The 129,884-nt window shown below is 42.9% G+C and overlaps 2 protein-coding genes and 1 pseudogene across 4 annotated transcripts; 2 read left to right on the top strand and 1 right to left on the bottom strand.

The window, feature by feature from the left end:
- Positions 1-30,387: 30,387 nt before the first annotated feature.
- LOC311133833 (polyhomeotic-like protein 2) lies at positions 30,388-73,911 on the top strand. 2 transcript variants are annotated; one of them, XM_084167428.1, is made up of 15 exons: positions 30,388-30,509; positions 48,164-48,374; positions 49,350-49,511; positions 49,739-49,825; positions 49,924-50,091; positions 52,563-52,715; positions 53,387-53,678; positions 61,678-62,030; positions 62,204-62,387; positions 70,381-70,586; positions 71,066-71,198; positions 71,337-71,457; positions 71,701-71,818; positions 71,923-72,229; positions 72,442-73,911. In XM_084167428.1, exons 2-15 carry the CDS (start codon positions 48,222-48,224, stop codon positions 72,594-72,596), a joined length of 2,592 nt encoding a protein of 863 aa, XP_084023554.1. In that variant the 5' UTR covers positions 30,388-30,509; positions 48,164-48,221; the 3' UTR covers positions 72,597-73,911. The 2 variants fall into 2 exon arrangements, with proteins under 2 accessions (XP_084023554.1, XP_084023555.1); XM_084167429.1 differs by having other exon boundaries at positions 30,395-30,509; positions 49,739-49,816.
- A 1,368-nt stretch (positions 73,912-75,279) lies between these two features.
- On the top strand, positions 75,280-80,300 carry LOC311133972 (T-complex protein 11-like protein 2; annotated as a pseudogene). Its single transcript has 9 exons — positions 75,280-75,361; positions 77,360-77,469; positions 77,563-77,683; positions 77,801-78,005; positions 78,428-78,564; positions 78,705-78,889; positions 79,133-79,314; positions 79,581-79,753; positions 79,999-80,300. The product of its transcript is annotated as a T-complex protein 11-like protein 2 (transcript).
- Positions 80,301-86,641: 6,341 nt separating this feature from the next.
- Positions 86,642-129,355, bottom strand: LOC311133971 (ankyrin repeat and SAM domain-containing protein 1A-like; the record flags this gene model as incomplete). Its single annotated transcript, XM_084167598.1, has 13 exons — positions 86,642-89,093; positions 93,385-93,567; positions 98,615-98,752; positions 98,920-99,006; positions 99,105-99,176; positions 99,431-99,568; positions 100,358-100,531; positions 103,971-104,087; positions 104,386-104,532; positions 104,812-104,910; positions 108,610-108,725; positions 117,349-117,421; positions 129,065-129,355. The coding sequence occupies 13 exons, from the start codon at positions 129,353-129,355 to the stop codon at positions 88,974-88,976; spliced, it is 1,755 nt and encodes a 584-aa protein (XP_084023724.1). The 3' UTR covers positions 86,642-88,973.
- Positions 129,356-129,884: the final 529 nt, after the last annotated feature.

Genomic DNA, 129,884 nt, shown 5'->3' with positions numbered 1-129,884 from the left:
GAGCCAAAGCCAATTACTCAATTTATTACTAGGCCATTCGATACGTGGGCTCATGCATATACTCCTGAGCCTCATGCACCAGCCTCTTTGTCTCACTAATGCATTGCTCAGTAGTTGCTCTTGTCAGAGATGTTCTCATTGAGTGTTCTTTGAATGGCCCTCTCGTCATTTCCCAATGCTCCGATTAAGCTGAAGCCTATTCCATCACTATTGTCTTAAAAACTATGAGGCTTAGAATGTGGTTAAACTTCACATAAGAAAAAACTCCTACCACATTTTGGATCTAATCCAAGGAAAGTCCTGGAAGGTGAGTCATGGTCATCCATCCCCAAGCTCTAATTTTAAACTAGGCCATGTGCACATGAGCAGTGGATAAGAATGAACCTATCAGTTATCTGAAGCAGCAGTCACACAATGTGTGGCTGTCAAAAATGAAGGCCACACATTCTCCAATGTCCAGAACCTTCAAGTATCTGCCTTTTCTTTCCATGTTTATTCCATGTCTTTTTGAAAGACCTATCTACAATTATTGTAACATCTCACCTTTATTAGTTGACTGCAATGGAATCTTTTTATGTTTTCAATTGAAGTGGAGCACATTCAGATGGGCGTATCTTGCTGCTATACTCATTGTTTTCCTAAGGGAGTAGGAAGAGGGCTACTGAGCTGGTTTTGATTCATACCGGGATGACGAATTTCAAGGATTTGTATCAGCGGAAATGCGACAATAGAAAGCATCTTACAAGATTGATCCATGACAAACAAAGAACAAGAAGCGTGCCTTGCATCTTTGCTGGGGCTTTTCCTCCAACTGAGCAGGCAGCTTGGGCTTGGGCCTATCTGAGGAACACAAACACTTCAAATGCCTTCTTTCATTATGTAGCCGCAATGCTCTACGTCAGCGATGCCTTTATTTCCTTCCACTGCCTGGGTGTCTGTCTGCCACAAGACCTGCACTCGTTAACCCTGTTTCTGTGGGGAACTTTAAGTCATTATTCCTCTGTGGCTGCTTATTCTGATTTTAACCCAAAGCCATGCCTGTCATTGATCGTCCTCCTCATTGCATGTTTCTGTCTGCCCTTACAAAAATGTGCAGATTCACATGTGAAATATATGTTTTTACGTGTTGATCTTAAATTTCACACATTAAACCATATTTTCACATGTATTAAATGTAGAGTTCCCATGTTAACACCACCTTTTCACATGTGAAGAGAATAACATGTTTTCACCTCACATGTGAATTGCAGTTTCACATGTGAAATACATTCACATGTGAAAATCACATTTGCTGTTTCATATGTGAAAAATATATGACTTAGTCTCGGGGCTAACCACTTCCATGCCAATATACTGTATCCTCCAAATACTGGCTTCTCGGGCATTATCACTTAATTACACAACGGGTGGGTCTAATCCTGAATGCTGATTGGTTAAAACCGCATTCCAGCCGATGTCAATTCCACAAGTTACCACCGGCTAAATCTATGACGTTAAAATGCTTACAGTTGAAGTCGGAAGTTTACATACACCTTAGCCAAATACATTTAAACTCAGTTTTTCACAATTCCTGACATTTAATCCTAGTAAAAATTCCCTGTTTTAGATCAGTTATGATCACCACTTAATTTTAAGAATGTGAAATGTCAGAATAATAGTAGAGAGAATGATTTATTTAAGCTTTTATTTCTTTCATCACATTCCCAGTGGGTCAGAAGTTTACATACACTCAGTTAGTATTTGGTAGCATTGCCTTTAAATTGTTTAACTTGGGTAAAACGTTTCGGGTAGCCTTCCACAAGCTTCCCACAATAAGTTTGGTGAATTTTGGCCCATTCCTCCTGACAGAGCTGGTGTAACAGCGTCAGGTTTGTAGGCCTCCTTGCTCACACACGCTTTTTCAGTTATGCCCATACATTTTCTATAGGATTGAGGTCAGGGCTTTCTGATGGCAACTCCAATACCTTGACTTTGTTGTCCTTAAGCCATTTTGGCACAACTTTGGAAGTCTGCTTGGGGTCATTGTCCATTTGGAAGACCCATTTGCGACCAAGCTTTAACTTCCTGACTGATGTCTTGAGATGTTGCTTCAATATATCCACATACTTTTCCTTCCTCATGATGCCATCTATTTTGTGAAGTGCACCAGTCCCTCCTGCAGCAAAGCACCCCCACAGCATGATGCTGCCACCCCTGTGCTTCACGGTTGAGATGGTGTTCTTCAGCTTACAAGCATTTTTACATTTACATTTTAGTCATTTAGCAGACGCTCTTATCCAGAGCGACTTACAGTTACTGAATACATATTTTTTTTTATTTTTTATACTGCCCCCCCGTGGGAATCGAACCCACAACCCTGGTGTTGCAAACGCCATGCTCTATCAACTGAGCTACATCCCTGCCGGCCATTCCCTCCCCTACCCTGGACAACGCTGGGCCAATTGTGCGCTGCCCATGAGTCTCCCGGTCGCGGCCGGCTGCGACAGAGCCTGGATTCGAACCAGGATCTCTAGTGGCACAGTTTGCACTGCGATGCAGTGCCTTAGACCACTGCGCCACTCAGGAGCAGCCTACCCCTTTTTCCTCCAAACATAACGATGGTCATTATGGCCAAACAGTTCTATATTTGTTTCATCAGACCAGAGGACATTTCTCCAAAAAGTACGATCTTTGTCCCCATGTGCAGTTGCAAACCATAGTCTGGCTTTTTAATGGTGGTTTTGGAGCAGTGGCTTCTTCCTTGCTCAGCGGCCTTTCAGGTTATGTCGATATAGGACTCGTTTTACTGTGGATATAGATACTTTTGTACCTGTTTCCTCCAGCATCTTCACAAGGTCCTTTGCTGTTGTTCTGGGATTGATTTGCACTTTTCGCACCAAAGTACGTTCATCTCTAGGAGACAGAATGCGTCTCCTTCCTGAGCGGTATGATGGCTGTGTGGTCCCATGGTGTTTATACTTGCGTACTATTGTTTGTACAGATGAACGTGGTACCTTCAGGCATTTGGAAATTGCTCCCAAGAATGAACCAGACTTGTGGAGGTCTACAATTTTCTTTCTGAGGTCTTGGCTGATTTCTTTTGATTTTCCCATGATGTCAAGCAAAGAGGCACTGAGTTTGAAGGTAGGCCTTGAAATACATTGAAATACATCCACAGGTACACCTCTAATTGACTCAAATGATGTCAATAAGCCTATCAGAAGCTTCTAAAGCCATGACATCATTTTCTGGAATTTTCCAAGCTGTTTAAAGGCACAGTCAACTTAGTGTATGTAAACTTCTGACCCACTGGAATTGTGATACAGTGAATTATAAGTGAAATAATCTGTCTGTAAACAATTGTTGGAAAAATTATTTGTGTCATGCACAAAGTAGATGTCCAAACCGACTTGCCAAATCTATAGTTTGTTAACAAGACATTTGTGGAGTGGTTGAAAACCAAGCTTTAATGACTCCAACCTAAGTGTATGTAAACTTCAGACTTCAACTGTATTTACTCTGTTCCATCTGTATGCGCAATCCACTGTCTCATCAGCCCAGCCAAGCAATGAATAAACTTGATCTCCACTATAAAACGCATCTAGACATTATCTCACATTTCTTTTAGATTAACATTTAGTTTTAAACAGAGGAGATTTGTATAAACCTTGCTGTCTGTCTCTCCGACATTGTTTCAATATTCAAATTCGATCTCCAGCTGTCCCATAGGAATGATCGTGTCGGGAGTTGGGATGAGACAGACAGGCAGGCAGCGTTACTCAGCCAGTCGAAATCATGAATCACCTGGCATCATTTTTATGGATATAAAGAAATGTGAATTGAAAAACGAAGTGCAGCTAGTTTGTAGTCTTTCCAGCTTCAGTTTGAAGTGATTGTGCTAGCTGTGTTGTTGTCTAGCTCCTCTGAACAACAGTGTCCTGATGAGTGAGTAAATTTTCTATGCCAGGCAAAATCGCGCCTCGTTAGCTCATTGTTATGGATGTATCCAAATAAATGTCACTAGAAAACAGCTTAAACAAATGCAGATGCAGTTACTTTGCTGTTATATAAAAAAATAAAAATAAAATAAATAATAATAATAATAATAATAATGTAATAATAATAATAACTCACTAACTGTAAGTCGCTCTGGATAAGAGCGTCTGCTGAATGACTAAAATGTAAATGTAAATGTAAATGTAAATTCTGGCTGCACTTTTTGACGTGACTGTAAATTAGCCGTATTTGGCTAGCTAGCAAGCAAGGGATAAGAATGTTGCCAGCCAGTATGGCAATGGAACATTTAAATTGAACGACTGGGTTGCGTCCATAGATACAGAACAAAAAGACTGAACGACTGGGTCGCTTCTCTAGCAACCGAACCGATAGAACAAACGACCAGCCAGCTTGGGTAGCAACCCTAGATTTGTGTCAGGACTATATCTTGTGGAAGGATGAAATAGTATGAATAAATTAATCAAAATAACGTTTTTAATGAAAATATGTCAATCATTATTTGAATATGTTGGTAACCCATTGTATAAAAGTGATAATGCCCTTGAAGCCGGTGTTTGGAGGATATATAGGCACGGACATCGTCTCGGGCCTAACATCATCCGAGTCAATATATGCTCCGAACACCGGCTTCTCTGGCATTATCACTTAAGTAAGAAATGCCGCTTCTGAAGCGGGACTAATATCCATCAGTAGGCAACCAGAACTGTCAATCAAATAATCTTGAGCTGCTGCGTGCAGCCTGCTTGCCTGCTGCCTGCTCGCAGACAACTCGTATCCCCCTCAGCAGATGGCCACCAGAACCTCCTATGCAGGAACTCCAACGTCCTGGCGCCCCCTGGATGGCTGGTGAAGTCGGATGCGTGCGCCCACTGAAGCAGTCGCGAGCGCGCAGCCCTGGGTACGTACATCCTCCCCGATGGGCCTCTGCCCGGATCGGGCTCCCGCCGTAGCGCTGCTCTGACCAGCCTATCAATTCCCCATGAAACTGGGGCAGCCATCAGGACAATTGAGTCGTCCCTCATGGCCATCGTCTCTGGCCAGGACAAGGAAAGCAATCGCCCTCGTGTGGGCATGGCGCCCGTCAGGAGATCGATAGCGCATTCATAAGGCCTGTCAGGAGGTAGGCCTTTGGCACACCTCCTACTAAACACCTCCTCCAGATCCCAATACTCCCGGGGAACGCCTGCCAGGTCTGGGCCAGTGATGGAGTGCGGGACCTGGGGAAGAGGTGAGGACTGGTAGGTGGTCTGGGACGGTGGTTTGGGCTGATGAGTGGTCGGTGGCGACCGGAACAGGACGGGGGCGGAGCCTCCCTTCAGGATGAGCAACCCATGGACCAGTCTATCCGGGAGAGTCCACAATGAAAAACTGGATATACTCCCATAGCCCCCCCGCCACCCGGACACGCACAGGGACAGTGCGCCAGGTGATGCAGCCCGACCCCAAACGGCCGGTCGTGCTGAACATATCCCAGTCCGCGTGATCAAACCAATCTTGAAGCGTGGATTCCGATTGGTCAGACCAGCATTGAGTAGTCCTTAGCACGGGTACTTCCTGTTTGAGTTTCTGCCTATAGGAAGGGAGGAGCAAAAAGGATGGCGGGGGAGGGCCTTATAACCATCCCGGAAGTTCGAATAGCAATGGTCGAGGATTTTAGCAGCCCGAATACAACAGTCGATATTTTGATAGAACTTCGGCAGCCTTGTCCTCAAATTTGCTTTGTTAAATTCCCCGGCTACAATAAATGCAGCCTCAGGATATGTGGTTTCCAGTTTGCATAAAGTCCAGTGAAGTTCTTTGAGGGCCGTCGTGGTATCGGCTTGAGGGGGGATATACACGGCCATGACTATAACCGAGTCACTAACTTTTCTCAGTAAGGAACGTGTAACAGGTATTTCTGGACCGCTCCTGTTTGGAAGCCCATCCTACAATCTGGGCATTGCAACAGTATTCAAGACCATCCCAGACAAGGATAAAACAGAAGTTGTCCTTAATCGGAGAGAGCTTTACAAAATCAGTGTAAGGCCTGTTGTTGTAGAAGAGAGTATCTAAGATGGCTCAAACAGGTTAGTACAGTATTCGTCAATGTAATCAATGATTATTCACCCTTTGCCCAGTGACCCCTGCCTCAGCTGACAATGTTTTTATGTTTTCACAGCTTCTAGCATACAAATTAAAACACACCTCTCAAATGGCTTTGCTGGCCTTAAGTCCATGCTCTTCCCAGCAGCACCATACAATTGGACCTCTGTTATTAAGGCTAAAGCCATGGCATGTTAATCTGGACCCATGGAGATTGTTGGCCTTCTGAACTGCTTAAAACTGTGGCCAATGTCCAATAATCCTTTCCCAGCCATCTTGCAGCTAATGCTAAATAGCATTGAAACTTCATCTTCCCAATTAGCTCAATGGTTGTATGTTTGAGTTATCTTAGAATGATGAAGGATTATTCAATTGTTATCCCTCTATAGGATGAAACTGGGCTCTGAAGACATCCCTTTGTTAAGATGGTATTACAAAGCCAGCTTTAAGTGGAACTGTACTGATGGAATCGCCACTCCTCATTGGCAGGTAATGGACATCACATGGTTTTCGTGACTACTTACATCTAAGTCCTACAGTATGTTAGGCCTGTGTTGGCAACTTTCCAAGATAGTGAATCTGACCTACAAAGAAGTATGACTGTATTTTTGTAATAATGTAGCACAGTCCATGAGAAGAGATCAAGGAGAGCTTGTGCGCCATAAAGCACCATGAAAAAGCATTTAGTGCCAAAGAAATGGATTATAAAGTAAGAGACCTGATCCTGTTCCTTGTCACCACTCTCTCATTTGAGACAGGAAATGCCATGTCTTCCTCATGGTACTCTGTCAGGATCAGAGGTGTGCACTTGATTGGTTGCTGAACAACATGATATTACGTGATATTTCTACGTGAGCTTGCTTCACACCTGAGCCCATGACTCATATGCTCCTCACCACTGTACAGTATATACAATAAAACTGAACTCCCAGTGAACTCCCAGATAACAAATGCACACCCTCCTTCTTTTATGGCAGGTGTCTACATGATTTCCTTCCTCCATTCTGAAACAAGCATTTCGCTACACCCGCAATAACATCTGCTAAACACATGTATGTGACAAATAAAATTTGATTTGATTTGATATTAACCATTAATGAACAACATTGTGAAACACTAAGCAGGTATGTATCAATGTTAATGTAATAACTTTTCTAAATGTAATAACTTCTACATTTATAATGTAATAAAAGCAGTTAATGAAAGAACTTGCCGGATAACGTAATAAACATGTTGAACAAGGTAGATATATATTATGCAAACCTCTACTACTTTGTGTGTCAACAATGGCCTTCTTTGTCAAGACATAGGAGCTCAGCAGACTTTGTAACAAACAAATATCCAAACAATGCATGTGTGTTTCCGTGTAAGTACAGTACCAGTCAAAAGTTTGGACACATTCCAGGGTTTTTCTTTATTTTTTACTATTTTCTACATTGTAGAATAATAGTGAAGACATCAAAACTATGAAATAACACATATGGAATCATGTAGTAACCAAAAAAGTGTTAAACAAATCAAAATATATTTGAGATTTGAGATTCTTCAAATAGCCACCCTTTGCCTTGATGACAGCTTTGCACACTCTTGGCATTCTCTCAACCAGCTTCATGAGGTAGTCACCTGGAATGCATTTCAATTAACAGGTGTGCCTTGATAAAAGCTATTTTGTAGAATTTATTTCCTTCTTAATGCGTTTGAGCCAATCAGTTGTGTTGTGACAAGGTAGGGTTGGTATACAGAAGATAGCACTGTTTGGTAAAACACCAAGTCCATATTATGGCAAGAACAGCTCAAATAAGCAAAGAGAAACGACAGTCCATCATTACTTTAAGACATGAAGGTCAGTTAATCCGGAAAATGTCAAAAACTTTGAAAGTTTCTTAAAGTGCAGTCACAAAAACCATCAAGCGCTATGATGAAACTGGCTCTCATGAGGACCGCCACAGGAAAGGAAGACCAGGGTTACCTCTGCTGCAGAGGATAAGTTCATTAGAGTTTCCAGCCTCAGAAATTGCAGCCCAAATAAAAGTAACAGACACATCTCAACATCAACTATTCAGAGGAGGCAGTGTGAGTCAGGCCTTCATGGTCGAATTGCTGCAAAGAAACCACTATTAAAGGACACAAATAAGAAGAAGAGACTTGCTTGGGCCAAGAAACAGGAGCAATGGACATTAGACTGGTGGAAATCTGTCCTTTGGTCAAATTTGAGATTTTTGGTTCCAACCGCCGTGTCTTTGTGAGATGCAAAGTAGGTGAACGGATGATCTCCGCATGTGTGGTTCCCACCGTGAAGCATGGAGGAGGAGGTGTGATGGTGTGGGGGTGCTTTGCTGGTGACACTGTCTGTGATTTATTTAGAATTCAAGGCACACTTAACCAGCATGGCTACCACAGCATTCTGCAGCAATACACCATCCCATCTGGTTTGCCGTAGTGGGACTATAATTAGTTTTTCAACAGGACAATGGCCCAACACACCTCCAGGTTGTTTAAGGGCTATTTGACCAAGAAGGAGAGTGATGGAGTGCTGCATCAGATGACCTGGCCTCCACAATCACTCGACCTCATCCGAATTGAGATGGTTTGGGATGAGTTGGACCGCAGAGTGAAGGAAATGCAGCCAACAAGTGCTCAGCATATGTGGGAACTCCTTCAATACTGTTGGAAAAGCATTCCAGGTGAAGCTGGTTGAGAGAATGCCAAGAGTGCGCAAAGCTATCATCAAGGTAAAGGGTGGCTACTTTGAAGAATCTAAAATATAAAATATATTTTGATTTGTTTAATACTTTTTTGGTTACTACATGATTCCATATGTGTTATTTCATAGTTTTGATGTCTTCACTATTATGAGTAGGTGTGTCCAAACTTTTGACTGGTGCTGTATGTCCCTCAATGCTCCCTATACATTTTGTCAGCTTGGCTATGCCAACTGCTATCAGAAACATAAATTGACCACTCAACTGACACCCTGAGATGCCTTGAGAAATGACCCCAAGTCCCAACTTTGCTTTACAGCATTGCAGATTCATAAAGTTTTGTAATGCTTGAGGGCGGATGGGTGTGGATTTGACATACTGCCATGGGCCCAACATAATGTCTGTTTGCATTAATTCATCATGTCAGATCGGACTGTTTTTATGACCTTATAAAGCAATGAAAGAGGATCCAAGAATGCAGGACTACCATACTAAAATATTTACTGAACTATGACAATTTACAGCTGAACTTCCATTCACACTAATCGAATGACGTAGTTATTACAGAACAACTACTATAAAAGCTGTACACATATTTGTTATGTTGTAGCACCCAATACAACACACTACAGTAGTACTAACTAAAATACTGAAGGCTAGTAAGAGCATTATACACACCACTCCACTCCACTCTTCCAATACACTGTTAATTTGCTCCTAGTCTAACATTCAAAACCTTTCACACCTTCTGATCTAACCATAATCCTTACTAAAGACAATATTTCTGTGAAGCAGGTTTAGACTGACACATATACTCTTAGAAAAAAGGTGCTATTTAGAACCAAAAAGGGTTCTTCGGCTGTCCTCATTGGATAACCCTTTATAGAACCACTTTTGGTTCCAGGTAGAACCCTTTTGGGTTCCATGTAGAACCCTTTCCACAGAGGGTTCTACATGGAACCCAAAAGAGTTCTATCTGGAACCAAAAAGGTTTCTCCCTAGAACCATAAAGGGTTCTCCTATGGGGACAACCGCAGAACCCTTTTGGAACCCTTTTTTCTACGAGTGTAGAGGTGTGGCAGAATATGAATTATGCATGCATCAACTGTGAAGGTGTAGGCTGTGTCTACATGGGACACACTATTTTCACACCACTTCGATACAAAGTGATTTTCGTAGTAGCTTAGGAGAGCATTTTCACTAACCCTAACCCTTTTCCTAACCTTAACCTCCTGACCTGCTACGTTAATTCTCCTAACCTGCTGCATAAGTTCTCCTAACCTGCTACAATTATTCCTGAGGCGTGATGATTGACAGTGAACTTCTTTTGAATGTTTTGGCATGGTGTTGTCTCTGATTAGGTTGATACTTTATGTAATACCTTAAAAAGCTCTCCAATTGGTCCTATAAAATGGGACAGTTTTTTCCTCTGGGGTCCAAGTATCATTGGAAATTGATCTACCTGAAAAGATTTGGGCATTTATTAGGGAACATGTTTGTGCTAATTTTAAATGCCAAAGTCTTGGCTGTATCCAAGGGTTTGAATCTTGCTACCCAACTACACAATGGATTCTACTCAATGGGGTAAGACATAGAAAGGTTTTTCTCAGATAGATGTGTCTATTAATGTCATGTGTGTGTTGTGAAGAACTTGACTAGAGCGGTCGGGTCGTTCCACCAATTCGGTGCTTTTTGAGATGTGTAACTTGGTGAAACAAACTTTTAATTTCACCTAATTTAAACATTCTGCCAAATAAAGTAACAGGGTTGACCATAACAGGGTTGAAGATTTCATCTTAAATCAGCCATAAATCCCCTTGTGACCGGGGAAATGGAAGCTTGTTGTGTGCAAAAAACAATGAAATTGTTAAAACATTTCTAGCCTGTCTATCTATGGATAACAGGGTTGACGTGTTATGCTCGACCCACTCAGTTTTCCACCACAAAATGGCCACAAATACTAGAACCAGCTCACCTCCTTTTACACTATGATTTGACTATTAGATGTTTCTTTAGAATGTTTTATTTATTTATTTATTGTAGTTTCACCATGTTAAAATGGGAGTTCAGTTCACGTAACAGGGTTGACCTTAAAATGAGTGACAGTTTTGTTTTTTTACATTAAAAGAAATCACTAATCACATGAAATAAATAATTAATAGTCAGAAATGACTATGTCAAAGCAACAGAATAACTAGGGCTTTACAATGATGGTGAAAACATAGTGAGATTTTGGGGTTAAATGGGTTAACATTTTCCTGGAAGTCACAGAGGGTGCACGGAGGGACATGTCAAAATGCTGAATTTTGGCACTTTAGCAAGTATTCATGTAAAAATTGGATTTATTTAATTCTCCATGTGGTCTATATTAAAGGCACTTCATTGAATATAACAGGCTTTTAAAATACAATATTGGTGCACAAATGTCTACTTAAAATATTGAAGGATTGCAAAAGGCACTCATTTCGTGGAACGACCCAGTCGTAGCTGGGTCGGTGTAGTTTTGCAACAGTAATCTGAACTCATGCCAGCTTCCTCACCGCAGTAATAGGAGGGGAAACCATTGCCAGCCTTCAGTGACAATACAAATGGCCATTCTCTCTGAGGGTTTGATAAGCAGCTTAGCAACCTTAGGACTTGTGTAGAGGGACCAATGTTATTCTCCTGTGACTGATGTGTAGGTTATAAAGAGTGTTGCACATTTTCACTTTACAGAAACTTACAATGTTTTTCTGCTTCTCTCTTATAGACATGAAGAACTTACTAAACTTGATGCCAGTCAGGCTGTATGAATAAGCCCAAAGAGTTTGTTGGACCACTCTTGTTCCTAGCACTTGGTGGCCACTTGGTCCCTTTCTTCCAACAGCGGTTATTGAGTTTGAGCTGGTGTGGACCAGAGAGGACCAGTAGAGTTTGATAACAAACTGACTGGTGTGAGCATGGTATGAGGACCAATCCCCTCAGGATTTACCCACAGTCACCCTCTCACTCCACTCTCTTCCACCTTCTCCCTTCCCTATCACTCTCTCAGCTGCTCTCTGCCCATTAAGCTGGCACAAATAAAGGTGAAATAAAATAAATTTAAAAAAAGCTGGCACTGCCACTATGTCCAGTTGCCCTGCCATGGGGAGGTATGTGGCCGGCAGGCTGGAGGCCAGAGAGGGCCATTAGCTCTCCCTCCTAAAGTGCTGACACACTCCATTCTCTGCAGGGCCTCTGGTCTCTGTGCTCTTAGTGCCACAGGGCCCCTAAGCCCACTGTGATTAAGGTGCCCAACCCATGTGGAGGGGGAAGGGATTTGGGGAGCGCTAAATGTGTTTAATCCCACAGTAATTAAACAGTAAGAAACATTAGGGTCATTCAGAAATATGGGGGTTTATTGTAAATGATCACTGGTATAATGTTCCCATGCCCTTTTCCATTGTTAGAAATAGCCTCCTACTAAACTTAATATTGTAGGGTGTGGTCGATTACATTCTTTCCCTCCATTCTGTATGTGTTGGTAACTGTTTCTTGGTATCGATGCAGTTAGTATAGAATACTTTATAAGTGTCTGGAAACAATGGCACTTTGCAGGGTCCCTTTAATGGCATATTTATATCAAAAGCAATGATGACAGTTTAATGTATGGGGTCAGCACTTATGTATGCAGGTTTCCATGGAGTTCCATGGGACTTGCTATATACAAACCCATTTTAAAAAAGGAATACCCTGGATACTGAAAGAAGCTAGTCTTCCACTGCGGGCAATCCTCTCAAAAAGTATACAAACATCTGTAGTAGAGGATTTATACCATGAACCAATAACTCTTAATTTATATATTGAATGTTATTTCTGATTAGGCATGTAGAGGAATGGGCAAATATTTATACATACCGGCCCACAATTATGCATGTTAAGAATAGTTTAGAATAAATACCAGTCAGAATGGCCTGGGACTGGTCTATGAAAATGTTTTACATTCACACAAGTGTCCACATTCTTATATATGGATTTGGTTGGACACATTCTTTGCTTATCCAAACAAATACCTGTCATTCTGAATTGAAGTGGAGTCCGAGAGCCCTAGAATTTAGAATAATTCAAAACTGTGAACTCTTTATGAACACAGTAATAGTGTGCTATGAGAGGGTTAACATGTGAAGAAGAAAGAAGAAGAAAGGTCAGCTCATTATAAGCTCAGACACACATCACAGCTATTCAGACGCATGCCTCCGAAATCCCTCTCCCTCATTTATTATGTCCAATTAGGAAAACGTCACTCGGCAGTTCCTCCTGGAACAGTGCAAAATAGAAAAACAGACTGTCAACCATGATTAGAGGCGAGCCCCCTGTTTTCAAAAGTCACTGGAGCATCATTGAGCCTTGGAAGCCAAGCCAACACAGGTTAGGGTCTGGCTGCTGTAACCAGAGTTAGGATAGGCTCCTCTTCACAGGGCCCAGTCAGCTACAGTACTGTTACTGTACTCTACTGTACTGCCTGTTGGCTGACCCTCTACCAGGAAAATTGTAAAGTAAAATCTAGTTAGGTAGCTTTTTTTTTAAACTAATTTTTTGTTAATACCAAATGTACCAAGATTTGACACAAGTCTATTTAATATTAAGAAATCTTTCTCCCCATTATGTGATACATGTTACATATATATGGCTCTATGTGGTTATCTGATGAAGAAGGTGGTGACAACCCTGTAGGCTAGCTACCAGTTAACACTGACACAGTGGCTGTAAAGGGAAAGCGAGTCAGGCTATCACACACAGAGTCCCTTTGTCTACATGGAGGATGATTATGCATTATTAAAGCATTACTAGTGTGAGGCAGCGTGCGCCTGCCATTACACTCAGGATCTGGCTGGTTTGGGCTCACAGATATGTGAGGTTGAGCTGTTAGAGGCTGGGTCTCCGTGCTGTTGCACTCGTTTCTCTCCTCTCTCTCTCAGATGTGCACATTGCCTCATACGTCCTCTCTCATTCTTTCTCTGAGTCATGTAGAAGTGGAGACCTGGGCAGCCTCTGTCTCATTCTCTCTAAACCTGTCAACCCACAACGGTCTAAACCTAACACTTTCGCTGACATATGGGTAATTCTATAGAAGTGGTGCAAATTGGGGGTTGGAAAGGAATGCTAATTTGTATCCTATTTTTCCCAAACTTTCAGCACACGTCTTCCAACATATGTCAGGTAGACAGAGTGGGGTCTGAAATTATTGACACCTTTGTTAAAGATAAGCAAAAATGTCTGTATAAAATACATTATTCAAATACTGAGCTATATTGTATGCAACATTTATTTGAGAAATTATATGATATATTAATACAATTGTTCAGAAAAATAGATTTTGTTTAACAAGTCATATTTTTTTGTTATTGCCCTGGATTGAATTAGAACATATCATGATATAAATAAATGTCCCAAGTTTGGAGACTTAACTGTTTTTAAAAATGTTTTCTTTGGGGGTGGGACTGCAATTTGCATCACTTCTGTAGAATCACCCATATACAGTACTTAGTGGGAATAGAGGCAGACATTAAAATGACACTATAAGCCTAGATCAGATTGGTGCGGCATCATGTAAGAAATGCCATGTTAACTTATTCCTTTGGGAAGTGCCTCAGGTTTCTTGTAAACTCTAGAGCAGGGGTCGGCAACAGGTGGCACCCGGGCCAAAACCAGCCTGCGGGTGATTTTTTTGTTGTAAAAAAAATAATATATATTTTAGTTTTGGGTAACAAAAAGACTGTAAAATCACTAGGAATTCAACAAAAACAATCATTTTTGGGAAATATGTTCCCAAGTATTCCCACAAAAAAAAAAAAAAGTGATATGTGATCAAGATCCACAGATCTCTATTGCACTCCATACTGCCCTTATCCATCTGGACAAAACGAATACCTACAGAATGTAAGAATGCTGTTCATTGACTACAGCTCAGCATTCAGAACCATAGTCCCCTCCAAGCTCCTCACCAAGCACAGGACCCTGGCACTGAACACCTCCATCTGCAACTGGATCCTGGACCTCCTGGCGGGCCACCCGCAGGCAGTGAGGTTATAGGCAACAACACATCCGCCACACTGATGATCAACATGGGGGCCCCTCAGTGGTGTGTGCTTAGTCCCCTCCTGTACTCCCTGTTCACCCACGACTGCGTGGCCGCGTACGACTCCAACACCATCATCAAGTTTGCTGATGACACAACGGTGGTAGGACGGATCACCGACGACGATGAGGCAGCCTTTAGGGAGGAGGTCAGACCTGGTAGTGTGGTGCCAGGACAACAACCTCTCCCTCAACGTCAGCAAGACAAAGGAGCAGATTGTGGACTACAGAATATGGAGGGGCAAGCACATCGATAGGCTGTAGTGGAGCGGGCCGAGAGCTTCAAGTTCCTCGGTGTCCATAAATGTCTAGCAACCCAAAGGTTGCGTGTTCGAATCTCATCATGGACAACTTTAGCATTTTGGCTAATTAGCAATTTTGCAACTACTTACAACTTTTTTGCTACTTTGCAACTACTTAGCATGTTAGCTAACCCTAACCGTAACCCTTTAACCTAACTCCTAACCCTAACCCTTTTACCAAGATGGCGTAACAGTGCGGTCGTGTACTCTGTAGTGTATCCGTGTAAATTGCCTGTTTTTAGTTTTTTGTCTCTTTCGTATATATTTCTCAATCACACTTTTCATCCATCAACTAAATATACTTTCCTGCAACCCGCCTCACCCAATGTGGAATGGATTATATTATTTAATTTACTTTTTTATCCAGAACCTCCAGTTGAAACTAGCCAGCTAGCCTGCTAACTAGCTAACTAGCTACTTGCTATTAGCCACCGTTAGTGGTTTTCACCATTGTCCATGGCCTGCACTACCTACCAGCCAGCTCTAGCCTGGACTATTATCGGCCAGTCTGCACTGTCTGCACAGCGCGCTATCGACCAAGAACATATCGGATTTTCTGCCGGAATCACTGAATCACTGGACCTTAACACCGGATCATCGCAACTAGCTAGCTGCAACCGAATGGATGTTGTTGGCTAATCACCACCGCCCCCGAATCAAAAACCATTTAGCCTTGAGCTAGCCTCGAGCCAGGCCCATCTCCCGGCTATCTACCTCTCTGTCAACTGGACGGGACCTCCTAGTGTCGACGCGGAGCCCCGCCGATCCATCACAACTGGTCTGCCGACGTAATCGTCTGATGTGGTTTCAACAGGCTTCCCATTGTGACGACCACGAAGATCCATCTGCTAGCCCCGGCCCGCTAGCACATGCAATCAACAGCCGTACTTCCTGCTCGCCTGTGCTGTAGCAGCCATTCGAACTGCTCCCGGTCTCACCTATTGCTGTTCACTGGACCTTATGATCACTCAGCTGCACAGCTGATGCCTGCTGGACTGTTCCTTTACACGGTACCCCCATTCTGTTTATCTGTCCTGTTTATCTGTTTAGCCTCAGCCCAAACTTTCGTCGCCATTACCAGTTGTTGTCTTAGCTCTCTCGAATAACACCTGTGATTGCTTTATGCCTCTCTCCCATGTCAATATGCCTTGCCAGTTAGTTCTTATTATACAATTTCACTGTAGAGCCCCCAGTCCCGCTCAACCAGCCTCAGAGAGTTCCTTTGTCCCACCCCCCATACACGCGGAGACCGGCTCAATCAGTGCCTCCAGTGATGCTACCTCTTTCATTGTTACCCAACGCTTAGGTTTACCTCCACTGTACTCATATCCTTCCATATCCTTGTCTGCACATAATGCCCTGAATCTATTCTACAACGTCCGGAATTCTGCCCCTTTTTTTCTCTGTACCCAACGCACTAGAAGACCAGTTCTTAAAGCCTTTAGCCGTATCCTTATTCTACTCCTCCTCTGTTCCTCTGGTGATGTAGAGGTTAACCCAGGCCCTGGAGCCCCCAGTATCACTCCTACTCCCCAGGCGCTATCATTTGTTGACTTCTGTAACCATAAAAGCCTTGTTTTTTTGCATGTTAACATCAGAAGCCTCCTCCCTAAGTTTGAGTTACTCACTGCGTTAGCACACTCCGCCAACCCTGATGTTCTAGCAGTGTCTGAATCCTGGCTTAGGAAGACCACCAAAAACTCTGAAATTTCCATCCCCAACTACAACATTTTCCGTCTAGCTAGAACTGCCAAAGGGGGCGGAGTTGCAATCTATCCAGGTCTGTGCCCAAACAGTTTGAGCTTCTACTTCTAAAAATCCACCTCTCCAGAAATAAGTCTATCACTGTTGCCGCTTGCTACAGACACCCCTCAGCCCCCAGCTGTGCCCTGGACACCATATGTGAATTGCTTGCCCCCCATCTATCCTCAGAGTTCGTACTGCTTGGTGACCTAAACTGGGATATGCTTAACACCCCGGCCATCCTACAATCCTAAACTAGATGCCCTCAATCTCACACAAATTATCAAAGAACCTAACAGGTACAACCCTAAATCCGTAAACATGGGCACCCTCATAGATATCATCCTAACTAATTTTCCCTCTAAATACACCTCCGCTGTCTTCAACCAGGATCTCAGCGATCACTGCGTCATTAAATGCATCCGTAATGGGTCCGCGGTCAAAAGACCACCCCTCATCACTGTCAAACGCTCCCTAAAACACTTCAGCGAGCAGGCCTTTCTAATTGACCTGGCCCGGGTATCCTGGATGGATATTGACCTCATTCCGTCAGTAGAGGATGCCTGGTTGTTCTTTAAAAGTGCTTTCCTCCCCATCTTAAATAAGCATGCCCCATTCAAAAAATTCCGAACTAAGAACAGATATAGCCCCTGGTTCACCCCAGACTTGACTGCCCTTGACCAGCACAAAAACATCCTGTGGCGTACTGCATTAGCATCGAACAGTCCCCGCGATATGCAACTTTTCAGGGAAGTCAGGAACAAATATACACAATCAGTTAGGAAAGCAAAGGCAAGCTTTTTCAAACAGAAATTTGCATCCTGTAGCACTAACTCCAAAATGTTTTGGGACACTGTAAAGTTCATCAAGAATAAGAGTACCTCCTCCCAGCTGCCCACTGCACTGAGGCTAGGAAACACTGTCACCACCGATAAATCTACGATAATCGAGAATTTCAATAAGCATTTTGCTACGGCTGGCCATGCTTTCCAGCTGGCTACCCCTACCCTGGCCACCAGCTCTTAAACGCTAGTAAAACTAAATGCATGCTCTTCAATCGAACGCTGCTTGCACCCGCCTGCCTGACTAGAATCACTACTCTCGGCGGGTCTGACTTAGAATATGTGTACAACTACAAATACCTAGGTGTCTGGTTGGACCGTAAACTCTCCTTCCAGACTCACATTAAGCATCTCCAATCCAAAGTTAAATCTAGAATCGGCTTCCTATTTCGCAACAAAGCCTCCTTCACTCATGCTGCCAAACATGCCCTCGTAAAACTGACTATCCTACCGATCCTTGACTTCGGCGATGTCATTTACAAAATAGCCTCCAACACTCTACTCAGCAAATTGGATGTAGTCTATCACAGTGCCATCCGTTTTGTCACCAAAGCCCCATATACTACCCACAATTGTGACCTGTATGCTCTCGTTGGCTGGCCCTCACTATATATTCGTCGCCAAACTCACTGGCTCCAGGTCATCTGTAAATCACTGCTAGGCAAATCCACGCCTTATCTTAGCTCATTGGTCACCATAGCAAAAGCCACCCGTAGTATGCTCTCCAGCAGGTATATCTTACTGTTCATCCCCAAAGCCAACACCTCCTTTGGCCGCCATTCCTTCCAGTTCTCTGCTGCTAATGACTGGAACGAACTGCAAAAATCTCTGAAGCTGAAGACTCTTATCTCCTTCACTAACTTTAAGCATCAGTTGTCAGAGCATCTTACCGATCACTGCACCTGTACACAGCCCATCTGTAATTAGCCCACCCAACTACCTCATCCCCATATTGTTATTTATTTTGCTTATTTGCACCCCAGTATCTCTATTTGCACATCTTCTTCTGCACATCTATCACTCCAGTGTTAATACTAAATTGTAATTATTTTGCACTATGGCCTATTTATTGCCTTACCTCCATAACTTACTACATTTGCACACACTGTATATAGATTTTCTATTGTGTTATTGACTGTATGGTTTGTTTTTATCGCACTGCTTTGCTTTATCTTGGCCAGGTCGCAGTTGTAAATGAGAACTTGTTCTCAACTGGCTTACCTGATTAAATAAAGGTTAAAAAAAACAAAAACAAAAAAAACTTTAACCCTAACCTTAACCCCTAGCCTAGCTAATGTTAGCCACCTAGCTAACGTTAGCCACAACAAATTGGAATTCCTGACATATCATGCGTTTAGCAAATTCTTAATATACAGTGAGGGAAAAAAGTATTTGATCCCCTGCTGATTTTGTTTGTTTGCCCACTGACAAAGAAATGATCAGTCTATAATTTTTATGGTAGGTTTATGTGAACAGTGAGAGACAGAATAACAACAACAAAATCCAGAAAAATGCATGTCAAAAATGTTATAAATTGATTTGCATTTTAAAGAGGGAAATAAGTATTTGACCCCCTCTCAATCAGAAAGATTTCTGGCTCCCAGGTGTCTTTTATACAGGTAACGAGCTGAGATTAGGAGCACACTCTTAAAGGGAGTGCTCCTAATCTCAGCTTGTTACCTGTATAAAATACACCTGTCCACAGAAGCAATCAATCAATCAGATTCCAAACTCTCCACCATGGCCAAGACCAAAGAGCTCTCCAAGGATGTCAGGGACAAGATTGTAGACCTACACAAGGCTGGAATTAAAATTATAGACTGCTCATGTCTTTGTCAGTGGGCAAACGTACAAAATCAGCAGCGGATCAAATACTTTTTTCCTCACTGTATTGTACAAATTGCAATTCGTAACATACACTATATATACAAAAGTATGTGGACACCCCTTCAAATTAGTGGATTCAGCTATTTCAGCCACACCCGTTGCTGACAGGTGTATAAAATCGAGCACACAGCCATGCAATCTCCATAGACAAACATTGGCAGTAGAATGGCCTTACTGAAGAGCTCAGTGATTTTCAACATGGCACCATCATAGAATGCCACCTCTCCAAGAAGTCAGTTGGTGAAATTTCTGCCCTGCAAGAGCTGTCCCGGTCAACTGTTAGTGCTGTTATTGTGAAGTGGAAACGTCTAGGAGCAACAATGGCTCAGCAGCGAAGTGGTAGACCACATAAGCGTACAGAATGGGACCGGCGAGGGCTGAAGCGCGTAAAAGTCGTCTGTCCTCGGTTGCAACACTCACTACTGATTTCCAAACTGCCACTGGAAGCAACATCAGCACAATAACTGTTAGTCGGGAGCTTTATGAAATGGGTTTCCATGGCTGAGCAGCCGCACACAAGCCTAAGATCACCATGCGCAATGCCAAGCGTTGGCTGGAATGGTGTAAAGCTCGCCGCCATTGGACTCTGGAGCAGTGGAAACAGGTTCTCTGGAGTGATGAATCACGCGTCCCCATCTGGCAGTCCGACGGACAAATCTGGGTTTGGTGGATACCAGGAAAACGCTATCTGCCCCAATGCATAGTGCAAACTGCTAGGTTTGGTGGATGAGGAATAATTGTCTGGGGCTGTTTTTCATGGTTCAGGCCCCTTAGTTCCAGTCTTAACGCTACAGCATAAAATGACATTCTAGACAATTATTTTCTTTCAACTTTGTGGCAACAGTTTGGGGAAGGCCCTTTCCTGTTTCAGCATGACAATCCCCCTGTGCATAAAGCGAGGGCTATACAGAAATAGTTTGTCGAGATCGGTGTGGAAGAACTTGACTGGCCTGCACAGAGCCCTTACTTCAACCCCATCGAACACCTTTAGGATGAATTGGAACGGCAACTACAAGCCAGGCCTAATCGCCCAACATCAGTGCCCAACCTCACTAATGCTCTTGTGGCTGAATGGAAGCAAGTCCCTGCAGCAATGTTCCAACATTTAGTGGAAAGCCTTCCCAGAAGAGTGGAGGCTGTTGTAGCAGCAAAGGGGGGACCAACTCCATATTAATGCCCATGATTTTGGAATGAGATGTTTGATGAGCAGGTGTCCACATACTTTTGGTCATGTAGTGTATCATACGAATTGTAATTCGTAACATTTCATACGAAGTGGATGATGCACATCCACAAATTAATACATAGCATACGAAACGTGACATATACTAATTGGAGTGTCCCAGATTTACATTTACTATGTTACGTCTACCCCTCAGTCTAGGTTGCAGCAGTCACTTTACCCCTACCTCAATTAGCCTACTTCGACTCGGTACTTGTACTCCCTGTATAGCCATCTTATTTTTACTTGTTATTGTTATTCCTTATTCACTGTGTATGTCAAATCAAATCAAATACACGTGTTTAGCAGATATTATAGCGGGTGTAGCAAAATGCTTGTGCTTCTAGCTCCGACAGTGCAGTAATATCTAACAAGTAATATCTTACAATTTCACAACATATACACACAAAACTAGTAAGGAATGGAATTTAAGAAAATATACATATATGGACAAGCAATGACAGAGCGGCATGGACTAAGATACAGTAGAATATTATAGAATAGAATGCAGTATATACATATGAGATGAGTAGTGCAAGATATGTAAACATTATTAAAGTGACTGTAAACATTATTAAAGTGACTAGTGTTCCACTTCTTAAAGTGGCCAGTGATTTCAATAGGCAGCAGCAGCCTCTAATGTGCTAGTGATGGCTATTTAACAGTCTGATGGCCTTGAGATAGAAGCTGCTTTTCATTCTCTCGATCCCTGCTTTGATGCACCTGTACTGACCTCGCCTTCTGGATGATAGCGGGGTGAACAGGCAGTGGCTCGGGTGGTTGATGTCCTTAATGATCTTTTTGGCCTTCCTGTGACATCGGGTGCTGTATGTGTCTTGGAGGGCGGAAAGTTTGCCCCCGATAATGCGTTCGGCAGACCGCACCACCCTCTGGGGAGCCCTTTGGTTGCGGGCGGTGCAGTTGCCGTACCAGGTGGTGATACAGCCCAACAGGATTCTCTCAATTGTGCATCTGTAAAGGTTTGTGAGGGTTTTAGATGGAAAGCCAATTTTCTTCAGCCTCCTGAGGTTGAAGAGGCTCTGTTGTGCCTTCTTCACCACACTGTCTGCGTGGGTGGACCATTTCAGTTTGTTGGTGATGTGTACGCCAAGGAACTTGAAGCTTTCCACCTTCACCACCTGGGGGCGGCCCGTCAGGAAGTCCAGGACCCAGTTGCACAGGGCGGGGTTCAGACCCAGGGCTTCGAGCTTAATGGTGAGCTTGGAGGGTACTATGGTGTTTAATGCTGAGCTATAGTCAATAAACAGCATTCTTACATAGGTATTCCTCTTGTCCAGATGGGATAGGGCAATGTGCAGTATGATGGCGATTGCATCGTCTGTGGATCTATTGGGGCGGTAAGCAAATTGAAGTGGGTCTAGGGTGACAGGTAAGGTAGAGGTGTATGATCCTTGACTAGTCTCTCACCGACTATTTATTCCTCATGTCACTATTTCTATTTTTTATTTTATTTTGTATCTTTATCTTTAACTCTGCATTGTTAGAAAATGTCAAGGAAAGTAGCCTAAGCATTTCACTGTTAGTCTACACCTGTTATTTATGAATGTGACAAATAGACAAAAATGTGATTTGTGTCTCAATGTAATGAAGTTATTTTCAAATACAATTTCTGTTTTGGGTTTAGTTGTGGTCAGTTTGCAGTGTATAAATTATTATGTTCTGGCCACCAACTATCTGCTCCGAAAAAAATCGGCCCTCGGCTGAATATAGTTGCCTACCACAACGCTTGTGTAGGCAACAAGGGCGGTCTTGTCAGCCTGTTAACATGCTGACCACACCGCTCGTGTCGCGTTATACATGTTATTCAATCATTGCACCCATACTGCTCGTGCACGTCAACGAGCGTCTGCGTAGCCAGGCGCTAAAATAGAACTTTGTTCTGCAAGTGCTGCGTCTCCCATCTCCTCATTGGTTTTTAGGAGCATATACCCACGTGGGTGATTGAAAAATGAACTGAGGTCCACACTCCAGTCCAGTTGATGGTGATAATGCACCTTAAAGTTGCTTGCCCACCGCCATTTAAAGTCCAAAGAAAAAGAAGCCTGAAGGAGGAGAGATTACTAGAAACGAACTCAGGTTACCGTTTTATCTGTGGATTAATTGTTGGAGTAGAGGCCCTTGTGCATTTCAGGTAAAATAACAACCCAATGTTTATATCCCATGATATCCCATGACAGCAGCAAGCTAGCAGGAAGCTAGCTAGCTAAATGTCAATGAATGTTTCATGTGTTTTGACCTGTCCCCAAATTAATATAGTTAGTTCAGAGTTCGTTTTGATATTTCAACCTGCGTGTCTTGGTTCTTGTCTGGTGAGAATGTACAAAATCAATATGCGCACGCGCGTGCCCGGTCTAGACAGCATGTACCCCTGCTCTAGAGTCTGCACGGAATGGGCCAAACCACCACATCATAGCTGACAGTAGCAGCACTGCCACTGGCATAGCATTCAGCCTGGGCGGTTCCTGTTCACTCACCTCAGGTGAACTCCTCGTTTGCATTCACAACACTCACATTCCACTGAACCAGACGGAGCAGTGCTGCACATTTACATTTGTATTTCAGGATGAACATTGAGTATTTGTCCCTAATGGTAAGATATATGGTTTCTCAAAATCATTTTTTATTACATGCTAAATATCTGTCTCGATTGACAGCCAGACTTTCCTTCTTCAGAGTGCTTACAATTGAACTGAATCAGCTAAAGGAATTTGTCAATGACATATCTCCATCTAACACGAGGTAGTCTCTGAAGCCCAGGCTTCTCACATTCTGTTCGAAATGTTCTCTTACAATATTTGAGTCAACAAAAGGAGATTTGGAAGGATGGCCTTGTGAGACTAAGCTGGTGGCAGCTGAGCTCAGGCAAGGGTTGCTAGAAAACAGAGCTCCTGCCAACCAGCAATATGCTTTTCTCAGAAAAACAAGAAAGAGGAACAATTCTATTTGTGTTGTCGTAATCCACATAATTTGAATCAGCGTTTTATTTGAAATGCATTCAACACTAGAGTACTGTAAATTTGACAGCGCAAATCATTTTTATTTGTATTGGATATAAAGTAATTGTGGTAATGAATGTGCGCACTGTGTAAGGCCATTCAAGCACACCTCAAATGAGGAAGAGACACCCCACCTAAGCTGCTCTTTGCAAACCTAGTGGGGCTTACAGCTCATGTGCAGGCAAGGGCTGAGGCTCAGACAAGGCCCAGAGTAGGACCCTGCTGATCTATGCCTGGAGAGTGAAAGGTTCTCACTGCTTGTGTGGCTGTCGAAAGGCCTGACAGGCAACTACAACTAGAGGATAGACAGGATGAACATTTTGGGAACAATTACTTATTTGACTGTTGTTTATTGATGTTCTATAGCATGAAATGTACAGGATAGCCCTACATCTGACAACAAAGTGCTCTGTTACACATCAAAACATTTTTTTTTCAAAACATTCCCATGAGAACACAGTGAAAACTTTTGAAGCTTTGTACTAAATATGCAAATATCCTTTCTCACAACACAGCCAAACTCCCTAAAAATACAAACATTCAGGAGGACACATTGAAGAAGTATGCAACAATGAAGAACAAACTGAGGATTTCTAGCACAAACAAGGAAACTTCGGTCCTAGTGGCAGCTCCAAAGCCATTCCCAAGCCCTTTCATTCAGGAACATTCAAAAAGGCATAATGAGGCGGGTTTAATTACTTTGAAGCATACATAAATAATTTGAGGATAAACCACAAAGACTGTCTTATTCAGGAAACAACCACATATACTGTAGAGCTTGTTGCTTCAGGAATTCTCATTGTTCAAGGTAACAATTAGCCATGTCCTCCCTACCCTCTATTTTTAAACCCCTTTGAGGAAATCCAGACTGAATAACACTAAGATGACTGCCTCACCCAGCAGAGAGGAAAGTCTTTAGTCCTGATTTTGGTCAATATAGTATTTAGTCACAGTTGAATTTATAGTGTTTATGTTTTTCAGCTGGCCAAGCAAGCATGCAAAGCTGTTCAATTGTTATTATTGTGATTCAAACAATTAATTAAGTGTGTGCATCTTTGCTCACACAAAGCCACAAAGCCACACACACATGACATGGTCTTTGTACTTAGTTGCTTTCCTTCCTTTTTTTGCTTTCTAAAAGGTAAAGTGTCTTTTGATCTTTTGAGTGTCTTATTGCAAAACAGCAACACTGTATTTGTTAGTTTCATAAAGTAGTACCATAGTAAAAACGAGTCAAGTTTGTACTTGCTTTATGTGGGCTCCAGTGAGAGTTTCATGATAACACTATATGGATGTTGACCTTACAGTATGTGGGGATTTTTTTCAGTAACGCATTCTTGCGGTGAATCTATCAGTCAATGAAAGATTCATTTTGAGAATTATAACTCGCTGGGCCCAGCAAGCCATGCCCTCTATGTCAGTATGACCAAGGTCAGGACAATACTGATGAAATCTGTGGTCAGAAGCTGTTTGTAACATATTGGCTCCCCCTTGTGGACCAAAACACAAGTCCAAGGTCCTTAACCACAGTATGAACAGCAACAGACAGACATTTTCTTACCTGATCAAACCAAAGGCATGTTGCTCAAATTAACATCAACAGTTTTTCTTCCTATTACAAGTAACCCATTTCCATGTAACTTTTGCCATACAGGAATAATAGTCACATCTGGACACATTATTTAATAGACGGTAACTTCTGAGTTCTACTGGACTAGGGACGACAGTAGTACAGTAAAGTAGTATAGCTTAGTGTAATAATCTAGTGAAGTAGTATCTGTTTATCCTTTGGTAACCTGTCAGACTGTCCCCCCACTGTCCATGCACTAACACTGGCATTTCAAACACTTTGCCAGGCATCTCACAGACAGTCCTGCCAGAAGACCTCACACCTAGCTGACTAAACTCAACTCCATGGCGAAGGAAGTTTCTGATGAACTCCACCAACAAAGTTGAGCAGAGACCAGGCTTTGTGGAATTCAGCTCGAACTACATTGATTCGACCAAGGTCAATACTTTAAAAAAATGTAAATTATGAAACGCTTACCTTGTACCTATGTTTGTCCTCTGTAGTTGCATGCCTTTCTTTGTTTGCTGAAATCCATCCTTTTTCAATAAATGTTAGTCAAATACAATCACCGACTGTTTGCTCGTTTCTGTTTCTCGAAGATGGCAACTCAGCGAGAATGTGCATGTGCCTAGGTCACCAAATGCTCATTGTCCAATCAAATCACACAATCTAGGCCTACGTCATCTGAGATTCAATTGGCACATGCACATTCGTGCAGAGTTGCCATTTTCGAGAGTCTTTGAAGTATTGACCATGAGCTGAATTCCACAAAGCCTGGTCTTTGCTCAACTCCGTTGGTGTAGTTCATCAGAAACTTCCTTCACCATGGAGTTGAGTTCAGTCAGCTACCTCACACTCAGCTTTCACAAAGCTCCCAGCCAGCACAGTGCCACCTCTAGCTAAGCTGTCTTTACACCCAAAGCCAAAAGGGCCATCTTTTACAGGCGCAATGATTGATCGTTTGTCATGTACTGTGTAGTGGTAGTCCTCAGCTGCCATGCAACTTCAAACCTTAGTGTTGTGAAAGAATATAATGTTGTGATGTTATTCAGACATAGTTGTTCATTCTCTTGATAGAATGCAGAGCCCTGTCATGTCCATAATCATCATTACTTATTATCATCATCAAAATGACATTCATCATCATCCAGTTTGGTAGCTAACAACATTGCATTAACATGTTACATATAATTTAGTAATTGCGTTGTAAAAGCATAGTGATAGAGTTCAGCAGTTTTGATACATTAATGGAATAAGATATTAAGTTTATAGGTCTATTTCTATGAGGACCAACTTGTAAATGCTGTATATTCACAGGCTCTGTGACCTAGCCATGTAGCTGGCCATTCAGTAGCAGCCTTTACCCTCCATGCCAGACAAGATTACTGTTCGCAACACATCAGCAGGAGAGAGCAGGAGCTTACTCTGGGGCAACCAGCAGTGCCAAAATAGATATGCTATGAGGACAGCACTGCCCTCTGTGATATGTGTCCCACTTTAGTTTGATGGGTGATGCACAGTGACCAACAGACAGGTCAAACTGACTGGCATGGTCAGATTGGAATTCTGACTGTCAGAGCTCATAGTGAGTTCAGGCCAAATGTTTTTACACGCTCATATCAACTTCTGTTTCAGTTGTAACCTTTACTAACCAGTCAAATATGTCCGATATGTACTATACATACAGTACATTATTTCTGCTTTTATACCAAACAATTATCTTATTATACAGGAATGCAAGCCTTGTCCCTAATCATTGACTCTCTCCTATCAACACAATGTAGGGCTGTACCTTGTTTCCGGATCCCTACGGTACCACAGAAATATTGTGTAATGAATTTCTCCAGCTTTTCTTTTGTCACGCTGAACTATTTGACACTCATTCAATAAAGCATGCATCACTCAAGCGTCACCCTTTAGCTACTTCACTATAATACAAGGGATTGCAAGATCGAAGTTGAAAGATATTTTACATTTTAGCAGACGCTCTTATCCAGAGCAACTTACAGGAGCAATTAGGGTTTAGTGCCTTGCTTAAGGGCACATCGACAGATTTTTCACCTAGTCGGCTCGGGGATTAGAACCAGCGACCTTTCAGTTACTGGCACAACGCGCTTACCCACTAAGCTACATATTCACTGTAAAGTAACAAGTTCCAATAAACTAACAAGTTCCTCAAAGTCTATCTACCCTATATTGTAATATGAGTAGCCTACATTGACAAAAGTATAAGTATAAATGGCCTACCGTTGCACAATGAAATAAAGAGGTGCTTACCTCAGTAACATATGGCCCCTTCACCAAGGCTGTTTTCTCTGTGGAGATGATCTGTGTCTGTTTAACCCCATTGATAACAGTCATCCTCAAGTCTCTGTTATCACAACAATAAAGACAACAGAAAGACCATACGTTATAGGAGTGTACAGAAACAGTTTTCTGAATCTATGATCCTGGTGAGAAAAGAGAGATGAAGAGGAAAAATAAAGTTAGTGGATGTCAGTCAGTCAGTCCCAGCCTTCCACAGATTACTCACTTATCTACAACAGTCCCTCTCTCTCTCCTCTCCTCTCATCACCTGATGCACTAATGCTTTGAAGCCATTAGCTTCTCAGGGAAACCGTCAGCCCATCATGGGGTTTCAGCCATTTTTCTCACTATATACAAGGCCATTCAGTGAACCTGTGGCAGTAAGTATCTCAGGTTTCTTATTTGAATTCACAACTAGGCCACCTCTCAAATCTGTGAGAGCAGACTGAAGATAGTGTGCCTCAGAGATGGCATCTGCCAACTTCATAGCTCTGAGCAAATTGTGGCTTGAGGCCATCTCTGAGGCATACTATCTTCAGCAATTTTTATCATATTTTTTGTTGTTGGATAATGTCTTTGTTTTTTGTGTGCTTTTGTTTGGTTATGTGTTCTATGTAGATTTAATGTAATCATTGTTGTGATAGGGTACAACATCCTGATTAATGCAACTTATTTTTCCACCAGCAGGTGGCTGTGTTATTTTGATTCCAGAGACAGTATGATGCTTGCTGCAGTTCATTTCAGGATGTTGATAAACTACGCGCTGTTTCAATATTGTCCACTTGCTGACTATGAATGTGCTCTCTGCTTAACTAACTGGCTGATTCATATATGCAATGAGCCCATTCTCTAATAACTCCTCACATCTGGTCAACAACAGCGCCACAACACAGAATCTATTTTTATACAGTATATATAAATACATCCATGTCGGTTTAGTTTCAGATCTAGGACTACGTATATATTCCTATATACGGGGAGCAGTTGTTGTTGGAGGTTAACTGCCTTGCTCAAGGGCATAACAGCAGATATTTTTACCTTGCCAGCTCAGGATTTCAAACCAGAGACCTTTCGGTTACTGGCCCAACGCGCTTAACCGCTAGGCTACCTGTCACTGAGGGAGCCATCATTAATATTTTATTATGAAACTCATGAATAATACACACTCCATTATTGTTCATGATATGGTGTAAACATTAGTTTTGACACTCACCCTAGCCAGGCAGAATGGTGTATTGAACACGCCTCATCATGGTTCATTTGAGGTACTGTATTCCATTGCATTATTCTGCTGCCTGGCTTTTCAGCTCATAATAACAGGTCTATGAAGGTTCTGGGAGCTAGGTATCAAGGGGGCTATGAAAGAGTAGATAATTAACTCATGGTCCAACCAAATAAGTCATATTCTGATAAATTATTCAGCATTTGCAAGCCAATGAATACACTTCCTCCTCATGTTACAGGAAACGCAATAGGGGCTTGCTGAAACATTAGCAATTCATCTAGTCTATGTCCATATTATTATAATAGGTCAAAATTTAGCCTCAGGCTCATGATTCAAAGTTGATGCATAAGGCTTTGATGAATTATTAAGAAAGGTCGAAAATGACATCTTTAGAACATTTTAGATTTTTTGAGAAATAGCCTGTCTGTCCCTTGGAGATGTCACACACAAACACAATGATCATGTACAATACTTGTCGTTCTGAAGCTAACTATAATACATGTTACTTTTAGTAGTAGCTTGCATGAGGTGGGGGTGATGAATAGAAAATGAGATTCAGAAATGTTGTTTGGGTTAATGACAGAAGAAATATGGAAAATCTGGCAACTGATCAGGCACACTGAGGCTTCAAATAGGTGTCTGATGGTGCACAGCCCCCTGAGGTCAAGGATAAGGTTCTGTGCCACACATGCCCCATAATGAGGTTTCCAAAAATAAATGAAATGTTATGGCCACATATGCCCTATTACATCTTTGACCAATCAACATTGCCCCAGAGCCACAGAGCCTAGTGCATTTTCATGCACTGAATTTATGATAGCACTTTCACCCTGACATTTGAATACATTTACATGCATTGTAGCCCCTACCCTCTGACATACAACATGGGGTTGCACCCCTTCCCCCACCCCTGAATTCTACTTTGGACAAGTATTGCCATAATTTAGTGGAAGACGATAGCAGTTGGCATATAATTGTGGTTTAATATGATCATTTTGAAAATGCCAATTTTGACTTTTATTTTTTCAGAATTGATGCTGACCTCATTAGATTAGATATTTAACAATAAAACATTCATTTTTATCTATTTTGCTTTCCCTTTCTTTTTATACGGTATTTTCAAACACTGCGCTTTCTACATAGCTACCAATTTAAGGGCATGAGCCAATAAAAACCTGACAAAGGTTAAATCCCTCTGTGTTGCTATGGAGACCATGACAGGTTCTGTAGTACGGATTTGACAGGCGTATGGAAAGGGACCGGGGGGGATTGGGTCTGAAAGGGAAGGGGGAGTGCCAAAGAGGTACACGTTCTGGCCATTGGGTGAATACATGTCACATGTTCTATTTTGGAAAGCTAATGCATAGGTTTTTTTCCCTCCCACCCCTGCTCCTCCACTCGCGCTGGTTTATTCCAAGTGTATCGTATAAAGCAATATCCAGAAATGGTGTAGCTAGAATAACAGGAAAGGAGCGCGAGAGTATTTCCAAGCAGGGAAGTACAAGGCCTTCGTGGAAGGTATGGCAACAACATTTTATTTCGTTATGAAAGGCCGTTCTCGGCCTCGGTCCTCTAGTTGTACTTCTGCGGTCAATGACCGTGTTTGTCTGAGCATGTGCATGCTAGCCCGGAGGGACCTTTATTGAGCTGACAACAACCGTCCGTGTCTGACTGACAGAGCTGACTGGCTAACGTTAGTAGCTAGCTAGCTAGACTAGAGGAACTTCAGTGCATTTGTGCATTAAACAGGAACACACCAATTAGAAGGCATACATGGAACTATTTTGTGGATTAGATTAAACAGAAATGCAGGGATCAGCTAGCTGGTGCTCAACATGCTCCTTTGCATGGGCTGTAAATTCACGAACACATAGCGCTTCCCTCCCTGGACACTTTTGGAGGGGGTAGGTTGGTGCCTTTTGAGACCGTGTCCCTTGAGTCACGACCCCAAGGCCGTGAGGGGGAGGGGTTGGATATTTTGACAAGTGCAGCATGTCTGAACTGGAGGCCTTCACGGTTCCAAAACGTTGGACTCGTTCCGAAATGGACCTTGGGCTTTCCCATCCGGACCCGATATGCATACATTTATTATTTTTTAATATAGAGACCCGTTCCGAACGGACCGAAGGACAACCAGATCCAGTGGTCAGATCCAGACCCGTTCCGATCCGAGTGAGAGAAGCAGCAAAAATGTTCATTTTTAAGCTACTTTATTAACTGGAGTTGATAAAGCGCGAAGTAGCGCAAGGTGGCTGTGCTGTGTGTAGGCGACTGTGAGTGTGAGCGAGTGACACCGAGAAGAGGGAGGAAGAGAAGGCAACCAACCAAGCCAACTCGCGCTATAGTAGACTAATAGCTGCTATAGTATGTATAATCCATTATGATTAACATTACTACCTGTCTTGCCTGCATCAAACCGGGAGAAGCTAGTTAAGCTAGCTAGCTAGGCTAATTGAGGCTGCATGCGCTTTCTTGTTACAAACCACAACTCCATTCAAAATATAAAGTAGCAGCCTACCTGTTGGCTCTTGGTCATTGTAGCCTGTCCTTCTTTAACTGATTTAGATATCTCCTAACTTTTGCCCCACATGGAGGCTCTATGACTGTAGCCTATTGCCGCTTTGATAATTTACGATTGACCAACAACAAGCAGCAGCATAAATTATTTTATTTATTTATTTCTTGCTTGCTTGCAGATGTTGTGTTCGGATCTGTATTGGTCCTTCCAGACAAGTCCGTTAAAATTACTCATACCCGAGACACGTGACAATCAGATCCGTGACATTATTTTGAATTCTGGATCCAGACCCCCTTGGGTCCAGGATCGGGTCTTGAATGTTCGGGTACAGGTGGATCCGTGTAGACCTCTAGTCAGAACGTTCATTGTAGTAACAGGCTAGTTGTAGTTCCCTTGGCTCTTTCAGTGACCAAAATGAGACCAACAAGATAGGCTACATGACTACCCCACAACTCTGTTCAATGTGTATGTCTGTGTATGTGCATATTACATACAATGCCTTCAGAAAGCATTCATACTCCTTGACTTATTCCACGTTCTGTTACAGCCTGAAATCAAAATGGACTAAATATATTTTCCTCACCCATTAACATACAATGCCCCATAATGAAAAAGTGAAAACATGTTTTAAGACATTTTTGCATATGTATTTCAATTAAATACAGAAATATCTAATTTAGATAAGTATTCACACCCCTGAGTCAATACATGTAAGAATCACCATTGGCAGCGATTGCAGCTGTGAGTCTTTCTGGGTAAGACTTGAAGAGCTTTGCACACCTGGATTGTAAAATATTTGCACATTATTATTTTAAAAATTCTTCCAGCTCTGTCAAGTTGGTTGTTGGTTGTTGATCATTGCTAGACAGCCATTTTCAAGTCTTGCCATAGATTTTCAAGCAGATTTTAAGTCAAAACTGTAATTCAATGTCTTGGTAAACAACTCCAGTTTATATTTGGCCTTGTGTTTTAGGTAATTGTCCTGCTGAATGGTGAATTTGTCTCCCAGTGTCTGTTGGAAAGCAGACTGAAACAGGTTTTCCTCTAGGATTTTGCCTGTGCTTATCTCTATTCCGTTTCTTTGTATCCTAAACAACTCCCTAGTCCTTGCCTGAAGACAAGCATACCCATAACATGATGTAGCCACTGTCATGCTTGAAAATATGAAGTGGTACTCAGTGATGTGTTGGATTTTCCAAACATAACGCTTTGTATTCAGGACATAACATTAATTTCTTTGGCACATTTTTTGCAGTTTTACTTTAGTGCCTTATTGCAAACAGGATGATATGTTTTGGAATATTTTTTTTCTGTACAGACTTTCTTTTCACTTTGTCATTTAGGTTAGTATCGTGGAGTAACTACAATGTTGTTGATCCATCCTCAGTTTTCTCTTATCACAGCCATTAAACTCTGTAACTGTTTTAAAGTCACCATTGGCCTCATGGTGAAATCCCTGAGCGGTTTCCTTCCTCTCTGGCAACTGAGCTAGGAAGGATGCCTGTATCTTTGTAGTGACTGAGTGTAGGCCTATTGATACACCATCCAAAGTGTAATTAATAACTTCACCACACTTAAAGGGATATTCAATGTCTGCTTCTTTTTTTTTATCAATAGGTACTCCTCTTTGCAATGCTTTGGAAAACCTCCCTGGTCTTTGTGGTTGAATCTGTGTTCACTACTCAACTGAGGGACCTTTACAGATAATTGTATGTGTGGGGTACAGAGATGAAGTAGTCATAAAAAAAATCATGTTAAACACTACTATTGCACACAGTCCATGCAACTTATTACGTGACTTGTTAAGCACATTTTTACTCCTGAACTTCCTTAGGCTTGCCATAACAAAGGGGTTGAATACTTATTGACTCAAGACATTTCAGCTTTTCATTTTTAATTAATTTGTAAACATTTTGAAAAACATAATTCCACTTTGACATTATGTGGTATTGGGTGTAGGCCAGTGACACAATCTATATTTAATTAATTTAAAATTCAGGCTGTAACACAACAAAATTTGGAAAAAAGTGTAAATACTTTCGGAAGGCACTATACCAATAAGTCACTATGTTAGCTGTCAAACTGGAGAAAAGCATGCTCTATTACAGTGAAGCTCCTAGAATTTCCTCGAGGCTTTAGAGCAGGGGTGTCAAACTCATTTTAGCTCAGGGGCCACATGGAGGAAAATCTATTCCCAAGTGGGCCGGACCGGAAAAATAATGGTATATATAACTTAAAAACAACAACTTCAGATTGTTTTCTTTGTTTTAATACGATCAACATACAACATAAAGCTGGAGCCTGAGGACAGTGTGTCCAAAATAGTACAAGCACAACATCACTATTAATCATAAAACACGTCAAGTTTATTTGAAAATTCTAAAGAAAAAGAACACACAAACACACAATGCCTCAGTGATTAACATAACTGTTTCACAGATCACAGAACTATATCAGGGTGTCATTTCTCAGGCAGAAATGTAGATAAAAATAATGAAATCCTGTTCCCCAAACAAGTGCAAGAACCACAGAGTCAAGAATAGGTTAAATATACAAATAAAATAAAATCAATTAAAAACAATAGCACATCAACATAAAAACATATATAAACATAAAGCTGGAGCCTGAGGACAGTGTCCAAAAGCACAACATCACTATTAATCATAAAACACCTCAAGTTATTTGAAAGTTCTGAGGACAAAGAACACACAATGCCTCAGTGATTCACAGAAGTATATCACAGATCACAGAACTATATCAGGGTGTCATTTCTCAGGCAGAAATGTAGATACAAATAATGAAATCCTGTTCCCCAAACAAGTGCAAGAACCACAGAGTCAAGAATAGGTTAAATATACAAATAAAATCAATTAAAAACATAAACATAAATCTGAAAGCGTTGCTCAAACTCCCGTAACAGTCCTGTTATTTTATCTTTGAACCGCTTCATGTCTGCCACATGTTGGGTCGCGCACACATTTTTCAGACAGGGGAAGTGAGCTGCATCACCACCGGCAAGTTGCGTCTCCCACAATGACAGCTTCAACTTGAAAGAACGTATGCTGTCATAATACTGCGTGACAACTTTGTTGCGCCCTTGCAGCTGTTTGTTCAAGTTATTCAGGTGCTCTGTAACATCCACCATAAATGCAAGGTCCTGCATCCATTCTGCGGAATGAAATTCTAACACTGGTTTGCCCTTTTCTTCCATGAACTGTTCAATTTCTTCTCGTAAATCAAAGAAACGCCTCAGCACAGCACCTCGGCTTAACCATCTTACCTCAGTGTGGTATGGCAGGCCATAGATGTGGTCTTTCTCTCTGAGAAGGCTGTCAAACTGACGGTGATTCAGGCTTCTGGATCGGATGAAATGAACAGTTTGGATGACCACCTTCATGACGTTATCCATCTTTAATGACTTGCAACACAAATCCTCCTGGTGCAAAATACAGTGAAAAGTCAAAAAATCACGTCCTCCATTTGCAGATTGTACTTTCTCTCTGAACTTTGTCACAACGCCTGCTTTTTTCCCGATCATTGAGGGCGCACCATCTGTAGCCAGGCTGACAGCGCGGGACCAGTCCACTCCGACCCTGTCCAGCGCGCCGACGAGTGCGGTAAAAATATCAGCTGCTGTCGTTGTATCTGTCATCGGCACCAACTCCACAAACTCCTCTGTGACGGTCAATGTGTCATCAACTCCGCGGATGAAAATGGCCAGTTGTGCAACATCTGTAATGTCCGTGCTTTCATCAATTGCAACCGAAAACGCAATAAATGACTTTACTTTTTGCTTCAACTGGCTGTCCAAATCCACTGAAAGATCGGAAATCCTGTCTGCAACTGTGTTTCTTGTCAGGCTGATATTTGCAAAAGCCTGCCGCTTTTCAGGGCACACAATCTCCGCTGCCTTCATCATGCATGTTTTTACAAATTCACCCTCACTAAATGGTTTTGAAGCCACTGCGATTTCATTAGCAATGAGGTAGCTAGCTTTCACTGCAGCGTCACTGATGTCTCGGCTGTGAGTAAACACAGACTGCTGTTTCTTCAGACCCGCCAACAGTTCATTCACCTTCTCTCATCTCCGCTGTCCTTGAAAGTTGTCATATTTGTCGGCATGAAGACTCACATAGTGGCGACGAAGGTTATATTCTTTCAGCACTGCAACATGCTCTGAACACACCAAACATACAGCTTTCCCATTCAATTCCGTGAATAAATAGGATGACCATTTTTCTTGGAACACTCTGCACTCTGCGTCCACTTTTCTCTTTTTTGACAGAGACATATTGGGGCAATGAGGGTGCCAAAGCACATCATGTTAAAAGTAGAAGCCGTAATAAATATCGCGGGCAAAACAAAGTAGCTCATTGGCTGCACGTGCTTGACCTACTTGCTCTGCCCCGGTATAGACAATTTGCTTGCTTAACACAATTGCTATTGCGCCATCCAGTGGACGCAATTGGAACAGCAGTTTATTTTATTGAAAAATTGCAGCGCATTTTTATACTTTACAAAAAAAAAAAAAAAAAAACTTTTTTTTTATTTTTTCTAAATAATCTCGCGGGCCGGATTAAACCCGTTTGCGGGCCTGATCCGGCCCGCGGGCCGTATGTTTGACACCCCTGCTTTAGAGGTTAATTGTACTGGGACTCATTTAGTGCTCAGTATGACCGTAAATTATTATGGATAGAGCATCTCCCCTTGGACCCCAGGTCACAGTGCTCTGGGAGAATCATTCGGAGTAGTGTGTACTATTTGAACATTCTCAATTTACAGTCATGCCCTTCATAGTGTGTGTGTTAGTGGCAGGTTGGCATTTATTGAGATGACTCGTACTGGAAGCAGCTCTGCAGAGTGGTCACTAGCTGACAGAGCCACAAAGTCAAAATCAGATTTTAAACCTAACCTTATCCCTTCCCTTAACCACATGCCTAACCCTAACCTTAAACATTTGCTTTTTGGTCTTAATTTGTTTTCATTAAGTTTTACGATATAACCAATTTTTCTTTTGCATATGGCCACAACATGCTGTTGGCCAAGGCACTCATTCAATTGCATTAAATGCTTTTGAAAGACTCTTGAAAGATGTAAATCTATGCTATTGGGATAAAGTGGCATTCTTTTTATGGTTTAGAGCCTGCTCTGTAAATAAGCAAGAGGGGCACTGCCCTTACCCCTGGGCTTGCCCCTGTCCCACCCATAATGCATAATCAAATAGATTTTATTCATTTACCTCCTCATGGAGAGCTAATCATTTACCTCTACAGAGATCATCCCCAACAGGGAAGAGACCTGGTCACAGGGGAGATTGGTTTCTGCAGACTTGAGCTGCATGAACCCACCAGCCCAGGCCTCTTGTCTTTTACCAGGGAATACCAGTTAAGCCTGGCCCTCCACTACATCCCAGGGAAAGAGGGCTAATTAAAGACAGTGTCGCCGTCCTGGCAGTCTGGGCGCCTCTGAGGATGAGTGGATGGACGCTTGGCTTTAGTTTGAAGCAGGAGTGTCAGTGAGTGTCTGCTGGCTTGTAACTGCAAAGTCATCTTTTCTCATCCACCACTAAACAAGATTAGTTGCTGATTTCACTTTATTGACAAACTAGAGGTAGTTCAAAGTAAGCAGTGAGACAGTTCATGTCCAAGGGCAGGCTATCCTATATTTACCATTATGACACTGAGGTGTCACATAGCACATTGTGTCCCAGCGCAGCAGGCCAGTCACCCAGCTGCATCGAAGATAGTTGACTGGTAAGGAGCCAAATCAGTCAGCATCTGGTTTTGCCAGCCTTGTCATGCTCTGTCAGGTCCTCCCAGGGGCAGGCTGGCCGGCCCACAGCTGGAAGAGACATGCTAAATGTCTTCTGATGAGGCCAAGGCTTTCAATACTCTGTGCTCACTACCAGTGATCATGCCTGACCTATTTCTCCCTTTGTAGGGGAATGGTTCCTTTGAGATTGAGTCATAGAATAGTGTATGGGTTGACGCATATTGCTAATCTGCGGCTTTGGGAGTGCTGTTTGATACAGGTATTTATAGACTGGATTAAGAGAGGAATGTTCAGTATGGGATGAGATACTGTGGTTTTGTTATTTAGGTTTACGGGGAAGTCAGCGGGGTGTTAACATAACAGTTAGGCTAAAGGCATCAGCATGTTTCAGTCAGCTAACCTAACGAGTGTGCTAACATACTCCCTTAAAAGACCTTAGCTTGAAAAATGAGAAAAAAGCGGCAATAGTACGGTTTGTCCATTTTGAGAAGCCTTAGCCAGTATACACTTCCTCAAAATAGTCTGAGTTAATCTAAGATAATTCAAGAAATGTCATTCATTTTGACGTTTTTGCAGAGTTGATCTTAGTCGTGCAATTTTACATCTAACTAAGATGTTTGGTGCAGTATTTCTCAATGAAAAATGTGCATGAAAACGAGTTGTCTCTCGTTGAATGACGACAAACACTTTATTGAAAAGTCCTTACTGTTGACTAATCACTGACGAAAGGGCATAGACTTCGACTCCGGACTTTGGCTTGCCTCCAGAAAAAAATGTGTGCCCGAAAAAACCCTCCAGTCCAAAACGGAACAAAAACGGAACAAAATGTTGTCAAAATATATCCACAAACTCTTCCGAATTGTTTGGCTGGGAAGCATGCGGACGCCTTAAGTGGCATTCTAAATTAAGATGTACAGAAGAACAGAGAGAGCAGGCAGGTCCATTGGGGTACATCTGGTGTGGATGTTTGTTTTGTAGCATGCCCCCACACTTTCTTAGGGAATGGGCCACGTGTGGCGGAGTGATCAAGGGAGACTTTCTCGCGCTCGTTACACACTTTAACAAATGTAGTACACTGTCATTTTGGACAGTACTCATTGACCATTCTACAACCTCAAGGGATGGCCTACATTTGATTTCCATGGAGTGAACAAAATCGGCAGCATGAACTTATTGTAAGTTATTAGCGTTCTCACAAATCAATTTCGTACTATTATCTACACCTCTATTTTCTTTCATCAAGAAAATAGAAATTAGACATGAGCTTATCTGACCTCCACGCTTACTACTGCCAACTTCAAATTTCAGAATCTCTTAAAAGAGCCACAAGACGGCATTTCAATGTTTAATTACTACAAAATTCTACATTCTGTGATCAATTTGAAATTGAACTAAATTAAATCATAATGATCAATACAATTTCAGTCTGACCCCTGGATTCTATGGGATGCCACCAAAGGTTTTATAAAAAATAATGTAACTGTATTTGCGTCTGGGTTGAATAAATCACAATGAAAGAAGATATCAGAATTGGAAATGTTGTTAACTGTTCTCAACAAACAGAGCGTTCTCAACAAACACACTTTTCAGACCAGGTAGCTGTTACTCTTTCCAAAGTCAAGACATAACTTTAATTTATTGATAAGACCAAGCAGAATTTGCCATCCATCGAGTTAGATTCAACCATTACTTCCATGGTAATCGTCTGTTATTTACTGGCCAACAAGCTATGCAGTAGTGACCGATTAGCTGATATAGCAACTGTTGAATCTGAAACAGGTGAATTACTAGCAGAACCCAAATTCATCAATCAAAGATTCTCCCACTTCTTTAAATAACAGTAAACCTCTGATTGTAATAATTAAGAACTCCTCTTATCTCAGAGGAAGCCACCTCGCCGGGAGCCCGAATTTCTCACAATGAACTCGAAAGGGCATTGGATAGCATGAATAAAGGCAAATCAGCTGGCTGGGATGGTATTATTATGGTCTATTTAACATTTTGGAATGAATTATGGCCACTATTGCTCGAAATGATTAATACAGCCATTCAGAAAGGTTCATTTGGGAGAGATGTGAATACAGCACTAATTTCGCTTTTATAAAAAAAAGGTAAGGATGCCACCCAGTGTTATCACCATCGCCGCCTATCTTTGAACACAGATTTTAAACTGTTTTCCAAAATGTTGTCCCGTCTCAAGACTTTCTTACCCAAATTGATCCACAAGGACCAAAGTGGGTTTGTTAAAGTGTTTATCCTCAGATAACCTCCGTCCACTATTACATATCTTAGATGCTTCATCAGAAACAACGGCTCCTTGGGCTGTATTATCTCTCGACGCAGAAAAAGCTTTTGATAGACTAGAATGGTCATATCACTGGTCTGTCTTGGAAGACATGGGAATTTGCTCCAATTTCTTTAAAACCTACTGATCACTTCATCTCATTATACACAGACAATATTTTACTATGTCTAGACAATGTATCTCAATTGCTCCCAAAAACATTGAATATCATAAATAAATTCAGCTTCACCTCAAGTTATAAAATTAATCTAACCAAATCAGCCCTACTGCCTCAAGACCCCGATGGAGGACTTTCCCATTTTAAATATTTGGGAGTAGATATATTTCCTTATTTAGATGAAACCAGTGCCAGAAACTTTAACAGAAGCTCAAATCAGTTCAATCTGGCCTCCAGTAGATGGAATAATATCCCAGTTGCTTTAACCGGCAGAATATCTATCATCAAAATGAATATATTGCCACGGCTACATTTCTGTAGTTCAATGCTTCCCATGGCTCCCCCTTCTGGCTATTGGGATAAAATTCATAGTGCGGTTTCAAAATATTCAGTCTCATAAGAACCAACTATCTGGACAATTGGCAGACTAAGTTCAAATATAATTGTATTTAACATTCGTGACAGACGGGATGTATTTTTTTGTCAATGGAAAAATGTGTGAAGATGCTTTCAAAGCAGGGGATAGCCTCAGCACGTCGGGGCTAGCTAATAGGTAGAGAGCATGTTGTAGCTCATACTATACTGAACAAAATATAAACGCAACAATTTCAAAGATTTTGCTGAGTTACAGTTCATAAGGAAATCAGTCAATTGAAATCAATTCATTAGGCTCTAATCTATGGATTTTACATGACTGGAAATGCAGATATGCATCTGTTGGTCACATACCTTTTTAAAAACAAGGTGTGGGCGTGGATCAGAAAACCAGTCAGTATCTGGTGTGACCAACATTTGCCTCATGCAGCGCGACACATCTCCTTCGCATAGAGTTGATCAGGCTGCTGATTGTGGCCTGTGGAATGTTGTCCGACTCCTCTTCAATGCCTGTGCGAAGTTGCTGGATATTGCCGGGAACTGGAACACGCTGTTGTACACAACGATCCAGAGCATCCCAAACAGGCTCGATATGTGACATGTCTGGTGAGAATGCAGGCCATGGAAGAACTGGAATATTTTCTGCTTCCAGGAATTGTGTACAGATCCTTGAGGCATGGGGCATTATCATGCTGAAACATGAGGGGATAGCGGCGGATGAATGGCACGACAATAGGCCTCAGTATCTCTGTGCATTCAAATTGCCATCGATAAAATGCAATTGTTTCGTTGTCCGTAGCTTATGCCTGCCCATACCATAACCCCACCGCCACCATGGGGAACTCTATTCACAACGTTGACATCCGCAAACCGCTCGCCCACACGACGCCATACACTTGGTCTGGCGTTGTGAGAGTGGTTGGACGTACTGCCAAATTCTCTAAAATGACGTTGGAGGCGGCTTATGGTAGAGAAATGAACATTCAATTCTCCGACAACAGCTCTGGTGGACATTCTTGCAGTCAGCATGCCAATTGCACGCTCCCACAACTTGAGACATCTGTGGCATTGTGTTGTGACAACTGCACATTTTAGTGGCCTTTTACTGTCCCCAGCACAAGGTAATGATCATGCTGTTTAATCAGCTTGTTGATATGTCACACCTGTCAGGTAGATGGATTATCTTGGCAAAGGAGAAATGCTTGCAAACAGGGATGTTTTGAGAGAAGCTTTTTGTGCGTATGGAATATGTCTGGGATCTATTATTTCAGCTCATGAAACATGGGACCAGCATTTTACATGTTGCGTTTTTATATTTTTGTTTAGTGTAGTTTGCTGTCTTTCTAGCTTCAGTTTGAAGTGATTGTGTTAGCTGTGTAGTTGGCTAGCTCCTCTGAACAGTGTCCTGACGAGAGTACAGTCAAAATCAAAATTGTGCATCATTAGCTCATTGGATGTATCATGTATCTAAATAAATGTCACTAGAAAACAAGTTAAGCAAATGTAACTACTTTGCTGTTATTCTGGCTGCACTGTTTGACGTGACTGTGTTAGCCGTAGTTGGCTAGCAAGGGAAAAGGGACTTTGCCTGCCAGCATGGCAATGGAACATTTAGAATGACCGACTGGGTCGCGTCCATAGATACAGAACAAAAAGACTGAATGACTGTGTCGCGTCTCTGGCAACCTAACCGATATAATGAACGACCAGCCGGCTTGTGTAGTAACCCTAGATTTGTGTCAGGACTATATCTCATGGAAGGATGAAATAGTATGAATAAATTCATTAAAATAACAAACCTTGTGCCTATATATCCTCCAAACACCGGCTTCTCTGGCATTATCACTTAAATATGAGATGCATTTCAAACTGTGATATGTTTTTGATGTGCAAGGAATAAGCCTGGATGTGCAACAAAAACATATCACAATTTGAAATCTGCATCCAGGCTTATTCCTTCTAAACTAGGCCCACGAGATCATTGTTAGATATTTTGGAGGATGAATATTCTGCAGTACCCTAGATACAGGAACTGTAAAGGGAATTGATTTATGCCAAAGCTGTCCCACAGAAGAAGAAATAAAAAACTTATATGCTTCTAAATATAGATTAGTGTTTTTTCCTTTTAGAGCCCCAGAAGAGCCTCTTGGAAGAAGAAATGGGCATATGGACCACACACCTTTAACTCAATATGGACTCAATATGGCCATTTCTTATTCTAAGGGGCTCTTATGGGGCTTAGGATGGCCATGAGACAGGGGGTCCAGACAAACAGTGATAGGGGGGTTTGTGGGGTAGGCTAGACGCCAGCATTTCTCAGAGTAAATGCTTGTTTTCCAATACAAACAAGCCACACCGTGGCCATCCCAAGCCCTGGGCTGTCAGTCAGACAGTGCATCAAAACAGATCTGACTCATGATAGCCATGCCTTCCCATTCCTCCCTCATCTCCAACCCTTCCCGACCCATCCCAGTCCCCAAGCTCATTTTCCTTGCTCTGGAACTCAAGGTTCATGCTTTCTCCTCTACCGGCAGGCAGCTAGGCTAATCTATATGCTAATGAGAAGATTATAATCAATGAAGGCTATGCCTGCTAGGCCCCAATCAATACATTACGCCAGAAAACAACTGAAATGTTTGCATTTCATAAAGCCAGACATGTTATAAGGTGTGATGGTCTTTGGTGTTTTAATGTGGTTGGGAAGAGTGCCATCATCAAGCAGCTGATTACATCTGTCTGTCTATTATTCTATAGGCTTATGAATGCATTGCATAGGCCATAGTATTTTTTTATATTATGACGTTTGAATTCCACTGAAAACAAAACCAATTTCATTTTGCTCTTATCTATAGTCCTATTCAATTATCCTTTCAATTTATGTGCGCTATAATGAAATGGCTCTTTATAATTGTGTGGCTCTTTTTCATGTGTCTGTCAGATATAATTGAGATAATTAATTTGAGAAATATACTCAATCTTTCATACAGACTGCCACAATACCCAATAATATTGCATATTTTTTCCAGTTCCTATTAGCTTATTTGTGAGAGGATTCCCATGACTAGCATATATGATCCTATCCTGAATGTTCATGATGTGTGTAGACTATAATAATGAGTGATTATAGACTGTTATAACCCATGTCCTAATACAATAATAACAGATGGAATCAAATGTTCTGTAATTAAAAACAAAAATATATATATATAAATAGATAGGACTATACATTTACAGATTTGGTTTTGTACCTACCCAATATGGTTTTGATTATGGTTTGGCTATTATGTGGCTGAGGCTTCATGCTACCAAATTCAGTATTCTGGCAGGGGGAGGGTAGAGGGTGAAATCATTACCGTCATGTTTATTAGAGGGGGTCCTGCCGACCAATCGGCATGCTGCACTGCACAGGGATTCCATAGGCACCCCGTTGGCAGTCGCTAGGATACCACATAATCAGGAGGAAGGCAGGGGATAGGTTGGCGGGCTGTGTCTGTTGAAGCTGAGATGGGGAGCAGAGCAGAGTGTTAGTAGGGGATAGAGAGAGAGGCTGAGGTTTGGATCCACCACACAGACACAGTCAGACAAAGAGGAGCAGCATCCTACAGGGCCAGGGTCCCGGGGGATGGGGCATCACACTCCCGCAGCGCGCTGGGGGGGCCAGAGGAGGTAGGAGCATCATGGGCTTTGTCTCTGCAGCACACCTCTTTCTATTATAGCCATAAGCCTAGCTGAAAAGCCATTAATGTACATAACCTATGCTCTTTTCCTATATTGATCATGGTTTTGACTAATGCGTTTTGCGGTGTATATTTATTGTGTGTCATCACAAATCGGCAAGAGCTCATTAAGTGATGGGGGCTCTTGTCCTTACTGTACTCTTAGCTCTGTATAGACAGCCTGTCTGTCTCTGTGTGTCTTTAAAGCCCTCGTCCTCTGAACTATATGCAAATCTTCAGACATCAGACCAATGGTTATTTTAGTCTTGGAGTGACAAGAGCAAGCCCATGAATCCAATAGTATTTTCTTCTGTTAATACTGGATGCAGGGGTTTGTGGGCCATCTATTTGTAACATCTTGGTGTCTAGGGGCTTGGTTTACGAGACAGCCCACTCCTAGTGTAGCCCTGTGCTCTAATCAACCCAATACAGAATTCCCTGAGCAGAATTCCTGCTGCCTGCCAGTCGAGGTGGTGGAGTGGGGGTTCCATGACTGATGAATGAGTGATTCCTCTTGGAGAGACGGGCAGCAGCGTTGCCAGAGGGGAATCCCTCCGTGCCTAAACGGGCAATAAGACCCAGGCTGTTCCTGTGGGAAGGCTACACCATGATGAGGAGGACAAGGCTTTGTTCAACCTAAAGTCACTGTGAAACCAGACTAGATGTCAGGCATAAATCTCTCACTGGGGCAGGCAAGTTAATTATAGGGGGGACATCCAGATGTGAAATAATGCTCTCAATGATTGGAATTATTGGCAGGAAAAGGCTTTTGTATTGTAGCCTATAGCCATGAATAACCAGTAAACATATGGCACCTATTAGCTAGTCCAGTTCTCTGTGTGGTAGTGCACACTACCTGACTTTACAGGGGAACAAGGTGAGGTTTGTCATCACTGGATGTTTCTTAACCTACAGTGCAATGTAGGCCTAGGCTATATCATATGACACCTTGCCTTAACCCACTGAAAATAGAATTAAGAGGAGGGGAGAGGAAATAGCTTAGGAATTGCTGCATAGCTACTACAGACCTTTTTAATTACTTCCATCACAACCCTACCCCAACCACTCACAGTCAAAATCCACAATCCATTCCAAACACTCAACCTGAGCCCTATGCCCTCTCTTCCTCCAATCTCCCTTAACCCCTCAGCTGTTCAGCTCCCTCAGCCACTCCATCTCATCTGCCCAGTGTACTCTGAAACCTCACTTCTTCTGCTAATGGAACAGCATGGCACTAGCGGGACATTCAGTCACTGGGATGCTTCCGCTGCTCTAGAGTCCACTACTAGACTGTTAATTCTCACATGTTGGAGACAGAAAGGGTTCAGTAGCCAAAAGCCTAATACAAGTCTGACAGTAGATTCAGTATCAGTGTACTTAAACTTTATTGAAGTCATTGTTATCACACCAGCTGTGATTAGATACACTTTTATTGAACTTCAATGTGTCACTGGAATTCATTATCTTTCAGAATGCACTCTTCTCCCCTTATTTGACATCATGCTCCCCATTAGACATGTTGAAGAAAGTGGGTTATTGCTGTGGTAATCTGAGAATGGTGGGGGATAGTTTATTTAGAAAGGACCCTGAAACTCAATTCCTCTTCTCTGTTATGTATTTCAGTACGAAATCAAACAAAACTGAATGGCTTCATTCACGAGAGCTCATGCATAGTGTAATGAGGCCTGTGATGATGTGGACTGCATCTAGGCCTCGCTACAGTGAGCTCCAAAAGTATTGGGTGACATTATATTTGTTTAGGTTCTGTACCCCAGCACTTTGGATTTTAAATGCTACAATGACTGAGGTTAAAGTGCAGACTATCAACTTTAATTTGAGGGTATTTTCATCCATATCGGGTTAACCGTTTAGAAATTACAGCACTTTGTGTACATAGTCCCCCCCCCCCCATTTTAGGGTACCAAAAGTATTGGCACAAATTCACATATCTATGTGTGTATTAATGGTGGTGGAAATGTGTTTTATTAAGGCAGTATGCTAGGGCTGTCCCCAACTAAAAAATTAACTAGTCGAAAAAATGTTGTGTATTTTTCCATATGTAGACACACCCTATGTGTTTTAATAAAATCAACTATATGTAGGCTACTGAGCTTGTCTGATACTTTAAGCACACTGTGATTTAAATAATTTAGACACAAATGACTCGAGGGAGCCAGAGATCAAGATAGCCTAACCAGAAGAAGAAGAAATAAACTGTTCCCGAACCACCGCCTCCCACTGCTGCTGGCCTTCGCAGATTCTGCCATTATGCTCCTGAAGTTGCCGGTAGTAGGCTACACCATGGGTCGGCAACCTTTTCCATTTGGAGTGCCAATTTATCTTAACATTTGTACCGATCCGCGTGCCAGTTATGATTTTCACAGGCACATTTTCTTGGAACAGTTCAATTTATTTTATAATAAAGTCGTCGTATCTCAATCATTGTCATGTGATTAATAAAAATTATATCTGTATCTAAATGAAAATTATACAAATCGAAAAGTAACTTCTATTATGTACAAATAGCCTACGTAAAGCATTGCAGCCTGCAGGTAGAAAATATCCTGATTTAAAAATAAATCACATTGGCTACGCCTGGCCTGTCTGCAAGGAACCTTGAAACATTGTATCAACTTGGTCCAGCCCTAAGCTTGCACTAACAAACTTGCAACATTGTATAAATATTCTGGATCCTCAGTTTCAGGAGCCAGTGAGCTCCAGACAAACACAGCTGTAGGCTATTTGTGCAAGGGATAAGAAGTAATCGGGTAGGCCTATTTTATGACGTTTCCACCAGATCAGCGCATTACGTTTTTCCCTTTCACGCAGTGGTTATCAAAAGGGAGAGTGCTGGAAAGATTTTTCAAATAGGCTACATTGAGGAACTATTGTCATTCTCAATGGATGTAAAAACAGACTTCGTTTACTTGCTGTTTTTGAGGTGAAGAGAAAATTACTTTGAGAAGCTCCACAGCTCATTAGTGGTGGTGAGTTAAGACAATCAGAAATACTATCAGATCCCCAAATGGGCACATTTTATAAGCCTACACTTGACAGGAGCGCTCCAAACAAAACACAATGAATAAATTCGTAAATGGACTGAAATAAACCAAAACGTGTTCATCGCTCTGGATAAGAGCGTCTGCTAAATGATGTAAATGTAAATCACAAGTGTAGCCTAGGTTGTGCTCTGCAAACAGCGTGTCCACTCCAATAATAATATATTGAATGCATTAACAGAAATTATGGTAACCAAACAAACATTGTAGATTAGAAATTATGGGATTTAACGGTAAATGTACTAGTGCGCCATCCCCACGGCCTCCGCAATGGATTAGTCCACTGAGACAGCAAGACGTGCCATAATTATTATTGTATTTTTTTTCAACTGCTCAACTAAAAAAATTATGTCGGTTGACCGACAGCCTATCAACCAAACAATCGACCAGTCAACTAAATGGGGTCAGCCCTACAGTATTTTCCCAGTTTCTTTCCACCAACAAGTGATTTTAAATCGAGTTAAGGAGGAAACCAACACCCTTCTCGAAACTGACGTCTTTCTTGGCGCAAATCATAATCCATGGAATTTTTCAGTTTTAGCGTTTATCAGCATTTATAGTTTACACATTTCTGGCTCACTACAATTCAGTAGAAAACACATGGCTGTTACCAAGCTACATTCATTGGAAAATATGTTCACATCTAAGTATTATTAGCATTTCGCCGTTGTTAAACTCTTCCTAACAAATATTTCATACTCGGAGACTGTCACACTCATGGTTGTTACTTCCCGTTTCTACTGATCTGTTTTCCAACGCTCTGCCAAACGCCGTTCTTGCAGAGGTGCGCAATATTATTGATTGGCGTGTCATCATTGGGGAAGACCATTTGGCCTAATATAAAAGTATTATTGTATGTGTATTGGAAAATATGAATAGGCCAACATATTTACTGGAAACACATTTGAGAATTCCTGTTCACCCTACGCATCGTGCAAATAGGGTTAACCCACTTGGTGGACATTGCAATGTGGCTCATATAGCGAGGATCGCTACAATCTGTATGATACATGTCTATGCTTGTGTAGCCCTCAATTATGTGTCCCATGTTAGCACAGGTGCTGAAATGAGACAAGTACAGTATGTATACATGCAACATTTTGCATCACCTTAGGAAAGTCATGTCATTCTTATACAGGCTTATAGGCTTTAGGGTTGCTTTATAAAGTTACACTGAACAGGCCAACACATTGACTGCACATGACATGGTTGGACATGGCCCAATAAGTCTGTGACCTTCATTGTAACACCCCTGTTTCCTGTCTTGTAGGTTCAGGAGAGCTTGTCCAAAGGGCAGCAGGGGAAGGGCCAAACGAGGAGAGGGCACCATGGACAGTGAACAGGGGCCTCCAGCCTCCAGTGCCAGCAGCACTGGGACCACTGCCTCCAGCACAAGTACCACCAGCAGCAGCAGTGCAGGGAGGCAGGCTGTGCCTCAGATCTCTGTGTACAGCGGGATTCCTGACAGGCAGACGGTTCAGGTAAACTTCAGGGTAAAAAAAAACATGCCAGTCCAGTGTGACACACACATTCAAATGTTTTGCATGAACTGTTTTGCCCATTGCATTCCCTGCAATAATACAATTATTGTCATTACCCTACTGCCATCTGCTGGTAAAACATGCATGTACCGTAAACCGCCCACAATTGCACTTAGCTCACTACGGAATTTACTGCAACGCTTATAATAAATGAGACTATTATTACATTTAGACAAAAGTGCAATTTTATAGTTTTATCATTGTTTATTTGATGTAGTACACTGGCATCATGCAATCTGTCAATACTAATGACAGCTGATGAGGGTTGCTATGGTTCCAAGTTCCAGGCTCTGTCCTCTGCTATTTGACCCTTGACCGATGTGAAACCCAGCCTGAATTTGACTCTGAGTTTTGAAGGGTGACAGACAGGTCCTAGGCCTCTTCTATCCTTTACCCTTTCTCTCATCTGCCCTTAGCAAGAGAACTAGCAACATTGTCACTACTTGCCTACTCAACATAGTGGACTCCTGGCCCTTTGTGCTCAATAAGAGAGAAGTGAATGGATGTTTCCATCACAATCACCGCCCTCTTTGCCCCCTGGAGGCTTAGGTCAGATGACCTCTATTAGGCCATGTGCCCCGTGTCAATCCCTCTCTCCTGTTGCCTTAGCAACTGTGCTGAGGTTTTCAGTCAATTTGAGTCATGAAGATTGAATAAAGGATGTGCACAGGGACCGAAGGACTTGGTATAGGATAAGATCATGTCCATTACAATGTGCCTACTCTCCCTAACAAGAGGAGCACATTCCCACCCAAGGAATCTCCCTACCTGCTTTTTAATGGTTCGGTAAAAACAATGCAAATAAGAACTTATTTTTTCCAAGTATTACTCCAACCATGTAAGTCCTTTTTAAAGCCTGTTGTTGAGAATATTACCCCAACCGCTAACCTGTCTTTTTCTCCCTGTGTACTGTAGGTGATCCAGCAGGCGTTGCACCGGCAGCCCAACACGGCTGCGCAGTACCTGCAGCAGATGTACGCAGCGCAGCAGCAGCACCTCATGCTGCAGACAGCAGCCCTCCAGCAGCAGCAGCACCTGAGCAATGCACAGCTCCAGAGCCTGGCTGCCGTACAGCAGGTGAGCACGGGAGACGCAAGGAACTGTTAAACTGGGAAATGAAACGGGCCTCCAACAAGGCTGGGGGCTAGTGTTAGGGTTTTGACAAAGATGAGCGATAAGGCCAGTGTTGTGGTTAGGGTTCTGAAAGTTTGGTTGGTGAATCGAACAGTTATCTTCAGATGAAGAGGAATTTAAGTGTTGACCCCTACATACTCCCCTAATGGTTCGCACCTGTCATGTCACAGGCCAGTATTGCGGCAGGAAGGCAGAGCTCCACCCAAAATGGCACTTCGTCCCAGCACACAGGATCATCCCAGACCACAGTGAGTGCAGTGAGTCATGTCTAGTAACTAAGGGGTTGGGTTCTAAGATGTGTAGTGTTTTTGTTGTTGTTTTGTAATCCTCCCTGTCTTCTCTGTCCTATCCCCAGATTAACCTGACCACGTCCCCGGCTGCAGCCCAGCTGATCAGCCGAGCCCAGAGTGTCAGCTCCGCACCTGCCGGCAGCATCTCCCAGCAGGCCGTAATCCTGGGAAGCCCATCCAGCCCCACCACTCTCACTGCCAGTCAGGCTCATATGTACCTACGTGCCCAGATGGTAAGCCCCCAGAAGCATGCCCACTGGCACACATACTAGCTAGCTCAGCCACACTTCTGGAGGCTTAGTGTGATGAAGTGCAGTGTTTGGGAGTAGTGAACTACATTTTGCAGGAGCTTGGTGGTAGTTGAACTAAATTCAAATCTTGGTAGTGTTTTCAGTAGTTAATACATTTTTTTTTGCGGTGTAGCTAACTACTGAAACTACACACTGCTACACAAAATACGGGTGAAGTAGGCAAGGATTTCCATTGTTTCAACATCAGACCTGCCTAATTCTCACTTGAAACAGTTTTTGAGTTTAATAGGTTGGCGGCACCTTAATTTGTAAGGACGGGCTCGTGGTAATGTCTGGAGTGGAATCAGTGGAATGGTATAAAAACATCAAACACATGGTTTGATGCCATTCCATTAGCTCTATTCCAGCCATTATTATGAGCTGCCCCCCCCCCCCCCCCCCCCCAGCAGCCTCCACTGCTCCAGAGTGATCTGTTCTTGCAATTTGTTGTCTGACATTTCATATTTAGATAATATATCATGAAGTAGTTTGGATGTAGTGAACTACTTTTTCAAAGTAACTTTAGTTAAGTACACTTATTTATCTTAAGGGTAGCTTTAGTGTCGCTTACCTTCTTCCAATGTGAAGTAATTGGTTACTTAATAAACTATATTTTCAGAGTAGCTTCCCCAACACTGAAGTGTTTGTGTGCTGTTTGTGTCTCCACTGTGTGTCAGCCTGCTGGAAGGAGTGTGAAAGATGTGTTGTCCTGCATCTCAAACTGAATCAGTTCAGTCTGATTAGATGACATTTTTTTCCCTTGAAGATTTTTTGACACACTATGCATGGTAAGAGTGAGCGTGAGAGATTGAAAGAAAGCGACAGAGAAAGATCAGGTGTTTACAGTATAATTTGTCTCTACCCAAAACCATGGAGGAATTATTTACATATACAGTATCAGTCAAAAGTTTGGACACCTACTCATTCAAGGGTGTTTCTTTATTTTTACTATTTTCTACATTGTAGAATAATAGTGAAGACATCAAAACTATGAAATAACACATATGGAATCATGTAGTAACCAAAAAAGTGTTAAACAAATCAAAATATATTTTATATTTGAGATTCTTCAAATAGCCACCTTGATGACAGCTTTGCACACTCTTGGCATTCTCTCAACCAGCTTCACCTGGAATGCTTTTCCAACAATCTTGAAGGAGTTCCCACATATGCTGAGCACTTGTTGGCTGCTTTTCCTTCACTCTGCCATTCGACTCATCCCAAACCATCTCAATTGGGTTGAGGTCGGGGGATTGTGGAGGCCAGGTCATCTGATGCCTCACTCCAATCACTCTCCTTCTTGGTCAAATAGCCCTTACACAGCCTGGAGGTGTGTTGGGTCATTGCCCTGTTGAAAAACAAATGATAGTCCCACTAAGCCCAAACCAGATGGGATGGCGTATCGCTGCAGAATGCTGTGGTAGCCATGCTGGTTAAGTGTGCCTTGAATTCTAAATAAATCACAGACCGTGTCACCAGCAAAGCACCCCCACACCATAACACCTCCTCCATGCTTTATGGTGGGAACTTCACATACGGAGATCATCCGTTCACCCACGCCGCGTTTCACAAAGACACGGTGGTTGAAACCAAAAATCTCCTATTTGGACTCCAGACCAAACTACACTTTTCCACCGGTCTAATGTCCATTGCTCATGTTTCTTGGCCCAAGCAGGTCTCTTCTTCTTATTGGTGTCCTTTAGTAGTGGTTTCTTTGCAGCAATTTGACCATGAAGGCCTGATTCACACAGTCCCCTCTGAACAGTTGATGTTGAGATGTGTCTGTTACTTGAGCTCTGTGAAGCGTCTAATGAACTTATCCTCTGCAGTGGCGGTCCTCGTGAGAGCCAGTTTCATCATAGCGCTTGATGGTTTTTGCGACTGCACTTGAAGAAACTTTCAAAGTTCTTGAAATGTTCCGCATTGACTGACCTTCATGTCTTAAAGTAATGATGGACTGTCGTTTCTCTTTGCTTATTTGAGCTGTTTTTGCCATAATATGGACTTGGTCTTTTACCAAATAGGGCTATCTTCTGTATACCCCCCCTACCTTGTCACAACACAACTGATTGGCTCAAACACATTAAGAAGGAAATAAATTCCACAAATTAACTTTTAAGAAGGCACACCTGTTAATTGAAATGCGTTCCAGGTGACTACCTCATGAAGCTGGTTGAGAGAATGCCAAGAGTGTGCAAAGCTGTCATCAAGGCAAAGGGTGGCTATTTGAAGAATCTCAAGTATAACATATATTTTGATTTGTTTAACACTTTTTTTGGTTACTACATGATTCCATATGTTATTTCATAGTTTTGATGTTTTCACTATTATTCTACAATGTAAAAATAAAGAAAAACCCTTAAATGAGTGTCCAAACCTTTGACTGGTAGTGTATGTTGGTGTGTGATTTTCAGGCACAGCAAAGTAACCTTGTGGAAGTAGCTAGGAGCTTAGGCCGTGCTGTTCCGTTGTCCTCCCAGCTCATCTTCACGCCTACGGCCACAGTGGCTGCAGTCCAGTCTGAGACCTCCACGCAGTCCTCTGGACAACAGCACGCCTCCTCACAGGTACACTATTATTATCTCAACTATAAAGGCTAACGCCATACACACAGAGCTGCTGTAGTAACCTGGAACTGCACTAGAGGGCATAGAAGATCAACACAAGTAACCATAATTCAGACATTGGGGGTATAGCCAAGGGTTAGTTATCCATCACTGCGACAGACTTCCATCATATGGATGATGCATGAGTTTTTTGTTTTGGGAGGGGGGGGGGTTATTATTTTGGGTACAAAAAAAAAACACTCCAGGCCACACTCTAAAACTAGATAGAAAGTATGTAGAAACAATAATGGAACTCAATATTTCCGAATCACATTTTTCTGGCACGCAAATCTTTTTTGACAAACAAATCGGTCATAATAAAATCTGTGTGGCCCTCCGTTGAATTTTGAAATCTAGATGTGGCCCTCGAGCCAAATAGTTTGCCCGTTGATCTGACATCGACTTAAGTTTCAGTCATGGATTTTTTGTTGTTGCTTTAAACCCTAGCTGTAGCTAATAATAATAATAATAATAATAATATGCCATTGCTGTGATACCTAATTTAATCTAAAATGTATTTCACTAATTCTGGTGATGGCCTGTGGGTGGACCCTTGACTGTGGTGCTCCCCACCTCTCCTGCCCCAGGCCATGTCTCATTGCCTCCGGGACCTGACCTCTGTGTCTTTTCAGGTCCAGAACCTGGCTATCCGTAGCCAGCAGGGGGCAACCACGTCCTCCTTTCAGACACACAGCCTGCAGGCCCTCAGCCTAAAGCAGAGCCCTGTCTCCATCCAGCCCTCTCCTCTGATCAAGAACCCCAGCCAGGGGAGCCAGGGGAGCCAGGGCGCTGGGGGGAAGGGCAGTTGGCCCGACGGTCTCTTGGACGGGAGCAAGAAGGGGGAGAGCATAGTGACGGAGGTGCGCGCTATAAACATGAGTCGCAGCGTCACAGCTGTGAGTGGACAGCCTCTCATCACTCCAGGTATGTATCCAACCCTAACGTTAGCTAGCTTCTACACACAGGCTAGACTCCTATATTAGGATTTCATGAAGTTGACACCATTGCACCCTTGGACAATGTAGGCATGTATGCTCAAATGATGGAGAGTATTCGATTCAGTACTGGCTATTGTGAGAAGGCATGGGTTTTGCTGCACTCTAGATGACACTGAATATTCTGCCCCTGTGACTTTTTTGAGTAATTTAGTCTGGAACATAAATCATGCCTCCAGTAGCCTGACAAACAGGGCATTCCTCATGCCTCTTCTGGAACACAACTACATTTCAACCACCCTCAGCGGGTTGGAAGAAATCGGAAACATCTGGTTTTCAGGGATATACACTACCAGTCAAAAGTTTTAGAACACCTACTCATTCAAGGGTTTTTCTTTATTTTTACTATTTTCTACATTGTAGAATAATAGTGAAGACAACAAAACTATGAAATAACACATATGGAATCATGTAGTAACCAAAAAAGTGTTAAACAAATGAGATTCTTCAAATAGCCACTCTTTGCTTTGATTACAGCTTTGCACACTCTTGGCATTCTCTCAACCAGCTTCATGAGATAGTCACCTGGAATGCATTTCAATTAACAGGTGTGCCTTGTTAAAAGTTAATTTGTGGGATTTCTTTCCTTCTTAATGCATTTGAGCCAATCAGTTGTGTTGTGACAAGGTAGGGGGGGTTATACAGAAGATAGCCCTATTTGGTAAAAGACCAAGTCCATATTATGGCAAGAACAGCTCAAATAAGCAAAGAGAAATGACAGTCCATCATTACTTTAAGACATGAAGGTCAGTCAATGCGGAACATTTCAAGAACTTTGAAAGTTTCTTCAAGTGCAGTCGCAAAAACCATCAAGCGCTATGATGAAACTGGCTTTCATGAGGACCGCCACAGGAATGGAAGACCCAGAGTTACCTCTGCTGCAGAGGATAAGTTCATTAGAGTTACCAGCCTCAGAAATTGCAGCCCAAATAAATGCTTCACAGAGTTCAAGTAACAGACACATCTCAACATCAACTGTTCAGAGGAGACTGTGTGAATCAGGCCTCCATGGTTGAATTGCTGCAAAGAAACCACTACTAAAGGACACCAATAAGAAGAAGAGACTTGCTCAAGAAACATGAGCAATGGACATTAGACCAGTGGAAATGTGTCCTTTGGTCTGGAGTCCAAATTGGAGATGTTTTGTTCTAACTGCCGTGTCTTTGTGAAACGCGGTGTGGGTAAACGGATGATCTCCGCATGTGAAGTTCCCATCTTAAAGCATGGAGGAGGTGTTATGGTGTGGGGGTGCTTTGCTGGTGACACTGTCTGTGATTTATTTAGAATTCAAGGCACACTTAACCAGCATGGCTACCACAGCATTCTGCAGCGATATGCCATCCCATCTGGTTTGGGCTTAGTGGGACTATCATTTGTTTTTCAACAGGACAATGACCCAACACACCTCCAGGCTGTGTAAGGGCTATTTGACCAAGAAGGAGAGTGATGGAGTGCTGCATCAGATGACCTGGCCTCCCACAATCCCCCGACCTCAACCAAATTGAGATGGTTTGGGATGAGTTGGACCACATAGTGAAGGAAAAGCAGCCAACAAGTGCACAGCATATGTGGGAACTCCTTCAAGACTGTTGAAAAAGCATTCCAGGTGAAGCTGGTTGAGAGAATGCCAAAAGTGTGAAAAGATGTCATCAAGACTAAGGGTGGCTATTTGAAGAATCTCTAAAATATATTTTGATTTGTTTAACACTTTTTTTGGTTACTACATGATTCCATATGTGTCATTTAATAGTTTTGATGTCTTCACTATTGTTCTACAATGTAGAAAATGGTAAAAATAAAGAAAAACCCTTGAATGAGTTGGTGTTCTAAAATGTTTGACCGGTAGTGTAGTATCTTCAACCTAGCTTCCTTTTCCCCTGAACCGGATAGGGGGCCCCCACTCAGTCGCTTCTTTTACACCTGTTATGTTAGGTTACATTTCAACCAGTCAAATCATGTTACCAGTGTTGCTACTTCCTGAGTTTGCTGCTTTTGGAAACGTGCCCCTATGTTTACAGTAAACTAAGAATAGAGAGCTGTAAAAGTCTACTTGTTGTTTTGATAGCTTTCTCTACTGTATGCAGGGGTTGAGTTCTCAGTCACTGCGATGGATTTCTGTCATATAGATAAAAAATAAAAATAAATTGTACTGGAACTTCAAAATTAACCTCTTTCCCTACAAGCATGATGGTCATTACTTTTTTTTTACATGAAATGGGAGGTTAACTTGGCCCCGCAGACAATCGATCTGAGATCGACTTAAGTTTCAGTCATTGGATTTTTCTCCTTTTTTAAACCACTGTATTCACTACTACAGGGGAGAACATGGGCTCTGCATCTAGAATAGTCAAGCTGATTTTTCTATATGAAACCATGGAGGGCTCTGTGCCACAGATGAGTTTTTCTAGACCACTTATTGTGTGATCAGCAGCTGGATGGTTTTGTCACAGAGAATGGCTTCATCTATGCCAGCAGTTGAACAGACCAACTCTGACTGTGTGTGAGAGTGCGTGTGTGTGCTAAGCACTGCATGGGTTGTGTGTTGTGCCAGACTGGATGGATTAGCTGAGCATGCGACTGCACAACTGTGTCTGTCTCACTTTGTTTAAGTAATGGATTTAGATTAAATGAATGGGAGGATAAATCTGAAAACCTTACCTAAACTCATAAAATGTACATTGGTTGCCACGGTAGTGGCGATGGGGGACAGACAGGTGTGCCCTGGACATGTGCGAAGCACTCTGTCAGTTCAGTGGATTACACTAGCGGGAGATGGAGTAGCAGCTGTGGTGGCTGACTGGGTTTATGGTTGGAAAGGGGCTTCCACTGATTCTATGTGCACTGTCATCCACTGGGTCATTCATTATGCACGTTGATTCCTTACAGGACTCTACTCTGTCAGGCAACAGAATGTTGTAATTTTGAAGAAGGAAATACTTGAATAAAACAATTCCAATCAACACCTCAATAATAATAATAGGCTACATAACAAATGTCTCATGTAGTTTTATTTTCGACATATGAGAGAACACTGCCACAGGAATAGGCCTAGTTAATTGTTGTCGTCTATTTTAGTACTGTGTAGTAATTGAGCCTCCGAGACAAGTAGAGAGCAGATCTTGTGGGAGCAGCCGTGTGTCTGCTTCTCCAACCACAGACGGGCTGATTTTTTTCCTTGAATGGGGATCGGCTGGAAGCAGCTGTTCTGCAGTTGAGTTCATTGTGTACTTTTAGTCTTTTCATCACCTCCTCCTTGACAGACAAGCTCTCCAAGCACCCTACTACTAAACCCTCAGAACAGCACCAAAGCCCACAAAGACCACCTTGCAGACTAACAGTCTCATTCTATGCCCCTGCTAACTGCACAGTGGTTTTCTGTTTTGTTTTGTCTAATATTTTTCCAAACATGGCGTCCAGTTTCGTAAGCCTAAAAGTATCTCCCCATTCTGTTACTTAATCAAGCCATTGTATGCTTCCATGTGCACATACATAGTAGCTCCATTGCAAGTACTTAAAACACACATAGTATTGATATGTTTGACGTAGGTTTTCTTCTCAAGCTACATGTAATTGCCAAAATAAAGGAAACACCAACAGTGTCTCAATAGGGTGTTGGGCCACGACGAGCCGACAGCTTCAATGCACCTTGGCATAGATTCTACAAGTGTCTGGAACTCTATTGGAGGGGGATGCGACACCATTCTTCTGAGAAATTCCATCATTTGGTGTTTTTGTTGATGGTGGTGGAAAAACGGTATCTGAGGCGCCACTCCAGAATCTCCCATAAGTGTTCAATTGGGTTGAGATCTGGTGACTGAGACACATACACACACCCTTTAAACCCTGTATGCTCCTTTGACACCCCTCTTTCAAAGTCACGGAGATCTCTTCTTCTAACCATGGTAGCCAAACCATGGTAGCCAAAATAAGTACAAGAAGTCCCGCTATGACCTCCAAAGTCATCAAAAGGACAATATAGGACAATGCGCCCCCATCCACATTGACTGGGCAGCAGTGGAGCAGGTCGAGAGCTTCAAGTTCCTCAGTGTCCAAATCACTAAAGACTTAAAATGGTCCAAACACACACGCACAGTGCCTCTTGCCCCTCAGGAGGTTGAAAAAGTTTGGCATGGGCCCTCAAATCCTCAAAAGGTTCTACAGCTGTACCACTGAGACCATATTGACAGCACTGCTTGGTATGGCAATAGCACCGCCCTCAATCGCATGGCGCTACAGAGGGTTGTGCGGACAGCCCAGTACATCACTGGGGCCGAGCTCCCTGCCATCTAGGACCTCTATATCAGGCGGTGTGAAAAGAAGGCCCTGAAAATCATCAAAGACTCCAACCATCCAAGCCATAGACTAGGTTCTCTGCTGCAGCACAGCAAGAGGTACTGGTGCATCAAGTCTTATACCAACAGGCTCTTGAACAGCTTCTATCCCCAAGCAATACAGTTGATGAATAGCTAACAAAATAGCTACACAGACTATCTGAGTTAACCTTATATCTTTATTGACCTTTTATTTCAATCTTTGCATAGACACACTCACTGGGCCCAACACACTCACTCACTCCATTTTCTCACTCACACATAATATGCACATGCATTCGGGAAGTATTCAGACCCCTTCACATTTTGTTACGTTACAGCCTTATTCTAAAATTGATTAAATTATTTTTTCCCCTCATCAATCTACACACAATACCCCATAATGACAAAGCAAAAACTGGTTTTTAGAAGAAAAAAAAAATGAAGAAAAAAATGTAGACCCTTTGCTATGAGACTCAAAATTGAGCTCAGGTGCATCCTGTTTCCATTGATCATCCATTGAAAGTCTTCAGACTCCTTACATTTTTTCACATTACAGCCTTATTCTAAAATTGATTAAATTAGTTTAAATTAGGAAAAGAAACAATCTACACACAATAATACCTCATGACAAAGCAAAAACAGGTTTCTAGACATTTTTGCAAATGTATTACAAATAAAAATCTGAAATGTAACATTTACATAAGTATTCAGATCCTTTACTCAGTACTTTGTTGAAGCACCTTTGGCAGCAATTACAGCCTTGAGTCTTCTTGGGTATGACGCTACAAGCTTGGCACACCTGTATTTGGGGAGTTTCTCCCATTGTTCTCTGCATATCCTCTCAAGCTCTGTCAGGTTGGATGGGAAGCATCTCTGCACAGCTATTTTCAGGTCTCTCCAGAGATGTTCGATCAGGTTCAAGTCCGGGCTCTGGCTGGGCCTCTCAAGGACATTGAGACTTGTCCCGAAGCCACTCCTGCATTGTCTTGGCGTTTGCTTGGGGTCATTGTCCTGTTGGAAGGTGAACCTTCACCCCAGTCTGAGGTCCTGAGCGCTCTGGAGCAGGTTTTCATCAAGGATCTCTCTGTAATTTGCTCTGTTCATCTTTCCCTCAATCCTGACCTGTCTCCCAGTCCCTGCCGCTGAAAAACATTCCCACAGCATGATGCTGCCACCACCATGCTTCACCGTAGGGATGGTGCCAGGTTTCCTCCAGATGTGGCGCTTGGCATTCAGGCCAAAGAGTTGAATCTTGGTTTCATCACACCAGAGAATCTTGTTTCTCATGGTCTGAGAGTCCTTTAGGTGCCTTTTGGCAAACTCCAAGCGGGCTGTTGTGCCTTTTACTGAAGAGTGGCTTCCGTCTGGCCACTCTACCATAAAGGGCCTGATTGGTGGAGTGCTGCAGAGATGGTTGTCCTTCTGGAAGGTTCTCTCATCTCCACAGAGGAACTCTGGAGCTCTGTCAGTGACCATCGCATTCTTGGTCACCTTCCTGACCAAGGCCCTTCTCGCCCGATTGCTCAGTTTGTCCAGGCGGCCAGCTCTAGGAAGAGTCTTGGTGGTTCCAAACTTCTTCCATTTAAGAATGATGGAGGCCACTGTGTTCTTGGACCTTCAATGGTGCAGACATTTTTTGTTTAGTCTCTTAGCTCTATGGACATTTCCTTCAACCTCATGGCTTGGTTTTTGCTCTGACATGCACTGTCAACTGTGGGACCATTTATATAGACAGGTGTGTGCCTTTCCAAATCATGTCCAATCAATTGAATTTACCACAGGTGGACTCCAAGTTGTAGAAACATCTCAAGGATGATCAATGGAAACAGGATGCACCTGAGCTCAATTTCGAGTCTCATAGCAAAGGGTCTGAATACTTATGTAAATAAGGTATTTCTGTTGTTTATTTTTAATACATTTGCAAAAATGTCTAAACCTGTTTTCGCTTTGTCATTATGGGGTATTGTGTCGATTGAGGAAAGAAATAATTAATCAATTTTAGAATAAGGCTGTAACGTAATAATGTGCAAAAGGGGAAGGGGTCTGAATACTTTCCGAATGCAGTGTACCTGTTAAGATATGTATGAAGTGATTTACAGCGACGTGTGGGTGAGGTTTCTAATCTAAAGCAGCAGTAGTAGTAGATTGTAGAAACTCAGGGATTTTCCAGGGTCTGCTATTGAAATCCCATAGGGAATGTGCACGTGTCCTTTCCTCTAGACATTCTGAAACAACACACAGGTATGGGGGAGGGTACCTTATTAGGGCCATGGGGCGAGGCCTTAAACCCAAGGCCTTGAGGGACAAAAAGCATTTAAATGAATCCCCCTTCCTCTCCGTCCAAGACCTTTCTCTGTTACTCATTACAGTGCTTGAGAAAGCTGTCGAGCAGGACTTTGAGTGTTGTTTCTTGTATCCGGTGTGCAGTCGTTCGGAAATCCACTCATCTGTTCATACAAGTGCTAGGCCTATCTGCTGAATTGATAGCCGTTATTATACAGCCTCTGTTTTCCATTTATCCTTAGTGAGGGCTGGGTGGTAGGTAGGCCTTTACTGTGTTATCATGTAATTGAGAGTATCCGTCCAAGGCTTTTATAGTGCTACTTTCTGAGAGATGTGTCGGTCTTCACCCTGTACTTAGTGAAACCATAGCTAACCACATGCTGTGGGTTTCATAGAGTTTTGCCACGTGAAAATCAAACACTTTCCAGAAGATCCTGTGGTATAAATGACTAATGACATGAAACTCTGCCGGATGGAAACGTCTCTATTTTCACAGCAGGGTAGAGACTGTGGTTACTGCGAAACAGAGGAACATTCATACCAGATGGAGCCTATCCCACACAAAATATACTAAAAAGGGGGGCTAGGGAGGAACCCTAATATCTTTGGCATCAATCCTTCATAATCAAAAGAGATCCACAAAGGTAAATGTTAGACACCTCAGACACTGTTAGTTTACTAAGATAATCTGAGCTATTGGGAAGCTACTGTAAGACCCCAGGGCTTACTCCTGAGACAAACCGGTTAATAGCTCCTAGGAGAGATGATTCATGAGAACCCTTTCTCTATATTTCAGTAATGATGAGGGCCAGATCCAACCTCATTGTTTCCTTGGGAGAGTTGTTTGGGCAACTGAAGGCTTTGGGGATTGACTCACAGATGACTACATACAGCATGTCATGGAGCATTGGCTTCTTCTTATTTCCCTCTGGCTTTCCTCCTGCATATGTCTGGCCCAGGGCTACTCTGTCTGTTGCTGTGTAGAGCCCTTTTCACTAAACGACAGTACAATACATGATTGATGAGTTGTGTCCCTGGGTTCTGGGAAGTTAAGTCCTCAGGTTGTCATTTTGTCAGCAGAAGCCCTGTCAGGTGATGACAGACCCTTTGGAGACATTAGTAAGTAATGGCTGGTCAAAAGCTTGACAAGGGTTTAGGGCAAGTCTGTCGTGTGCTTTTCAAAAAGGTATTTCGTCAACAATAGGCGTACTGGCAAAGAAGAGCACTTTATTTTTATTTTTGTGAGGGTAGAGTCGATTTTTCCTTTTGTGTGCATTTACTGACTTAACTATCAGATATTTTATGTATCCTAATTCTCAATTCTTGTTCCAGCATACACCCAGATCCAGCCCCATTCCCTGGTCCAGCAGCACAAGCAGCAGCAGTTTGTGATCCAGCAGACCCAGGCTTCCCAGAGGACCCAGGGCCAGCTACTGCAGACTGCCTCCATCCAGCCCCACCTGCAGACTCCCTCCCTGGTCCCCCATTCCCCTAGCCAGCCAGGCCCTATCCCTGTGCTGCCCAAGCCCGCCTCTCACCACCAGCCCTCTACACCCAGCCAGCAGGCAACCATCTTTCACTCCACCATCAGCCCACATGCTCTCCACTCCACCCTGAGCCAAGCCAAAGCCCAGCCAGTACAACTCACAGCCATTAACCTCCAGATACAACCAGCGCCCTCACAGGTGAGTACACAGCAGTCACAAACAGAAGTATGGAAATGGGAGAGGATTACTCTGTAACAATGTACAATGTGTCAGTAAACCTAAAATATATCAATAATCTCTAGTCATTAGTCAAATATTATGTTTCACTAACTCTCTCTCCCTCTTCCCTATATTCTATTATGGACTCCCAGGCTTCTCGATTAGTCCAGGACAGTAAAGGACAGGACAAGCCCACGTCATCGGTGGTCAGAGAGCGCTGCCCGACTCCCAGTGTACAGCAGCAGTCTACCCCATCTAACCCGTCTCCACCACAAGCCACCAAGCCAACAGCGCAGCCCAAGACTGATCCAGTCACACCCATCAGCCAACCACAAGGTAGCAGGATATTTGGTTTTAATTATTCATCTTAACAAGCTTTTATCACCCCTTCTCTTAGTTATATTGCCTAGAGGCAGGACTGTAACTGGGGGTCTATTGTTGTCATATCATATTTACAACCAATTACAACTTTGGAAAACCAGATCAAAGATAAGCCGCTCTGCCTTGTTCTGTTCTGTTCTGCTCTCCAGGGGCCTCGTTTATCAAAGGTGCGTGTACACAAAAAAGACTCTAAACGTTGCGTGCGCCAGTTTTCCCGCAAAGGTTGGTATTTATCCATTTTGAACTTGAAAAGAAAGTGTGTGCATCACGTACAGGTCAGACCATGCATACGCACAACTTCTAGTGGTTGATCAATTATATTGCAAGCAAATATTGTTATTCTGGGGAAAATTTGAGTTTGATGCACAGGAATTATAATAATGGTGGGCTAATAAAAACATTTAAAACGTAATGATAAAACCGATGCATTTGCTGTTGGTAAGAGATCACATAGCAGCATACAGCCTAATATGTTTCTTTGACTTTAATTGTAAACAGCAAAAAAAGAAACGTCCCTTTTTCAGGACCCTGTCTTTCAAAGATAATTCGTAAAAATCCAAATAACTTCACAGATCTTCATTGTAAAGGGTTTAAACACTGTTTCCCATGCTTGTTCAATTAACCATAAACAATTAATGAACATGCACCTGTGGAACGGTCGTTAAGACACTAACAGCTTACAGACGGTAGGCAATTAAGGTCACAGTTATGAAAACTTAGGACACTAAAGAGGCCTTTCTACTGACTCTGAAAAACACCAAAGGAAAGATGCCCAGGGTCCCTGCTCATCTGCACGAACGTGCCTTAGGCATGCTGCAAGGAGGCATGAGGACTGCAGATGTGGCCAGGGCAATAAATTGCAATGTCCGTACTGTGAGACACCTAAGACAGCGCTACAGGGAGACAGGACGGACAGCTGATCATCCTCGCCGTGGCAGACCACGTGTAACAACACCTGCACAGGATCGGTACATCCGAACATCACATCTGCGGGACAGGTACAGGAAGGCAACAACAACTGCCCGAGTTACACCAGGAACGCACAATCCCTCCATCAGTGCTCAGACTGTCCGCAATAGGCTGAGAGAGGCTGGACTGAGGGCTTGTAGGCCTGTTGTAAGGCAGGTCCTCACCAGACATCACCGGCAACAACGTCGCCTATGGGCACAAACCCACCGTCGCTGGACCAGACAGGACTGGCAAAAAGTGCTCTTCACTGACGAGTCGCGGTTTTGTCTCAGCAGGGGTGATGGTCGGATTTGCGTTTATCGTCGAAGGAATGAGCGTTACACCGAGGCCTATACTCTGGAGCGGGATCGATTTGGAGGTGGAGGGTCCGTCATGGTCTGGGGCGGTGTGTCACAGCATCATCGGATTGAGCTTGTTGTCATTGCAGGCAATCTCAACGCTGTGCGTTACAGGGAAGACATCCTCCTCCCTCATGTGGTACCCTTCCTGCAGGCTCATCCTGACATGACCCTCCAGCATGACAATGCCACCAGCCATACTGCTCATTCTGTGCGTGATTTCCTGCAAGACCGCAATGTCAGTGTTCTACCATGGCCAGCGAAGAGCCCGTATCTCAAGCCCATTGAGCACGTCTGGGACCTGTTGGATCGGAGGGTGAGGGCTAGGGCCATTCCTCCCAGAAATGTCTGGGAACTTGCAGGTGCCTTGGTGGTAGAGTGGGGTAACATCTCACAGCAAGAACTGGCAAATCTGGTGCAGTCCATGAGGAGGACATGCACTGCAGTACTTAATGCAGCTGGTGGCCACACCAGATACTGACTGTTCCTTTTGATTTTGAACCCCCCCCCCCCCCTTTGTTCAGGGACACATTGTTCAATTTCTGTTAGTCACATGTCTGTGGAACTTGTTCAGTTTGTCTCAGTTGTTGAATCTTGTTATGTTCATACAAATATTTACACATGTTAAGTTTGCTGAAAATAAACGCAGTTGACAGTGAGAGGACGTTTCTTTTTTTTCTGAGTTTATATGCCTAAATCATAATCATATTTTCTGACATGACTGGTTTATTCCTGCTACACAACAATTCTTAGCCTACCATTTATCCATCGCTCATTCAATAGCCAAGCATGCTCGAAAGTAAATAGACTGGTAGCCTATTTAAAATATTTGACAGTATGGATAGGCTACAGTATTGCTGTGTGGTAGGAGTGCAACATCATAGCCTATTGAAACTCAGCGCCTATAACAAGGCATGAGATAAAAACACAATCTATTGAACCATAATTTGTCTTTTTTGCATAGAAGTGTGGCCTGTAGCATTCAGCCTACTTTTAAATTGTTCGAATAGACAATCAATCTTGCGGGATGCGCGGCTAGTGTTTATTTGGGACTCGCTGTATAGGCGGCAGGCATTTCTTGTTTGAAAAAGTCACTGCAAAAGATTTAAAACATTTTGCCCACACCTCCACAGATGTGATCAAATTTGCCTTTGCACTTTCTTTTAGAAACTGACATGGCCCAGAATTTTTTTTTACCATAAAAGGTGAATGAAGGGAGTTTTCCAGGCAGGGTTGTAGCGCTCGTGTATACAGTGGGGGAAAAAAGTATTTAGTCAGCCACCAATTGTGCAAGTTCTCCCACTTAAAAAGATGAGAGGCCTGTAATATTCATCATAGGTACATGTCAACTATGACAGACAAATTGAGATTTTTTTCCAGAAAATCACATTGTAGGATTTTTAATGAATTTATTTGCAAATTATGGTGGAAAATAAGTATTTTGTCACCTACAAACAAGCAAGATTTCTGGCTCTCACAGACCTGTAACTTCTTCTTTAAGAGGCTCCTCTGTCCTCCACTCGTTACCTGTATTAATGGCACCTGTTTGAACTTGTTATCAGTATAAAAGACACCTGTCCACAACCTCAAACAGTCACACTCCAAACTCCACTATGGCCAAGACCAAAGAGCTGTCAAAGGACACCAGAAACAAAATTGTAGACCTGCACCAGGCTGGCAAGACTGAATCTGCAATAGGTAAGCAGCTTGGTTTGAAGAAATCAACTGTGGGAGCAATTATTAGGAAATGGAAGACATACAAGACCACTAATAATCTCCCTCGATCTGGGGCTCCACGCAAGATCTCACCCCGTGGGGTCAAAATGATCACAAGAACGGTGAGCAAAAATCCCAGAACCACACGGGGGGACCTAGTGAATGACCTGCAGAGAGCTGGGACCAAAGTAACAAAGCCTACCATCAGTAACACACTACGCTGCCAGGGACTCAAATCCTGCAGTGCCAGACGTGTCCCCCTGCTTAAGCCAGTACATGTCCAGGCCCGTCTGAAGTTTGCTAGAGTGCATTTGGATGATCCAGAAGAGGATTGGGAGAATGTCATATGGTCAGATGAAACCAAAATATAACTTTTTGGTAAAAACTCAACTCGTCGTGTTTGGAGGACAAAGAATGCTGAGTTGCATCCAAAGAACACCATACCTACTGTGAAGCATGAGGGCGGAAACATCATGCTTTGGGGCTGTTTTTCTGCAAAGTGACCAGGACGACTGATCCGTGTAAAGGAAAGAATGAATGGGGCCATGTATCGTGAGATTTTGAGTGAAAACCTCCTTCCATCAGCAAGGGCATTGAAGATGAAACGTGGCTGGGTCTTTCAGCATGACAATGATCCCAAACACACCGCCCGGGCAACGAAGGAGTGGCTTCGTAAGAAGCATTTCAACATTTACATTTACATTTTAGTCATTTAGCAGACGCTCTTAACCAGAGCGACTTACAGGAGCAATTAGGGTTAAGTGCCTTGCTCAAGGGCACATTAACGTCATTTAGCAGACGCTCTTAGCCAGAGCGACTCACAAATTGGTGCGTTCACCCTATAGCCAGTGGGATAACCACTTTACAATTTGGGGGGGGGGGGGGGTTAGAAGGAATACTTTATCCTATCCCAGGTATTCCTTAAAGAGGTGGGGTTTCAAATGTCTCCGGAAGGTGGTGAGTGACTCCGCTGTCCTGGCGTCGTGAGGGAGCTTGTTCCACCATTGGGGTGCCAGAGCAGCGAACAGTTTTGACTGGGCTGAGCGGGAGCTGTGCTTCCGCAGAGGAAGGGGAGCCAGCAGGCCAGAGGTGGATGAACGCAATGTCCTCGTTTGGGTGTAGGGACTGATCAGAGCCTGAAGGTACAGAGGTGCCGTTCCCCTCACTGCTCCATAGGCAAGCACCATGGTCTTGTAGCGGATGCGAGCTTCAACTGGAAGCCAGTGGAGTGTGCGGAGGAGGGGGGTGACGTGAGAGAACTTGGGAAGGTTGAACACCAGACGGGCTGCGGCATTCTGGATGAGTTGTAGGGGTTTAATGGCACAGGCAGGGAGCCCAGCCAACAGCGAGTTGCAGTAGTCCAGACGGGAGATGACAAGTGCCTGGACCAGGACCTGCGCCGCTTCCTGTGTAAGGCAGGGTCGCACTCTCCGAATGTTGTAGAGCATGAACCTGCAGGAGCGGGTCACCGCCTTGATGTTGGCGGAGAACGACAGGGTGTTGTCCAGGGTCACGCCTAGGCTCTTCGCACTCTGGGAGGAGGACACAGCGGAGTTGTCAACCGTGATGGCGAGATCATGGAACGGGCAGTCCTTCCCCGGGAGGAAGAGCAGCTCCGTCTTGCCAGGGTTCAGCTTGAGGTGGTGATCCGTCATCCATACTGATATGTCTGCCAGACATGCAGAGATGCGATTCGCCACCTGGTTATCAGAAGGGGGAAAGGAGAAGATTAGTTGTGTATCGTCAGCGTAGCAATGATAGGAGAGACCATGTGAGGATATGACAGAGCCAAGTGACTTGGTGTATAGGGAGAAAAGGAGAGGGCCCAGAACCGATCCCTGGGGGACACCAGTGGTGAGAGCACGTGGTGCGGAGACAGCTTCCCGCCACGCCACTTGGTAGGAGCGACCGGTCAGGTAGGACGCAATCCAGGAGTGAGCCGCGCCGGAGATGCCCATCTCGGAGAGGGTGGAGAGGAGGATCTGATGGTTCACAGTATCAAAGGCAGCAGACAGGTCTAGAAGGACAAGAGCAGAGGAGAGAGAGTTAGCTTTAGCAGTGCGGAGAGTCTCCGTGACACAGAGAAGAGCAGTCTCAGTTGAATGACCAGTCCTGAAACCTGATTGGTTTGGATCAAGAAGGTCATTCTGAGAGAGATAGCAAGAGAGTTGGCTAAAGACGGCACGCTCAATAGTTTTGGAAAGAAAAGAAAGAAGGGATACTGGTCTGTAGTTGTTGACATCAGTGGGGTCGAGTGTTGGTTTTTTGAGGAGGGGAGCAACTCTCGCTCTCTTGAAGACGGAAGGGACATGGCCAGCGGTCAAGGATGAGTTGATCAGCGAGGTGAGGTAGGGGAGAAGGTCACCGGAGATGGTCTGGAGAAGGGAGGAGGGGATGGGGTCAAGCGGGCAGGTTGTTGGGCGGCCTGCAGTCACAAGTCGCAGGATTTTATCTGGAGAGAGAGGGGAGAAAGAAGTCAAAGCATAGGGTAGGGCAGTGTGAGCAGGACCAGCAGTGTTATTAGACTTAACAAACGAGGATCGGATGTCGTCAACCTTCTTTTCAAAGTGGTGGAGGTCCTGGAGTGGCCTAGCCAGTCTCCAGATCTCAACCCCATAGAAAATCTTTGGAGGGAGTTGAAAGTCTGTGTTGCCCAGCGACAGCCCCAAAACATCACTGCTCTAGAGGAGATCTGCATGGAGGAATGGGCCAAAATACCAGCAACAGTGTGTGAAAACCTTGTGAAGACTTACAGAAAACGTTTGACCTGTGTCATTGCCAACAAAGGGTATATAACAAAGTATTGAGAAACTTTTGTTATTGACCAAATACTTATTTTCCACCATAATTTGCAAATAAATTCATTAAAAATCATACAATGTGATTTTCTGGATTTCTTTTTCTCATTTTGTCTGTCATACTTGACGTGTACCTATGATGAGAATTACAGGCCTCATCATTTTAAGTGGGAGAACTTGCACAATTGGTGGCTGACTAAATACTTTTTTCCCCCACTGTATGTTGTGTGTGTGTGTGTGTGACAGTTTGATAAATCCCAATAATGTTTTGCACACGCAAATCCTAGAATCTCCACATACGCCAGAATTTAGTAAGACATTTCCACACAGTTGATAAATAATGCCCCAGGTGGGGAGGCAGATCTGTTGTCTTACTTTTTTTATTGTCAGCTGTGTGCTTGTGGATTTGGTCAGGGTGAGGAATCTTGTCTGGTTATCCCCAATGGAACCATTGAGGAGCAGTGAACAGTGTTCCTGTCAGGGGAAGTCAAATTTGTCATGGACAGGAAAATATTGTGCTTTAAACTTTTACTCAAATGGAAAATGTGTTTTATGATGGTAGTCTTACACTCTCGCTCATTCAAAATGCTGAACATGCAGATCATATTAAGAGGTTTCATTTTTATTGTTACTGTTCTTATAAAAGTGAAATATGTAAAGCCACAAGGCTCTTTTTTTATGACCAGTGCTTGGGTGTGAATGCATAGTCGCGGTGCTCCGCTTGCCACTGAGATTCAAAATAAACAGAAAGGGTCAACTTTGATGTCTAAAAATAGAGAGGCAGGCCTGCAGGACCTCTGGCTCTTGCTTGGACCAGATTGCAACACATTCAGAGCCTGCTGAGTGTTTGAACATAACCCAAAGTTGCAGAATAGCCAACTGCTCCTGGTTTTAATGGAGTCCCTGGTATTTATTGTGCTTACTTAAACCATATTTGGTGCAGTATTCTGTAGTATGTTACCTTATAAAGATAATTTAAGGTTTATTTTGCAATTGTGGAATTTTATGCTACGTTGGGTCACTGGACCTGCATTTGTATAAAGACTAAAGAGTGGTTCCTGTATGTCAATAGTTGCTCAGATAGACTTGAGCCCTGTGCATTTGCAGGGCTGAGATTATGGACATGAGAAGAGCCAGAAATGTGTCAGTCAACATGAGTGAAGTGTTTTTATTTTCATCTGTGGAGTATAAACGCAGAGTACATGTCTATTAAGGAAAATGAGAGGGCGGTACCTTATTGAAGTATTTCATTATTCTATGCTGCCCGCCTCTTACCATTGGTGCAGGGCTGGATCGAGCGAGCGTCTCTGCTCTGTATTGCGTGCTTTGTAGTACAGTTGACTCTAGTCAACTATAGCTTTCAAAGAGAGAGGCAGGCGATAGCGCGTGCTTGTGTATTGAATCGGATAAAAGCGCATATGAAGCGGCAGGAAGAATTTTGGTGAGCCAATTCTTATTTCCCTTTTGAAATGGAACAGTTGTTGAACTTTATCATTACTTTGAAGGTTTGTAACATTGTTGCAAACAGCCTCGGAAGCGTTTGCTGTTTTCATGCGTAGGCTACTACTCGATTACGGTAGCCATACTTGTATCTATGCTTTGGAAATTACAAACAAGTGGTCGATCTGTCAATTACGAGTGCGCCTTTTTGGAATCTAATTACTTTTGACAGCCGTTTTTCATTTAATATTTAGATATCGTGATCAATTTACATCAGCAACTAATGCGCATCTAGTGAGTGGCATTACAAACGCTTGGTAATGGAGTGGGCCCGTTGCACATTATTTGGCAGGTGGATGATCGATATATGATGTAAATTTACTTCAGTACTTGAATGACTAGAGTAGACCATAGTAGTACACACTGTGAAATAATATTTTATTTATTAAGTGAAATGAATCAATTCTAAAACATTGAGTACACATGTGGGCCAGATCATTGAATGATGCAATGAGTTATCTACTGCTTTAATTTTTCGTTAAAGCAGCAGGCCCCTTGTACAGCATGGTTCGATTCCCACGGGGGGCCAGTATGAAAAAAAAGATGTATGCCATCACTAACTGTAAGTCGCTCTGGATAAGAGCGTCTGCTAAATGACTAAAATGTAAATGTAAATGTCATTGGCAGGAGTCACTACTACCAACAGGGTGAATGCTGCACCTGGGACTGCGCCTCCAGCCATGACCTCAGGAATTGAGAATGAGGCACCAACTTTGACTGGCAGCATCCCACAGAATGGGGAGAACAAGCCACCCCAGGCCATCGTCAAGCCCCAGGTCCTCACCCACGTCATCGAGGGCTTTGTCATCCAGGAGGGAGCTGAACCCTTTCCTGTAAGTGCCTTCTCCCATGCTACTCCTTAGCAGCTAGGAGTAAACAACATGCCACTATCTTGAGTGGTTTCCCACAGGGGCATGTTCCTATTAGCAACAAACAATCATGCAACCACACTCTCTGTGCTAAGCAATGACAAAGGGCAATGCCTTACTATTGTTTACCTTGGTCATAAATTCTAATAGCCTACTGTAGTCATGTTGTTCCATACAGAGATGTCTGTGAAAGAAGGCACACAGATGTTAAGACCACCATTAACAGTGTTATCATTCTGAGGTGGGGAGTAAAATGTTGATATACACACACTTGAGTGACTGTGCCTATTTGGCTTATCAATTAACAACTCCTTGTTTCCTAGTGGATGTTTGCTACACAGGCTTTATTATAGCTTATGGACACAGCATTGTTAGTTTGCCATTGTATTGCTGTCATAGCTTGGAAAGATTGCCATTAAGCCATCACACTTTGTCTTCCCCAGATTGAGCGGTTGCCTGTGATGATGGACAGCCCAAAGAAGTTGCATGAGCAGCTCTCCTCTGACCCTGACAAGACTCCTGTTAGTAACCCCACCAACACCACAGACTCGGAGACAGAGGAGCTGACCCCTCAAGGTAAGGGAGGTCATGTATGGAGTGATTGATGCCATCCTATTTGGCAAGCAACCCAATGATGGACTTTCTAAATGCTACAGCTTCATAACAATGTAAGAGATGTTGATCTTTAATGGAATTATTTTGATTTGCACACAGAATTAAAAGACCAAGAGGATTCAGATTCCCCCAAACTGAGCTGTGAATTCTGTGGCTGGGTGGACTTTGCCTACAAATTCAAGGGGTCAAAACGGTTTTGTTCCATGGTGTGTGCGAAAAGGTAATTCACATTTGGTGGGCCATTTCTAATCAATCAAATGTATTCATAAAGCCCTTTTTACATCAGCAGATGTCACAAAGTGCTTATACAGAAACCCAGCCTAAAACCCCAAACCGAAAGCAATGTAGATAGATGTAGAATATGTTTAGATGCTTTGAGTGGGTTAAATCCCTCAGGGTCAGAGCTCCTCAGTAGTGTTGTCGAGGGATGGGAGTGGCCATAACTATTATCCTTGTGGAACAGGTATAATGTTGGTTGCAGAAAGCGGATAGGCCTTTTCCATCCAGAAAGGAGCAAAACATCCAACCGCTGGCACAGGTCACACAACAGCGGCCACCAGAGTATCGAGCCTAAGAAGCGGGTAAGATCCTCTCCTACTTCTCCACTGACATCACAGCTCCTCTGTGAACGAACATGCTCCCCTCAGTGACACCAGAGCTGATTATCATGGGTTTTGTGTTTCAGAAGCTGTCCCCTATGCCTCAGCAGACCCAGGGGGATTCAGTGCCCTACCCCCTTCCCTCCCAACCCAGCCAGGAAGACTCCAGCCCCTGCTCTGACATGTCCAGCTATGAGGAGCCTCCGTCGCCCCTGTCAGAAGCCAGCTCAGGGCCCCCAGCACCCCAGGCGGTGTCACACCTGGCAGGGAGAGGCTCGGACCAGGAGGCCCCCCGGAGTCGAGAGTTGCCTCTCCTCACTCAGCACTTCCTGCCCAACAACCCCACCAAGTGGAATGTGGAGGAAGTATACGAGTTCATCCGCTCCCTTCCAGGTCAGTCTCATAAATACAGTATTTAGATAGGCCTACACCATAACTATATTCTTCTGTAGGTATGATGTTGTGATGATAGTAAGCTTATTTCCCCTCTGGGGGATTAATCAAGTTGATTAATTCCTCAGTGGATTGTCTTATGTAGACAGTGTTCATGCTTGTCTTTGACATTAGGTCATTATTTAACTGGTTCACTGGCTTGTTGTTCCTAGGCTGCCAGGAGATAGCAGATGAGTTCCGCTCTCAGGAGATAGACGGGCAGGCCATGCTCCTACTGAAAGAGGACCACCTTATGAGCGCCATGAACATTAAACTGGGACCTGCACTTAAGATCTACGCAAGCATCAATATACTCAAAGACTCTTAGCCATGATGGGTTGATATGGTGCTGATATGTGTGCATGTGTGTGTTTGTTGTATGTCTGTGTGCGTATGAGTGCATGTTAGTCTGTGTTTGGTGGGAAGGAGTCATACTCTGGGACAAGATTAAACATGTCGCCATCGCACTGATGACTACCTTAACTCTGCACTACCATCTTTCATCCCACCTTTGGATTGGCTCCTTCATGGTACATTTATCCATGGCCTGCAGACAGATGGATAGATAGACAACTGTTCATCCCCTTGGTTGTCAGGAAAATACTTTAATGGACTGATTGCGTTAGGAGGAATGGCACAAATAGTGCTAAAAGCACTGCAAGGATATATTTGAGCCTGTAGGAAATGAGATATGTGGGTATATCTGAATTACTTTCTCCTGAAGTATAATTGTGAATTTAATTATCATTGACTGCATACGTGGTATGTTTATTTTGGTGCTGATCTGATGTTATTGACAGCCGTACATGTACAGTATGTTTGTCAGGGAACAAATGAAAGCCTGTAAGACAGTCACCAGTTTGAGTCTTATACAACAGATGCTAAGCTCCATTTCATAATGATCACCAACCATACACATACACTGCATGGCATTTCACTGTGCTCAGAGCAGTTTACGCTGTTACTTTGTGACATTGATTTTGCTTTCATGTACAAAATCAATACTTTCCCTGTACATTTTGCTGGCTTAGACACACAATCTTCTTTCCAAATGTGATTCACCAAGACATCATGCCATACCTTATTTATTCCTGGGTCAGATTTCACATCCTGTGAGGTCTTCTATGACTGTAGGGTTGACCCATACTATCTATGGGTTGACCACAAGGCTGAAAAGACGCACATCTCAAGGAACTCACTGTGGATGTTCACCATCATACCTCTTTTATTCCACTAGCACTTAAAATGATTGGTTCTCTTCTCCTTAGTTTCAATTAATACAACCAAAATGACTTGATTGGGTTTGAAATTAAAACGTTTGGTTTGGTGAGTTGTCAGTTCTGTATGAGTCTAAAGCTACCTGTAAGGAATTAACATGCCTGTATTTGCTTTTAAGTTATCCATAATGTTTTATATGAAAATGGTTAAGTATTTTGAAATATGCAAACATGTAAATATCATGGCTTGGGGAAGGTGTCTTTTTAATGTTAAAAAAATAAAATAAAAAATCTTGTCTGCTTGTGATGAATGGTCAATTGTGTTTTTTAATTATTTGTTTGAGATGCTTTGTCAAATGCCTGTATTTATCAAATAACTGAATTTGTTACGTAACATTTTTCAATGATAAATCTGCAACATAGTCAAAGTTGTATTTGTTTTATTCATTTTGTGTTCAAATCTATATTTGCTTGAGTTTGATACTATGGCATGTTCAGTACAGTAGCAAGACCAGTAGCTTCACTGATCGCACATGGTCCTTTGGGTGGATTGCAGTTGTCTCCAGAACTCTGAAAGATCCTCCTTCCTTCCTGTTGTCTTGTATCATTATTACATGGGCATGTATTACAGTGTAAGTACATGGTAACATATTTATCTGTATTATTTTGTCACAAATTTAGCCTGTCCTCTAGTGGTGCTTAAAGGGTAGTGCTTGTACAACAATTGAAGTACAGTGGGTTTGAATATGTTGGTGTATTGAAAAATGTAATAGTGGCTGCTTCCAAGTCTATTTAGTTTTGATAATGTATGCGACTGAATTTGTAGGATATGTGGCAGATGAATGTTACCATTCAGTGCGCAGGAGGAATTTATCAGTGATTTGGGATTATTTTAGTCCCTCTAGTTAGATATTTGCGATTCCTTTCCTACCACTCAAAAAGTAATGTGTGGTCTGTGGCTTTGCTTTTAGTGTAGGCCTACTCATATGTCAATCACTTCTAAGTGCCATGGTATGATCACACCATAGACATTCAAACCAGGGTTCAGACCTCTTGTGTGCTTTAACAAATTAAAAAACAGACTCAATATGGACAATTCCGGTTGTTTTGACGGTTTCCATCTATTTCACTTCAGAGAGAACTTTAAAACAGCACACTACACGTGCTCGCTTTATTGTTTTTCCCTGGTAACAAAATACATAAAGGCGAACTTTGTAGTACTTCGTACCATTCCTAATTTTCAAAACATTTCTGTAGGATCTCACGGTCTCGGGGCTGAACTGTAAGAGCACACCGCACGCCCCTCTGTTGTGTCAAATATTGAGCGTGAAACCAGAACATAAAACGTTTGGCCATTTTGGGTATGTTAAATTGATAAACAGTTACATATTTCAAATATGTATGCACAGCGTATAGATTTGTAGTATGATTACTACATATAAAACCTTTAAGCATAAAGTCTCCCGCACTTGCAATGGTTTGGTCCGATTTAAACTTTATTGCGCTGATGTTACATTGTAGTAAATACACATCCCTGATACATTCATGTGCTACACAGTTGCATTTTATCGTGTGCGTATAATTTACAACTTTACACTGATTTACAAACGTTATCTGAAGACTCAACAAAAGTGTTGGTAAGTGAGTTTGGTTCTCTGATAGTTTAATAAGCTAACCAAAATGCAGTATGAAATTATACCCCGTTTTGTTGATGGTGAATGCATTCCAGACAAAAGGTGTAAGAGACGATTGATATTATGAGACAACAATGACTTTATTTTGATTGGTCTAGTCATGCAGAATGCAAACCCAATCGAGGAGGGGGAGGCAACACGCTGTGATGTGCCTTGTCTCCAGAAACTTGACTCCCCAACAGGTATGCACTCATTATTTTCCTATCATTGGTAGCCTATAGATTCATATTATGTGATTTTGTTGGTATTCATAGTGTAATAAGTTTAGTTTACTTCTCTCCCTCTCTCACTCACTCTCTCTTGGTCTCTGTATCTAATAATTAGTTAAAGTCCACCTGTGTGCAATCTAAGTGCCTTGCAAAAGTATTCATCCCCCTTGGCGTTTTTCCTATTTTGTTGCATTACAACCTGTAATTTAAATGGATTTTTATTTGGATTTCATGTCATGGACATACACAAAATAGTGAAATGAAAAAAATAACTTGTTTCTAAAAAATAATAACGGAAAAGTGGTGTGTGCATATGTATTCACCCCCTTTGCTATGAAGCCCCTAAATAAGATCTGGTGCAACCAATTACCATCAGAAGTCACAATTAGTTAAATAAAGTCCACCTGTGTGCAATCTAAGTGTCACATGATCTGTCACATGATCTCAGTGTATATATACACCTGTTCTGAAAGGCCCCAGAGTCTGCAACACCACTAAGCAAGGGGCACCATGAAGACCAAGGAGCTCTCCAAACAGGTCAGGGACAAAGTTGTGGAGAAGTACAGATCAGGGTTGGGTTATAAGAAAATATCAGAAACTTGGAACATCCCACGGAGCGCCATTAAATCCATTATTTAAAAAATGGAAAAATATTGCACCACAACAAACCTGCCAAGAGAGGGCCGCCCACCAAAACTCACAGTCCAGGCAAGGAGGGCATTAATCGGAGAGGCAACAAAGATAACCCTGAAGGAGCTGCAAAGCTCCACAGCGGAGATTGCAGTATCTGTCCATAGGACCACTTTAAGCCGTACACTCCACAGAGCTGGGCTTTACGGAAGAGTGGCCAGAAAAAAGCCATTGCTTAAAGAAAGAAATAAGCAAACACGTTTGGTGTTCGCCAAAAGGCATGTGGGAGACTCCCCAAACATATGGAAGAAGGTGTGGTCCTCTGTAGCTCAACTGGTAGAGCACGGCGCTTGTAATGCCAAGGTAGTGGGTTCGATCCCCGGGACCACCCATACACAAAAATGTATGCACGCATGACTGTAAGTCGCTTTGGATAAAAGCGTCTGCTAAATGGCATATTATTATTATTATTATTTATTATTAAGGTACTCTGGTCAGATGAGACTACAATTGAGCTTTTTGGCCATCAAGGAAAACGCTATGTCTGGCGCAAACCCAACACCTCTCATCACCCCGATAACACCATCCACGGTGAAGCATGGTGGTGGCAGCATCATGCTGTGGGGATGTTTTTCATCGGCAGGGAATGGGAAAGAATTGAAGGAAAGATGGATGGTGCTAAATACAGGGAAATTCTTGAGGGAAACCTGTTTCAATCTTCCAGAGATCTGAGACTGGGACAGAGGTTCACATTACAGCAGGACAATGACCCTAAGCATACTGCTAAAGCAACACTCGAGTGGTTTAAGGGGAAACATTTAAATGTATTGGAATGGCCTAGTCAATGCCCAGACCTCAATCCAATTGAGAATCTGTGGTATGACTTAAAGATTGCTGTACACCAGCGGAACCCATCCAACTTGAAGGAGCTGGAGCAGTTTTCCCTTGAAGAATGGGCAAAAATCCCAGTGGCTAGATGTGCCAAGCTTATAGAGACATACCCCAAGAGACTTGCAGCTGTAATTGCTGCAAAAGGTAGCTCTACAAAGTATTGACTTTGGGGGAGTGAATAGTTATGCACGCTCAAGTTTTCTGTTTTTTTGTCTTATTTCTTGTTTGTTTCACCCCAAAAAATATTTTGCATCTTCAAAGTGGTAGGCATGTTGTGTAAATCAAATGATACAAACCCCCCAAAAATCAATTTTAATTCCAGGTTGTAAGGCATCGAAATAGGAAAAATGCCAAGGGGTGTGAATACTTTCGCAAGCCACTGTATCTCTCTCTCTCTCTCTCTCTCTCTCTCTCTCTCTCTCTGTGTGTATGTGTGTGTCCATGCTCCAGGGAGCCCTCCCAAAGCCTCACTCTCAGATATGATGGATTTGGAGAATTGCACATGAGATAGTGAGCAACAGAGACTTCATCTTCAGACAGAACAGCCAACCCAAAGACAGATAAGAAGACAAGCTATGAAACACACACAATTCCTGTGTAAATAATAATTTCAGTCACTTTGAAATAACAGATTGTTTTTCATTTCCTTTTAGCTTGGAAGGGAGAGTGAATGACATAGTTCACCGTGCTTTCTGGGACTGTCTTCGTGAGCAGCTTTTATGCAGCCCTCCAGACTATACCCATGTAGTCATTCTGCTACAAGAGGTAAAAACTGTAAGTATGGTAATGTACCCTCCTTCTCTCAGTTTCTCAGCATTGACAGTGAAAAAGTAAGAACAACTAGATGTTAATTTAAGTGACCCACTGTGTGGTTGTCCCCTGTGTGGTCAGTCCATGCTGTCCCTGCTCCTGCCAGGCAATGTGCATCTGAGGGCCCAGGTGGAGGAGGTTCTGGATCTGATCCAGCAGCAGGCAGATCATGGGGCCCTGGACCTGCAAAGACTGTCAGGCTACATCATCAATACCATGGCCTCCCTGTGTGCCCCTATACGAGACCCAAAGATCAGGACCTCTCGGACCCAGTGGAGCTCCTCAAGTGAGAGAGAGACTCAATGAGCTCATTTTACGGTTAAAAAAAAAGTATATGTATCATGTCAGATATTGAAATGTAACCAAGTTACCTTGTGAAAGACAATCTCAAAATAGTTCAACTCTCAGAAGCTCCTTCCCAGAATATTCCTCTAATCCACAGGAGGTTGGTGGCACCTTAATTGGGGAGGACGGGCTCGTGGTAATGGCTGGAGCGGAGTAGGTGGAATGGTATCAAATGCATCAAACACATGGTTTGATGCCATTCCATTTGCTCCATTCCAGCCATTATTATGAGCCATTCCACTCTCAGCAGCCTCCACTGCTCTAATCATAATTACCCTGGGTATGGTCCACACATGTCCGGTAATGGACCTAGGCCTACTTATGGTATGATGCTAAGAAATATTTTCCTTTCCTGACTAACAGGGTGATCTTCCGAGTCCTTGGCCTGATTAAGGCAGACATGGTCAACTTTACTGTTCAGAGCCTCAGGCCTCATCTTTTGCAGCAGGCTGTCCAGTACGAGCAAGCCAAGTTCCAGGAGATCCTGTTGAAGCAGCCAGGTGAGTGAGACAAGGTTCTTAGAATAAATCTACACTTAAAAGCATTTCAGTCCTGTCAAATCTGACATGCTCCTGACATGCTCCTTTTTTGTTGTTTATTTTACTGGTTTCAAAGTAATTTAATAAACCTTTCTAACCAGTGTTCCTGGACAATACCACTGTTTGGCTTCAGGTGGCAGGACAAGAGTAGGCATCGGTCAGTGCCCAGTCCGACCTTGACCCTGGGACTCCCAGGCCACGTGGTCCAGTCAGTCCTACATTCGTTCTGAACAGGGCTTACCTGCGTCTGCTGAGCTGGGACCCCAACAACCAGACCTACCCTGAGGTAATCAAACAACAGGACCCCGCTTGGTTCTGTCTTCATAGTGGCATAATAAGCATATTGACAGTTCATGCAGTTTAGTGGCGAATCTAATCCAGGAAGAAGGTGGTTGAAGCAATTTTTAACAAGGAAATGACAATAGACTGAGATTACCCTACAATAATTCCCTGCGGTTTCACCCCCACATATCAATGGTAAAAATTAGTTATAGTAGCTCATGTTCAAATTTCTCCTCTCCCTCCACAGACAGTTCTGATGGACAGAGCCCGCTTGGAGGTACTGGAACAGAGACTGAGCCTACTGGTTCTACAGGCATCAGTTCTGCTGTTGAACAGCACACAGTGTGGGGCCACTGTTTTTTCTTCGCAGGGGTTTGTATGTAAACTCAAGCAGACCATCACTGCCCTGCTGGAGGGCAGTCACAACAGGTAAGAGTTGGGGGGATTTACTGGCTGTCTCTGGGCACAGGTAATGTTTAACAGAACATGGAAGTTGACAAGCGCTTAACTCCTGCTGTGTAAACATATGCAACAAACCCTCGATTCTACAGGCTCGAGAAATAGCTCATAGTTAACGTAACAAAAAAACTAAAACAATTATACAGTAAGGACAATCGATTGTGAGAGTTACGTAAATCCTTATCCTGCAGCCGTTCTGAATGGATGTTTGACACCAGTCTCTCTCGTGCGCTCAGTGACTTTGACCTGCAGGGGGCGTTGCTGGGGCTGGGGGAGCAGGTGCTTGTGCAGGTGAAGGAGGCTCTGATCACACAGGGAGGACCAGCTCTGCCTCAGGACAGTGAAGACGGGCTCAAGCGACAGATCTCAGACAAGGCAAAGGATAACAACCCCATCCGCACTCTCATAGGTCAGTCGCCACCAGTCGGGGGCAACCTAAACCTGACCTCCCAAGTACTTCTTAAGATAATGCTTCAGCATTCTAGAGTAACTATTGCATGAGTACTGTGTTTATCCTGAGATATGTGGAGATCAATTGAAGCTTTATTGATAGAATTATGAGTCCCATACAGTTGTACAGTTTAGCACGGTATGTAAGTCAGATGGGCGATGCAGCAGGCTGATTTCTCTCTTTGCATCCGACACATACTGTAGGAGAGAGAGTACAGGGCTACCTCCAGGCCATGCTGGAGGGAAGCCCCACTAAAAGGAGTCCATCAATGTCCCCTGCTCTGAGGCTGCTGAGTGCTGAGCTAGCAGAGCTGGGAATGGCCTTTGGGCGAATGGTCCATTTTAACTGCACAGTCTTTGGACCCTTTTACACCTCCATCCTCAGAAAGCTGCTGTTCCCACCGGGAGAGGCCGAGATGGGGGACTCCCGCCAGTCCCCCCCCCCCCCCCCCCCCAACAACTTGGGTCACCTGCATACGCTGCCATTCAACATTTACATAATATAGAGTGTATACTGTTTATGTAGAATTTAGAAGGATGTAAATACATTAGCTAAGTTTGTTAAACATATGACAGGCCATGAGATAAGTGGAATATATACAGTACCAGTCAAAAGTTTGGACACACCTACTCATTCAAGGGTTTTTCTTTATTTTTACGATTTTCTACATTGTAGGATGATAGTGAAGACATCAAAACTATGAAATAACACATATGGAATCATGTAGTAACCAAAAAAGTGTTAAACAAATCAACATTTATTTTAGATTTTAGATTCTTCAAAGTAGCCACCCCTTGCCTTGATGACAGCTTTGCACACTCTTGGCATTCTCTCAAACAGCTTCATGAGGTAGTCACCTGGAATGCATTTCAATTAACAGGTGTGCCTTCTTAAAAGCTTTCCTTAATGCGTTTGAGCCAATCAGTTGTGTTGTGACAAGGTAGGGGGGGTACACAGAAGATAGCTCTATTTGGTAAAAGACCAAGTCCATATTATGGCAAAAACAGCTCAAATAAGAAAAGAGAAACGACAGTGCATCATTACTTTAAGACATGAAGGTCAGTCAATACGGAACATTTCAAGAACTTTGAAAGTTTCTTCAAGTGCAGTTGCAAAAACCATCAAGCGCTATGATGAAACTGTGTCTCATGAGGACCGCCACAGGAATGAAAGACCCAGAGTTACCTCTGCTGCAGAGGATAAGTTCATTAGAGTTACCAGCCTCAGATATTGTAGGCCAAATAAATGCTTCACAGAGTTCAAGTAACAGACACATCTCAACACCAACTGTTCAGAGGAGACTGTGTGAATCAGGCCTTCGTGATCGAATTGCTGCAAAGAAACCACTACTAAAGGACACCAATAAGAAGAAGAGCCTTTTTGGGCCAAGAAACACGAGCAATGGACATTAGGCCGGTGGAAATTTGTCCTTTGGTCTGGAGTCCAAATTGGAGATTTTTGGTTCCAACCGCTGTGTCTTTGTGAGATGCAGTGTGGGTGAACGGATGATCTCCGCATTTGTATTTCCCACCGTAAAGCATGGAGGAGGAGGTGTTATAGTGTGAGGGTGCTTTGCTGGTGACACTGTCTGTGATTTATTTAGAATTCAAGGCACACTTAACCAGCATGGCTACCACAGCATGCTGCAGCGATACGGCATCCCATCTGGTTTGGGCTATTTTAACAAGAAGGAGAGTGATGGAGTGCTGCATCAGATGACCTGGCCTCCACAATCCCCCGACTTCACCCAAATTGAGATGGTTTGGGATGAGTCGGACCGCAGAGGGAAGGAAAAGCAGCCAACAAGTTCTCAGCATATGTGGGAACACCTTCAAGGCTGTTGGAAAAGCATTCCAGGTGAAGCCGGTTGAGAGAATGGCAAGAGTGTGCAACGCTGTCATCAAGGCAAAGGGTGGCTATTTGAAGAATCAAATATAAAAATATATTTTGATTTGTTTAACACTTTTTTTGGTTACTACATGATTCCATATGTGTTATTTCATAGTTTTGATGTCTTTACTCTTATTCTACAATGTAGAAAATAGTTACAAAAAAATTAAGAAAAACCCTTGAATGAGTAGGTGTTCTAAAACATTTGACCGGTAGTGTATACATACACTACATGACCAAAAGTATGTGGACACCTGCTCGTCGAACATCTCATTCCAAGATCATGGGCATTAATATGGAGTTGGTTTCCCCTTTGCTGCTTTAACAGCCTCCACTCTTCTGGGAAGGCTTTCCACTAGATGTTGGAACATTTCTGCAGGGACTTGCTTCCATTCAGCCACGAGCATTATTGAGATCGGGCTCTGATGTTGGGCGATTAGGCCTGGCTCGTAGTCTGCGTTCCAATCGTTCCAATTCATCCCAAAGGTGTTAGATGGTGTTGAGGTCAGGATTCTGTGCAGGCTAGTCAAGTTCTCCCACACCGATCTCGACAAACCCTTTCTGTATGGACCTCGGTTTGTGCACGGGGCATTGTCATGCTGAAACAGGAAAGGGCCTTTCCAAAACTGTTGCCACAAAGTTGAAAGCACAGAATCGTCTAGAATTTCATTGTATGCTGTAGCGTTAAGATTTCCCTTCACTGGAACTAAGGGGCCTAGTCCGAACTATGAAAAACAGCCCAGACCATTATTCCTCCTCCACCACACTTTACAGTTGGCACTATGCATTGGGGCAGGTAGGGTTCTCCTGGCATCCGCCAAACCCAGATTCGTCCGTCGGACTGCCAGATGGTGAAGCGTCACTCCAGAGAATGCGTTTCCACTGCTCCAGAGTCCAATGGAAGTGAGCTTTACACCACTCCAGCCGACGCTTTGCATTGCGCATGGTGATCTTAGGCTTGTGTGAGGCTGCCTGCTCGGCCATGGAAACCCATTTCATGAAGCTCCCAACTAACAGTTATTGTGCTGACGTTGCTTCCAGAGGTGGTTTGGAACTCGGTAGTGAGTGTTGCAACCGAGGACAGGCGATTTTTATGCGCTACGCGCTTCAGCACTCGGTGGTCCCGTTCTGTGTTCGGCTGAGCCGTTGTTGCTCCTAGATGTTTCCACTTCACAATAACAGCACTTACAGTTGACCGGGTTAGCTCTAGCAGGGCAGAAATTTGAGGAACTGATTTGTTGGAAAGGTGGCATCCTATGACGGTGCCACGTTGAAAGTCACTGAGCTCTTCAGTAAGGCCATTCTACTGGCAATGTTTGTCTATGGAGATTGCATGGCTGTGTGCTGGATTTTATACACCTGTCAGCAACGGGTGTGGCTGAAATAGCCAAATCCACTAATTTGAAGGGGGTGTCGGCATACTTTTGTGTATATATAGTGTATCTTATAAAGAACTTCTGAAGTATAAAAGTGTGGCCATATGATCTTGGTCAATAATGGATTATTACACTGAACAAAAATATAAACGCAACATGTGTTCATATAAGGACATCAGTCAATTGAAATAAATAAATTAGGCCACAATCTATGGGTTTCACATGACTGGGAATACAGATATGCATCTGTTGGTCACAGATACCTTCAAAAAAAGGTAGGGGCGTGGATTAGAAACCAGTCAGTATCTGGTGTGACCACCATTTGCTTCATGCAGCGCGACACATCTCTTTCGCATAGAGTTGATCAGGCTGTTGATTGTGGCCTGTGGAATGTTGTCCCATTCCTCTTCAATGGCTATGCAAAGTTGCTGGATATAGGTGGGAACTGGAACACGCTGTCGCACACGTCGATCCAGAGCATCCCAAACAGGCTCAATGGGTGACATGTCTGGTGAGTATGCAGGCCATGGAAGAACTGGGACATTTTCAGCTTCCAGGAATTGTGTACAGATCCTTGTGACATGGCTGTGCATTATCATGCTGAAACATGAGGTAATGGCGGAGGATGAATGGCACGACAATGGGCCTCAGGATCTCATCACGATATCTCTGTGCATTCAAATTGCCATTTGATCAAATGCAATTGTGTTCATTGTCCGTAGCTTATGCCTGCCCATACCATAACCCCACCTCCATGAAGGGGCACACTGTTCAAAGCGTTGACATCAGCAAACCGCTCGCCCACACAACGCCATCTGTCCGGTACAGTTGAAACCGGTATTCATCTGTGAAAAGCACACTTCTCCAGCATGCCAGTGGCCATCGAAGGTGAGCATTTGCCCAATGAAGTCGGTTACGACGCCGAACTGTAGTCAGGCCAAGACCCTGGTGAGGACTACGAGCACGCAGATGAGCTTCCCTGAGACAGTTTCTGACAGTTTGTGCAGAAATACTTTGGTTGTGCAAACCCACAGTTTCATCAGCTGTCCCGGGTGGTTGGTCTCAGATGATCCCGCAGGTGAAGAAGCCGGATGTGGAGGTCCTGAGCTGGCTTGGTTACACGTCTGCGGTTATGAGGCCGATTGGACGTACTGCCAAATTCTCTAAAACGACGTTGGAGGTGGCTTATGGTACAGAAATTAACATTACATTCTCTGGCAACAGCTCTAGTGGACATTCCTGCATTCAGGATGCCAATTGCACGCTCCCTCAAAACTTGAGACATCTGTTGCATTGTGTTGTGTGACAAAACTGCACATTTTAGAGTAACCTTTTATTGTCCCCAGCATAAGGTGCACCTGTGTAATGATCATGCTGTTTAATCAGCTTCTTGATATGCCACACCTATCAGATGGATGGATTATCTTGGCAAAGGAGAAATGCTAACTAACAGGGATGTAAACAAATTTGTGTTAAAAATGTGAGGCCTCCCGTGTGGCGCAGCGGTCAAAGGCACTGCATCACAGTGTTGCGGCATCACTACAGCCTGGAGTTCGATTGGGAGTCCCCATAGGGCGGCGCACAATTGGCCCAGCGTCGTCGGGGTTAGGGGAGGGTTTGGCTGAGGGGGGCTTTACTTGGCTCATTGCGCTCTAGCGACGTCTTGTGGCGGGCTGGGTGACTGCAGGCTGACTTCGGTCGTCAGTTGAACGGTGTTTCCACCGACACATTGGTGCGGCTGGCTTCCGGGTTAAGTCAGCGGGTGTTAAGAAGCGCGGTTTGGCGGGTCATGTTTCGGGAGGATGCATGACTCGACCTTCGCCTCTCCCGATCCCGTTGGAGAGTTGTAGCGATGAGACAAGATCGTAATTGGATTGCAATTGGATATCACGAAATTGGGGAGAAAAAGGGAGTACAAAAATAAATAAAATGCCTAATTAAAACCCTTTTAAATAAATAAATAAAATTGAGATAAATAAGCTTTTTGTGCATATGGGATATTTCTGGGATCTTTTATTTCAGCTCATGAAACATGGGACTAACACTTTACATGTTGTATTTATATTTTTGTTCAGTATATTATGCCATTAATGCTCATAACAAAAAGTAAAGGGTGCCTTCCAGCCTGATGGAATAAAGCATGCCATTGACATCTCATTGCAGAGGTAAACATTATTATCATATAGCCAACTTCATCATCGGAGGCCTCAGCCTAGCACAACAACCCTTCGGAAATTAACTACATACATATTTTAGTATGACATTCTTTGAAAATCACAGCATCTACTGATGTTCATCCCTTTTTACACCCTTTACTTACCGGTAAGTGAATTAGACCTACAATACCATGCTAAGATCTCACGTTTAACTAAATAACAGACACTACAGCCGGTAGAAGCTACATGTGTAGAAGCTTCCAGTTTTTACAAGGGTACAGAGTTTGTAAATTGCATTTTCTACATAATTTGAAACAGTTGTTTCTCCATTGAATAATGTATTTTAGCCTCTAACTACATTAGTTAGCCATATGAAAATAATGTATTTAAAAATTGCATCAGTTTATTTCCATCATATTTTCTGTTCTAAATGTCTGCTAGTCAGGGAGTATGACTTTGTACATTTCTCTGCCAGTACCTGGGCTAGTCTTTGTGACGAAGAGATGCAATTAACTCTCATAGAATATATTGTCTGCCAGCTCCATCAAACTCTCATGCAAGTAAGATGCCCTAAGACACAATCAAATACCTTAAGAATAACATTTTCCATTGTACTATTTAATTTCAGGTATATATTGCTTTTAATTTGAATAAATAAACATTATCACATAATCATTGACAAACTATACTCTGTCCACAAATACATGGGCATAGCATTATATGCTGGTACAGTAGTGCTACATTTGATGAATGTACTCTCGTTGACTCTCCTTGATCCTTACAGTAACAACATGATTATCTCAAATATACCTAAATCAATACAAATTGTCATTACTGGCCCATCATTAATTGTCTATATTCTGTAGATTACAGTACCTACATAAAGTAAATAGTGGAGGGAAAGACAGTCAGTGTGAGGCCAGGGAGGAGATTTGACCTTTCAGACTGAACTTTCTCGAGATAGGAGTAAGAGACAGGCCCTGCATGCCCAGTTGAGACAGACAGCAAGTGTAAGATTATCCTTTATCTGTTACTTGGTATTCATGTGAGGTTGTAGAAGGCAGCAGACCTTATCAAACAGTCCCTCATAGACCCGCTGCATGTATCCCTGTTAGTCTCTCTGGCTCTAGTCTACACACACGCAGACACTCACATTGGCTGCTCCACTTCAACTCACAGCTTGGTGTCCGGAAACTTGAATGCTGGAGTGAGCTACACAAGGAAAACACTGGCGTTAAAATAGACAGGAACATGCACAGCCAAATCATGCCACCACATTGTGTCTGCTTAAAATAGCTTCTGCTCTTTAAAATGTAAGGCATTTATATGCACCCAAACCAGAGCAGGTTGAATGTGTCTTCATGATTTCAACACATAACAGGGAGGGACATACTTAGTGCATGAGAAATGACAATGCTGGAGAATGTAAATGAGATGCTGTATTTGTGTAATGGATAAAAAAGTAAAACAAAAGGCAAACAAAAGACACTACTACATATGTACACCTCAATGGGTCAAGTGCATCAGAGGACGAAACAAATACTACCACATGCATCAGTGGTAGCTACAGTATTAGTCAGAACAGAACAACGATGAGACACAGCTACAGTACCACACAGAGACTGTCAAGTCTTAACACTCATTCTCCAGTCAGCCATCCTGTATCGTTTGGAGAGAGGCTAAACATAACATCTCCTGCAGCAGGGACACAGAATGAGGACAGCGCCAGAGACAGAACAGGCCATCCTCACAGGAGGACACAAACACAAGGCAACACAGCACACAAAATAGGTTGAGCAAAACACAAATAGATAGAACCAACAGATAGATAGCTCCTGTAGACCTGCAGTTTCAAATATATTTTCAACCCAAAGTCAATTTGCATAATAAAACCATATCTAATTACATTTTGATCCCTCAAATGTAAAGTTCAAACAATGAGTAAGCCTGAATCCTGGGCACTGTTGTTCATTTTCTAGTGACACATTTTACCTCATGCTGAATCAGTGGCATGGATTGCAGGAGTCCGGCAACACAACCTGCCTCATAGTAAAGAAATGTAAGCAATGTTATTGGGAATATCTTATACTTTTCACAATGAATTGGCAAATACAATTATTGCCCCCAAAGTCCTCGGACATACCTAAAATGTGGCCTTCATGAGGTGTTTTCGCAAATTTGTATTTGCATTATTTTACTATGGCAATACATTGTTGTGTTGTTACGATTTTCCTTGGTTTCTCTCACTAAATACATTTCAGGAAGTCCCGTTCCTTTTAAAAGCATCTCTTATTAATAATGGTTAAAAAAATGACATACTGTATAATTTTGAAACAAACATTTTCTTTTTAAAGGGGATAGTGCCATGTTTTAACACAGTGTTCTCTGATGAGCCGAATAGTCTCTCTTGGTAATAAAATGACTGGTGAGAGGCACCATGCACACTGTGGAGCTACAGAGCATCATATACATTATTATCTGGACAAACCTGTACCATTTCAACACCTTCACTGCAGCTCAGCCAAAGTGTTCATGTGTTGTCAACTCAAAAGTGCTGTAAGTCTTTTAAACCATGAAAGACGTGTGCAGCAGTCAGCAAGTGTGGAGAGTGTGTGATGGTGGCAAGGATGCTCAATTGATTACATTTAGATTCAAACTGATAGATTGCCAGATTTAAGTAAGGCTACTACTGTTCTTGGCAGAGTGATGGAAGAGTTGTCCAGTCCATTTGTGTACAGAATCACACAGGAAATGTACGTTCAGTTCTTGATCCATTATAAATGGAAAGGGAAGATTCCTTGACGATCCATCACTGTATGATAAAAAATGCATAGAAAAAAGTTTGTTGATTGTTTTTTGTCTTTCGTATAGATTTTCTGTCCTTCATGCATCCCAGGCTAGATATGCCTCCTCACAGTGCCTCACAGTGGTAGATGCCTGGTAAGACAGGACAAGCTACAGATAGGGAAATAAAAATATTTAACGTGCCTGAGGGAAAAACAAGTGAAATACAAAAATAAACAGCATTAAAAAGATGAGAAAAATAGTTAATCCTTTTGGGAAGGGGATAAAATATTGTTTATGACTGAGTAGGATAGGCTGAGTTTGGGAAACAATAATGTTCTTTGTTCCACTCTGCTTGGGACCAAAACTGTCTGTGGATAATAGCCCAAGAGTAGTACTCCTTTGGTATTAGATAAATAGAGGAACTTATGAAGGTTTGTAATTTTCTTGTTCACATTGGCAGTACAACCAATGCTAATCATGTTACTGTGAGGTAAAAATGCAACAGGCAGCTCAACAGAAAAAAGAAGTCTGGATTGTTTCGACTGAAGGCAGTCACTTGGAAAAAGAATAGCATGACAGGAAGAGAACAAAAAAGCCACAATCTCTTCAATGATGATAAACCTAATAGGGGTGGATGCAGATGAGTAGTTGGGAGGAGGAGGAGGAGGCAGTTTGGTTGAGAGAGCAGGGCCATTGTAGGTTCACTCCAGGTCCATCCACAAGTCAAGGGGCCCCATCAGTAGGGGAAGGGGCTGCCAAGGGGTGAGGAACAGGACAGGAATAAGACAGGAGAGAGGGCTGCAGGGATGTGGGATGTCAGAGCAGGGCAGAGGAGAGGGGGGAGCTCAGAGGGATGCTACCATCACAGTGAGAAGGCACAGGGCTCGTGAGACAGAGAGAGAGGGTGGTGGAGGTCAGGGGGCAAACTGGGTGCTAGGACAGGGTGAGGGCGGGGCAGGGGATCCAGCCTCAGAATATGGTGGTCTCGTACTTGGTGCTGACAGGGCGCTTGTTGGAGTCTCTCTGGTTGAAGAGCCAGGTGGCGCTGCCCAGGGACTGCATGTCTGCGTCCATCTCCAGAGGGTCAATCTGCCAGGGGAGGGGGGACGAGAGACGGGCGTGAGACTGCAGGAGTGGTGGAGGCCATCGCACACTCAAGTCCTCAGCCCACGTGCAAGTGGATTAAAGGCACAGTCCAGTGATATTAGAATCACAGACACCAGGGCTCAATCCACAACATAGAGATGTCTGATAGCAAAACAGGCTGCTGGAAACCTAACAGACCACACACACTCCCATCTGTCTCTTAATATGGGTTTCAAGTTAAGTGAAAATGTGAAAACACCATAAGGACCCAAACATGCGCTCATAACATGCTCTCACCCAAACAAAAGTCTCTGTTAACACATGAGTAGCCATACACATAATATGTTATAGCTTTTCCATGTGAATAAATGAACTTAAATTAGTAGTCCTGTATGTCTAATTACATGAAACACAACTGATTAAGAACATTGTGGCAATGGAAAACTGGGGTGTACAAGAACATCATTCAATTCTAGCTGTCCAATATCAGATTCATCAGAATCCAAAAGCTTAGTGATATAGGAGGATTAAGACTCAATAAGCCACCTCAAGCGTGTTGCTATTTATACTGATCACACAACTATGAAATTAAAGCACTAGATCATTAGCAGCAGAACTGCTAAGCCATGAATCTTCCGTAGATGGTTAGATCAAAGCTAATGTATAGCCTACTTATCCTCAGGAAAGAATAATGAGAAATAACTGCTTATCTTAAAACAGCTAAAATGGAATGACTATGAGAAAATAGAGAATGTGGCAGAAATTCAGTGTAGGATATGTCATGTCAAAAGGGCAAATATTCTGTAGCTAGATGAAGTGCCTGGAAGCAAACCAAAAGGTGGACATGGAATGATAAGAGAGAGAGAGAGGTGTGTCAGGGGGGTTAGCAGATGGATGATGAAGGATAGCGGAAAGGAGGAGAGAGCAGGACCTGGACTCCAGGGCTAACAGAGTGCAACGGGAGGAAGGAGGGGCGGTGGGTAGTACACGTGTGACAGTAACAGCAGCGGCATTCTAGCGGAGGGGCACCCTGGGAAACAGGAGGACCAAGAAGACAAGAACAAAGAAATGTTAAACGGGGAAATAGAAGGACAGAGCATTTATAGTGGCACAGAACTGACCATAGCGGTGCAAGATATAAAAAGTGAATAATCTAGGTAATTTATCACAACCTATTAGGTGTAGACAAATAATGTTAATAAGATTTAACTCAGATTTTGTTTAAATACTGGACAGCAGCTGGCATAGCAGTGCTTTAACGCATCTGTCAACTAGACTGGACTGTACTAGCCAGGCTCCTCCAGTATCTAGACACAGCCACTACAGCACAGTGCAAAGTGATCAACTGCACAGTGATTTATGCCATTATTTACATCCGACAAAAATAGTGCATACCTAGCAAGAATGAAAGTACATTGGGAAAAAGGACAGGTCATCTCACAATTGTGAAATTATTGTCTACATTAAAAGCTTCAAATGGAGTTCTCTTGTTTTAGATGTTCCTAGAATTCCACTGCCTAAAACTAGATAATAAATACTGCCAACCCTGTGCATTATGCAGCGAACTGATTACCTCATGATATATTATGTTTATAGCAGATAATAAAGCACAGTGATTTGTGTGGATGCATAAACATGTTGAGCAGTGTGCATGCACGGTCCAGACAGTGCAGCTTTCTCAGGTGACTATGATCACTGAGTGTTCATTATTCAGGGTCCTGAAAGGTCAATACATCCATACATGGTCCAGGGCATACGTAAACATTTATGTAACATTCTGAATCAATATACTGGGAATCAGTGGAGGGGCCGGGCGACCAGCAGAGAGATGCACAGTTCTCCTTCTCTCTCTTTATTTCCAGATTAAATCATGTCCTGCCTGTAAGCAAAAAATAAGACTATTCATTCATCAAGTTTCACAAACTGTATGGCTGCAGGAAAATGACTCAGAGTTGGGGAGATGAGATTGGTAGCAAAGTAATGAGTCATCACTTTCATCGCACTACAAATCTTCCTTTTTTTTATGGTGTGATCAGTGGTTTAAAATCCGGAGGAACATTCGTTCACGAGGACTGTGTGTCATCTGATCGTGCATATTTATGCATACATGCCTATGCATGTACACATACAGGTAACTGCCAAAATAAAGGAAACACTTGAGTAAATGAGGGATACAAAGTATATTGAAAGCAGGTGCTTCCACACAGGTGTGGTTTCTGAGATAGTTAAGCAATTAACATCCCATCATGCTTAGAGTCATTTATAAAAATGCCCAGTTGTCCATTATTTTGGCTACCATGGCTGGAAGAACAGATATCAGTGAAAGAGAGGTCTTAAAAGAGCATAGGGGGTTTAAAGTGTGTGTGTGTGTGTGTGTGTGTATTTCAGTCACAATCCAATTGAACACTTATGGGAGATTCTGGAGCGGCGCCTGAGACAGCGATTTCCACCACCATCAACAAAACACCAAATTATGGAATTTCTCATGGAAGAATGGTGTCGCATTCCTCCAATAGAGTTCCGGACACTTGTAGAATCTATTCCAAGGGGCATTAAAGTGGTTCTGGCAGATCGTGGTGACCCAACACCCTATTAAGAAACTTTATGGTGTGTCCTTTATTTGGCAGTTACAGTTGAAGTCGGAAGTTTACATACACTTAGGTTGGAGTCATTAAAACTCGTTTTTCAACCACTCCACAAATTTCTTGTTAACACACTATAGTTTTGGCAAGTTGGTTAGGACATCTACTTTGTGCATGACACAAGTATTTTTTCCAACAATTGTTTACAGACTTATAATTCACTGTATCACAATTCCAGTGGGTCAGAAGTTTACATACACTAAGTTGACTGTGCCTTTAAACAGCTTGGAAAATTCCAGAAAATGATGTCATGGCTTTAGAAGCTTCTGATAGGCTAATTGACATCATTTGAGTCAATTGGAGGTGTACCTGTGGATGTTTTTCAAGGCCTACCTTCAAACTCAGTGCCTCTTTGCTTGACATCATGGGAAAATCAAAAGAAATCAGCCAAGACCTCAGAAAAATAATTGTAGACCTCCACAAGTCTGGTTCATCCTTGGGAGCAATTTCCAAATGCCTGAAGGTACCACGTTCATCTGTACAAACAATAGTATGCAAGTATAAACACCATGGGACTTTGGTGCGAAAAGTGCAAATCAATCCCAGAACAACAGCTAAGGACCTTGTGAAGATGCTGAAGGAAACAGGTACAAAAGTATCTATATCCACAGTAAAACGATTCCTATAGCAACATAACCTAAAAGGCCACTCAGCAAGGAAGAAGCCACTGCTCCAAAACCGCCATAAAAAAGCCAGACTACGGTTTGCAACTGCACATGGGGACAAAGATCGTACTTTTTGGAGAAATGTCCTCTGGTCTGATGAAACAAAAAATATAACTATTTGGCCATAATGACCATTGTTATGTTTGGAGGAAAAAGGGGAAGGCTTGCAAGCCGAAGAACACCATCCCAACCGTGAAGCACGGGGGTGGCAGCATCATGCTGTGGGGGTGCTTTGCTGCAGGACGGACTGGTGCACTTCACTAAATAGATCGCATCATGAGGAAGGAAAATTATGTGGATATATTGAAGTAACACCTCAAGACATCAGTCAGGAAATTAAAGTTTGGTCGCAAATGGGTCTTCCAAATGGACATTGACCCCAAGCATACTTCCAAAGTTGTGGCAAAATGGCTTAAGGACAACAAAGTCAAGGTATTGGAGTGGCCATCACAAAGCCCTGACCTCAATTCTCTAGAAAATTAGTGGGCAGAACTGAATAAGTGTGTGCGAGCAAGGAGGCCTACAAACCTGACTCAGTTACACCAGCTCTGTCAGGAGGAATGGGCCAAAATTCACCCAACTTATTGTGGGAAGCTTGTAGAAGGCTACCCGAAACATTTGACCCATGTTAAACAATTTAAAGGCAATGCTACCAAATACTAATTGAGTGTATGTAAACTTCTGACCCACTGGGAATGTGATGAAAGAAATAAAAGCTGAAATAAATCATTCTCTCTACTATTATTCTGACATTTCACATTCTTAAAATAAAGTGGTGATCCTAACTGACCTAAGACAGGGTATTTTTACTAGGATTAAATGTCAGGAATTGTGAAAAACTGAGTTTAAATGTATTTGGCTAAGGTGTATGTAAACCTCCGACTTCAACTGTACCTGTACATACTGTATGCATATAGAAACACACACACAGCTACATGTTGCGCTACGCATGCAATTTTTTGTTTGTGCTCAGTGTGTGGTACTCACTGTTGATCTCCTCATGCTGCTCCATTGCTGTGACGTGGGCCGGCTAGATTTGGTCTCAATGACCTCTGACCCCAGAGACATTGGGGGGACTGGGACATACTGCCTGGCCTTGGTCTGGAGAGCCAGCTGATAGGCCACCTCAAATGCCTGTCCCAGTGTCAGGATGATCTCATAGGTCTGAGTCTGTACCGAGGGAGTGAGTAATGAATGAAGAGACAGTTGCAGTAGTGACTGACAGCTACTTTGAATGAGGCACAATCTGCATTTTTATCATTGAGTTGTCATTCATAGCAGTAGAACTATGTTAATCAAGTATTCAATTAAACAATCAAGATGTAGCTGTGTCATGTGCCAGGAATGTTTGACACATGGCTTATAAAAGAGACTAATCAAGATATTATGTTACTTCCATGACAGCAGGTGCAATTTAATTAATCAAGAAGTTGCATGCAGTTTTGTCAGCAGGCTGCCAAGTCCCAATCAAGTTTTTCCTTTCAAGATTTTTTTATGATATGATATGGCATTTTGAAATAAATTAATACAAATCAGAGTACTTTAGAAAGATAGAAGGTGGGAAATGGGTGATTGTATTTTGGCATAGTCTTATGGAGTGATAATGTATGGAGTGACTGAGGGGTTTGGGCTGGTGTCATTATCTCCAGTGTAACTAGCTAGCCAGCTAACTAGCTACTTGCTATAAGCTACCGTTAGCGGTTTTCACCCAGAACATCTGATTTTCTGCCGGAATAACTGAATCACTGGACCTTAACAACAGATCGCAACAGCTAGCCGCAACCGAATGGATGTTGCTGTTGGCTAATCACCACTGCTCCCGAAGCAAGCACCAGTTAGCCTTGAGCTAGCCTCAAGCCAAGCCTATATCCCGGCTATCTGCCTCTCTGGCTACCGGACGGGAGTAGCCAGCTAACTAGCTACTTGCTATTAGCCACCGTTAGCAGGTTTTTTTCACCATTGTCCGTGGCCTGCACTACCTACCAGCCAGCTCTAGCCTGGACTATTATTGGCCAGTCTGCACAGCGTGTTATCGACCCAGATTCATATCGGATTTTCTGCCGGAATCACTGAATCACTGGACCTTTAACACCGGATCATCGCAACTAGCTAGCTGCAACCGAATGGATGTTGTGGTTAGCTAATCAGCCTTGAGCTAGCCTCGAGTCAGGCCCATCTCCCGGCTATCTACCTCACTGTCAACCGGACGGGACCTCCTAGTGTCGACACGGAGCCCCGCCGATCCATCACGACTGGTCTGCCGACGTAATCGTCTGTGGTTTCAACAGGCTTCCCGTTGCGATGACCACAAAGATCCATCTGCTATCCCCGGCCCGCTAGCACATGCAATTCAACAGCCGTGCTTCCTCATCGCCTGTGCTGTAGCACCAATTCGAACTGCTCTCGGACTCACATTGCTGTTCACTGAACCTTATGATCACTCAGCTGCACAGCTGATGCCTGCTGGACTGTTCCTTTACACGGTACCCTGTCCTGTTTTATCTGTTTAGCCTCAGCCCAAACTTTCATCGCCATTACCAGTTGTTGTCTTAGCTCTCTCGAATAACACCTGTGATTGCTTTATGCCTCTCTCCCATGTCAATATGCCTTGCCTATTGCTGTTCCAGTTAGTTCTTATTATACAATTTCACTGTAGAGCCCCAAGTCCCTCTCAAACTGCCTCAAATAGCTCCTTTGTTCCACCCCCCATACACACGGAGACCGGCTCAATCGTTGCCTCCAGTGATGCTATCTCTTTCATTGTTACCCAACGCTTAGGTTTACCTCCACTGTACTCATATCCTTCCATATCCTTGTCTGTACATAATGCCCTGAATCTATTCTACAACGCCCGGAAATCTACCCCCTTTATTCTCTGTACCCAACGCACTAGAAGACCAGTTCTTAAAGCCTTTAGCCGTATCCTTATTCTAGTCCTCCTCTGTTCCTCTGGTGATGTAGAGGTTAACCCAGGCCCTGCAGCCCCCAGTATCACTCCTACTCCCCAGGCGCTATCATTTGTTGACTTCTGTAAACGTAAAAGCCTTGGCTTTTTGCATGTTAACATCAGAAGCCTCCTTCCTAAGTTTGAGTTATTCACTGCATTAGCACACTCCACCAACCCTGATGTTCTAGCAGTGTATGAATCCTGGCTTAGGAAGGCCACCAAAAATGCAGAAATGTCCATCCCCAACTACAACATTTTCCGTCTAGATAGAACTGCCAAAGGGGGTGGAGTTGTAATCTACTGTAGAGATAGCCTGCAGAGCTCTATCATACTATCCAGGTTTGTGCCCAAACAGTTTGAGCTCCTGCTTCTAAAAATCCACCTTTCCAGAAATAAGTCTCTCACTCTTGCTGCTTGCTACAGACCCCCCTCAGCCCCCAGCTGTGCCCTGGACACCATATGTGAATTGATTGCCCTCCATCTATCCTCAGAGTTCTTACTGCTTGGTGACCTAAACTGGGATATGCTTAACACCCCGGCCATCCTACAATCCAAACTAGATGCCCTCAATCTCACACAAATTATCAAGGAACCTACCAGGTACAACCCTAAATCCGTAAACATGGGCACCCTCATAGATATCATCCTGACTAACTTACCCTCTAAATACACCTCCGCTGTCTTCAACCAGGATCTCAGCGATCACTGCCTCATTGCCTGCGTCCGTAACGGGTCCGTGGTCAAACGACCACCCCTCATCACTGGCAAACGCTCCCTAAAACACTTTAGCGAGCAGGCCTTCCTAATTGACCTGGCCCAGGTATCCTGGATGGATATCGATCTCATTCTGTCAGTAGGGGATGCCTGGTTGTTCTTTAAAAGTGCTTTCCTCTCAATCTTAAATAAGCATCCCCCATTCAAAAAATTCAGAACTAAGAACAGATATAGCCCCTTGTTCTCCTCAGACTTGACTGCCCTTGACCAGCACAAAAACATCCTGTGGCGTACTGCATTAGCATCGAATAGCCCCAGCGATATGCAACATTTCAGGGAAGTTAGGAACCAATATACACAAGCAGTTAGGAAAGCAAGGGCTAGCTTTTTCCAACAGACATTTGCATCCTGTAGCACTAACTCCAACAAGTTTTGGGACACTGTAAAGTCCATGGAGAATAAGAGCACCTCCTCCCAGCTGCCCACTGCACTGAGGCTAGGAAACACTATCACCACCGATAAATCTACAATAATCGAGAATTTCAACAAGCATTTTGCTACGGCTGGCCATGCTTTCCACCTGGCTACCACTACCCCGGCCACCAGCTCTGCACCCTCCGCTGCAACTTGCCCATGCCCCCCCCCCCCCCGCTTCTCCTTCACACAAATTCAGACAGCTGATGTTCTGAAAGAGCTGTTAAATCTGGACCCCTACAAATCATCTGGGCTAGACAATCTGGACCCTTTCTTTCTAAAATTAGCAGCCGAAATTGTCGCAACCCCTATTACTAGCCTGTTCAACCTCTCTTTCGTAACGTCTGAGATCCCCAGAGATTGGAAAGCTGCCGCGGTCATCCCCCTCTTCAAAGTGGGTGACACTCTAGATCCAAACTGTTACAGACCTATATCCATCCTGCCCTGCCTTTCGAAAGTTAACAAACAGATCACCGACCATTTCGAATCCCACCGTGCCTTCTCCGCTATGCAATCCGATTTCCGAGCTGGTCATGAGTGCACCTCAGCCACGCTCAAGGTCCTAAATGATATTATAACCGTGATCGATAACAGACAGTACTGTGCAGCCGTCTTCATCGACCTGGCCAAGGCTTTCGACTCTGTCAACCACCGCATTCTTATTGGCAGACTAAATAGCCTTGGTTTCTCAAATGACTGCCTCGCCTGGTTCACCAACTACTTCTCAGATAGAGTTCAATGTGTCAAATCGGAGGGCCTGTTGTCTGGACCTATGGCAGTCTCTATGGGGGTGCCACAGGGTTCAAATCTTGGGCCGACTCTTTTCTCTGTGTATATCAATGATGTCGCTCTTGCTGCTGGTGACTCTCAGATCCACCTCTACGCAGACGACACCATTTTGTATACATCTGGCCCTTCATTGGACACTGTGTTAACAAACCTCCAAACGAGCTTCAATGCCATACAACACTCCTTCCGTAGCCTCCAACTGCTCTTAAACACTAGTAAAACTAAATGCATGCTCTTCAATCGAACGTTGCTGGCACCCGCCCACCTTAGAATATGTGGACAACTACAAATACCTAGGTGTCTGGTTAGACTGTAAACTATCCTTCCAGACTCACATTAAGCATCTCCAATCCAAAGTAAAATCTAGAATCGGCTTCCTATTTCGCAACAAAGCCTCCTTCACTCATGCTGCCAAACATGCCCTCGTTAAACTGACTATCCTACCGATCCTTGACTTCAGTGATGTCATTTACAAAATAGCCTCCAACACTCTACTCAGCAAATTGGATGTAGTCTATCACAGTGCCATCAGTTTTGTCACCAAAGCCCCATATACTACCCACCACTGTGACCTGTACGCTCTTGTTGGCTGGTCCTCATAACATATTCGTCGCCAAACCCACTGGCTCCAGGTCATCTATAAATCACTGCTAGGCAAATCCCCACCTTATCTTAGCTCATTGGTCTCCATAGCAACACCCACCCGTAGTATGCGCTCCAGCAGGTATATCTCACTGGTCATCCCCAAAGCCAACACCTCCTTTGGCCGCCTTTCCTTCCAGTACTCTGCTGCCAATGAATGGAACGTACTGCATAAATCTCTGAAGCTGGAGACTCTTATCTCCCTCACTAACTTTAAGCATCAGTTGTCAGAGCAGCTTACCGATCACTGCACCTGTACACAGCCCATCTGAAATTAGCCCACCCAACTACCTCATCCCCATATTGTTATTTATTTTGCTCATTTGCACCCCAGTATCTCTATTTGCACATCATCTCTTGCACATCTATCATTCCAGTGTTAATACTAAATTGTAATTATTTTGCACTATGGCCTATTTATTGCCTTACCTCCATAACTTGCTACATTTGCACACACTGTATATATATTTTCTGTAGTATTTTGGACTTTATGTTTTGTTTACCCCATATGTAACTCTGTGTTGTTGTTTTTTATCGCACTGCTTTGCTTTATCTTGGCCAGGTCGCAGTTGTAAATGAGAACTTGTTATCAACTGGCTTACCTGGTTAAATAAAGTTGAAATAAAATAAAATAAAAATCGTGTTCCTCACCACTTCCACAGTGCTGAAGACATGGCAGAAGTGGTGGCCACTCTTACTGTCCTTGGTGATGTAGGCGAAGGTGCAGAGGTCATCAGGGTCCTGGGCCGCACAGGAGATGTTCCTGATCTCATGCTCGGCTACTATTGTCTGGTGAGAGGACAAAATAACATGTTGGAACTGAGGAGCAACAGGAACAAAACCATCGACCAGTAACAGCCACTGACTTCATCAGAACCAACAGTGCTATCTTTATTGTAGGGGAATCAATATGAAAACGCGAGAGAGAAAAATGATTGCCTGCAGGCTCCCATTACCTTAGTGGCGGCATCAATGAACTTGACCCCTTTATAAGTGATAGAGAGGATGACAACAGGTCCCTTTCTCGAATGGTCCTTTGACTTCTATAAGTAGAAAGAAAATGGCGAGGCGATCCATATGAATATGGCGTGCTAGAATAGAGTGATTGAATATTGATCTGCAGTATGACAGTCAGACTTACCCTAATTTTAGCACAGGCTTCTTGAGTGGACTCAATCCCCCTTAGATCCCTGATAATCATTGATCCCAAATACTGGAAAATAAGCAACAAAACAGGTTATCATCTCTGAACCCATTGGGCACAGACGTCAATTCAATGTCTATTCCATGTTGGTTCATACTGCAGATCAACATTGATTCAACCAGTGTGTGCCTAGTGGGAACTATCAATTCTTTATACATCAAGTGATTATCAAACTTGGATTAAATACTTTCTCTAGTGGCCGAGATTCAAGGGGACTTCCATTGACACAACAAGACAGGAGATTGACCATTGACATGACTTACACTGGCCTCATACCCGCAAGACTCTAAGATAAGTTTCTCAGGCTGGTGATGCCAAGCAGAGACCGTGGTGTACGTGGCAGACTGGCTCGGCGGCCGGAGGGTCAAACGGGGTTCCCTGTGTCGGTCACTCTGTCTGTCCTAGAAAGAGACATAGAGACGGATTGATGCTGTAGTGTACAAAGATGTTATGGCAGAACATTTAGTCACAAAATATTACAGGATTCTAAAACTAAAAAGATGCTGTAACACTTTGACTGATCCCCCCCACACTCACACACACTTTTGCCCTCAGAACAGCCTCAATTCGTCGGGGCATGGACTCTACAAGGTGTCAAAAGCATTCCACAGGGATGCTGGCCCATGTTGACTCCAATGCTTCCCACAGTTGTGTCAAGTTGGCTGGATGTCCTTTGGGTGGTGGACCATTCTTGATACACACAGGAAACTGTTGAGTGTGAAAAACCCAGCAGCTTTGCAGTTCTTGACACAAACTGGTGCGCCTGGTACCTACTACCATACCCCGTTCAAAGGCACTTACATTTTTTGTCTTGCCCATTCACCCTCTGAATGGCACACATACACAATACATGTCTCAATTGTCTCAAGGCTTAAAAATCCTTCTTTAACCTGTCTCCTCCCCTTCATCTACACTGATTTAAGTGGATTTAACAAATGCCATCAATAAGAGATCATAGCTTTCACCTGTATATAACACATTAAGAACAGGAACAGGTGTTCTTAATGTGTTATATACTCAGTGCATATTTAGTACAAGCATGGAATGACTTCAATAATCTGTTAAACACCCCAGCAGCAGCTTTCTTTCTTTCTAACATGATTATCCCAAGCACACCACAGAGACACATACTGTATTTCTGTCACTTTATGAGGTACAGGTAAAGACAGCGTTTTGGCAGGAGGACTAACGTGGGAGCGGGGTCTCTCGCTGTAGGAGCGCAGGGATATGCTGCAGTCCTGGTCCATGGCTCTCCTCCTTCTGCCTGCCTCTCCCAGGGGCAGGAGCATGTCCATGGAGCGACTGGTGGATGGGTCCATCTGACTCAGAGGAGAGGTCCCTGTCTGGGACAACAGGTCCTGAAACTGCCATATACAGATTGATTAATCAGATTGATGACTGAGATTTCAATAAGGTATTAGAGCATTATGTAGTGGCATACAGTACAAGTGGGATCCCAGCTAGCACATAATTTTCGGAAAAACATATGTTTCTTAGAGCTTGGTGAGAGTGTGATTGTCCTATGGTTATTTTGCATACAACCTTCCCACAACTTTTTGGGAAATGGTGCAGGATAGTTGCTTGGCTTTGGAACATTCTCAGCACATTTAAGGAACTTGACAAAAAATATATAATTTCTTGATATTTCATTACTTTAACAGAACGTTTCTTAAAAGTTCAAACATGGTTACATTTAAAGATGCACTTTGCAGAAATCGCACCAACATTTCATGGTTGCATTTCATGGTTTCAGTTTATGTGACAAACAAGCAAGTATAGTGAGAAAATCATTGTACCATCTAAACCATCTAAATCTGAAATATATTTTCCATAACCAAAAATATTTTATTTTCAGCTGTTTTAAGCTGGTGTACAAAACTGAAAGTAAAAGACACAAAAACTAAACTTAAAAATGGGAGGCATTGAAATAGCGCACCTAGAACAGATGTACTGCTTTTTAGACTTGCTTTCAATGAGAATGACAGATCTATAACTCACACCTCGATGTAAATTTTGTCAGGCCACCCAAAAAGTTACATATTGCAGCTTCAATTTCAATTTTGGTAAAAAAAATAATTTTGGGTAATGTTCTACGAACGTTCTCCAACTTGTTTGACATTGGGAATGTTTAAATATAGTTCAGAGAACATTAAGAAACAACGTTCTTCTGTGGGAATTTCAGTACTTCAGCATAACGTTTCCTACAGGTTTCCACATGGTTCTATTTAAAGGCATGTTCTCAAATTGTTTCGAGAACATTATGAAAACTTTCCATAAAAACCACAAGAAAACTAGTAACGTTCAGAGAACATTTATGTTATTTAAAAGAATATACATTCCATTCACAGGAGGTTGGTGGCACCTTAATTGGGGAGGACAGGATCATGGTAATGGCTGGAGCGGAATGAGTGGAATTGTATCAAATACATCAAACACATGGGTTCCATGTGTTTGATGCCATTCCATTTACTCCTTTCCAACCATTATTATGAGCCGTTCTCCCTTCAGCAGCCTCCACTGATTCCGTTCTCAGCATCAACAAAACTTTCTCTATTCTCTATCTTGTTAAGTGTGTTCAGGTGTATGGCCTCGACCGCTAATTGGCCACACCTGATCTTAATGAGTGCTTGTCTCCTTTGAAAAGGAGTCTGTTTAAATAGACTAAAAGGAACAGCTTTGTACAGTGCATTTAGAATGTATTCAGACCCCTTGACTTTTTCCACCTTTTGGTACATTACAGCCTTGTTCTAAAAGGGATTAAATATATGTTTTTTACACAACACCCCATAATGAAAAAGTGAAAACAATTTTTATTTTATTAATTTTTTTAAATAAAAAACAAAAATACCTTATTTACATAAGTATTCAGACCCTTTGCTATGAGACTCGAAATTGAGTTCAGGTGCATCCTTTTTCCATTGATCATCCTTGAGATGTTTCTACAACTTGATTGGAGTCCACCTGTGGTAAATTAAATTGATTGGACATGATTTGGAAAGGCACACACCTGTCTATATAAGGTCCCACAGTTGACACTGCATGTCAGAGCAAAAACCAAGCCATGAGGTCGAAGGAATTGTCCTTAGAGCTCCGAGACAGGATTGTGTCGAGGCACAGATCTGGGAAAGGGTACCAAAACATGTCTGCAACATTGAAGGTCCATAAGAACACAGTGGCATCCATCATTCTTAAATGGAAGAAGTTTGGAACCACCAAGACTCTTCCTAGAGCTGGCCGCCTGGACAAACTGAGAAATCGGGGGAGAAGGGCCTTGGTCAGGGAGGTGACCAAGAACCCGATGGTCACTCTGATAGAGCTCCAGAGTTCCTCTGTGGAGATGGGAGAACCTTCCAGAAGGACAACCATCTCTGCAGCACTCCACCAATCAGGCCTTTATGGTAGAGTGGCCAGATGGAAGCCACTCTTCAGTAAAAGGCACATGACAGCCCGCTTGGAGTTTGGCAAAAGGCACCTAAAGACTCTCAGACCATGAGAAACAAGATTCTCTGGTTTGAAGAAAACAAGATTGAACTCTTTGGCCTGAATGCCAAGCGTCACGTCTGAAGGAAACCTGGCACCATCCCTAAGATGAAGCATGATAGTGGCAGCATCATGTTGTGGGGATGTTTTTCAGCGGCAGGGACTGGTAGACTAGTCAGGATTGAGGGAAAGATGAACGGAGCAATGTACAGAGAGATCCTTGATGAAAACCTGCTCCAGAGCGCTCAGAACCTCAGACTGTGGCGAAGGTTCAACTTCCAACAGGACAATGACCCTAAGCACACAGCCAAGACAACACAGGAGTGGCTTCGGGACAAGTCTCTGAATGTCCTTGAGTGGCCCAGCCAGAGCCCGGACTTGAACCCGATTGAACATCTCTGGAGAGACCTGAAAATAGCTGTGCAATGACGCTCCCTATCCAACCTGACAGAGCTTGAGAGGATCTGCAGAGAAGAATGGGAGAAACTCCCCAAATACAGGTGGGCCAAGCTTGTAGCGTCATACCCAAGAAGAATCGAGGCTGTAATCGCTGCCAAAGGTGCTTCAACAATGTACCGAGTAAAGGGTCTGAATACTTATGAAAATGTGATATTTCCGTTTTTTATTTTATTTTAAATTTGCAAAAAAATCTAAAAACTTGTTTTTGCTTAGTCATTATGGGGTATTGTGTGTAGATTGATGAGGGTAAAAACATTTTTTTAATCCATTTAAAAATAAGGCTATAACGTAACGAAATGTGGAAAAAGTCAAGGGGTCTGAATACTTTCCGAATGCACTTTATGTGTAAAAGAATATGGCATGCTAGCTCCATCCTGATGGCACAGTGGACTAATTCCATGAATAGAGAACAGAAGATTATACGTTCGAAGCTCACTAATGCTGTCACACAATTCAAAAGAAATGTGTTTGCATTTCCATGTGTCCTATCTGTGCTTGGATAAAAAAAAAAAAAAGTGAATACTAAATAAGCTAGCAGTGTTATTAAAACTCTTATTGAAACATTCAGTGAAAGTTTTAAGGAAGTTATTCAAAAACCTAAAAATAACCTATAATTTTAGTTCTCAGAGCTTTAATAAAACCTCCCAGAAAAACTTTAAAGGAACCAGAGTAAAACATTCCCAGAACAGGTAACATTTTCGCTTCCGTTCTCAGAAATCTTCAGTTTTACCGGTCAGGAAACGTATGGCTTCGTTTCCAGAACCAGTGGGAAACCAAAAACGTACGTTCCCACAACTTCCAAGGAACCAAATGTGCTAGCTGTGATTATTGTTAAAATGTAAGACACTGAGGACTCTTACTAACCCTGATCTGTGAGAGACGGTGAGAGATCTGTGATTTGGTCGGGGCCTCCTCATAGGGCCGCTCTGCCAGAGACGCTATGATCCTCTTCCTGTGGCCCAGAGAGACGATTTTCAACACCTGCAGAGACAGGCACAGATAAGACACAACAGTAACTACTAGACCGTACATAGTGCTATGTTCATATGAACAACACAGACACTAATATTGACAAACAAGTACAAACCAACAAATATGAATGGATATACACCCACACTGACTGTATACAGTGAGTCTGACACCCATGCTGGCACTTGGCAAGCAGACAGAATGGACTCTCCTCAATTATTCAGCTCAAATCTGTTTTGCCTTAAGCTCAGTACAGTGGTGTCTCCTCCCTGAGGCACTCCATAATTCACTAACAAAACATTGGCCTCACGTTGACAATCTCCAGCTCCCATAGGTTCTTCACACAGTCCAAGGTACGGTAGCCACTGGACAGGAAGTTAGGCAGGTACTCCTGCAGGCCCAGCACATCCAACCAGGTGGAGAGAGAGGTGCTGCCATCACAGCCAAGGGCTTTCACCTACAAAGAGGGACAGAAAGGAGATCAAATTACATTCAAATAAAAGCAGGATTTCACAATTTCTTTCAAGCTTTTTTAAACCATACCCAATGTCAAAGGGCTTTTTCACATAATTGCTATTGCCACCCATAGCTACAGACTAGATCAAAGCTACTTTACAATACATGTCATTATCATGATTGAAATTACTGTACACAAGATGGCTTCTTAGACAGGAATGAATGGTCAACCAGGCACAAGGTTGCAGGCAGTGCCATGTACTGATGATAACTACTGTACCTTGGGCAAGCTGCGTGCTGCATGGATGATCTTCTTTCTGTGTCCAGGGTCAGTGATTCCCATATCTCTAAGGTCCGTGTCCTCCATCACGTTACTGCCCTACGCACACACGCACATGCACACGCACATGCACAAATTAATTACACAAGTACGACAAACTGCAGACACTTCACAAAGTCCACAGTATACAGAAACACGTATAAATCACTTAAGCTAACTATTAACATAGACATTACAACATCTCCTACACTCTATTGGTCCCTATATGTAATCAATAATACACACAGACACACATACACAGAAACACAAATGAACACACACACACTTATTTATGTCCTCAGACAAACAAGAATGACACGGTGAGAGGACATTGGAGTCAAATTGTGCATGTTAAAGGTAATCAATCTATTTTAATGCAACACCACCAAGGAAAAAGCAATCAAAACTGCAGCAGCTTTTACTTCTGAGCTGCAATGTTGCATTGAGACATTACATTTGCTAAGAGGGAAATGTATAGGACTACACATCTGTGTGTGTGTGTGTGTGTGTGTGTGTGTGTGTGTGTGTGTGTGTGTGTGTGTGTGTGTGTGTGTGTGTGTGTGTGTGTGTGTGTGTGTGTGTGTGTGTGTGTGTATGCGCGTGTATGCACATGCGTATGCAAACAGCTGTGGTGTTATAGACAAGGAATGAACATTTCACTGCATATAATGGTGAAGACAATAAAATCATCTTAACATTTCCCATTTTCCTTTACAGTAATGATTGACAACAATAGATGTTCACCATTGGTTTTACATAACTCTCCATAAGTGGCACATGCTTCATCATCTAATCGGGTTTTTGGGGAGGAATAAAGATATAAGGAGACCCTTAAAAATGTTGAGCTCAGCATTTTCCCAGTGGACTGCTGCAGATTGATTCTTCCTGGCCAAGAATGTTAAAATGGAGCTAGTCTTTTCTAAATATGGCATCACTGCTTGTTTCTGGAGCACAATGCAGCAGTTACAGTAACAAGGGAGGACAGTAGGAAATTACACACTGATTATCACTAGAACAAGGATCAAACTAATTCAGTGTCTGACGTCAGGAATAGCCTGAAATAGATATTTCCAATGAAGTGATTGTTGGATGTTCCAGGAGGTCCCACGGGAGCTTGTCATTTATACTTCATCAGGAAAATATGATTAAGTAATGAAAAGCTATTTCTGTCCATATCTATAAGTGCTTATTACATAACCATAACTGTGATACATACAGTCCCTCATCACAAAGGAGAAAGGTGTCATGAAATGAGGAGGCTCTAAAAACATGTATTTTATTATTTGCACCAAAAAACCCATAAGGGCAGAACGGTAGGCCATACGAGAGACATGAGAGACCCATTTATCGGTGGATAAAAGTAACAACAACAAAAATTATCATCTTGTAAAAATTAGGAAAATGGGGACACAGCAGATTATTATTTATGATCCCTCAAAAGCTGCACACTACAGAGTGAATGTGGGCATGTGTTCTCTGGTGGTAGGCTTACTGTATCTACAGTGATAGGTCGGAAGGGTAGACTAACTCTGATTTCTCAGTATTGAAGAATTGGTTCTATGACACTCTTGCCTTTTGGGTCAGCAGGAAAATAGGGTACTCAGATTTCTCTCCTATTTTCTTAATGAAGATGACATCTTTGTCTTTGAGTTGTTCACCAACTCATGTGCATCTCTGGCACAGTCACTATTACCTTTGCTCCTCTGCTTCATGACATTGTATTTCTATGAGATTTATAGATTCATTTGATGATAGGGTTGAACAATGTTTCACAGAATATCTCAACTATTCAACAAAAACGATGCGGGGCAAAACCCAGCATACCACTTCTCCTGATCCACAATCAGCCCACCAAGCAAATAAAAAAATGAACAGATCAGACAGTCCAATAGGACACCACTGAACCTTTACAACATCTCTCTGACTGCTCTGACCTTTTCAGACAGCAACCTTCAAGTCCTTGTAAGTATCTGAGGGTAATTTGTCCTGCAGGGAGCTAATCAATTATCTGCTTGGTGCTTCTACACCTCAGACACATTAGTCAAGAGATTAACATTAACATCACAATGCTAATGACCCATGATCCTAATCCTCATCCTATTATTACCTTATTAAAGAGATTCTCCGGTACTTTTGTATAATTTTTTGCCAGTAGTTCTGAAAGTAGAGCTTACGGTCCCCGGAAATGGTGTACTACATCACGTCCAGATATGTGCACCACGTCATTGCACTTTCTCTCGCTCTGCTGTGTGTGCATCTTGCTAGCTGTCACTCAAATAGCGAGGGGCTGAACCTCATTGGCTGGAACTTGAATTGCTAGGGGGCTGGCCCATGTGCGTGGAAATGTAGGGAAAATGGCGCAACACAGCTTCTAGTAAACGGTCACTTTCAAACTAGGGATTTCGTGGCTAATTGAGGTAAGACAGTAATTCTGCTCATAGATTATGATGTATGAACTACAAATTGACACATCCAGCCCAAGGCAGGAGGCTTAAAAAATACTTACTAGTCGCCAAAGTTCCGGAGCATGTCTTAAACACAAACACCTAATGGTATTGGTACAATAGATGATACAACACTGGGCAGACTGACTAGCTATTCCCAGTCCATATTCAGTATATCAGACCTCTTCCATTGGCTATGTGACCTCTCTAAAAGGTGCAGTCAGTTGCCCCTTACCAATCTGTCATCTATGGCAACCTCCTGTAGACTACAGTACTGAAGCAGCTGTGTTGTCAGATCAATTAGTGTGTTTGTTTTAAAGACCATGTTATTCACCATTTACAACAGCTTTTTCAGAGTTGCGCAATCAGTGGAAATGTAAGTGTTGTTTTGTACATTCATTTGCAAATGTTGTAACACACACACACATCTGTGTGATGTAACTTAAAAGGAACAAGATAGTCCCTTTTAGTTTGACTCAAAACATACAGTAATTTGAGCTGCGGCTAAATGATTTCAGCAATACATGATTCCAGAGACTTTTAAACAGCACAGCCAAGTTAATCTGTCTATGCTTTTCAAAAACAAGAGACATACAGATGTAGGATCTTAATTTGAGCCAGTTTTCTACAGCAGGAAAATAATCCTGCAGCAACAGGAACTTTGAATTATTATGTGGATTATAATGAATGGACATTTTTGGTAGGGATTGATCCATTTTTTGTGAATCAAGTCTGACATTTCAGAGTGTAAAATACAAACTTTAGAAGCCTTTTTAAAACTCAAATACACTATACGTTTGTATTTCCGGCTGAGCATGAACATTCTCAGCAACAAAAGAGTGATCAAATTAAGATCCTACATCTGTAAGAAGCACAAGGGATGTCATAATGATGTAACATTCTGGTTGAATTGAGTTTTTCTGGCTGAAGTGGCATCAGTTAAAGATGTATTTTTCAGGACTACAAAAATGTCCTTTTTTAAAATCAGTATACAACTTGACCATGAAATCACAATAGACGAAGTCACTACAGCAAAAATTATTTTACCGTAAATGAGATGGCATGTTAACAGGTTTGTTGTGATTCGTCTTACCATTGGTGACAGCTTATACACTTCAAAGGGGATTCACCGTAAGCACATAAATCTGTATGGGGTCATCTACTGTATAACAAGGAGAGGTGAAGAGCAGCTATAGAAGGGAGATGGAAACTGGGAGAGAGAGAATAAGATGGATGGAGAAAGTGAAATGGAAGAGGGAGAAAAGGAGATGGAGAGCGATGGAAAGTGGAAAAGATCTTAGAAACGTTGACTCACCATGTAGCGCAGGTCATCAAAGCCATTAAGCAGCAGCTTGCTCTCGTACTGTGGCAGCCCCACATGCTCCAGCCACTCTCCCACGGGTTGGTCCAGGGCTTTGCTGCAGGCCCCATCTGCCGAGAGAGGGAAGCGCTTCAGCAGGGAAAAGCCGTTCAACCGGTAGCAGCGGCACTCCGAGGACGAGACATGGCATTGCCACATCATCCTCGGCCAGCACAGCCGAGTGCAGGAGCACCAGCAGGGCAGAGGAGACAGGGTCCAGGCTGGGGGAGGGCAGCTCCCACAGAGCAGGAGGGGCCCAGCTACTCTTACACTGGAGATATAGTGGTGGAACCAGCCCGCCGTGATATACTGTACACCCACCGTTGTTACTGTGAGTGTCAATGTCAGGCAAGGGTAGAGATAGAGTTGGATATGTAGACCCTTTGAATATTGATCACCACGTTCAATTGATTGAGCCAATCTGGCATCTTCCATCAAAATGTTTAGCTAATTACTTGAAAAATTAATGAAAATTGATCCCTTTGGTAGGTACATCAGTGACTACAAAAAAGCGTTTGTGACTTTGCCTATGCCTAAAAATATGTCAATATTTCCAGTACACTGTAATATGAAGCACTAAACAAAATAACTTTCAATGCCACACAAAGTTATACAGTATTACTGGATATCACATTCCACATGGTGTCCTTTATCCTGGTTAAACCATCATCATAATCATCATCCTTGAAACAGATAATATTCCACAAAGGTATGGTAAACCACAGTAAATTACAGCTCCACAGAGTACACTTTGTAGCACTTGGTCACCTCTGTCTCAGTCCCATGGCTTTAGTGGACAACCTGTCTGAGAGCTCTGACGTGGCTCATTGAATAAAGGTAGAACCATGATAAGGTAAGGTTTTAATGTAATCTGGATCATGATATTCTCTCTAGGATTATTTTCTTACTCCACAAACGGAATGAGAGTCCAATCTCATACACCAAAACTCAGGTCTCCCCTGTGGCTCCTGACTGTTGATGAAAAACTGCTGAAATCAAATCAGAATCCAATTACCAGCCCCTTGATAAAATTCTGCCTGCTTGCCTGTGAAAAGAGGCTCTATGTCCTTGTTGTTCCCAGAGATCCTGGTGGTAAACCTGGTGCTTCCCAGCGAATAGACTCTCCTCTGGAGACTGGCTCATTCAGAGAACGTTCTTATCATATCTCACACCAGTAAATCCAAGCTCAGCTCCAACAGAGCGCAGGTGAGCCTCTTGACTCTTGGCTGAGATTTCCACAGGACCACCTTGGTTCAGCCTGCCCCCTCCCCATGCGATAAGCCCCCTCCACCCCACCTGGCTCTCCCCCGCTGTGGGTACAGCTAGCTCCAGAAGCCCCTGTGCTCTGGGCAGAGGTTTGCTGCATCCCCTGTCTGATGCACGTACTGTCACAAAGAAGCTGCTCTCGGCTCACACGCTCCCCTCACTGCTCCCCTCACAGGGCATAACGTCCTGATGCTGGATACTCACGAGCCCAGAAAGCAGCCTCAACCGTGTCCTTCCCGCATCCACAACAGGCAGTCTTGATGCTCATCCCCTCTCCCATTCAGACAAATCCCTCAAGCTTTATCTTACCCTGTCTCTCTTGCTCTCTCTCTCTCTCTCTCTCTCTCTCTCTTCTGCTCTCTTTCTTGCTCTCTATCACATTCCCTCATTCACATAGTCTCAGTGCACTGCAGGGCTGCCGTATGTTGCCTGATGGAGCAGGGTACAGCTCCACGTATCAGCTCTCTGTTCCTTCCTTTATCTCTCTCTGCCTCACACTCTCACTATATCAATCACCCTCCCTCTCTCTCTGCCTCACAGTCTCTCGCTCTCTCTCACCCCCCCCCTCTCCCTCTACTCATAGCCTCTCTCTTCCTCTCGCTCACAGCCTCTCTCACCCTCCCTCTCCCTCTCCCTCTTCCTCTACCACATAGTCTATCTCTCTCTACTTTACCTCTACCATACAGTCTCTCTCTCTTCCCACCCTCTGCACTGATTAGAATTGCACAGAGGCACTCTGATCTTGCTAGTGCAGAAAGGACACCACCATCAGAGGCAGGGAACAAGCACTGGGAACCCTAGATCACAGACCTCTGTATGGAATAAATATGGTATGTAGGTTTCTCCCCTTCTCCCATTCTACATGGACAGTGATTTCAAAGCTCGGCTTCCCAGTGCTTAACAAGGGATATTAAAACAAAGACAATTTTCAAGCTCTAGCTTATTAGCAGCTTTAATTAATTTACATTTCGCTTTGATGATAGGACTAGGGGGAAACACTGATTCAAGTCAGTGCAGCTCTCACTCACACATGCACACACACACCTGCGCACACACGCACACGCATGGACACACACACGCACAGACACAGTGCTTTAACAGAGTGACTCTCATACTGTCAAACATAGTGACTCTCAAGTCCTTGTCATTCAATACCCCCCATGCTACAAGATGACAAGAGAGACATATTCCATTAACTCCTGTTGTCACGTTAGCACATATCACAAATTATTTTTAGAATACAACAGTTGATGCGTGAAGCTTACAGGTCAGATAACTGCTGGAATCATACAGTGAAATGCAACAGGATGATACAAATGGGCACACAAACTTCTATGGACATAAATCCAAATAGGCATTAGCACCCACCTACACAGGGCTGCTTACTGCGTCCATCACTGGTGTTATCTGGATACAGCTGCAGGCACAGAGTAATTATGCAGGCTTTCAGTCTGCCTGTGAACACCTCACACATCACATCCCCAGCCAGCTGGCCAGAGGAGGAGATCAATCGAGTGAGCTCCTGACGTAATTGTCCGGCTGTAACCCAGTTGCTGTGCCTTAGCGATCAGGTAAAGGTCAGGTCTTTGTGACAACACATCCGAGCTAAGAGCAAGAGCTAACGCTTATAATTCATAATCAAGACCAGACAGCCCTCCTATTAGACACACCCTGAGATAGAGAGAGAAAGGGAGAGGGAGAGAAAAGGAGAAGACAGAAAAGAGACACACAGAAGAAGATGAATAGGGAAGGTGATGAAATGTGCATGTGGGGGAGATAAGATGGTAATGAAAAATAGGAAAGATTGGAGAAGACTCATTATGTTTCAGTCAGACCCCTCCCCTTTCTCCCTTCACCCCAAGCTTCACCCATGTCAGCTCCTTTACTATATCACTCAAACAAAGCCTGTATAAAATACCAGCCCTCCCCACCCAATTACAGCCATTCATTTGGGACGACAACCCCTCCCAGGGACCAGCGGGGCCTAATTACTGACTGACAGAGGGTCAATCCATCGCTCCTGTTACTGTTAGGGGGAACTGGGTCACAATCTCAGCCTGCTAAATGGGTCTTCACATCCAGTTTGGGCTAGTGAGCTTTCGCATAGGGAAAGAGAAAGCTACCTAGGTTTAGACTTGGCTCAGAGGGAAACCAGACAGACCTAGTTAGGGAGAGGTAAATGCTCTACTGCCTAGATGAAGCACTGCCTCTTTATCAGTGTGAGAGGAATGTTGGCTCCCTGTCAACACATCAACAACTCTACCAAAATGAGCTGCAGAGTTGAATTAATTCATGGGAACGGAAGACGGACTCTATTCCTTTGAACGTCAGAAGAATGGCGTACACAAACTGAGCTGCAGGATGTCTCCTGTGTGTTGTTAGGAAAGCTCTCTCTCTCTCTCCCTGCTCCCTTTTAAGCTCATTTACTCAATGCTCCTGCAACAGACAATTGAAGCACTTTCGAACCACAAATGCAAACAGCACAACGCTTAAGCATTCAAAATTCCACATGGAATTGCAGGGATGTTTCTAGAGGCAGTCTCATATTAAAAAAAATGTATAGTTTAGAATTAATTAGCACAACTTGGCTCCAGGCCATCCCTGGGAAATATGATCTATGGAGAGAGAGGGATGAAAGGAATGGGAGGGAGCGAGAGGGATGGAAGGAAAGGGGGATAATGGAGCTCCTTTACAATGGTGGGATAAGGGAGGGTAGAAGAGTGACAATTTGGCTTCTCTCTCCCTCCCTCCCTCATTCTCTCCCCCTCTCTCTCGGGGGTCCAACGACGGAGTAATAAGCCTGAGTACAATCAGGAGATAAAATCAGCACAGCTATGACTCAGCTAAATCTGTGACAGGCTCCTGTTAAGTCCTCTGTATGACAAACTTAAATACAGAACTAGTATAGTAGCACCGTCTACATCAACAAACACATCAATTACCGTATTTTCCAGCCACATTACGTAGAGTACAATAACCTCAGGTATAAAAATAATAGTAAATTAATATCCAGTGGCCTCAACAAATTGGGATAAAATATATATGTTAAAGTGAAGGAGAGGAAACACTGAATTGGTGAGTTTCATGACAGTGGTTATGACTAATGATAATACATTATGTATCAAGGACCATATATGGAGATTATGACTGAGGCCTGTTCAGTGTAATGGGCACACATCGTCAGAGGGAGGCAGCTGTGCTGTATGATGTCATGAAAAAGACCCCAGCACAGTGAGCCTGCAGTGGGTAGCTAGCTATTACTGCAAATTAATTCATAAGATACTGTACATTAGGCCCACCTATAAAACATATTGCAACATTAAGCCAAAAGAGTGTCATTATCAATATGAGTTTGACAAAAAAATCCTCATAGGAAAATGACCCATCATTTTCTGCAGTACATAGCCTTATAGAGGGATCTAAGAGAGACTGTTGCGCAATGGAGATACCGTATATCAAGTTGGGAATGCAATCTAAACAAATTGAGCCATTGCCAGTTGGCTTCCCCCTGAGCGCAGCCTGAAGGACAGACTCGATGAAGCAGAGCATCAATTCAGCCACTATTGAGACAGGGCACAGGAAAAATTACAGTCAAGTGAGTTTTAAATTAGATTTATTTAAAAGTGGAAATACACTTCACCCCACAAAAACCCCATACAGATGAGAGAAGTTGCACACATAACTAATGACACATTGGATTGTTCTGATTTATGGGGGAAACAAATCTTCCTATCATTCATGTATTTTTCTATTTTATAGTATTTTTTTTTGGGGGGGGGGGGGGGGGGTAGATCAGCTTTAATATTTCAGATAGATTGTGGGTTCTATCAATTTAATTGTTTGCATCATTTTTAATCCCTCTTATTTATTTTGATTTTGATTATTTATACTATTTTCCCCCCTACCCTACCATCCCTACCCTGATTGGAGTAAACTAACGGACAACAATATTTTTACTGCTACTTACAGCTATTTTCGCTCACATGTAAGGTACATGTAATTAAATACTTATACATATATTCCTAATTTCATTTTTTTGCAAGTTCTGGATTTTCACCCACAGCGGCCAATCCACCATTCATTGTGATCTTAACTCCAACCCTCCGATGTCCACAGATTAACACATATTTCCCAGTATAATGCCATTTTGCTATTTCCTTTTGCAATACATCCCTCCATTTTACTGTGAGGTCTTACGATGGTCCTGAACCTCCCTATTTGTAATTTTTTTAAACAGATATTTCCCTAAAAATAAATACTTTACCCAAGAGTATAATGATATTTCCCATTGACTGATCGTGGTTTTTCAGATCCCCTAAGGAATACAATTTGCAGGTCCATCTGAACCCTGATATTATGGCATAACAACTATTCCTGGACCTGACTCCAAAAGCTAGCTACCGATGGACAGTACCAGAAAATATGCTCTACTGATTCTGTTTCCTCGTGGCAGAGTGTGCACAAGGCTGACTGTTCAATGCCCCATATATTGAGCATTCTTTTTGTAGCAAGTATTTTATATAATAGCTTAAATTGAAACAAACAGATTGATGTATCAATTGTTGTTTTATATACCAGTTCATAGACCCGATGCCAAGGTATTTGGACATCAAATACCTGTTCCCAACTAACTTGAATTTTATACGACATTGGTGTCAAACCTTTTGACTTTAAGTGAAACTGATACATTTTTCGATTTATTCTCATCATTTTAAGACATTTATGATTTTTAATGGGTGGCAGAAAGACTTATTCTTTAATTTCTTCTTTAAGTAATTGTCTCTTCCAATTTTGTGGCAGAGCCGTGATGAGTTGGTTATCATTTTGTCTTACACCTGCATACGCTGTTGTTAGTTGCTTGTGTGACATAATTTTACCGTCCTTGTTTACAATGTCCTTCAAAAATATTATACCCTTCTTGTACATTTTTTTCCAATATATATATATATTTTTCTATCAGTACATTGTAGTTTAGCCATATTATTATCTGTAATATTAGATCTGCCTTTTCTGGAGGATGAAATTGAAATTGTACCCAACTCTGTATGACTTAAAAAGGAGGATACTTTAAACATGGATGCATTGTCAATCCAACTAAAATGTAAAGTTTTAATCTGCTAAAAGGCAAAGAGCCCACTATTAAACAATGGATGGGCCTCTCTTAGTAGAAAACCAGTTTGGATTTAGATACAATTTTGGTACAATGGAGGCTTTAAGAGAGAGGTTTAATGCCTTAATATTTAATAGTTTTAAACCTCAAAACTCCTTTTCATTATATAAATATGCTCATTTAACTTTATCTGGTTTGCCATTCCAAATAAAGTGAAATATTTTTTTCTCACATGGTTTGAAAAGGACTCTCCTGGAGTCGTTAGAGACATGAATAAATATGTAAACTGCGATATCACTAAAGAATTAATCAGGGTAATCTTTCCATAAATGGATAGGTGTTTCCCTCTCCACGGTTTCAAGATTCAATTTTTTCACAATTTAGCGCAACTTTTCCAGGATATGTACACCAAGCATATCGACATCACCATCTGCCCATTTAATCGGGAGACCACATGGCAATTTAAAGTTTGTGTCTTTTAAAGACCCAATCCTTAATATAGTACACTTATCATAATTGGGTTTTAGTCCAGAGAAACTGGAGAAATTATCCAGGTCCTCAATGAGGCCCTTCAAGGTTGAAGATTGAGGACTCGAGAAAACTTGAATCATTGGCGTACATTGATACTTTTGTCTCTAATCCATACATGTTTAGCCCCTTAATGTTATAATTAGCTAACAGTTCAATGGCCATAATAAATAGGTATGGTGACAGAGGGCAACCTTGTTTTATGCCTCTTGACAATTCAAAGTTATCAGAGACATAACAGTTATTTATTATTTTAAATAAAGTATTGTCGTACATTACTTTTACCCATTTTATTAAAGATTCTCCAAAGTTGAAAAAATCCAGGCACTTGTAAACAGATTCTAGACATACTGTATTTAAGGCTTTCTCAAAATCTGCTATAAAGATTATACCTGGTTTCCCTGCACATTCATAGTTTTCCATTATTACTAGTAGTTGTCTTGTGTTGTCTCCAATATATCTTCCTTTTAAGAATCCCGTCTGATCGTGATGAATTGTTGTACATTACCGGTAAGACCTTTTATTTTCTATGAGCAATACGTTTTGCCAATAGTTTTGCATCGCAACATTGAAGGGTGAGGGGCCTTCAAGAGCCCCCCTGGCTCCTGCTTCAGTAGGAGAAAAATCTGCCCCTCTTTTTGTGTGTCCGACAGTCTGCCATTTATATATGAGTAATTAAAATATGATATTAATGGATCTTTCAGTAGTTCATAAAAAGTTTGATATATCTCTATTGGAATGCCATCGAGACCAGGGATGTTTCCTGTCTGAAAGGAATCAATTCGTCATAGCCAACCATAGCTCGTCATGTGTAATTAAGCATTCACAATAACTTTTTTGTGCTGCAGATAGTTTAACCTGATTTTGGGGGAGAAGGATATCACAAAACTCATTGTCAAGTGAGGTTGAAGGAACTTGACAAGAGAACATTTGTTTAAAATATTTTACTACCTCATTCCAAATCTCTGTTGGTGAGATAAGGATTTGTCCATCGTTTGTAACAATTTTTTTTTTAGTTTTTTTTTTGGTTGCGTTTCTATATTGAAGGTTTAGGAAAAACTTTTTGTCAGTTCTCCATCCAATTTGCTCAGTTTTTTTGATAGATGAAACCCAATCTTTCCAGAATAAGTTCCTCAAACTCCTTTTGTTTCGCGTCTAGATTATTCAGTGCTTCTGTATTACATGTATCTACACCATTGACGTGTAATATTAGATTTTCTATCAGTTGTTCCCTCCCCAGAGCCTAGCTCAAGAGTAGACTTACTATGTGAATGCATTTACCGTTGTAGCTACCGTTGTAGCTGTTTGAGAGGCACGCTAAAATTGAGCAGGGATGGGAAGATTTGATAAGCCAATGTATATTCCTGGCTAATGGAGCTCAGATACCCCACTTCCCCCCAACACACACACACGCTGGTCCCCCGTGGAGACCCTTCTTCCCCAGCACCCCTGTGCAGTCAGACTATTATGATGCTGTGCCGCCAAGGCCACAGTATTCTGCCCCCTCTCTGATTGTCCGAGTGCGACCCTCCCCCCATGGGTTACTGCAGCCAGTGTTGCCAGCGCTGCCACTACCTGGGTGGGGTACTCCACCAGAATTCCCACCGGCTATCATTTATGTTAATAGGGTTGTTGGCTGTTAGTGAGACTGTACAGCATAGGCACATTCTACTTGTAATGAATCGGGTTAACCCTTTACTAGAACACTCTATCACAAGGCTGACATAGAGCTTACTGCAGCATTTACCTACATGTAGGTATTCAAGACAATACAAATAAATAACATTTACCTGGGGGGGATATGCACTGCTTGTCATTGGATGATTCGATGCCTGCTCCAATCAGGTTCATAATCTTGTCAATCTGAGGAGGAGGAGCAGAACAAACCATATACGGTTACCCCCAGATTCAACAATAGCAGTATTAAACATATTCATCCTTTCCATAACACAAGTAAGCGTAATATAGTATATTTTCGGAGTCTGTAACCTTATCCTTTACTGCTAACATTTCTTAAGACAGGCTTAATAAGCTTCAACATGTGCTCATCCATCTTCTGTATGTGTGTTTACAGACAGTGTAATGTTGATTGAACATGGAGGCTGACTGAGGAGGAGGGCTGAAGATGGCAGAGGGTTGATGAAGAGTAACACAAACATTTCGGTAGCGTTTTGATGGTCATTCACACTCCCTCCACCACTCAGCAAAAACACAGCAGGGTAATAGGGTCACTCACAATTTAAAGTGTTGGAACCTTGTGTGCACGAAGCCCAGGGGAAACAGGCAGGCCAAATAGCTTACGGTCTCTGCGAAATGACCTTTATGAGATTAAATAAGGCTCTATGCCCCATCTCTGAACAGAAAGGGAAAACCTGCAGTATACAGAGTGTATACATGCCTGCCTGGAGGTTAACACAGATCAATCCAGCACATCATGGACCTAAAACCTCATCTCTCTTGGAAAAGAAAGGATAATAATGTATCTTATAAAAGTAAAGTCAAGAAGAATATTGCAGTAATATTGTACAGTTCAGCCCTGTATTGTTGTGTGAGAACTGGTGTGACATTCTCCAGCACCCTCTCCTGTTGGCAGACTGAGATTATGGGAAGAGAGCTTCTCAGAGCCATGGAGGGAGCTTACTGTACACTAACTGTTCAGGTGGTAGCTAATGCCATAATACAGTGCTATCCAGTGATTACCTCTGTATTTTCTACAACTATAACAGGCTGAAAATCTGAATTTGCTTTCACTAATTACACTGGAGACAAAGAAAGGGCTATTTGATGCAATATTTAGTATTTGAGAAGTCCTATGCACTTTGCTAGTGGCATCAACACTCAGGAAAAGCCTTGATTCATTTAGAAGTCAGACATGTGGGAAGCATGGCAGCTCCCTCCAGCGATACAGACCTTACATATTCCACTTTGAATTAACCCAGTTACATTCTATATCACACACTTACCAGCACCACATTGCCCCTAGTGCACCTTATCTCAGCCCAAAAGCTGTTTTTTGAGGAATTCCATCTCATTATAATTAAAGACATTCTTTCGGCCCGAGAGTAATACAATTTAGGCTACATAACTGTTCCACATCATCACTCTTTTTTAAATCTTTTTTTTCTGGCTAGATATGCTTACTGTTTTTTATAGGTCTAATTTGCACACATTTACTATGCCAAGACTAAGATGTGCCAATCACATCTTAAAGAGGAAAAACAAGACTAAGCTAACAGTACAACCATTTATCTGCTCAAAACCCATCAAACCACAAGCAGTATCACTAATATCCACCACCTGATCAACTGGAGGGAAGAAGCGAGGATGTTCAGCTTTAACTAAAACATGAGTCACTGTGCTGCCATTTTCTTTTTTAATAACCCACTTGTAGCTCTGATATTCTCATGGTTGTGTTGCTGTGACGTCGCCGTGCCCTGTTCTGGTACACGGTGGCTATAAAAATACCCTTTTCATGTTGGTGCAGCAGAGAAAGCAGATGTTCCCACAGCGAGGGACTGGGGGCTAGAGGCCTGGAGGGATGACTCCTTTGACCAGGGAGCATGTCCCTGGCTGGCTGTGTCCCTGTGCTAATGCTAACATGTGTAACAGATGTGATCGTACTATGTAACTCTATTGCGTTGTGTTTTTAAAGAAAGGACTATCCAGCCAGCAATCCCCGTTGATTGGTGTTTATTCTGATGATAGACTCAAGTAAGCAAATTAGATATGAAGGACAACAGTATGTTGATGGCTGTAGATTCGTTGTTAGTCGTTTGCATGTCATTACCATACTGGGTATTTTGTAATCAAACATCATAACAATGACAAAAATAGTACAAAATACAATAAATGTAAGTACCTGACGTGTCACGCCCTGGCTCTGGGGACTCTTTAATGTTGAGCCAGGGTGTGTAAGTGTCTATGTTGTATTTTCTATGTTTCGTTCTAGTTCGTGTTTTCTATATTGGCCAGGGTGGTTCCCAATCAGAGGCAGCTGATTCTCGTTGTCTCTGATTGGGACCATACTTAGGCAGCCGGTTGGCACTAGTTTATTGTGGGATCTTGATCTGTATAGGTTTGTGTTGGTGAACCTTTAGACTTCACGTTTCGTTTTGTTGTTATTGTTAAAGTACTCATTAAAAGATGTACGCCTATCACGCTGCGCCTTGGTCTGCCTCTTATGACGATCGTGACATGACGATAGACACAAGGAAGCACATTAGATGTGCAGGACCAACATTTTGTTGATGGCTGTAGATTTGTGATTTGTGTGTTAGCATGGAAATAACTGTGAATAAGCAGGGAGCTTATGCGACCATTACAATTAGAGCATGCTAGCTAACTCGCTCTTACAGCAATAACATACAAAAGCACACACTCATATACACAGTGCATTTGGAAAATATTCAGACCGCTTGACTTTTTCCACATTTTGCTACGCTACAGCCTTATTCTAAAATTGATTACATTATTTTTTTCCCTCATCAATCTACACACAATGCCCTATTATGACAAAGCGAAAACAGGTTTTTAGACATTTTTGCAAATGTATATAAAAAAACAATTTAATACATTTTAGAATAACCTAACAAAATGTGGAAAAAGTCAAGGGGTCTGAATACTTTCCGAAGGCACTGTACAGTACCAATCAAAAGTTTGCACACACCTACTCATTCAGGGGTTTTCTTTATTTTTACTATTTTCTACATTGTAAAATAATAGTGAAGACATCAAAACTATGAAATAACACATATGGAATCATGTAGTAACCAAAAAAGTGTTAAACCAATCAAAATATATTTTAGATTTTAGATTCTTCAAAGTAGCCACTCTTTGCCTTGATGACAGCTTTGCACACTCTTGGCATTCTCTCAACCAGCTTCATGAGGAATGCTTTTCCAACAGTCTTGAAGGAGTTCCCACATATGCTGAGCACTTGTTGGCTGCTTTTCCTTCACTATGTGGTCCAACTCATCCCAAACCATCTCAATTGGGTTGGGGTTGGGTGATTGTGGAGGCCAGGTCATCTGATGCAGCACTCAATCACTCTCTTTGGTCAAATAGGCCTTACACAGCCTGGAGGTGTGTTTTGGGTCATTGTCCTGTTGAAAAACAAATGATAGTCCCACTAAGCGCAAACCAGATGGGATGGCATATCTCTGCAGAATGCTGTGGTAGCCATGCTGGTCAAGTGTGCCTTGAATTCTTAATAAATCACAGACCGTGTCACCAGCAAAGCACCTCCACACCATCACACTTCCTCCTCCATGCTTCACGGTGGGAACCACACATGCGGAGATCATCCGTTCACCTACTCTGCGTCTCACAAAGACACGGCGGTTGGAACCAAAAATCTCAAATTTGGACTCATCAGACCAAAGGACAGATTACCACCGGTCTAATGTCCATTGCTCGTGTTTCTTGGTCCAAGCAAGTCTCTTCTTCTTATTGGTGTCCTTTAGTAGTGGTTTCTTTGCAGCAATTCGACCATGAAGGCCTGATACACACAGTCTCCTCTGAACAGTTGATGTTGAGATGTGTCTGTTACTTGAACTCTGTGAAGCATTTATTTGGGCTGCAATCTGAGGTGCAGTTAATTGCCGATTTCTGAGGCTGGTAACTCTAATGAACTTATCCTCCTTTCCTGTGGCGGTCCGCATGAGAGCCAGTTTCATCATAGCGCTTGATGGTTTTTGCGACTGCACTTGAAGAAACTTTCAAAGTTCTTGACATTTTCCGGCTTGACTGACCTTCATGTCTTAAAATAATGATAGACTGTCATTTCTCTTTGCTTATTGGAGCTGTTCTTTTTATTTTTAATTTTTTCTGGGGTAATGGATCAGCTTAATATTGCAGATAGATTGTATCTTCTATCAATGTAATTGTCTGCATCACTTCCAATCCCCCATGTTTTTTTATATATACAGTGGGGGAAAAAAGTATTTAGTCAGCCACCAATTGTGCAAGTTCTCCCACTTAAAAAGATGAGAGAGGCCTGTAATTTTCATCATAGGTACACGTCAACTATGAGAGACAAATTGAGAGAAAAAAATCCAGAAAATCACATTGTAGGATTTTTAATGAATTTATTTACAAATTATGGTGGAAAATAAGTATTTGGTCACCTACAAACAAGCAAGATTTCTGGCTCTCACAGACCTGTAACTTCGTCTTTAAGAGGCTCCTCTGTCCTCCACTCGTTACCTGTATTAATGGCACCTGTTTGAATTTGTTATCAGTATAAAAGACACCTGTCCACAACCTCAAACAGTCACACTCCAAACTCCACTATGGCCAAGACCAAAGAGCTGTCAAAGGACACCAGAAACAAAATTGTAGACCTGCTCCAGGCTGGGAAGACTGAATCTGCAATAGGTAAGCAGCTTGGTTTGAAGAAATCAACTGTGGGAGCAATTATTAGGAAATGGAAGACATACAAGACCACTGATAATCTCCCTCGATCTGGGGCTCTACGCAAGATCTCACCCCGTGAGGTCAAAATGATCACAAGAACGGTGAGCAAAAATCCCAGAACGACACGGGGGGACCTAGTGAATGACCTGCAGAGAGCTGGGACCAAAGTAACAAAGCCTACCATCAGTAACACACTACGCCACAAGGGACTCAAATCCTGCAGTGCCAGACGTGTCCCCCTGCTTAAGCCAGTACATGTCCAGGCCCGTCTGAAGTTTGCTAGAGTGCATTTGGATGATCCAGAAGAGGATTGGGAGAATGTCATATGGTCAGATGAAACCAAAATATAACTTTTTGGTAAAAACTCAACTTGTCGTGTTTGGAGGACAAAGAATGCTGAGTTGCATCCAAAGAACACCATACCTACTGTGAAGCATGGGGGTGGAAACATCATGCTTTGGGGTTGTTTTTCTGCAAAGGGACCAGGACGACTGATCCGTGTAAAGGAAAGAATGAATGGGGCCATGTATCGTGAGATTTTGAGTGAAAACCTCCTTCCATCAGCAAGGGCATTGAAGATGAAACGTGGCTGGGTCTTTCAGCATGACAATGATCCCAAACACACCGCCCGGGCAACGAAGGAGTGGCTTCGTAAGAAGCATTTCAAGGTCCTGGAGTGGCCTAGCCAGTCTCCAGATCTCAACCCCATAGAAAATCTTTGGAGGGAGTTGAAAGTCCGTGTTGCCCAGCGACAGCCCCAAAACATCACTGCTCTAGAGGAGATCTGCATGGAAGAATGGGCCAAAATACCAGCAACAGTGTGTGAAAACCTTGTGAAGACTTACAGATAACGTTTGACCTGTGTCGTTGCCAACAAAGGGTATATAACAAAGTATTGAGAAACTTTTGTTATTGACCAAATACTTATTTCCACCATAATTTGCAAATAAATTCATTAAAAATCCTACAATGTGATTTTCTGGAATTCTTTTTCTCATTTTGTCTGTCATAGTTGACTTGTACCTATGATGAAAATTACAGGCCTCTCTCATCTTTTTAAGTGGGAGAACTTGCACAATTGGTGGCTGACTAAATACTTTTTTTCCCCACTGTATATACAGTGGGGAGAACAAGCATCCGACACACTGCCGACCCCGCAGGTCCTCCCACCCACAAAGAACGCAGAGGTCTGCAACCCTTATCATATGTACACCTCAACTGCGAGAGACGGAATCCAATTTTTTTTCTCCAGAAAATCACATTGCATGACTCCCAAGTAATTAATTTGCATTTTATTGCATGACACAAGTACTTGATCACCTACCAACCAGTAAGAATTCCGGCTTTCACAGATTTGTTAGTTTTTCTTTAAGATGGCCTCCTGTTCTCCACTCATTACCTGTATTAACTGCACCTGTTTGAACTCGTTACCTGTATAAAAGACACCTGTCCACACACTCAATCAAACAGACTCCAACCTCTCCACAATGGCCAAGACCAGAGAGCTGTGTAAGGACATCAGGGATAAAATTGTAGACCTGCACAAGGCTGGGATGGGCTACAGGACAATAGGCAAGCAGCTTGGTGAGAAGGCAACAACTGTTGGCGCAATTATTAGAAAATGGAAGAAGTTCAAGATGACGGTCAATCACCCTCGGTCTGGGGCTCCATGCAAGATCTCACCTTGTGGGGCATCAATGATCATGAGGAAGGTGAGGGATCAGCCCAGAACTACACGGCAGGACCTGGTCAATGACCTGAAGAGAGCTGGGACCACAGTCTCAAAGAAAACCATTAGTAACACATTACGCCGTCATGGATTAAAATCCTGCAGCGCAGGCAAGGTCCCCCTGCTCAAGCCAGCGCATGTCCAGGCCCGTCTGAAGTTTGCCAATGACCATCTGGATGATCCAGAGGAGGAATGGGAGGAGGTCATGTGGTCTGATGAGACAAAAATAGAGCTTTTTGGTCTAAACTCCACTCGCCGTGTTTGGAGGAAGAAGAAGGATGAGTACAACCCCAAGAACACCATCCCAACCGTGAAGCATGGAGGTGGAAACATTATTCTTTGGGGATGCTTTTCTGCAAAGGGGAAAGGACAACGGCACCGTATTGAGGGGAGGATGGATGGGGCCATGTATCACGAGATCTTTGCCAACAACCTCCTTCCCTCAGTAAGAGCATTGAAGATGGGTCGTGGCTGGGTCTTCCAGCATGACAATGACCCGAAACACACTAACTAAGGAGTGGCTCCGTAAGAAACATTTCAAGGTCCTGGAGTGGCCTAGCCAGTCTCCAGACCTGAACCCAATAGAACATCTTTGGAGGGAGCTGAAAGTCTGTATTGCCCAGCAATAACTGTGCCACTAGAGATCCTGGTTCGAATCCAGGCTCTGTCGCAGCCGGCCGCGACCGGGAGACTCATGGGTGGCGCACAATTGGCCCAGCATCGTCCAGGGTAGGGGAGGGAATGGCCGGCAGGGATGTAGCTCAGTTGATAGAGCATGGCGTTTGCAACGCCAGGGTTGTGGGTTCGTTTCCCACGGGGGGCCAGTATAAAAAAATAAAATATGTATTCACTAACTGTAAGTCGCTCTGGATAAGAGCGTCTGCTAAATGACTAAAATGTAAATGTAAATGTAATGTAAATGTAATCCTTTCCCTACTTGGAGTAAATTAGTGAACAACAATGCCCAGGCCTCTACTTCCGGTCTATACTTACTATCTACACCTTATGGACAGAGTTAATTTTACAATAATTCTATTGTAAAATATATATATTATTTTTTTGCTTCTGAACTTCTTCTACTCTCAACCTCTCCGATCATTTTCATGATGTCCATCCGGTTTGCTTCTATATGCCATATCTTTCTAACTGTGCTCTTTCCCAGAAGCTCCCAACATACAACCTATATACTTATTATGGACACAGTATGCTTACATTATTAGCTATCTTTGTTATTACTTGTTGTTATTTGTTATTAGTCCCATCCTTCAACTCTATTCAATACCTCCCATCTATCTCTTAACACCATCCATATAGGATTTCTATTTGCCATACAGTGGGGAAAAAAAGTATTTAGTCAGCCACCAATTGTGCAATGGGGTTGAGATCTGGAGACTGGCTAGGCCACTCCAGGACCTTGAAATGCTTCTTACAAAGCCACTCCTTCGTTGCCCAGGCGGTGTGTTTGGGATCATTGTCATGCTGAAAGACCCAGCCACGTTTCATCTTCAATGCCCTTGCTGATGGAAGGAGGTTTTCACTCAAAATCTCACGATACATGGCCCCATTCATTCTTTCCTTTACACGGATCAGTCGTCCTGGTCCCTTTGCAGAAAAACAGCCCCAAAGCATGATGTTTCCACCCCCATGCTTCACAGTAGGTATGGTGTTCTTTGGATGCAACTCAGCATTCTTTGTCCTCCAAACACGACAAGTTGAGTTTTTACCAAAAAGTTATAGTGTCGTTCTGGGATTTTTGCTCACCGTTCTTGTGATAATTTTGACCCCACAGGGTGAGATCTTGCGTAGAGCCCCAGATCGAGGGAGATTATCAGTGGTCTTGTATGTCTTCCATTTCCTAATAATTGCTCCCACAGTTGATTTCTTCAAACCAAGCTGCTTACCTATTGCAGATTCAGTCTTCCCAGCCTGGTGCAGGTCTACAATTTTGTTTCTGGTGTCCTTTGACAGCTATTTGGTCTTGGCCATAGTGGAGTTTGGAGTGTGACTGTTTGAGGTTGTGGACAGGTGTCTTTTATACTGATAACAAGTTAAAACAGGTGCCATTAATACAGGTAACGAGTGGAGGATAGAGGAGCCTCTTAAAGAAGAAGTTACAGGTCTGTGAGAGCCAGAAATCTTGCTTGTTTGTAGGTGACCAAATACTTATTTTCCACCATAATTTGCAAATAAATTCATAAAAAATCCTACAATGTGATTTTCTGGAAATAGTTGATGTGTACCTATGATGAAAATTACAGGCCTCTCTCATCTTTTTAAGTGGGAGAACTTGCACAATTGGTGGCTGACTAAATACTTTTTTTCCCCACTGTATATATTTCAACCGTACTGTGATGTTTTACAAAAGTTCTGAACCTTTCTATTCTCATTGCTTCTACAGATTGTGAATTAAAAATAAACATTTTTGCTAAAAGTATTATTATATTATTGATTGATTGACTATGACTTTTCAGATCACCCAGTAATGCTATCTGCAAGGTTAGCTCCAGGTAAATATTGCAATCCTTTAGCCATTCCTGGACCTGTGTCCAAAAACAAGCTACAAATCACATCATCACTCTTGCCAGATGTACAGGACATCAGGTGAGAACAAATTCGTGGAAAATGTGTACAAAAACCTAGCCAGTGTAGGTATCATAATGCATCACATAATAGATGATTATTCAAAGTGAATTGTGAATTGTGATCCCATTCTTTGAGGTTCTTACAGTAGAATGCACATATGCACTATCTTCCAGTAAGCTCTTGAGTGGCAAGCCTTTGTTTAGTGCGACAGTGGGTGGGAATAATCAAGTATAGTGACCACAAAGAAATATAAATTATAGCACAGTTATGAAGTCAAGGGCCTGTTGATGGACTCAATTAAATCAATTGTGCTCCTCTTAAAGTGATCAGGCTGTATTCAGATGGGAACTATATGCTAATCCTCTTAGTGGGCACTTCAATCTCTGCTGCTGATGCCATGCTGCTGTCACACTGCTCTGTTACCCACACCAAGGAGCCAGGGAGAAGACCTGTTGGGAAGCTTACCCTAACCAGGGCCTCTCATGGGTCTATCGCTCAGGGTTAAATCTGTATAGTAATGTATAGTATCCACATATAAAGTCCCCATATAAACAGAAGTTAATTGGTTAATTATACACCCATCTGTGTAGATCATGAATAATCACTGTCAGCTATAAGCTTTGAGCTGGATAGCCATTAAACTACTTCATCCATTTAGCAATTAGGAGCCTGGACTGTTAATCCCTTTGCCAGATTGCATAGCAGCAGCTCTTTATGGAACTTTTTCTCAGTATCTAGGCACCATAAGAATGTGTGGTCCATAAGTATTGCCTTTTCACTGCAGGTATATTACAAATGAATGGTGACGTTTAGCCATCAGGAGGTAATATGAGGCTGGGGGTTAAGTCAGATTGATATGTAACAGGATCACTAATTTAGGACAGGCCACAGTACAGACTAATGGACTGATGGTGGAACCAAGAGGACACCTCAAAGACACATGACTGAAGACGTGGGGTTTTTCATGGATCTCATTGTCATGCCTGTTTCACCTATGGAATATGTTCACTGCTGAACTGCCCATTCGCTCCATGCCTAGATGATGAGAGCAGAGACTTTTAATCAGATGTTCAATCAAGCAGGTTTTCTCACATCCCCGAACCATGATGGCACAGCCTGCTCTCTGTTAGTCTGGTGCAGTGGGATGGGGACATCAGGTGGATGCAACATTGGATGCAACATGGCCTACGTGTTTCGCTGGGTGAGCCAACGCAGACCCAATTTTCATGAGTTTTTTTTTTTCAGAGTCTTTTTGCCAATGTTCATGAACACATCTGTCAAACTAGATATTATAAATAGATGTGCACGCACGCACAAACACTACAACCACAATAATCTCTCTGATACAAAAAGGTCATTTGAAGTAAGCTCACTAATGAATGAAGATATTCAAAGCATCACTAATGAATGGAGATATTCAAAGCATCACTAATGAATGGAGATATTCAAAGCATCACTAATGACTGGAGATATTCAAAGCATCACTAATGACTGGAGATATTCAAAGCATCACTAATAACTGGAGGTATGGAGGTATGCAATCTCTAACATGTCTTGTTTGGACACTTGTGTCTTTAGAGAATTTAATAAATGTACTCAAGATGTAAAGCTGTTGATCATAGATGTCATCATATATGTCATTAGCATCGAGTGTGATGAGCCCTTGCTTGCTAGAGTGCTTTCCCGTGTGGAGGACCAGCATAATTACAAATATACCGGTAAATGACTTCAGACAATTTTGACAAGTGTGTGTGTGTGTCGACCCGTGGCTTCGTCTCTCCCTGTGTGTGTTTGTGAGTGTGAGTGTGAGTGTGTGTGTGTTTGAGTGTGAGTGTGTGTGTGTGTGAGTGTGAGTGTGAGTGTGAGTGTGAGTGTGAGTGTGTGTGTGTGTGTGTGTGTGTGTGTGTGTGTGTGTGTGTGTGTGTGTGTGTGTGCGTGTGCGTGTGCGTGTGTGTGATAGAGCCTGGCTCTGGACTGTCCAATGGGGAAAGGGACGTCGTTAAGTCTGAGTAAGTATTTGCCCCTGCGTCCTCTCCCCCATCCTGCTCCAAATTAATCCCTTAAATCTAGACGAGAAACAGACACACGGGGGCAGCTGCAAAACAGGATGCCCTTGAGAACAGGACACCCCACCCAGCAGGGCCTGAGTAAACAGTACTGTCAGGGAGCAGAGAGGAGGGGTAGAGCAAGAGGTGGCCGGGGAACCAGGGAGCAACAGGGGGCATGGCCACGGGGGGAGACACTGCTGAGTCAAAAGAGGCAATAACCTCTATCTAGACTAGAGTTCAGCACAATGCAGCTTTAGACCAGGATGGAATCTGTATACATACAGTAAGTGTTGAGGTTGGGGCTGTGGCCTGCATTAGCCTACCGGAGAGCAGGAGAAACAGTGGGAACAGGGGAGACATTGAGCCGTGCATGGGCTGACCCCTGGGAAGCAGTCTGGCTGGATCTGGAGTGACAGTCCAAGCCTAATTAGCCTTGTGTGCCAGGGCTGCTATGGGATATCGGTGGGAGTGATCAGGCCACTCATGCGTTCAGCACTTGCCTGCAGGCATTCTGCAGTGACTGTATAGGTAAAGCCAGCGCCGCTGATGCCTCTTCCCCTCCTGCCTCTCACTCTTCTTCCTTCCTCTCTTTATCACTCATTACAATACTCCCCCTCCTTTCCCCTGAGCCCCTATAGGAGTTAAAAAGCTCTATTGGTAGCCTGTCTAAGCCTTAACTCTCCCAGTGCCAATCCCTGCCTCTACTCCCACCCAGAGAACCCATAGTATTACCTCATCCCACTCTGAGGCGAAGGAGGGCGATCTCTCCATCCGTTTTTTCCCAGAGCTGCAGTTGGTCACATACTCACAGCGGCCGTTCAGACCCCCATCCTCCTGACTCAGGGGAGACACAAACAGGTCTGAGTCCAACTTGGAGAGGCTGCAGGTCAGCTTCAGGTCCACCGGAGGCCTCAGCCTGACTGGAGGTACAGCCACAGCACCTGGCGACTCCCATGCTTTGGCCTTGGCAGTGTGGACAACCGTGGCGTAGATGGGATCAGCGTCCAGGGGGGAGGCTGACATGACTGTTGAGCTGCCTGTGTGGCAGTGTAGCCTCTCTGTTCTCAGGCCTCAGGCAGCAGTTTCTCCTCCTATGCCAGTGGCCACTGGTAAGAGTAGATAGTGCTGTAAAACACTGCAGGATCCAGGAGTCTCAGTCTGTGCAGAATTGTTGTTTTCTGGGTGAATTCGGAGAAAAAGCCAGACAGAAGATATTATGTAAGAAACAGTGTGACAGAAAACCGCCTACTAAATCTATTCCTGTTTAAAATATATCAAATCTATTCCTGTTTAAAACATTAAATCTATTCTTGTTTAGGGAAAGGGAGCATGTAAAAGAGAAGCTTGCTGCTACGTGTGTCCATGGCTCAGATACAATCATTAGACGCCACCCACTAGTTGTATCCGGCTGCCCTCCCCTTAGTGACTGCTGCCTCAAATAGTAAAACAAAAAAAAACGTTTTCCTTCCCCTCCCTGCATGTCTCTCTCTTGCTTTCTCTCTCTATCTTCCTCCTCTCTTATTCTTAACCAACATAGTATCGTTCAAATGGT

This window comes from Coregonus lavaretus (genome assembly GCF_964263955.1).
Source record: "Coregonus lavaretus genome assembly, chromosome: 8".
Lineage (NCBI taxonomy): Eukaryota > Metazoa > Chordata > Actinopteri > Salmoniformes > Salmonidae > Coregonus > Coregonus lavaretus.
This window is presented reverse-complemented; position numbering and strand designations above follow the sequence as displayed.

Excerpts from the sequence above, each read along its gene's own strand:
- LOC311133833 (XM_084167428.1), top strand. The coding sequence starts at position 48,222 with ATGGACAGTGAACAGGGGCCTCCAGCCTCCAGTGCCAGCAGCACTGGG. Across the intron at positions 49,512-49,738 it reads GCCTGGCTGCCGTACAGCAG|GCCAGTATTGCGGCAGGAAG; the intron begins GTGAGCACGGGA and ends GTCATGTCACAG. Across the intron at positions 62,388-70,380 it reads ACCCATCAGCCAACCACAAG|GAGTCACTACTACCAACAGG; the intron begins GTAGCAGGATAT and ends TGTCATTGGCAG.